This window comes from Rhamphochromis sp. 'chilingali' (genome assembly GCF_963969265.1).
Source record: "Rhamphochromis sp. 'chilingali' genome assembly, chromosome: 1".
Lineage (NCBI taxonomy): Eukaryota > Metazoa > Chordata > Actinopteri > Cichliformes > Cichlidae > Rhamphochromis > Rhamphochromis sp. 'chilingali'.
The window spans coordinates 31,370,003-31,491,280 of NC_137929.1; the positions used below are offsets into that span (position 1 = coordinate 31,370,003).

General features: G+C 41.8%; 6 protein-coding genes across 16 annotated transcripts; all 6 read left to right on the plus strand.

Annotated features, from left to right (window-relative positions):
- Positions 1-1,304: 1,304 nt before the first annotated feature.
- coro1b (coronin, actin binding protein, 1B) lies at positions 1,305-12,153 on the plus strand. The gene is made up of 12 exons (XM_080889799.1): positions 1,305-1,452; positions 1,582-1,732; positions 3,542-3,747; positions 3,943-4,065; positions 5,797-5,926; positions 9,083-9,264; positions 9,375-9,494; positions 9,630-9,734; positions 9,839-9,984; positions 10,122-10,179; positions 10,264-10,602; positions 10,693-12,153. The coding sequence occupies exons 3-12, from the start codon at positions 3,544-3,546 to the stop codon at positions 10,813-10,815; spliced, it is 1,530 nt and encodes a 509-aa protein (XP_080745925.1). The 5' UTR covers positions 1,305-1,452; positions 1,582-1,732; positions 3,542-3,543; the 3' UTR covers positions 10,816-12,153.
- Positions 12,154-14,746: 2,593 nt separating this feature from the next.
- Positions 14,747-18,420, plus strand: LOC308402871 (uncharacterized protein). Of its 2 annotated transcripts, XM_080891988.1 has the most exons (4): positions 14,747-14,815; positions 15,207-15,306; positions 15,628-15,788; positions 17,296-18,420. In XM_080891988.1, exon 4 carries the CDS (start codon positions 17,298-17,300, stop codon positions 17,919-17,921), a length of 624 nt encoding a protein of 207 aa, XP_080748114.1. In that variant the 5' UTR covers positions 14,747-14,815; positions 15,207-15,306; positions 15,628-15,788; positions 17,296-17,297; the 3' UTR covers positions 17,922-18,420. The 2 variants fall into 2 exon arrangements, with proteins under 2 accessions (XP_080748114.1, XP_080748115.1); XM_080891989.1 differs by lacking the exon at positions 15,207-15,306 and having other exon boundaries at positions 14,789-14,815.
- Positions 18,421-19,147: 727 nt separating this feature from the next.
- Positions 19,148-33,881, plus strand: dtx4a (deltex 4, E3 ubiquitin ligase a). 4 transcript variants are annotated; one of them, XM_080906458.1, is made up of 10 exons: positions 19,358-19,371; positions 19,449-19,716; positions 19,951-20,165; positions 21,583-22,780; positions 30,299-30,360; positions 30,502-30,663; positions 30,749-30,810; positions 31,595-31,915; positions 32,002-32,091; positions 32,178-33,881. In XM_080906458.1, the coding sequence occupies exons 3-10, from the start codon at positions 19,958-19,960 to the stop codon at positions 32,406-32,408; spliced, it is 2,334 nt and encodes a 777-aa protein (XP_080762584.1). In that variant the 5' UTR covers positions 19,358-19,371; positions 19,449-19,716; positions 19,951-19,957; the 3' UTR covers positions 32,409-33,881. The 4 variants fall into 4 exon arrangements, with proteins under 4 accessions (XP_080762586.1, XP_080762584.1, XP_080762583.1 ...); XM_080906460.1 differs by lacking the exon at positions 19,449-19,716 and having other exon boundaries at positions 19,148-19,371; XM_080906457.1 differs by lacking the exon at positions 19,358-19,371 and having other exon boundaries at positions 19,412-19,716.
- Positions 33,882-36,759: 2,878 nt separating this feature from the next.
- On the plus strand, positions 36,760-47,791 carry msantd1 (Myb/SANT-like DNA-binding domain containing 1). The gene is made up of 3 exons (XM_080903942.1): positions 36,760-37,273; positions 37,393-37,686; positions 47,166-47,791. Exons 1-3 carry the CDS (start codon positions 37,020-37,022, stop codon positions 47,455-47,457), a joined length of 840 nt encoding a protein of 279 aa, XP_080760068.1. The 5' UTR covers positions 36,760-37,019; the 3' UTR covers positions 47,458-47,791.
- A 635-nt stretch (positions 47,792-48,426) lies between these two features.
- LOC308412070 (regulator of G-protein signaling 12-like) lies at positions 48,427-94,509 on the plus strand. 4 transcript variants are annotated; one of them, XM_080906154.1, is made up of 18 exons: positions 48,427-48,518; positions 49,852-51,703; positions 53,653-53,745; positions 72,430-72,451; positions 76,714-76,883; positions 77,722-77,814; positions 79,483-79,626; positions 80,249-80,431; positions 80,523-80,670; positions 81,397-81,494; positions 81,715-81,906; positions 84,586-84,659; positions 84,775-84,901; positions 85,333-85,429; positions 85,688-85,743; positions 86,235-86,346; positions 86,584-87,135; positions 93,330-94,509. In XM_080906154.1, exons 2-18 carry the CDS (start codon positions 49,916-49,918, stop codon positions 93,611-93,613), a joined length of 4,233 nt encoding a protein of 1,410 aa, XP_080762280.1. In that variant the 5' UTR covers positions 48,427-48,518; positions 49,852-49,915; the 3' UTR covers positions 93,614-94,509. The 4 variants fall into 4 exon arrangements, with proteins under 4 accessions (XP_080762280.1, XP_080762279.1, XP_080762282.1 ...); XM_080906153.1 differs by lacking the exon at positions 48,427-48,518 and adding an exon at positions 48,897-49,092; XM_080906156.1 differs by lacking the exons at positions 48,427-48,518; positions 49,852-51,703; positions 53,653-53,745 and adding an exon at positions 57,874-58,134.
- Positions 94,510-96,037: 1,528 nt separating this feature from the next.
- hgfac (HGF activator) lies at positions 96,038-114,601 on the plus strand. 4 transcript variants are annotated; one of them, XM_080899295.1, is made up of 15 exons: positions 96,038-96,603; positions 96,710-96,761; positions 97,110-97,203; positions 100,126-100,199; positions 100,308-100,451; positions 102,187-102,318; positions 104,361-104,471; positions 105,021-105,195; positions 105,930-106,027; positions 106,884-106,925; positions 107,085-107,349; positions 111,239-111,378; positions 111,688-111,828; positions 112,230-112,372; positions 114,039-114,601. In XM_080899295.1, the coding sequence occupies exons 1-15, from the start codon at positions 96,541-96,543 to the stop codon at positions 114,231-114,233; spliced, it is 1,869 nt and encodes a 622-aa protein (XP_080755421.1). In that variant the 5' UTR covers positions 96,038-96,540; the 3' UTR covers positions 114,234-114,601. The 4 variants fall into 4 exon arrangements, with proteins under 4 accessions (XP_080755421.1, XP_080755422.1, XP_080755423.1 ...); XM_080899296.1 differs by lacking the exon at positions 106,884-106,925 and having other exon boundaries at positions 96,039-96,603; XM_080899297.1 differs by lacking the exons at positions 105,021-105,195; positions 105,930-106,027 and having other exon boundaries at positions 96,039-96,603.
- Positions 114,602-121,278: the final 6,677 nt, after the last annotated feature.

The following is a 121,278-nucleotide window of genomic DNA, read 5'->3' on the forward strand; positions in this document are numbered from 1 at the left end:
TTTTGCAGCTGTTGTTGTGCTGCTTCTGCTGTCCTTTTGTTGTTCTTTTGGTTGATTTGTAACTTTGTATTGGTTAGTCCGTCCAGCCGTAAGGGCTGTTATGAATGATTGAGAGTGAGTCTTGTAAGGACGAACTAACCTCTCTCTTTTTCTTTTTTTCCGTTTATTTGTTTGTGCCACTTCCTTTATAAACCCAGGTTGCAGGTCATAGCGCTGCTTCCCAGCTGTGCAGAGGTCCAAATTGTTTGCAGTGCATGCCCATAGGTAAATTGATTGCAGTATCTCTAGATTGGGTTTGCAGTGTAGCGCTATTTGCTCACACCTTTGGTGTGATAGGTCTCATGTGCAGCTTGGATGTTAGTAGAATGTGTTATAAGTCCTGTCTGGGAATGAGTGGGAAAATGTATATTTAATTGATGGAACAAATAAATCATGAATTTATTTCTTTGACATTTTATTCAACACCTTAGTGCTCCTTACATTTGTTTTAATTGACTTAAGACATTATACTTTAATTATACTCCAATAATCTTTTAAATATATCTTTCTGAATAATGTTCAGCTAAAAATACAAATAAAATAATATTAATAAGCCAAGAATAAGCGGAATACAATAAGTGTATTCCAGTATGTACAGTATATATGTGTATAATGGGCAATTGCAATGTAAAGGGGGGGTTAGGATGAATAAATAAATGCACATTTCCTTTAAAACTTCAAGTTCTTACTCTCTCATTTTTCTGTACATTAGCCCTTACACTTTAAATTTAGAATAATGACAAAGATTTGGAAATTACGCCATATTGTATTACAATTGCACTGTATTATAAGGTGCTACCACAACACGAGACACAGCTCTGAGTAGTGAGCACAAAGACTATTTTTAAAAAACCCTCTGCGTATAACGATTTTTTAAAAGACCGGATGTCAGCAAAAGGTTTTAAAATTGTTAATTGTCATCATTATCATTTCAAATCATCTTCATCTAAATTTGAGTTCAGATATCAGTTTGGGAACACGCATAAATCCTCCGAGAAACAGTCGATTAGGTTTTGAAACCCCAAAATTGATATATTACTCCACATTTAAAGCCCTAATTAAAAGTTAAGTGCTTAAATGCTAATGGCTTCAATTGAGGTTTGCTGATAGTTTGAGCTAACAGCGTACCCGTAATAGCGGTCTGTTTTCCGTTTTTAGGTCTATGTAGTACATATCCGGTCTGGCCGACGGGAATGTAGACGTAGACGGAGGATATCTCTCTTTACTCCTGCGTGTCTTTGACACATCCTGCCTTGAGCGGAAGTGTCTGGGATTCTGCTCGAGTCGTCGCTTCAAAACAGTCGTTTGTAAAGGGAGACGGGGACAAGCGGTGTCCGCATCTCTCCCTCCACCATCACCGGCAGCCGGGCTCTTTTTAGCGTGGCTTTATGAGCGCGGGACATGCTCTGTCAGGTTAGACCTCTGCCACAGCAGACAGGCGCAATTCCTAGCAAACTAACGAGAAGACAGCTGAGAATTGGGTTAATAAATAAATAAATAAATCGGATTTGCCCCCCTCTAATGAGCACGTTTTTGTTATAGGTCTGCGCAATCTACGTGAACGCTTGTCTGGACACAGGAGAGGATTAAGTTACTGCTGTTGGCGGCGGATTATTTTATTGGCCTCTTCTTGTCACGCCCGAGTCTTTGGTGATCCTTCTTCCAATTAAGAGAGGTCTCTCAAAAACCGCAGGTATGTGCGCTTTTGGACTGGAAAATAATAACGCGAGATGTGTCATTGTGGGACTATCTAAAACGGGTCCTTTGTTGCTCATGTCTGCATTTGTTTCTTTGCAAAAAAAGAAGAAAAAAACAACTGCTGTCTCCTCACCTCCTATTGTGAGCAGACAATGGGAACACATAGAGAAATGGTGCAAGGATGCAGCATATTTACTAAATGGGTATATATAGAAATGAACATTATCGTGCAGTAAGATCGCGCTGTTTAATAACACAGGTTTAAACGCAGACTGGACGTAGTGGAATCCAGCGAACTGGATTTGGGGCGGTTTTATCCTCACGCTGGAGCCCTCTGTAGGCTTCATACCTGCTGATATGCCGTTTGCTTTGACCATTGGTATATGGCATATAGAGTTACTGCCTCCTCTCACAGCAGCTATGACTGCCCAACCCCCTTCTCCTCCCTGCACGGCATGTTTTGGTTTCAGGCGGATCATGCCCTTTTGTCCACTGAAGCCTGACTGTACTTTTCAGGGCAGGCTCCCAGTATGAAAGAATTTGTCCGCTGTCCTGGCTGCCCCTTCTTTTTGTTTGTTTGTTTTTTTCACTGACCATATGAAGATGGTGAGGATTTACTAAACCAGCTGTACAGCAACATTAGCAGCATTAGTGCAGAGTTTGGGGATTCAAAAGACTAAGACTACAGTTTTAATAAAGCATGCATACTCAGCCAGTTTTTATTTCTATGCAATTCCAAATATTTTCCCCATCCCAAGTGGGAAAGTGTAACTAAGTGTTTCTTGGTAACTCATAAAAACAAAAAGAATCTGTTTTGTTATGTGATACTCAACTTAAAAGAACAGGATCTTTATTTTTAAGTTTTAACACTTTATTGTCATTGCACATTCATTAGTTGTAGTACTTGTCCCACATTTGTGCAAAAAGAGAGCCAAGCAGATGACAGTAAATAAATACCATATATACAGAATAAAATATATATGATATATGCAGACAATTAAATATGCATATAACAGCATTATATTTTCGGAGGTATACAGTGGGGTGTTATAATTGTCCATTTAATTGTCCTAAATATGGCAAATTCTTATTATTTTCACTGGAGCTTAATTATATATTGCTGAGAGCTGATATCAGATATTTGCTGATATATCAGTATCAACATTTATATCAGGCCATAAATGAAAATTTAAAAAGTAAAGAAGAGATGAGAGAAACACCCTTCAACTGTGCTATGAGTGCTGATGTTGCCTATTTTGTCCACCAGTGGGCACTCTACAGCTTAACTAGAAGTGAAAACACAAAAACGGTAAAGTACTTACTGACTATATACAAAAGAATATTTTTAAACTATCGTGAACTTATCAAGGACCAATAATATTATCGGTATGTGTATCGTTCTTAAAAATCCTGTAACAGTCAAGGTCTATTTTCCGTCATAAAATATATTGAAAAATGGAGATCTGAGTAGATAAAGAAGACATGTATTGTTGCTTGTTTTAGTTAACATGCATTTTAAATAAGATATAGTCCATTTTAAAAGGTTACAATATTTCATTTTAGCCATATTTTACTGGGGAAAATATCTTTTTTTTTCACAGTCCAAATGATTAAACCAGAATTTATTTTTCAAGCTTATTGGCTGTTTGGTTAATAATTATCCTGCTTATTTGATTACTGTTTGCTGACAGAAGCTTTTTACTTTTCAGCTGATGAGTTAATAATTTACTGTCATTCAGCAGCATCTGTCCATTTAAGGTTGCTGAATTGTAACTGTTCCTCTGTGTAATCTTAATCTCCTCAGGTATGTCTTTCCGGCGAGGTGTGGTCAGGCAGAGCAAATTCCGCCATGTTTTCGCCCAGGCGTGGAAAGCCGAGCACTGCATCGATGATGTCAGAGTGTCCCGGGTGACGTGGGACAGTCCACTCTGTGCAGTCAACCCCAAATTCATTGCTGTTATCATTGAAGCGGGTGGAGGAGGGGCCTTCCTCGTGGTTCCAGTCAGCAAGGTTCAGTCTCCTACATTACAGAGTATCAGATAAACAGTAGATCGATGTTTCTTCCACTCTCCTACTAAAAGCATTATGTCACCAACTTTTTAACAGCCTGCTGCATGCCTGACTAAAGTACTTTCTACACTTACGAGACCATTAGCAGGACTGGATAATGCATTAATGGTTGAAACACTCTGTTTTTCTCTACAGAGTGGAAGAATCGACCAGTCCTGTCCCACAGTCTGTGGTCATGCAGCACCAGTGTTGGACATCCAGTGGAGTCCTCATGATGACAATGTCATTGCAAGTGCCTCAGAAGATTGCACGGTGAAGGTAAAATTTTCAAACCTTGTAGAAGTTCTGTGCTGGTGGTTTGTGGTCAAGTTATCTGTAATCTGACGTCCGTAGGCATCAAACCCGCCACAACCTTAACCCACTAAAGCTGTGTTGGTCCTTCTTCTGCTGCTAATGAAAACACATCAGACTTCAGGGTGCAGACCTTGAGTGTGCTTCAAACTACTATAATAATTAACATTGTGTATTTAACACTTTCTTTATCATATTGTATGACTTAATTTTACTTATAATTGTAAAATTATGTCAGTAGAATTCAGTTGAGAGGTCTTTGGTGCCCTGGGTCCGTCCATAATGCCAGTGCTGGTGTGAATACAAAACATATGAGGGTTTCCTGTAGTATGTGGTGTGGGGACAGAGGTCGTGTCATTTCTGAGGTTAGGTTGGAGCCTGGATCAACACTTTAGGTGCTTTGTCAAGTCATCCAAGAAATTCCAGAGCTTTTTTTTTTTTTAAACAGTGATTGTTCAGCTGAAGGAGACGACTGCCAGGGGTGCGTGCTTGGTTTGCAGCATTTTTTAGGTGTAGGTAATATTGTTTCTCTGATCACAGCTGTGTAAACTTACGGCGAGGTCTCTGTGAAACAAGTTGGCATTCCTCAGCTGTTAGACACGGCTGGGCGAGGAGGGGGGTTAAAAGAATGTCACTGATTCCAGATAAATGATTGACGAGCACCCATAGTCTTTTCTTCAGGCACACCTTACCATTTTTTAACAGAAAGTAAATCACTTTTGATACTACTAAAAAGCTATACTGGGATATAGATACTGTTTTAAAAAAATACAAATATATATTAACTAATAAAAATCTGAAATGTTGAAAGAGAACCTAAATGCATATTTAGTTGATATCGATAATTGGGTAGTAGCTAGGCTAGCTCTGACCAAACGTAGCAAATTAAGCTATGGAGCTACTTCAAAGGTCACTTCCTAAAATGTCAGAGCTTTTTTAATCTTTTAAAAGGTGTATTGTGCAGGACTAGCTTAGCTGGCTGTTTTTTTTCCTTCTAACAGCCTTACTATTAAACAAAGCCAATCATGTCTTGGCTGTAGCTTTATATTTAACAGGTAAAAATAAATGTGGTATTGAGTAAATTTGGATGAAGAAATGATGATGTACTCCAAGTGCTGTCTGCGTTATTCTTGTTAAAATGACATTAGCGAGTTAGCGCGGATTGCCGTGTGCGTGGGGCTGCATGGCGTCAACACGTTAGCACGGCTAGATTGTTAACGTGTTAGCGCCATGCAGCCCAATGCACTCGCTAACAGAGATTTGCCACGTTATTGCGGTTGTGACGTTACAGTCATTTTAACGAGATTAACGCTGACAGCACTAATCTATCTATCTATCTATCTATCTATCTATCTATCTATCTATCTGTCTGTCTATCTGTCTGTCTATCTGTCTGTCTATCTGTCTGTCTGTCTGTCTGTCTGTCTGTCTGTCTGTCTATATATACACATACATATATGTATAAACTGGCAATAAAATAACCAATCTAAATCTTATATACAGAAAATGCAGGATTGCAGAAATGATACCACAGAGTGTGCATAAATTGCTGTTGCTGTCTAGCAGTGTGACAGTTCAACTGTTTAGGAGGGAGATGGTGAGGGGAATGAAGGCTCTGATAGCAGTAAGGTTAATAATATGTCAGGAAAACTGTAAAAATTATACGACACACATATATATGTCTGCTTTATGTTGAAGGTGTGGCAGATCCCAGATGGTGGGCTCACAAGTCCAATGACTGATGCCACTGTGACCCTTGAGGGACACAGTAAACGAGTGGGACTCCTGGCTTGGCACCCAACTGCCTTCAATATCCTCCTAACTGCAGGTAGGACCATCTGTAGCATTGTAGTGCTCCCATTGTTCTCCTATAACCAAACATGGTTCACATCTGTGGAAAATAACAGTGATAACTGGCTATGACTGGTGTGTTTTTTAAGTGTGTTGTGTAGAGAACATGGTCTAAACATTAAACTGCGCCACTGTGGAAGCAGGCTGGTGTAGTTTGTATGTTGCTTTACATATATTTCCATAAAAAAGTGATCTAAAACAAAGGGCTTGTGTTTGCACACTGGAAATGTATTGTACTTGAGTTTTATATGGTGAATTAAGGTAACCTTTGCCTTGTAATAAACATCCAGGGATCATTTTACCTTTTAACAAACTCCAAATATGGTGACAGTGAAACTCGAGGCGTAGCTTCCCCGTGCTAAACATTCCTCATTATCCAGATAAAAGTGACATACACCCGTCCATTTGTAAACAGTGAGAGTTGAGGAGCAGCTCCTGTCTTACTATGTTGGTGTTCAGTGACAGCCAGTTCAAATACTGCTGCATAATACAAGTATGGAGTAGGATTTCCCTCCTAGGCAACTCACAGCATGTGATTAACCTGAAAAATAATTACACTTTGCTGAAAAGCTGCCAGAGCTGGTTTCCATTGGAAATGTAGCCTACGCAAAGGAGGCACTACTATACGCACAAGCACATAAAGTAATGTTTGGCCTGCGGGATCCTCATGGCAGTGTAAGAATGTAAGCTGCCCACTTATGTTAATGCATACTGAGAAGAGTGCATATTGTTCACGCTGCATTATTTTACCACCAGCTTTTTTAAGCAGCTCTGCAGGCGTTGTTGCTCCTCAGTATAAGTTAGCGTTAGCGAGGAGAAAGGCAACACAACAACACAGTTATACTGTGCTAAATTTCCATAATGGAGTGAGATTAGAATTGTATTCAATTATATAACACTTTCAAATCACTCACATTAACTGCTGGTATCGTGATATAGCATCAAATACAGTGTATTATGTTATCTGTGTACAGTTATCATAATTATTTGATTCTTGATCGTGTCAGTGAAGTGGCTCTGTTAATTGTTCACTTTGTCATATTCCTTTTGGGATCCACTGCAAGGACTCAATCAGTTGAATAACATTGATAGGGGAAACATGTTTAAGTGCAACTGCTTGTTTAAATGAACATCAATATTTGCTACCAGGCTATCATTAATTGTACTGTAAAGGGGAATGAATCAAAAAAGAATATTGAGGTACTGACATCATGTCACAGATCGACTCCCAGCAAACAGCTCCACTGCTCTCACTCCATTTCAATTAAAATATTGGCCTGAAGTGCAAGGAATCGACTCGTCTTTCCACTCTAGCTACATCTTCTTTAAACTAACAACACAAATAAATGAATCTTTTATGTGAAAGATCAACAACAATGACTTGTTCAAAATTAGGCAGGAAATGATGTGATTGTTTGTGACATTGCCACTGATGGAGAAAAGTAACTACACCAGCAAGACGGATTCAACCATTTATAGGACACACTCCATGTACGACACATGTAATTAGAAGTTGAGACTTGATGCAGAACATATCAGGGAGAAGGCAGAAAAGCCCAGTTTGGAATCACAGAGCGAGCCGTGATACAATACGCTGAAAATGGCACAGATGGTGTTTCGATTAAGCAACTTTAAACTATCGGGGAATTCCTTTAAAGATGCAAAAGGGATTTGTTCACTGCATTGTGCTATTGTGTGTGTATTGTCATTATTATTCATTTTTAATGTGTCAGATCAGTTAATACTTTGCTTCTTTGCTTGTCTCACCGCGAGTTCACTTTACCAATATTTACTTTGATAAAGTTAATGACATACTGAGGTAGTGTGTGTAGGTAGTATCTGTCACAGGGCTAACACAGAGACAGACATCCATTCACACTGTTGTTCAATTTAGCATCGCCCTAACCTGTTGTTATTATATATTGATATATGGTGTCATAATTAGAGATGGGTATCGTTTAGGTTTTATCCAATACCGGTGCCAAACTGGTACTTTTGAAACGGTGCCGGTGCTTAAACGGTGCTCGAACCGGTGCTTAAAGAATGGAGAACACAAAATTGGTCCAAAAACCTCTCATGTTCAGCTGTTTTTTTGTAAAAAGATAACAATGTTAGCCTTTTCTGCAGCTATGGGGCATATATGGTATCCCTCTTGGCTGGAAGCAGTGCTTAAACAATGGAAAAAACACAAACTTTGTCCAAAAACCTCTCATGTTTAGCTGTTTCCCACTTTTTCTTTGGTCATTTTAGCCTTTTTGGCCAGGGTGAAGGGAATATCTGCCATCAAACAAGAAGACAGCTGCATGTAACTACGACGGTGTTTGCTAGTTCACCTTACATGCATTAATGTAATAACGTGGTTAGCCTACTCAACGTAAATTACACACAAACAACGTTAAGTTACTCACGCAGAGAAGAACGGCTGCTGCTGCCATCATCATCCGTCATCATTTCTGCTACACTGGCAGGGCTAGGGGCCAGGACTCTTCTCTTCGGGTTTTTGGGGGATGTTGCTCCGGGTCCGATAACAGGCACGACACCCGCAGTAGATGTGCTCTGTGTGAGGTCTCGCAGCAAGCTATCAAATACGGCGCATTTCTCGGCTTTTAAAAAAACCGCTATGCGTCACCAGGTGTTTCATCAGATTTGAGGTGTTACCTCCTTTGACAGTATCAGCTTAAAGCACTTGTTGCTGGCTGCTGAGTTTGCATCTTTTGCTGTGAAGTACAGCCAGACTTTTGACCGCTTCGCCTTGGGCATTTTTAATCTGTAGCTCTGCTCTAAAAGAACGTACGTACCTGGGCCCGCCTACTATTCTCGGAAACGTAAAATGATTGGCTAGAAGTGTATCACAGCTCAGGAAATAAAGCACCGAAATGTGCGCTGCTTTTCGGTCTGGTTACTACCGTTTATGTCAGATGATGGCACCAGATACCGGTACCCATCCCTAGTCATAATGCATTCATAATACACCTGCACCGATAACCTGTCACTTTCTCAAGACGAACAAGAAAAGCAAATGAATTTATAGGAACATCGGCAACATCTGCATCTGTTTATCCTCACATCCTTGCCCTGTACAATTTCAGGCTTCACACCCTCTTCCTTGGATGTTGTCTTTCCCTCTCTGTAGGCTGTGATAATGTGATCTGCGTGTGGAACGTGGGCACGGGGGAGCTAGTGTACCAGCTTGATGACGCCCACCCAGACTTGATCTACAATGTCAGCTGGAACAAGGACGGCAGTGCGATATGTACCGTCTGCAAGGACAAAGCCCTCCGAGTCATCGATCCGCGAAGAGGCGCCGTCCTCAAGGTGATTTCACATTCATGCTGTCCGTGAAGATGTGAGCAAAGCGTGGAGCACGGCTCGGCTCTCATTTCTGGTATAACGCGTCAGTGATCAGCTTGTGACTGCTTTCCTAGGTCAGAGAGAAAGTCCATGATGGTACCAGGCCCATGAGAGCCGTGTTCCTCTCTGATGGAAAAATCCTGACGACAGGCTTCAGCCGTATGAGCGAGAGGCAGCTGGCTTTGTGGGATACTGTAAGTTTCTTGTTAGACATGTGGTATAATGCAGGTGAACTGAATTTTACACATGGAAAAGGTTTGAGACACAAAAAACATGTGTGATTGTTAAAGTAGGCATTCTAGTGATGTGAAAATGCTTTTATCTTACAGAAAGACCTCTCAGAGCCAATGGTAATACAGGAAATGGATACGAGTAATGGAGTTCTGCTGCCCTTTTATGACCCCGACACAAACATGGTCTACCTGTGTGGGAAGGTGAAGCCTTGGCATCATGTGGCAAATAGAAATTTAGCTTGTTCTATGCAGCGTCAATCATCGTGATTGTTTTGTTTTTTTGTTGTTAATCTCATGGCTTTCAGGGGGACTGCACCATCCGATACTTTGAAGTGACTGATGAATCACCGTACGTTCACTTCCTCAGCTTATACAGCAGCAAAGAGCCTCAGAGGGGTGCAGGCTTTCAGAGTAAAAGAGGTGTGGATGTCAATAAGTGTGAAATTGCCAGGTAAGAACAGTATGCGTACCGGTAACTAGTAAAAACTACAATACACAGCTACTTCAGGAACTGACCAGTCTCCTAAAAGTGGGAAAGAATAATGCAGAATAACGTCAGACGGGACTTTGTCCTTGCTTTTTCGGCAGGTTTTATAAGCTTCATGAGAGGAAGGTGGAACCCATTTCTATGACTGTACCAAGAAAGGTAAGGCACACACATACTTTAAAAGTGGACTTTATAAACTGCTTTTTTTTAATAGCTAATGAAGTTTCCATATTTCCTCTCCAGTCAGATCTGTTCCAGGGAGACCTTTACCCAGACACAGCCGGCCTGGAGCCAGCCCTCCTGGCTGACGAGTGGATCGCGGGGCAGGACGCACCACCGCTGCTGGTCTCCCTGAGTGGTGGCTACACAGCTCCTCCATCCAAATACAGAGACACTCTCAGAAGCAAGCCCAAGCTCGTCTCTCAGGACTCTGGGACCGGGGCCGTCCCACCTTCCGCAGGGAACGTAGCAGCTCCCACGTCCACACCTACCTCTGCCGCCAAGGAGACAGAAGAAGAGACGCCACAGCCGACAGCGGCCACGAGGGAGACGGATGGAAACGGCGATAGGCCAAAGAGAGAGGTCGGTCAGCAGCAAGTGAGATGCTGATTTAAGATTTTTTGAAGCTATTTTTGACTTGCTTTTTCTCTCTCTCTCTCTCTCTTCTTTCAGGATGACGTGTTGAGCGAGCTGTTAGCAGAAATGAAAGCTCTGCGGGCCGTCGTGCTTGCTCAGAATCAGAGAATTGAGTTGCTGGAGAGACAGCTAGCACGGATTGAAGATGGGGATGTATGAGCAAGCGGAAGATTCACTACATTCAGATGGCTTTTTTTTTTCCCCTTAAATCCATAGACCATAGCCTTACTAGAGTCAACAGTACCTTAAGCAGTGTGGGCTGAAGAATGTAGTGTAGAGCAGCAACTAATTGTGAATAAATAGGAGCTTACAGCTATTGTTTCCAAGACCACAATATGTGGGTGACAACTGGGTAAAGGATATCGTTGCCGCTGTGTGACGGTGCATATAATGCAGTTTTGATCTTTGCTTTAATTTCGAAGCACCCTAAAGGAGTTGCATCGGCACAGTTGCCTCAATTTGACGCACAAAGTTGTGTTGAAAAGGATTATATTGGAGCTAACGAAGGCTGACAGTCTATAGCAAAGCTATTAAGTACCTCCTGTACGTTTTTCTCTCTGACGCACTAACAAATGTAACCATTAGGGCTATTTAATCAGGTAGATTAAGCTGCTAAACTGTGATTTCATATCAAACCCCCGGTTGTTATCTCACTGCGTGACTCGTGCTTTGTTTTACTACTCCATAATAGAACACCACGTGTAAAGTTAACTGTCCTCGGCAGCGAGAGCTGTGTGAATGATGGCCGATGAGAGCGTAGCTGAATATTTATGTGTATTCGTAGCTGTGTGTAGTGTTTGCAATCAGTGAGAAGGTGACACTTGTGATTTTGTACCTCATGTTGTCATACGAGAACAGCGTAAAGATAACACTATGTTACACTGTAACCTGTCATAAACACAACACAGAATTTCTTTTTTTCTTTTCTTTTTTAAGCACGCGGAAATGCCGCAGTGTCACACGACCACTCGAGAACCAATCAGGATCTGAGCAGCAAATGTCACATTTTGTAGTTGTTGCTTCCAATGATATGAAAGACCTGCAGACTGGGCATGGGACGGGAACCTTTTTTTTCTTCTTTTAAATATTCAACCTTACACTACAGTGACCGTGCAGCTAAGTCTGACTAAACTGTTCCAAATCTACTCCGGATTGCAGACCAGATTTGGTAGCAGCAAGAAAAAGGTTCAAGTGTGGAGGCTTTTCTACGTTTTTGCGCTTGTATTTGTGTTGATGAAAAAGCACTTTTAGATTCGTGTAGTTTTGTGTTTTTTGCTATTACATTTGACATTTACATTTAGAGGCATTGATCTGTTATTAATCTGTTCTTCTTACAAATGTAGAATAACATTGGTACATTCCACATAAAGACTACCCCTTTATTACTTTATTTATTTCTTTATGCACTGATGTAACATTGACTGTAAAAAAAAAAAAAAAAAAAGTAGCAGTTTTAATCAGACTACATTGTGAAAGTTCAATAAACATTAATTCTTACTTTATGTGAATTGGCCTTTTTCATATGAAGTAGTCAGATCACGGTGTGTATGTGTGATCACATTCTACCAACAGAGAGTGGTCTGAAAATGAGAAAATACTGAGTGAGCAGCAGTTCTGTGGGTGAAAATGTCAGAGGAGAATGGCCAGACAGTAGCTCAAATTACTATTCATTGCAACCAAAGTGTGCAGGAGAGCGTCTCTGAATGCACAACACATGGGGGTTATAGTAGCAGAAGACCACACTGAGTGACACTTCCTGTCAGCTAAGAACAGGAAACTGAGGCTTACAGCTTACACAGACCAAAGTTGGACAGAAGACTGGAAAAATGTTGCCGGATATTATGAGTCTCGATTTCTACTGCAGCATTCAGATGCTAGTCTTTTAGCATAAACAGCGTGACAGCTCCCTTGTTTCAACAGTTCTGTGTGGGATATTTTCTTACCACACTTTGGGTTCCTTAGCACCAACCAGGCATTGTTACAGTGCACCCATCTTCTGCCTAGTACACTATCCCTAGTGGGATAACGCACTATTTCACAAAGCTCAAATGACCTCAGACTGGTTTCTTGAACATGACAGTGAGTTCAGTGTACTCAGATGGCTTCCACAGTCTTTAAATCTCAATTCAACAGAACACCTTTGAGATGTGTTCTCAAAGGTTTCAAGGTGGCATGTTCCACCCTAAACTGATCCCTTGCCACCCTAGTTTTGCATATGACAGTGTTGTTTATTAAAATAAGACAGCATTAACACTTTGAGCCTAGCTACAGTTAACCCTGAAATACACATTCTAAAACTGAATATATTGCATAGTGTTACCCCCCTCCCACCCACTGTTAACAAATGGTTCAACCCATAGCACAGACCGGCTTTTTTTCTTGTTGTCAGTAGCAAGTGATGTGCCAAAGCACATTTTAAATCAACACCATAGTCATTTCAGATTTTATGTGTGAAACTTAAGTTAGACTTGTGTTTGTGAATGAGCCACCCCATGGTGTGTATACTTCATCCATTTGAATCATTTTAACCATATGTAACACCTGCGTGCGTGTGTGTGTGTGTGTGTGTGTGTGTGTGTGTGTGTGTTTTTGCCACCCCATTTGATTTTCATGCCATCCTAAGAAGGTTTCTCTAGATCCACCCCTGACACAAGATGAACATCAAGGACCAAAATCTGTGAGGAATGTTTCCAGCACCTTGATGAATATGTGCCATGAAGAATTAAAGCAGTTCGCAATGCAAAAAGGGGATCCAATCCAGTATTAGCGACGTGTACCTAATAAATGGCCAAGAGACTATGGTATTTGGGTTTGGTAACCGTGCCATCGCCTGCTGCTTTGTGCATTTAAGCAGATACACAAAACACAAACAAAACAGTTTAATGTGTTGTACTTGACTGCTCGTCAGATCAATTAAAATTCCTCACACCCAGCAAAGGCCATTTTATCTGATTTGTACTAGAAAGCAGCTGGAGGCTTGTTAGAAAGGCTTATAACAACAATAAAAAGAATAACAGAACAACCTGTGATCTTTTTAGAATGAAAATCAAACCCAATCAACCATGCAAAAGCCTAAAAAGAGGCCACCCAGTTCCTCCTCTCAAGTCAGCGTAAAAGTAACAATGTGGAGCTTTAGTACCATTCTGAAACACAACAGCTCAAAGTGTTAATAACCCAAGGTTAGAACAGTAGATCACTGAATTATGTAAACAACACAAGAGTGCTTAACCTCCCCCTCAAAAAACCCAAAACAACAGAGTTATGATTAGAGTTGTATAGATATGGATTTTCAGGGTTAACGGCCAAAAAATATCAGGTGCATAATAAGATAGAAAGATAATAGAAAAGTGAAATAGGAAACAGATGTAGGCTGGCTTTAGAGTGTAGTACAGTGCAGTATTACTGTACAGATTTGGTTTAGCTGTCTTTGTTGGGTGTAGGGGCTGTGGAAGGCAGGCCGGTGGAGCAAAAACAGGATGTGGCAAAGTGGTTTCATATTCAGCACAGCTTTTTGAACATGATGCACTCTTTTGATAGGTTCAGATATCACTGTTGTAATATGTAATTAAGTCCTTCGTTTGGGGGTTGATTAAAAAGAAATATAGATCAGGGTTTAGCTCTTAGGCTGCCTTCGGGTTCATGTACACCACCAGACTTGTTTTGTTGGTTTATATGTCCAATAAAGCAAAACCAAACCAAATTAACAAACTTCCAACTGAAAAAAAAATGAAAACTATATATATAAGTTCATTCACAGACCTGTGCAACAAGTAATGAGACATGCATGTTCTGCACGTGTACTTCACAGACTTCACACCTGCAGTTTCCAAGTGACTTGTCAACCTCGCAAGGAACAAATTCAAATTTGCACCTTCCTCTTTCCATAAATAATTGTGTGTTTCCTTATCTGTGCTCATCACCACACCCCGTCAAAGTCTCTCTTTAATCTCTGCTCTCACCACCTCCTCGGAGGGCTTCAGCGAGCACTTTCTGCATCACATGTCATGCATCACCCCCCTGCTGTCTCTCTCTCTCACTTTTTTTCTTCTTCTTCTTTTTCTACGCACTCGTTCTAACACACCCTAAATGACACAAGTCAGCCTCTTTGCCATTCTTCGCTCTCCAGCAACACAAACAGTATCTCTCACTCACAACTTTGGTAAGTTTTTCGGGTTTTTTAAAAAAAATGTCCTTCCTGTTTTTCTCTTAAGCTCATTTTTGCTGCGCACATCTTTTACACTGAAACTGCTTTGTCTGCTTTTCCCCTGTTGTGATTTTTAATACTTTGGATTTTGAAGTACTTGAAGCATTTATTTAATCTATGCTAAGCTACATTTGAGGTACAATTACAGCACCTCAGGCAATAATTTGCAACTTAGATCAGTTATTCTGATCCATTTTGGCTTTAATTGCTCTTTGTAAGTGGACCTGCTTTAGTTCTTGATTAATTTTGCAATAGTTGATGTCGGCTCTCGGTCTGATGAACTCCGAGTGAAAAAGTTTCCACCCATGGCGGGCTGACTGATGCTGTTCAATTATCATTTTGACAGGAAACCAGCAAACGCTCTGAGCGGTCTGCAAAGCTTCCTGTCATCCTAGTGAACACAATTTAGAGTTTAACAAGGGCAGACTTCCTGTAACATCTCCAGTGTGAGTATGTATATAACTATAACCTGTGAGCCTGTGTTATGTTTTGGTAAAGATTGATTTAAAAAAAAACTTTCTAAATTTTAATGTGCAAAGAACACATTTGTATATGGAGAAAAAGTTTCAGGTTAACGCTGAGCAATGCATCAATGTTTCCTCTCGATTTAGAAAGCTACAATTAGTGATGCTTCATCATAAATCGTGCAATATTGTGCACTTGCTGTTCAGATGATAGGTCATTTCAGTAGTACCACTGCCGTTTTTGTGCAGTGTTGTGCATGCCTTAACTTTGTCAATTTACCTCTTTTTTAATTTCATGTTTAGATCCTGAGTATAAAATTCACCAATGGATCTCCTGATGACAAGTTCACAGCTGCTTTGAAAGCACCAGGAGTTTGTGACTGTAAAGTTCAGCCTGTAACTGAGACTCCAAACCATCCAGGAATTTTTTTTCTTTAATTCAACTGTAACTTCTTCCTAAGGAGGTAATGCACATTTTTAATTACATTTAATTGTAGCAAAGTCAGATTTGTGTCATTGCAACGAGTTAAAAGTGGACTGACAATGAGTTCAGAAGCCCTACACAAAGTCTGTGGCAGACTCTTAGTTTCCATTGTTTAAAAGTGCAAAGAGAGAAACAGCTTTCTGCTTTTGTGTTCCCTCAAGTGCACACACTGCATTGTTTTAAGTGATAAGGCACACCCTTGCTAAAATAAACAGTGAAAGCTGCTCTTAAAGCTAAAAATGTACCTATTTTTAGAAGTGCTTGTTTTGTGTGTGTGTGTGTGATAAACAGTGTTAATGACTTTCTTGCCAAGAGTTTGATAAAAAAAAAAAATCATATTGCTGTCATATGTAGAAATATGAAGATGATGCAGACAGTTAGCTTTGCTAAGCAGTGTTAGAAAAAAAAACACACAGCTTTTGTGTTTGAAAAAAGGCCTAAAGCAGCTGTAAATCTTGCTTGCTTGCTATTTCTTTTTTTAATTTGCACCACAACGCAACTGTCAGATTTAGTTTGTTGTGTCAGAATGATTCTTAGCTGGTGTTCTTGGGACCAAAGCAAACTGTAATGCAGCAAACGACTGAAACAAACTTTCAAAAGTGGATATAAGTGCCAAAAATTGCGTGTTTGTCACTCTAGAATTTTGAAAATTTCTAATTTATGCAATTTGATCATCATTTTCAGCCGTTTCACTGCAGAATTTCAACTGGTGGATAAAGTTCACAGGTTTGACTCTTTTTGACTATAAGAGAGTCAAATTTATGAGTTAAAAAATGTCTTCGGAGCGCCTTTGTAAAATGAAATAATTGCAATGACACATGTTCATCCAACTTTAAACCACCAGCTAACCTGACAAGCAGTTCTGCCCAGACCCAGAACTTGCTTACTGTGAGGTGATTAATGCGCAGCTATCCGTTACAATGGGTCTCTCATTTAACGAAACAAGCTAGACTATGAAAGGGACAAGGTTAGTTAGTACTTGACCACGGTTTGCTCCTGCTAGACCGAGCAGTCTTTCCACTGAAAGCTCCACCCACAGACACATTTTAATGCTCACATACAAATCCAGATAAATATATATCACACCTCACACCCTGTTGGCAAGTTATTGGTTGAATGCATATGATTTCACATTAAGATCATTCAAAGAGGCAAGGCTTGCTTGAAAGAGAGTTATCTTCAAATGCCTAATGGGTTTTATGAAGAAAAAAAATCATATAGGAATTTATACATCAACTTTGCCCCTTGTGTCCACCTGTGACTGATTTCCTTGTACTGCACCCTTCGTATTTCGCTACTCTATCAGATTTCAGGCTTCAATTAAATGAAACGAGAATGATGTAAAATGTCATTTTTCTAATCTAACTCAGCAAGAATGTAAACATGTGTTTTCTGAAATCCTACATCACCAAAACATTTATGAAAATGAACTGATTCCCCATGTGTGTTCATACTAATTCTGAACCTCTTCTCTGTCCTTCCTTCAGGGATGGGGGATTCTGAACAAAACAGCACTCCATTGGTGCTGGGCCTTTTGTTCATCCTATTATTCCTCCTTGTTGTGCTCTTTGTACTGTACAAGAAGCTGAACAGGGAGGCTGAAGGGGAATATACAGTCCGACGCATCGTCTACAAGGAAGGAGGTCTCAGGGACCAGGCGAGAAGTGCAGCGTTAGCTGTGGGGGCACGTCTTGGGGTCCAGCTGTGGCCTGGAAGTGATGAAGAAGAGGAAGGGGAGGAAATGCAGGAAGTCCAAGATGAAGAAGAACAGGTGGATAGTGGTGGTAGTCAGGAGAGTGACACAGAGGGAGATGAAGAGGAGGAGGACAACGACACTGGTAATGCTAAGGAGAAAGAAAGTAATACTTCAAATGATGACTCAAGTATTGGGAGTTCAGAGGCAGGAGAGCAAACCAAACTTAACGATGAGTCTGAGCCAGAGGGAGAGACGGAAGATAAAAGTGAAGAAAAGGAGGAGAAAGTGGGAGAAGAGCAGAGTAAAGCTGAGGCAAGTGGAGGGCCGGGATTGCTGATAGATCTAAAGCAGTTCTCTGGAAGTGCGATCTGGTCTGAAGAAGGTGGTGAGGGTAAAGGTGACGTGACGGCGTTGTGAGAATCAGAAATAATGAATAAGACTGAGGAAACTGCCAAATCAGGATTTCACAAACATCAGCTTCATCCCCTAAATGTCTCCCCACTGCAAATTCCTTCTATTAGTCTAAAAAAATAAAATAAAATAAAAGATACATGCACCCACCCATTAAACCCAAAGAGCTTTAAACTTTCATGACCTCACTGACCTTGCTTTCCTCTGGTCAAATTTTTTTGATGAATAAAGCAGTTATATAAACATACAGGGGTACTCTAGATTGTAACTGTAAAGTGTAAAAAAAACCAATACTTGTCTATACTTTTTTGCTTTAAATGTTTATTTTAATCTACATAAGAAATTGAAAACTGGAAACTTTTTTTAGTGTTTTCTGCTCTGTTTTTTGTTGTTCTTTATGCCGTTTGTAGAAATAAAAAAAGAGTAGTAATTAAATATAGTGAGAACAAAATAATGCGTTATTTGTTTTATTGAAAACAAGTGAATGTAACCGATCAAACTTTAAGTCAACATACATTTTATATGGTGTGTAAATGGTTGAAAATTTAATAAACCACATACTGAAAATACGAATGAATTGTATACTTTAAAAATATATAAAACATGCAGTAATGCTATCAGCGGAAGCATGTGTACATAACGTGATCATAGCATGACGAAGCTAAAATTCTTCCGTGTTTTATGTTTTTAGGGTTTTAGAGAAAAAACATGCTAGCGGTACGCCACAAGTTTCCTGTTGTATGCATTAACCGGAGCAAATACATATGAATAACAATATAACTTTCAATATTAAAGTCGTAATTACACCAAAATCAGCCACAATAGCGGTACAGCCATGAGTTACAGATAAATCCTCTCCTTGTTGATTATTCAGCCAATGGGGATGTAGCTCAGTGGTAGAGCGCATGCTTCGCATGTATGAGGTCCCGGGTTCAATCCCCGGCATCTCCAAAGAATTTTTTTTTTCAACTTTTATTTCCGTATAAGTTGTAAATGTTATAAAGTGCAATATTGTCACAGAAGTCACAGAAGAAGAGGTAAAAAATTTTAAAGCAATACGGCATAACTATATAGCAAACACCGTCACCTCAATGTGTGCGCGAGGTGAGGTAGGTTTGCGATTGGCCCAAAGCAGCCCGTGCTCGAATGTGATTGGACGGTGGATGCCTTGGAGGCGTGGGGGTGTTCATACACGCGAGCCTCAAAGATTTATTTTCACCCGTCCAGTACCTGATAGTTAAGTGAGAGCTGGTCGATGGAGGCATTTTGGATGAGCCAATAAGTAAAGCTAACTCCAAACGTAGTGTTCCGAAAATTTATTAGAGCGATTATGTAACACGGACACGGGATTTTACCTCATTCTTACAGTTATATTGGTGGATCAATACTAAACAAACTACTCTACAAAGCAGTGTTGTTGTTTGTTTGTTTTTACAGGAGGAGACGATTTAACGGGGTAAATATTAAAAATCTATTTTTAAAAAAAATCCTCCGTTTTTTGTCTGATTATATATATTTTTTTAAATCTTACAGTTTACTATGAAAGTCGGTTCATGACAGTAACCTAGTTCACCACCGCCGCACCACCGTGAGCATCCAAGTTGCATTTTCTCCTCTCACCCAAACTTGACTGTGGCTGAGAATTGATTTCGGTAGACGTCACTCATCTGCATAGGGAGTAAAATGCAACCATCCTGGAAGGCTTCTGTTCTGTCTTTGCTTCCACGAAACGCTCTGTATCTCCCCCGTGCAATAAAAGGACCTAATAATTGCTGCACCTCCGAAACTACAAACATGGAAGGTACGGATTGCATGTGCTGTCATCCCGAAAGATGCACTTAGAAGCACAGATAGCACTGAAAACACATCTGGGTTGCAAACTGTCCAAGATGGATGCAGCGCCGCTGTGCGCAGGGCTGCGCGGCGGAGAGGCATCAGCGGGGTACCTTTAAACACCCGTCGCCCCGGCTTCTCCTTCATTTGTGCCTCGGTATTGTCATTTTTTGTTTTTGTTTTTGTTTTTCTGTCTTTTCAGGAGTAGGATGTTACTAGCATCCGCCGTAGTGGTATGGGAATGGCTGAACGAGCACGGACGCTGGCGGCCCTACAGCCCGGCTGTCTGTCATCACATCGAGGCAGTCATCCGGAGCGACCCGCGCTGTGGTAGTGTCGTCCTCGGCCAGGTGGACTCTCGCCTCTCGCCCTACATCATCGATTTGCATTCCATGCACCAGTTCCGACAGGACACAGGTGAGAAACGGGAGGGGGGAGAGGGGCGAGAGGGAGGGTGTGTTTGAGAGAGAGAGAGAGAGAGAGCGGTGGTGGTGGTGGTGGGGGGGGGGGTGTAATGCTGAAGCTGAGCCTGAGGTGGAGGCCTTTTTTTCTTTTTTTTATGCTGGCGGGTTGTTATTGATAATCATCATGCAGAAGCTGATGGGTTTAGTGGTCTAAAGATCTCACTCAGTGACATAAATTGAATCATTTTCATCTTAAAATCTCAAATCATTGAATTGCCATCTTCACCAGTTCAGTGACACCCCCCTCCACACGGCCCCTAGATTTGTGCACTCCAGCATTGAAGAGGTTGGATTTTGAAAGGTGTCAGCTCTGAAGTGAGTCATTCCTGGCAGGAAGTGTGTGCTTGCCCATGCATGGGAAGGTTTTCATTGCAAAACACGGCCCTCGGTATTGTCTTCCAGGAGACACAAGCGGTGATCTGCCACAACTTCACCGAGCAGGCCAGGCAGGGTGGTATAAGACAAAGAAGGGGATTGTCAGACCCCCCCCCCCCCCTTTTTTTTTCCCCCTCTTTTTGGCAGACACCCCAACATTGGCCTTTTCTCAGCGCTGGCTGATAAAAGCTTTTGTCTGGTTTATTTTCTAAACCCGAAACCAGGCTGAAATGAGGGAGACAGGCAGGGTGCCCCAGTCTGAGGAAGAAAAGCAGTAGCAGCAAGAGAGGAGGAGAGGAATTTCAGGAGTGCGAGGACACTGAAAAAATGGGGTTGACAGGAGCAGAATTCGTGAACGAGCCCATATTATTATGCGTCTGTGCGTGGCAGGCCTCATGTGCTCAACAGTGCTTTATGTTTTGTGTGTTCATTAGTAGTGTGCAATGTTAAAGCTCCAGAGTCACAGTTGCGAAAAGTGTTATTTCACAGAATTTGTACGGTTTTCTGTTTTTCCCTGTTATTGTTGCCAGTGAAGAGGCTCAAGTGTGAAGCATCCTTCTTAACGCAACGTATGCAGTGCTATCGGAAGCCGGGATTTGATGTGGGGAGCTTTTACAGTATAGAGACTCTGTGGAGTTTCTCTAGACACCCAGGGAAAGCAAACACAGTCAGCTTTGGGTCGGATCAAGGCTGCCAGCCAATCGGAATTCAGAACACCATGTGCTGTTACCAGGGGCAACCTGTTTGCCCAAATTCTTAGCAAGCAAACACAGACATGTAGAATTTGTTATGGTTGTAATCTACTTCTCCGCAGCAAATTGTAGTGCAGTCGCATTCCTCGTCTCGCGTCTACTTCTCATCGCCTGGCGTCATGTTGAGCAGACTCAGTGAAAAGTCGCTATAGAACTTCATATTCACAGTACAAGTCTTCTTTTTAATGTATACTAATATAGTTTACTGTTCAGTAATTCAGTCCATTGTGGCGTGTTCTTCAGGTACCCTAAGACCGGTGCGACGCAGCTTCTACGACCCCACATCAGCGCCAGGCCAGGGCTGGTTGTGGGAGTGGGAGAACGACGCTGGCAGCTGGACGGCATACGACACTGAGGTGGGCATTGCAATCCAGGCAGCGCGCGACCGTCAGCAGCCCTGGCTGGACCTGGCGCCGCTGGGTTTCTGCTACCTCATTGACTTCGAAAGTATGACCCAAATCAATGGGCAAACGCAGCGCTGCAGACGCATCCAGCGCCGTTCTGATCTGGCTTACCCGCTGGTATCTGGGCCACTACCCAAGTCTCACCATGCCTGGGGGCCAACGTCCATGCCTGGACACGGAGGACTTCTAGGTGTTGATGTATCTGGAGTGGGCATGGGGATCCGGATGAGCAGCAGTGGGACTGGAAACGGGAGTGCGTACCCCAGCGGGGCGCTCCCGGCTTCAGCCATCACTTCCTTGGGACAGCCATGCGCCTGTCAGCAGTGTATGCTGGTGCTAAGTGTCAAAGCAGGCACTATGTCGACCGCTCACACTCTCGGTCGAAGACCACCACAGACTAAACCACCAAGTCCCAAACTAAGCAGCCTCCCCATCCCAGGAGGCTCTTATTCACTAACCCTGCCTCGGCCTCCAACCCTGTCGAGGTCGCTTTCCCCCCACAGGACATCCATGGTTGGGGCGACAGGTGGATTCAACATAGGTGGTATGGGAGGTGCAGGAGGTATGAGCATGGTTGGTGCTAGCAGCGTTGGCACTACGAGCCTTGGCTACGGAGGAGGCTTCACCCATTCTCTTTCCCTTCTTGGGTCAGCCACAGCTGGTCTCTCCATCTCCTCCACAAGGCCCCCACCTCCTCCTCTCCCACCACCGCTGCCACCGCCCCCCCCGCCCTCCACTACGCTATCATCTTCCACCACCTCCACCCCTCACCCTTCCACCTCTGTCTCCTCTCTCTCCATTTCCTGTTCTGCCCCTGCAGCACCTGCCTCAGGGCCACCTCTCATCTCCACAGCTACATCCACCTGCACCCCATCACCTTCTGCCCGTGTCCTGGGTCCGGTGTCTTCATCCGGCGCTGCCGCGGCGGCTGCTGCCTGCGCGGCGCCCCTGCCACCTCGGTCTAGCCTCGCAGGGCTGAGCCGTCCGGCGCTGCAGCGTATCGCCATGGCTCAGTCGCGTGCCCTTATCGCCTCTGGGTGAGTAGAAATACGCTGTAATGTTTCAGCACCTGTCTCTGTACGCAGAACCTGCTCGTATCCTGCAAAACCTATCAATGATGAGAACCCTCTCACTCACTCCACACTTCAACACGTCAGCTGTGAAATTAAACACGCCTTCCACACTTCTGAATGACAGGCTTATGTGTTTTTCTGAGCTTCTCTGTCATATGCTCTGTCAGCAAAACAAAGGTTGTAAAGTTCCTGTAAACCATGTTTTCAGTACATGGAAATTTAACAAATAACTTTCTAAGGCACTTGTATTTTTGTCACAACAATTTCACATCCGTTTTTTCACAGCCTGCAGTTCCTTGGTGTATTTTGCCTCGCATGCTCTCCTGGTATATCATGTGAATTGTTTCCAGATAGACCAGCAGTATAAAAATGCTCATATGATATGAAAGGTACCTACAAATCATGATCCAAGCACTAACACTATGTAATACTAAATACATGAAATGTTTCTGGGCATAAGATCCCATGCCAGTTCACTTTACACAAAAAAGCCCAATCAGGCATCAAGACATGTAAAAAGAAAACATTTTTAGACAGCAATTTCCTATTTGTTTGGGGCTGTCATTACACCGTGACAGCCCCAAACAACCATGTCTGACATCGATGCTCATTAGTATTTCTGAGCCTTTAATCTTTGTGACAAAGTCCACCAGGCTCAGTTACTTTCACGGAAATACAATGAAGGGCATTCAACAAAGAACAAAGTAAGCTCTCTCAAGTGTTTGCACATTCCAGAGATTAATCACGCAAACAGCAAATGGTGGTAAAGCTCTACAAACACACAGTAGCACAAGTGTCATCTTAAATCAAAGTAAAGTGAGGATGTTGTCAAAACAGCGTCATGAATAGTTCGTATCTGTCACTTAAATAGAAGAACTCTGGTATTCGTTGCTAGTCTTTCAATGAATGATGACCTGATCCAGCTTTTTTTCCTCGTTATGTGTAAAGAAACATCAGGCTCAACTTAAACAGCTTTTAAAACTTTGTAACATAAAATTTAAGAAATCCAGAATTTACTGAAATGTTGTCGCTGAGGACAGTTGTTGACTCTGGCTATATGGCTGAGCTTGTTTTAAATGTACAGAGTGAATGTAGGACCAGGAACCTGCCTGGATGTACTCATGATGGATAAAAACTTAGTTTGCAAGTACTTAACTCTAAGAGATGGGTTGGTAAGATTTACTGAATTGTCTGGGTAACTTGGTTAAAAAAAACCCTTTGGTACAATTAAATATAAAAAATGTGGATGTGGTGTAATGTGATGTAAAGATACTCAAAGATGCATCAAGAAACATTTTGAATGCTTGTAAAACAAGTCAGGGATGTCCAAAACGTGTCACTGAAAATCTTGATAAGAATTTAGAAATTTCCACTAAGGAATGTTTTAGTGTACAGACATCAGCTGTGTAGCTGCTAAAGTTGTAATTTTTAAATTATTGTAAAAACAAATTTCTATAGTAAAAAATGAAAGTAACGTTTTGTCAAGTCACTCTACTGCCTGTAACTGTGCATCAGACAACATCATGGTGACCAAAGTAATTATGGTAGCTAGCAGCCACAGTTATCATTAAAATAAAGGCCCTTATATTTTGACTGAAGACAAGGAGCTCCCAACTGCTGATTGCACTCCTGTTTAAAATTAAACAAAATGAATAGATATATACATACAACCAAATGTTTTCCTGTAATATACTAAAATCCATGAATCTACAGCAATTTCTATACATGTCATCTGGAACTTTTTGCATGGTGTTAGCTGTAACTTAAACTAAAAATGCCATGCAGTGGGAATTTATCTAAATATTTGCTAATGAATGCAATATATCAGGAGGATTAATGGCATAAAAACTAGGATTTAAAAATAGGCGTTCATGTTGCTTTTACTGCATATTCTGCAGCACCAGTCAGCAAAGAGTATACATATAATTAACAGTAACATGCTGTAATTCATATACAACAAAACTATAAAGTGTAACATTATATACTTCATTTTGCAGTCATCCATCACATTCATCCAGTTCCTGCCATGTGATTGCTGTGATTTGAGTTGGAATACGAGATGTTCTTACCTGCTATAACCTACAAAAAGATCTCCTTTTATTAGGGAGAAGGGTTTGATGTAACAGAGAATTTTGAAACTCTTTATCAGAGTGTCGCTTTATGACCGCGTGATCTTCCGGTGTTGACGAACTGAGTGCATGAGGATTAATGAAGGAAGTCGCAGTATCCACGTGTCGGAGCCAGAAGGCGCTGGTTAGTTGGATGTCTGGTCATGGTCAGGTGGAGGTGCGCTGTTCTTGCTGTGTAACTAGAATTTTTTTTTTTTTTTAAAACACAGTTGTTGTGTTTAGTTTGCAGCTGGAGTTGTTTGTGGCGTTCACTGTGACTGAGGTAGCTGTTTTATATATAAAACTGCAGACATGCAGAGAAAATGCATGCGTGCATACTGCTCTGCATAGACCTAGTTTCTAGTTCCAAACATTAGACACATAACTATACACTGAAAAATAATTTCCATGTCACCTAATCCATTCGTGCCCCAGCACGGTGACCCAACTGTCTGAATCCTGGCATTAACTGAAACAACCTCAGTGAAACACCAGTTTTTACACCAGCTAAGCCTCAGATTAACACCAATCACAGCAGGATTAATATTTCTGCCTCGTTAATCTCCTCATTTTGTGTCAGGTGAGCTGCATGACAGAGCAATTCTTTAAACATATCAGGTGAGAGTCCAGCAGATGGTCACACCTGCTGCTGCGGTAAAACCACCGACGTCACCGATTCAGAATCGCTCTGATCCTGCCAGCCTGCTCACTGCTTTATCCCCATATCCATGCAACACAAGCGCGGTCACATCCAAACTGTTTTAAACCCGCTGAAACCAGTCATTATTTAAATCCATTGAAATGTGTGGATAATTAAGTTCACCCTTTTTAAAAAGTAAGTAATTAAGAAAGTACAACAATCAGGAGTTATTGCCCCTGTGAGGCATTTAACATCATTGAATTGCTGCTTCACCTTCCAGTGGGACCTTTCACCTGCTGTGCAATGATGTTATTCACAGAAGGAAATTACATGTAATTATTTTTAGCAAAATGAATTCTGCTGGGGGATTAGGGTAAAGCCTTAACAGAAATTACTTCAAATTGTAATTTTTCTTATCATTCAAAACCTTAAACTGTTACTGTTTGACACTACTCGGCGCTACGGTCCTCAGTTAATTTTAAGGTTGCATTCATTATATAGAGTAAACTGTCAACCAGGCTGTATATGAAACATGGGCTTATAGTAGTAAATTATCAGTCACAGAGTAACCACACTCTAAATCATGCCCATGTACAAAATGATAATGATAATAAAATCATGTAAGAGGATATTTTCCAGACTTGTATATAGTCAGACTTCCAGTTTTGAAGTCTTAATTGTAGCGTGTTGGCCCCATCAATAATGTTTTCCTTTATTCTTATTTTTCTTTTTGTGGCAATGGATGGTGAGCTAAATTATCCACTGATGTTAGCAAGCTGCATCCAAAAACTGTAAAGGTGTAATGCACAGAAACAGAAAGCCTGCTAAATAGTAATGAGTTAGTAATAAGATAGAAGTTCACTTATTAAGACTTGACTACAGACTTACTGGAATTTCTGTTAGTATGATTAGCTACTACTTTCAGATAACTGCATTAAAATTTCTCTACAAATGCACTTGAGATACCAGTTCAGTGACTCAGTTTAGCTGAAATGACGATTAGCAAAAAGCCGCCAGTGTCACCATCCATCTGTTGCACTTATACAGTTTAGTGGTTAGTGACACAGACCTAGCGACCAGTCAGTGAGCGCCTTGGCAACTTTTGGCCGCTAGGGAAAAATATGTATTGAAAAATGTGACTGGTTACTGAATGCTTGCTGCATGAAACAGTTGTAATGAGTGTGTTGCACCAAAACCATCCTTGCAGTTGCATTGGTTGCAAGCAGATTGCCACGGTCACTTATACTTTGCATCTAAGACACCAAATTCATTGACTGAAAGATGTTGACTGCAGCTGAAACCAGCACCTTTCCAAAGGCACATTTTTCCATTTCTGGTTTGCATTGCACTCTTCAACCAATTTCACTGAGTGACAATGAGCAACCTGCAGCAATCCCCCACCAGCTGGTTGGCCAATACATTTTCCCTAGTGACAGATATGACTGGGGCCTTCTGAGAGTGTGTTATTAAGAGGAAGATTAAATCGAGTTGCCCAAACAATTTCTTTGTACCAACTAGTAAACATTCCTGTTCTAAAGCTGGTAAAACATTAACATGGAAGTCTCTGGGCTGTTCTCCCTTTTGGAGCCAGCGTGAAAAGGTATGTGGGTTATCACTACACTGATGACTTTTTGCCTTGCACATATCCTCTTTTGCTGTCAATGGGTCCAAAATATTTATGTGTTGAGCTTTAATTATTCAAATCTACAGAAGAATTCAAGCTGCAGTGAATTTAACCAAGCAGCTCGCTTTTACTTTCTGGAGAGGATCAAGTAGAATTTCTTTAAGACCACAAAAGATGAGCACATGCTGCAGTAGCAAAGGAAGCACAAGACACATGTACATACAAACTGTAGCAAGAAAACATGATGACAAATTGAGGAAGTGTGGTACCAGAAGATGTTAAAGAACTCTCATACTGGATTTAAACAGTCTGCTGAAAAAACAAAAATATTGTAGCATTTATGCGGTTTAGTTAAAAAATAGTACTATGTAAGTTTGTTATGTAAAAGAATTTCCTTTAGTAGATGGATTGATGAGCTGTTGTTGAGAGTTTGCCTGCAGTGAAATTGAGCAGATGGTTTGTAAGTGAGGCGTTAGCGTGTCGGGGGTCTTCAGCGTCACAGATGCATCACAGTGACGAGAGTTTCCATTGGTCGGCGCACCTGCTTTTTCTGCACTGCCTATGCTTGTCTCCATAAAAAGTAACCCGTCATCATTCGAGCCCGATGACTGGATTTACTTCTGCTTCAAGTTTTAATCAACCAATTTGTTTATTAGATTTGATTCAGGGTGTGAGCTTGTGTTGCCATATGCGGTGGCTTGTGCATTTCCATCATCCAGCGCGCCAGATGGACTCTGCTCTAATGCCGATAGCTTAACCGAGATCAGAGAAACGTGACTGGCCGACACGCCCCGGCTTGTTTTCTTAACCTTTCTCCACTTTTCTTCCACCTCATACTGCTCACTTATTCCCGCCGGACACACAAATAAAATGCCAGTCAACATTTACCCGTTAGAGATCGAGTCGGTCGGTCGACGTTTTCTTAGTCACGTAAGGAGCATGCTCAGACGGAGTTAATACCACAGCTAGGACACTTTGTTGGTAAACAAACAAATATAGAGCCACAGCACCGTGTAATCAGGTTGACCAGTACAGGAACCTGAACAGTCTAGTAATTCCTTACTGTGAGGTTTTCCATGCCATCGTCACATCATTTACTTAGAGAGGGAAATTACAGGGTTTTTTCTTGTCTTTTTTCTTTCTTTTTTACATTTTATTATGTATTCTATTAACTGTAGAATAGTCTGAGCTCTTCTAGTCACACAGGAGTCACTGTTCCTCAAAAGCTCAATTTTTCTTTAGTGACTTCAAGATAAGCAGGTTCAATTCTGCATATGTTAAAATGACTCCCAGATTTGTCATCGCATCTATTTAAAGCTCTGTCCAAAGCTAAGTCACGATCACAAATAAGACATTATATGAATCTATAATAAGTGAAGAAAGTATCAGTCATTTATCTTCAGCTCTAGAAATGCATTTTGAATTTGATGACTACCAAAAACACAATCAACTTATACAAAGAGAAATAAAAGTACTCTCAGTTTTTCTACGTGATAAAGGAGTATAATTACAGAAAACGTTCTGCCCAGACTGTCCTGTATTTATAAAACAACGTTTTTGTTGATTGAAAAAAAAAATCTTTGAAATCTCTAATAGATGAAATAGATGATGAGAAACAGGAACTTGTCTGTCACTTGATTGTTTACACTCACTTAACTACTTTGATGTAGTATGAATGGCTGTGGGGGAGGTTTTTTATCAGCAGGAAAAGCTTTAAAACTTAAAAGTACAGTTAAAAATCCAAAATGCATGCCCTCCTTCATATATCCAGCCGGCCGGATTGGGGTCTTTACTAGGCCAATTCTAGAACCAGGGCCTTATGTTTGCTTTTGTAGTCTTACTCGAAACACTTTAGACTAGAAACCACATTTTCAGTCATACATAGAGTCCTTTATTTTACACTCTATATCTGCTGTGTTTACCCCACATGTAAACCAGTCACCCTAACATGCATGTCTATTTTGCTGTGGTCGAAGCGACCTGCTGAACTTCAAACTGAGCGTCAGAATCAGGAGGAAAGATAATTTAAGTGACTTTGATCATGGTGTGGTAGTTGGTGCCGGACGGGCTGGTCTCAGTTATGTTTGTGATTTTCAGATTTAGTACATGTTGATTCACTAATGACATCAGAGTACTAAATCAGCTTTTTAAAGTCAGAGGGATTCTTTTGTATCGCCATATTGTAACTCGTACAGTCACCAACCTGGTGCTGCCTTATGACAGCCTGGCAGTGTGATGTAGCATCTGACAGGTAATCCCTGCTGTAACGAATCTCTGGCCTACAACCAGAGTTTAGCCACCAGATGGAAACAGGTGGATTAGGCCTATAAAAGAGGAGAGCGATCTAACACCGGCACACAGGCAGAGGAAGAGGGAGACGGGGGCAGACACACTGACACACTAAAGAACAGAAGAGTGAGAAACCAGTGGAGAGGAAGCTTAAAAAACGTATCATCTGCATATCGCTGCTGGAATATTTTTGACTCGTATCTGTGGTTTTTGGCACTTTCGAGCAAGAGCGATGACTGTTATCAAAAGTGGCAGACCGTAAGTACGCTCGTCTGATGGGTCAGACACAGCCGTGACTCTCCCTGTGTGCTATACACATTACAGCTGTGCTTAAAGTTACTGTAGCATTTCAATATGTTCATAACAAATTTGACATACTAAACAGCATTTTTAAATATCTTGAACAAAAACTGGAGGTTAAAATGAACAATCATGTCACCTCCTTGTATAAAAATCAAAGCTGCTTTTGTTGGAGTTGATGGATTTTAGCTTAAAGTGTTTATAATTTTGTGATCACCGACCCTGGGATATTACAAGTATTGTTACTGAGAAAATAAAGCAGCCAAGGCTCTGGTGCTGCCATTTAATCCCAAACATATGTGGCAATTATAGGGCAGCATGTCAATCCGTGTTTGTTTCTCCACTTGACTCGGCAAAAGCTCCTTAACCTGCTGACTCTAAGTAAGGTGGAGGCGAGCATCTGCTGTATCTAACTGCACCTGTTCACAGGTGACTCGTCAGATTTCTTCAGTCTGCGTGGAGGTGACCTGGCCTGTGTCAGCCATCAGTAGATTCATACAGCTTTGTTTTCCTTGTTGCAGAGTGCCAACAGTTCCAGTGAAGAACCTGAATGGATCCAGTCCTGTACATCCTGCACTGGCAGGTAACCTATGCTAACTACCTGAATCAATCCAAATGATTTAGACTGGATCATTCTCATAACACAAGAGCTCATCCAGCTTTGTGTATGCAATAGGAATGTATGAGTAGTATGTCTCATGCCCCCTCTTCTGGCTATATTCAGGTATAACAGGCATCTTGATGAGCGCAGCAGGGCTTCCTGTCTGCCTGACCCGCCCTCCCAAGCTGGTGCTTCATCCTCCACCTGTCAGCAAGAGCGACCTCAAACCTGTCCCGGGGTTGGGCCACTGCTGTCGCAAGACCACAAAGAAACAGGCCCGGAAAGGTGAGCTAGTTGTGATTTGAAGAAGAGCAAATGTGCTTTGTGACTATAATGAAATTCTCACTGAATTTTGTGTTTCTGTCTGTAGGCAAGACTCCAGAGGAAGTGGTGAAGCGCTACCTCCAGAAAGTGCGAAACCCCCCAGAGGAGGTGAGTTCTCTCCCTATGGAGGGCATTTATCTAGCAAGTCTATTTATGATGGAGACGTCATAGCTTCCAGCAACATCTCTTAGAAATCTAACGTATAAAACAGAGCCCGTGTTTGGGACAATAATGACCAGTAAAATGATGTTGGACTTTGATGGGATTCATTCTTAATAACTTTTAAAATACTTTCAGAGCAAAATACAGCAAAAACGTAAAATATTGGGCCAAATTTCTCTCTTTGAGGCTCAGGACTTATACTCCTGATTATATAACTGAAAAAGGTGGGAGGGAAAATAACCACATCTGCACTATTCTCAGTTTCAGGAGCAAATTACATAGTAGAATTGTTTTGGTGTCCATATTTTTACGTGGTAGAAGTGTAGAAGGTGTACTAATGCTGCTCAAAGCCATGACACGTGCTGAAAGTTGTTGGGAGGTGATCAAACATTAAAAAAGAGCTGCACAGTGTAGCCTCAACAATGTGTCGTGATATTTTAGGGAAATTTGTGACAACGATATTTCTGATGACATAGGGAAAGATACCTGAATAACATTTTACCTTTAATTGCAGCTTGCAGGGAGCAGCATTTATTGTAGTGCAGTAGTAGTGACACAGCGCAAGTCAAATGTAAGCACTCCAATGTCTGGAGTCGCTGGATTACAGATATCTGATAACATAAAATACCGGTATTATCTCAAACAGCATGATGTGGCACGTGCTGATAATTTGAAAATCTCTTTTCTGCAGTGGACAGAACTCAAACTGTCCTTTATCTTTCTATGTCAGGATTGCACCATCTGTATGGAGGCCTTGCCCGGACCATCGGGCTACAAAGGTCCTGGTGTGGGTGGCATCTCCAGGGCCGAGTCGGTGGGTCGTCTGGCACAATGCGGTCACCAGTACCACCTGCAGTGCCTCGTTGCTATGTACAATAACGGCAACAAGGACGGCAGCCTGCAGTGTCCCACCTGCAAGACCATTTACGGAGTAAAGACTGGCAACCAGCCACCCGGCAAGATGGAGTACCATGTCATCCCGCACTCCCTGCCTGGCCACCCAGACTGCAAAACCATCCGGATCATATACAACATCCCTCCTGGCATCCAGGTACATTCAGTATATCGGTGTTTATGTGGTGCTAGCAGCGTCTCTTTTTGAATGAAGTGACAAACTGTTCTTCTTCTGGTCTTCAGGGCCCAGAGCACCCAAATCCAGGCAAACCCTTCACTGCACGTGGGTTCCCCAGACACTGCTACCTTCCTGACAGCGAGAAGGGACGCAAGGTATACATAGAAATGTCTCTTCTTTTGAATTTCAGATGGGCAAGATGGTCATATATTAACACGTGTTCTTTATTAACCCTTTGCAGGTTCTGAGGCTGCTTCTGGTAGCGTGGGATCGTAGGCTCATTTTTTCTGTGGGTACGTCGAGCACTACAGGTGAGAGCGACACGGTCATCTGGAACGAGGTGCATCACAAGACCGAGTTCGGCTCCAACCTCACGGGCCACGGGTACCCCGACCCCGGCCACCTGGACAATGTCCTCGAAGAGCTCAAAGCTCAGGGCATCACCGAGGAGGAGTGTCTACCCAGAGACTGAGCAGAGACATTCACAGCACTGAAGACACTAGAAGATACCAGGCGTGAGTCTTTAAACACAATCCTGGGACGGGGATCCGCAGCTAGACGGACCAGTTCTTTTCAAAGTGTGACGAAACGAACAGAGGAAACTTTTACACCAGATGATGGAGAAGGACTATAAAACAAAAGCCCCAACTGAAATAGCTTCAGCAGAATTTCCTGCGACTCAATTTTTTTTTTCTCTTACGACTGCATGAGTCAGTTTTGATACGTACGTGGGGAATCATTTTCTTTCCTGATGCAGTAATGGTGTCAAGGTTGCCGATGTTACTCAGTGAGACATTTGAGACCACTGTGCACATACGAGTCATTGTTAGTTTGTGGGGGGGGGAACAAAAACTGTCATTTATACTGTCAGACTTCATATCAAGAATGTAACTAACTGATTTTGTTTTTCTTAAGTGATGAAGTGTTTACCACTCCTGCTGCTGCTGAACCGAATGGAAGTGAAATTTAAGAAATTAATGTGGGTTCGTTTTTAAAGTGTTAGTCCACAAGCAGAAGCATATAAATCCTCCAAATGTTTGACTGGATATCTGAGCATGGATATTTGCTGACCTCTAGTGGTACTTTTCCAGAACTACATTCCTTTTTAGGTTTGATTTTTAACTTGTGTTCTTGTATGTTATGAATACTTCATATATTATATGATATCGGTTCCATTAATCCATGTTTTTTATACTATAATTTCACATTTTGTTTAATATGCTGTGTTCCATTGTATTGTTTTTGGGTTTGGCTTGACAGACAAAGACATGGGAGGGAAGTTTAGATAAGCTGTTGGTGTACCAGAGTTTGCCTGATACTTTATATGCCATTTACCAGCCCCTTTCGTTAAAAACAATCATTTTTTTTAGTATTTTTCTATTTAAGAAATAAGCTGACATTCCTGAATCCTTTGGCCCTGAGAGCATGGGTGTATTTAACAGCTTTCTATGTCTTCTTGTATCTGCATTAATGTTAATGACTGATAGAAGAAACCCTATCGTGGATTAATCCATTACCCCCCTAGGAGGCATAAATTCCCCAAAAGCTAGGATTGGACCTCCTGCCTGAGCTCAGATTTGCACAGTGTTTTTTACTTAGTGTCAAAAGGAAACAGCTTGTATCTACTGTATTTTTTTCCTTTTATTGTGTAGGATACACACCAGCCTCAAATGCTCTAATCACACTACAGAATGTGGTCAGCGGTTGTATTTGTCATGTTTTGTTTTTTGCCATGCGCGGTCTAAAAGACTATCTTGATGTGGGTCCAGCTTGGGCCAAAGTGGTCCACTGTGGACCAGGTTGTTATGTTAAAGAGAAATGCAGCAGTATGTGTCAACATACTAATGTAGGCCAACATCAAAAGCATTTTTACTTTATGATATTTTATGTATGCACTGTATTCTATGTATATGTTTTATGTGCATAAATTTGCATTAAACATTTTTCTAAGGTTCAAAGAGAAAGCCTGAAGCCTCAACTTTTTTATTTTTTTTATTTTTAAGAAGTGATGATCAAGTCTGACTATTTGACTTTCTTGGAAGGTAGCTCTTTAAACTTTTGTTTTGCTAAGATAAAAACTTATTAAAAACAGGTATATTCAAAACAAAACAAAACAAAAAAGCAAATGATATCGGGGTTCAATTTTAGTGGCTTTTGATAAGAAGCAGTCCCGGTGTGTGACCAAGCACAGTAGTAATGTCTGTGTTGAGTCTGCTAACATTAGCAGTGAGTTGTAGCACTGACGCTATTAAAAAGTTAGCTAGATATTACAGCTTTACTTATTAAATAAAGTAACTTGTTATTATAGTTATTTTTGTGATAAGAAAAATTAACACCATATTTCAAACATTTGTTATATTGCTCAGGGGAATTTAGCTTACTGTAAGTCTGCTTCGGGATGCGTTGACTTTAGCTAATTTTACAGCTAGTTGATATTGGAAGCATTTATCAACTTTCCCACAAGATTTGGTGCCAAACAATTGTAAGTGAACTAAAAGTTATCCTAGCATTAGCACCATTCTCCTCCTTGATGTGTCATGAAGGTTGTAGAGCTGTGTTTAGCTAGCAGGTATGTCTGCTCTTTGCAGCTAACAGGTACTTTCCACTCCGGTACAATTTACATGATGCTTTTTTTCAATGCTACCAATAGCAGGCCACATGATATCACTTAAGACAAAAAGTAATCTGAGCACTTCAGTAAGTTACCTGTTCCACCACATCCCTGAGTTCCTCTGTTGGATTGAGAGCTGGTGACCGTGAGTACATTTGAGTATAGAGAACTCATTGTTATGTTCAAGAAATCAGTTAAGGGTGATGTGAGCTTTGTGTTCCTGCTGGAAGCAGATATCAGAAGATAGTTACACTGCAGTCATAAAGGAATGGACAGGGTAAGCAACAACACTCAGGTATGCTGTGGTGTTTAAATCCCTGCACCATTAAACCACTGGCAGCCTGAACTATTAAGGCAAGACCATCTGAATGCAGCAGAAATCAAGGCTCATTAGAACAGGCCATTTACCATTTACAGAGTGCATGAAAAATAAGCAGCATGCTTATTAAGGAGACTGCATGTATTAGATTTTAAGTTGTTCAGTTTCTCCTGAAAACCTTTGTTAAATCGGCTGATAGGACATTTTAATCCAACAGTTGATCATTTCTGAAATGCTTTGTGTGAATACAAACTACACTGTGAGTGAGGTGAAATTAGAAATGAAAGATTCCTTAACGAGATCTCCGAGTATGCGTTGTTTACATATATACAATTTATTTATTTATTTCTACCAAGTGGCTCTATTTTACTGATCACTCACAACGGTGACTTCTGCCTGCAGACGTGAGCAGTGCATCAAACAGTTTATCCGCAGATTAGTCTGGCTCCTGGATTACTAGTCTGGATTACCTCCACCTTATTGAATGAAAAAATGCACAACAGTAACTAAAATGCAATCCTAAAGGACCGCAGAGAAAAGACAGAGAGGAGGGGGCGGGGCGTGATGCTGAAATAAGCCGAAGTGACAGATTATTTTTAATATTTTGAGACTCAGTCAAAAAACGATCAACTGTTTAATCCGGAGCAAAAACGCGACGTGGTAACGATTGCAACCCTTTCAAAAAAAATCTTTTTAAGTGTCAGTCACATTTCTTTAAGCACACCGAGAACCTTTCACGTCAACTTTCGTTTGCGTTTCCATTTCTGCAACGGCAGAGATTTATTTTAAGTGACAGATGTGATGGATCGGGCAAAGCTGCCAATTAGCGGTATGAACATGCAGCGCCCGCCTGTCAGGTTAGTGGGGAGCAGATGGGTTAAAGATCTAATCAGCCTGCAACTGAGTTAAACTGGACGCAATGCAGCTAATGGCACTAATGCACCTAAAGTGAGAATACATGATGGTTATTGCTGCATTGCCAGTTTTAAGGTGGCAAAAGTAAAAGAAATTTAAAAAAAATGTGGGAGACAAAGCAGGGGCTGAATTGCTGCCAACTCGCTGTCTGTGTGTGAACGACGGTGGGGCTTCAGTGCGTAAATGCTACTGAGAGAAACATGAGACCAGGGGAGGTAGAGGGAAAGGAAAGAAATATGCACATAAACTGGTTAATGCGCACAGGGGCAGGGGAGAGCCGCCCTTTGCAGAGACTGGAATGGGGGTGGGGGGAGGGAGTCCCCAAATGGTCAGAGAAACCCTTTCTGGAGGGGTCCATTGTCTGCTGACCATGACTATGAAAAGAAAGCTGATTACAGGAGACAGCGTGTTGTGTTGCTTCAACGGTTGCCTGCAGTTGATCACTACACGTTGCCGTTTCGTCTGATGTCTCCCTTTTGTTATCCCCACCTAAAAAAAAAAGAGCTTCACAGCTTTGCGGTGCGATGCCTGGGCTTGCTTTCTCAGGTCTGAATTGCAGGCTGCGAGTGTTTCTGCTCTCTTTTTCCCCGCATCCTGCCAGATAAAGCAAATCCTCCCTCTCCTCATCTCAAAATGACTTGTGTATTATTAAAAGCTTTTAAATGGAGCAGAGTGCTGGCTGACTACCAAATCCACTGCCTTGTTGCCAGGGAAACACATACCCATGGTCTCCACTCCTCCTCCTTCTCAGTGCTTTTTTCCCCCCTCCCACCCCTCCTCCCCTCCCCGGAGGCTCATATTTCAAAACCATCAGCAGTCTTGTGCGCTCACACTGCTGCCTTTCAACTAAAAGCTTTTTGTGCTTCCAGTGAAGCAGAATGGAGGGGAGAGAGAGCAGATGGGAGTGGTTAGAGGAGAGGGGAGGGAAAATAAAGGGCCTCCCTCACCGTTGCCAGGGCAACTTGATGTCACGGTGACATCACGCACCACTAAAAGCTTTTAACCGGATTCCTCTCCTGCCTTAGGCCCCATTTTGAGTCCTCTTTCAGCTAGACTAGGGGGAAAGGCACAGGCAGGGTGGTGGTGTGTGTGTGTGCCTTCCTGCTTCTATCCCTCCATTACTGGAGACTCAACACGGCTCTTTAGCGAAGTAAAAGGCTTTCAAAACCAACCTCTAAAGCTCTGCAAACAGAACCAGCACAGGTCAAGAGAGTCATTTAAATTTTTTTAAAAAAAAAATGGCATCAGAGGATGGTTTCAGCTACCTGATGCCAGGCCACAGTGAGAAACACAGACGGGCCCCGAACTGGACCGATGGCGAAATGAAAGCCCTCCTGTACGTGTGGGAGGAACACCACAACGAGCTGAAAATGAGCAAGAGGAACGCTAAGGTTTACGAGAAGATGTCCCAGAGGTTCTTTCAGCTGACAGGAGAGCAGCGCTTCAAGGAAGAGATCAAGATGAAAATCACCAATATGTCTTTTCAGTACAGGCAAGTGCAAAACCCCGGTCCAAAGTCGTGGCTCCAGCTGCTGCATGACCAACCCCCCCCCCACCACCACCACCACCCATTTTTTTTGTTTTTGTTTTACATTTTCTCTGCTTTAACAGGCGACTGAAAGCTACAGTTGGCGAAGGCAGCGAGGCGCCGGATTGGCCGTACTACAAGGCCATAGAGAAGATCCTCTCCAAGCCGCTGGAGAACGGCAGGGTGATCTCTTTGGAGTTTCAGGCCTCTGCAGCGGGTCCCTCCACTTCCTCCCAGTCGACAGACAACCTGGTGCCACAGTCAGACGAGGGGCTGATGGGATTCCTGCCAGAGTACACAGGCTCCTCGGACGAGATGGAGATCAAACAAGAGCTGGACTCGCTGAGCTCTGATAGTGAGCACACACAGGGCTCCAGGTAACAGGAAATAGAGGAGACACACAGTGCATGTGTGTGTCATAGTGAATATGTGCACTTTTGAAACACTCATAAAGATAATAATAGATGAACTGACCTTTGTATGCTATTGTTTCAGAGAAGCAACCCACCAGATATACAGTTTTATGCAGTTTTCAGCTTGCCAGCTATAACTGAAAGTGACTACCTTTCCTCAGCTGGGTTACTTGTTGCTATGCTTTATTTAAACCTTGAATGCTAAAATTATATACACGATTGCTTTTTTCTCTCTGCGTTTTAACAGTTTTGTTAGTTTCTGTAAAGTATACTTACTTTACTTACTTACTAATAATCTGTGTAGGTCTGTCTGTTCCTCTGATCCACTCCAGACTTGGTGAGTCTGTCGCTGGGGACTCTGGCAAGGGCAGTGCTCAATTTTGAGGTTGTTTAGATGAGCGGTTCTCTTTTTTTTGGGGGGGGGGGCTAAATGTAGTTCCTTGTTAAAAGTGTTTCCACACTGACAGACACACACACTATCTTTCTGGGGACATTCATGCAATCCCAAGCCTCTTAACTCTACGTTTAGCCATAACAGCTAAGTGCTAAAGTCTTAAATTCACCCTAATTCTTTAACCCTAAAACCAAGCCTTAGCCCTCAAATCAACTTTTAATGGGCTGAAAAATGAGTCAAAAAGTTCTGGCTTTAAAAAAAACCCCTCATCACTCTGATGCACTAAAATTCAATCTGGATGTGTTTTCTTGACATTATTGTTGTTGTTGGCATTAGTTTCCTGTGGCACACCACAGCAAACGCTCACTCATGCTTAGGGATGGGTATCGAAAACCGGTTCTTGCTGAGAACCGGTTCCCACTGTTTCAATTCCTTGGAATTGTTTGCCATTTTTGCAAACGATTCCCTTATCGATTCCCGTCGCCACGAATTACGTCACCACGTTGCGGAGTCTTCTGCCCTCAGCTGAATGTCTCTATCCAGCTTATGCAGTGAGCTAAACATAAAATGGCTTCAGTAAACACTCAGGAGACCGCGTGCCATTCTTCGGAGCTTTACTGATCCTTATTTTCCTTTTTTGTAAAACTGTAATAACAGAAACAGAATACAGTGTATTCACTCTCCATACAAATACACAAAGATTACATTAAATATTGTTGACTTATGTAAACAGTCACTACACAATCAAGAGATACAGAGATGGTAAGAGATACAGCTAACACCACATGCTGGTATGCTTCATGTTAGCAGGCTAAACAAAGGGCTAACAGCTAGCTTGTGCTAGTAATGTAACAAACTCGCTAAACACACAAGAAGCTCATTACTTTGCTGAACAAGGTACTAATAAGTGGGAACAATAAACCGTTTTGCCACACTTACAGATTATGCCTTTTCAAGGGCGTCAGATGCAGGAATTTACAGAGACACAGCCAAATGGACCTTCCCTGTCGAGCGCTGGGAGAAAACCACTGCTTGCGCTCTAACATGGTGCTACCCTGTCAACCCACTAGATGGCAGGCTTTGCCCAGACAAGATCAGGAATAAACATATTTTCTGACATGTTGCAACAGTTAATTACAGAACGAATGATTATGACCCGCCATATAACAAACTTATAAAAAACATGCCTTAGAAATAACAGGAGGGACAGAATACTCCCCGCCTGACGTCTGCAGGACGTCACACCAACTAAAGCTGAATCCCACTATTACAAAGGATATTAAGAGTCTTTCAGACTTAGCTCTTAGGTACCAACAAGACGACTTCACTGATGGGTCTCAGGTACACTCTACATTCGCCACTGCGGATGATCTTGACTTCAATCTTCCTTACTCTGCCATCTTGACTAGGGAAGGTCTTTGTGACTAGCCCTAGTGGCCAGTCAATCCTGTTTTCTTGTCCCTCTTTGAGCAGGACCACATCTCCAATTTGTAGATTGGGCTTTGATGCCCTCCACTTGCGACGACCCTGTAGTCCGCTGAGGTACTCTCTCCTCCATCGTCCCCAGAAGATGTTGGCTAGGTACTGTACACGTCTCCATTGCGCTCTAAACAGGTCCTGATCGTGGAACTGACCTGGTGGTACTGGGGGCGCACCAACCTTTTGTGTGAGTAGCATGGCAGGAGTGAGAATCTCAGGATGCTCTGAGTCAGCAGAAACTGTGGTAAGTGGCCTTGAGTTGACTATTGCAGTGACCTCCGACATGAATGTCACTAACACCTCATGTGTGAGCTTTGCATTTCCGTGCTGCAGCAGCATTACGTCAAGGATCCGCCGACTGACGCCAATCATGCGCTCCCAACATCCAGCCATGTGCGATGCATGTGGAGGGTTAAATTGCCACTCACAGCTTCTGTCTCCAAGATACTTGTTGATTTTGTTGTTATGACAACCCTTCTTGTCGATTTGGAGTTCTCTGCAAGCACTCACAAAGTTTGTGCCGCAGTCGGATCTGAGTAGTTTAACAGCACCTCGCATGGCAACGAAACGGCGCAGAGCATTAATGAAAGATGAAGTGTCCATTGCTTCTATCACTTCGATATGTATGGCACGAGTGCTCATACACGTAAAGATCACTGCCCATCTCTTGGCCTCTGCTTGACCTCCTCGTGTCTTTCTGACTGTAACAGGCCACGGACCAAAAACATCTAGGCCCACACACGTGAAAGGAGGGTCTGTACACATTCTGTCTTCTGGTAGATCTGACATGATCTGCTCTTGTTGCTTGCCCCTTAATCTGCGGCATATGACACAGTTGAAGATGACACTACTGACGGCTCTTTTCCCACCCACAATCCAAAAACCTGCAGCTCTGATTGCACCTTCGGTGAAGTGTCTGCCCTGATGACATACTTGTGCGTGAAAGTGTCTGATTATGAGCTGGGTTATGTGGTGTTTACTGGGAATGAGCATGGGGTGTGTCTCATCTGTTGACAGTTGAGCTCTTGCGAGCCGGCCACCGACCCTAAGGACTGCATCAGCGTCTATGTAAGGACTCAGCTTGCTAAGTGGACTTTGTGTGCGAATGGACTCACTCTGCTCCATGCGCTTGATGTCATCCGCATACACCTCTTTTTGAACTGCACGAATGATAGTAACCTTGGCCTGCTGGAGCTGTTCTTCTGTAGCATAGTTGTTGCACTTGTGCCATCCACGACATGTGCTCTCTGTTTCACCTTTAAACGACTCGGCAATGTGCAGCAGTCTGGCAATAGTTTTTAGCAGACGACTCCAATTTGAGAATCTCTCGAACCTTGTGGTCCCGAGCTCTTTTTTTGACAGAAAGGTGGCACAGGATACGATATCTGGGCGCAGCTCAGTGTCGTTTTCAGGGCAAACAAGGTCAAAAGGTTCTTTCTGTATTTGTCGTTGGCCTGAATCTGTAAGGAAGGCAGGTCCGCTAAGCCATGTAGAGTGAGACAGATGCTCAGCGGGCAGTGCTCGTGTGGCATGGTCAGCTGGGTTTAGCTGTGTGGGTACGTAATGCCATTGGTGGGTCTGGGTAGAACGCCTAATGCGCTCCACACGGTTATGCACATACACATAAAAGCGTCTTTTTTCATTGAAAATATATCCAAGGACCACCTTCGAGTCGGTGTAGAAGTTCACCTCATCGATAGTAGTGTGAAGCTCCTGCTGGACCATTTCCGCCACTTCTACAGCCAGCACAGCAGCACAAAGTTCCAGTCTTGGAATTGTGATGTCTGGTTTTGGAGCCAGCCTGGCCTTTCCAAGAAGAAACCCAACTTCACTGAGCCCATTGCCTGCTGTGAGTTTCAGGTAAGCGACGGCTCCAACAGCTTTTGTGGATGCATCACAAAAAACATGCATTTCTTTTCTCTGAGATTCAGATAGTGAGATGGATGTATACATGCGGGAGATCTTGAGCTGTTGTAAGTGCTTTAGGGAATCTTTCCATTGCTGCCACTTGTCCTGTTTCTCCCTCGGCAGCGGTGCATCCCATTCGCTAATGTCCATAGAGATCTCTCTCAGAATGGAGCGGCCTTCGATGCTGACTGGCACAGCGAAGCCGAGTGGGTCATACAAACTGTTGATGACTGACAATACACCACGTTTGGTGAAAGGCCTGTCATTGATTTCAACTTGAAATGACAATTGGTCTGTCGACAGGTCCCAGCCTAACCCAAGGCTGCGTTGCATGAGTGGGGCGTGTTGTCCACGTTGGAGTTCCTGCGGGCCTGTGGCTAGATCTTCACTTGGGAAGGCACTGACGACTACAGGGCTGTTGGATGAGATCTTGTGAAGGCGGATGTTAGACTGAGCCAGCATCCTTTGTGTTCTGTGAAGGACGTCAATCGCCTGGGTCTCAGAGGGAAATGACTTTAGCCCATCATCTACATAAAAATGGCGCTCAATAAATTCCCTTACATCACTGCCATATTCTTTCTCTCCTTCCACAGCAGTCTTCTTGAGTCCATAGATGGCAACTGAGGGGGACGGGCAATTCCCAAAAACATGGACTGTCATGTGAAACTCGTCCACTTCTCCATCGAGGTCGTGATCGCGGAACCACAGGAAACGCAGATAATCACGATGGTCCTCTCTGACCGTGAAGTTGTGAAACATCTGCTCCACGTCAGCCATCACAGCATGTGGGTCACCTCGGAATCTGAGAAGCACGCCCACAAGGCTGTTATTGAGATCTGGGCCTTTACACAGTACTTGATTCAGAGACACATTTTCGAACTGGGCGCTTGAATCGAAGACTATTCTGATTTTTGCTGGCTTTTGGGGGTGGTAAACACCAAAGTGTGGGAGATACCAGCATTCTTGGTGGGGTTTGAGAGGGGGTGCCCTTTCTGCATGACCTTTGTCGAAGATCCTTTTCATAAACTCCACATAATGATCTTTCATCTCCGTCTTTCTCTTTAATGTCTTCCGTAGGGACATGAGGCGGTTGAGAGCCTGCTCTCTGTTGTTGGGTAAGCGACGTCGGGGATGACGAAAGGGCAGGGGGGCGACCCAGTTATTTGCATCATCTTTAGCAAACTCTTTGTGCATAATGTTCAGAAACGTCTTATCTTCTGCAGAGAGTGCCATTTTGTCATCATCAGTAGTTTGTTGAAAGATGTGTTTGCCCAGTTCATCTTTGACCTGTGTGCTCTCAAAAAGGGGGCATTCTTCTGTGATCTTCACTTTTGTGTAGATTCTGTTGCCACAGGGAGAGAGAAAACTGGGGCGGCCATTATCCAGTATGTTAGTCTTGTAGGAGTTCAATGTGGGTCTGTGAGCTCCCGAGAGGCAAACATCCCCAACAATTACCCATCCAAGATCAAGCTTTTGGGCATAAGGTGCTTCATTGGGCCCATTTGCCTGGCGTCGAACCTTGTGAGCCTGAATTACATCACGGCCTAAGAGGAGGAGAATATCTGCCTCTGGATCAAGAGGGGGTATTTGTGCAGCTATGTGAGCTAGGTGATGATGAGCAGCTGCAGCTTCTGGGGTGGGTATCTCACTCCTGTTGTCAGGAATCTGATTACACTCTGTCAGTGTTGGTAGTGGTATGGACACTTTTCCGTCCACACCCTCAATGACAAAGCCGTGAGCTCTACGGCCTGTTTTGTTCGTTGTGCCAGAGCATGTTTTCATTGTGTATGGAAAGGCTTCACCATGTACATTAAACATGTCAAAAAAGGGAGAACGAGCCAGTGACACATTACTTTGGTCGTCTAAAATTGCGTACATTTTCGTTTTCATTTGAGGGGCTGTGCTGTGATATACTTTCACCATGCAAATTTTAGAACAAGACCGTCCTTGTTGTCCCTGTCCACATACCTCAGTGCAGTTAGATGTAGTCACTGTGGAGCTCGGGATGTCTGGCTCCCCGCCGTGTGCCTCTGGTGTAGAATCAAAGCTCCCACTTCTCCAAGGGGGTGGCCCGGCATGCATGGCGGAGATGTGGGTATCGCTTTTGCACTCCAGACAACGAATATCAGCTTTACAGTCTTTGGCCCTGTGTTCTGTTGATGAGAGACACTTGTAACAGATCGAAAGCCCTTTGAGCAGACTTTTCCGCTCATCCAGTGTTTTCATCCTAAACCCTCTACATTTTGCAAGTGAATGGGGCTTCATGTGTACTGGACACCGTTTGTCGGGATCAAGAGAGTGAGTGTTAGATTTGTTGCTGGGTGTGCCAACCTGTGTTTTGTTTGCTGTTAGCGGGGCTCTAAAATGTGATTGTCTCACCAGCGGCCTTTCTATCCTCATGTGCCCAGTGCTGTAATTTTGTAGGATAAAGCTGGGGTCAGTTTTCATTTCAGCATTGCTATTTACGAACTGGACAAAGTAGGAGAAAGGCGGATAGTGCACTCTGTGTTCTTTCTTATACTTGGACCCCTGTTTGATCCATGACTCTTGCAGGGTATGTGGGAGTTTTTCCACAATTGGGTTTATGCCTCTTGGAGTGTCAAGAAAGCTGAGGCCTGGCAGATATCCTTCGTTTTTTGCTGCTTCAAGTTCCAGGAGGAGATCTGCAAGTTCCTGTAGAAGGTGATTGTCTCTCGGAGTAACTCTGGGAAAGCTCTCTAGGCGTTTGAACAGAGAAGCTTCAATAACTTCTGATGAGCCATAAATCCTGTCTAGCCTTTGCCATAAACGCTGAAGACCTGTTTCTGGATTGTTAACATGGACAGCCCTGATTCTCAGAGCATGCTGGAGAGACTCCCCACTAAGCCACTTAGTGAGCAGATCGAGTTCTTCACTGCACTTTAGGTTTAAATCTTCAGTGGCATTGTGAAACGTAGATCTCCATGCTAGATAAGTCTCTGGCTTGTTATCAAACACTGTCAGTCCTGCTGTCAGTAGGTCACGACGCGAGAGGAGGGCAGCGAGGTCTGATACATCTGCTTGTCGTTGTGGTTTGGCTGCTCCAACATAGTTGGACCAATGGGGAGGTGGAAGTTTGGGCTGCCAAACAGGTGGAGAACTGGGGGGGTACCCACGCGCAGCTGCTGCTGATATGTCCGGCCCTGTAGTGTGGGTGTTGTCTAAGTCACATTTTTGCTCTCTACTGTGTTTTGACTCACCTTCCATATTAGTGTTATTGTGGAAGTGGGTATCTACATACTCTTGAGTGCGGCTGACAGCCGCAGCTATTGTGGCAGGAATGTCTGGTGGCTTCACAGACTCTGCTTGGTCCAGAACTGCAGCCTCTAGGACCCTTGCAGCTGCAAGTGCTGCTTCTGCTTCTCCCTCCTGCTTCAGAGCATTTAGCGCTGCCTCCATCCGGGCCTTTTTGACCTCCATGTCTATTTGGCGTTTGGCATATTCTGCTCTTGCTCGAGCAGCTTCGGCTTCAGCTCGTGCTCGTGCTGCAGCAAGGCTTGCTGCTGAGCTGTTTGACCGGCGTGAAGCTGCTGAGCTGTTTGACCGGCGTGAAGCTGCTGATCTGCATTCCGACCTGACTTCCAGCTGTGAAAGCTGCGAGGTGTCCCCGTGGTTGGACATGATTGCTGTCGCTGGAGTGTCTCAGGATCCTGGCAGTGCACTTGATGCGTGGACAATCTTTTTACTCTTCTGCCCTCAGCTGAATGTCTCTATCCAGCTTATGCAGTGAGCTAAACATAAAATGGCTTCAGTAAACACTCAGGAGACCGCGTGCCATTCTTCGGAGCTTTACTGATCCTTATTTTCCTTTTTTGTAAAACTGTAATAACAGAAACAGAATACAGTGTATTCACTCTCCATACAAATACACAAAGATTACATTAAATATTGTTGACTTATGTAAACAGTCACTACACAATCAAGAGATACAGAGATGGTAAGAGATACAGCTAACACCACATGCTGGTATGCTTCATGTTAGCAGGCTAAACAAAGGGCTAACAGCTAGCTTGTGCTAGTAATGTAACAAACTCGCTAAACACACAAGAAGCTCATTACTTTGCTGAACAAGGTACTAATAAGTGGGAACAATAAACCGTTTTGCCACACTTACAGATTATGCCTTTTCAAGGGCGTCAGATGCAGGAATTTACAGAGACACAGCCAAATGGACCTTCCCTGTCGAGCGCTGGGAGAAAACCACTGCTTGCGCTCTAACATGGTGCTACCCTGTCAACCCACTAGATGGCAGGCTTTGCCCAGACAAGATCAGGAATAAACATATTTTCTGACATGTTGCAACAGTTAATTACAGAACGAATGATTATGACCCGCCATATAACAAACTTATAAAAAACATGCCTTAGAAATAACAGGAGGGACAGAATACGGAGTGTCATTTACCTGGCAGGAAACATGGCGGCTCAAACGCTCAAAAGTTTGGTTATACTTTACGAGAACGGATGACAACAGGGTAACTTGCAATACTTGAAAAGTAGATATTTCATTTCAGGGAGGAAACACTACGAATATGCAAAAGCATTTGCTCACAAAACACACGATGACCTTAAATGAATGTCGTGTTTTTAATTCCGCTCCGGACTCGTGAATCTCAACCCAGCAGCAGCGGTAACGTTTGTACGTCCTCTCCCGTTAATGCAGCAGGTAAATAATCAACTAACAGTGCACATTATGTTAACGCGATCTGCCTTCTTACAAAACCTGCCATTACTGTGCATTTAGGTGACCATGATGAGACAGACAGACAGAGTCTGGCTCAGATGCTGCCAGTTCTCGCTGCAGTCTACCGGTAGCGTCTCCTTTCAGGCCAGGATAGACGAATGTCACCGAGCAGTGACTAAGTTTGTGGTCAAAGGTTTGCACCCATTTGCCACAGCAGATGTGTTTAATTGTAGGCAGGGACATTACTGGATATTCTTGTGTAATTGTAATTATTGCTACAGAAGAATATTTATTTTATTATTTTACATTTACAATTTTTTTCCTGGGGACCCTGTGACACCCCATTGAAGAGCCGTAGGCTGTGTATCTCTTAAGATCTCACTGTTGGGTTTGTAAGGCCATGTTACTCCTAAGTTTCTATCTTGTTCAAAGAGAAGATATAAAACAAAGTTCTAAGCTAATCGACCTTAGTGTTCTCCTTTTTTAAAAAGAATCGATAAAGAATCGAATCGTTAAACAGAATCAAAATTGGATCGGAATCGTGAAAATCTTATCAATACCCATCCCTACTCATGCTGCTTCTCCAGAAAGCTGCAGCCCACAATCTGCCTGTACTGGTTAGGCAAAATCAGAAACATGCATCCAGCTGATGTGTCCTCAGGGCTGTCTTCTTATTAAAACTGTGCCTCTCAATTGTCTGTCTTAATTGTCAGAAAAATCTGTAGATTGTAGCTACCAGTAATAAGCCATGTTTCACTCCCTTTAAATGCCGTCCATAGCATTGTAAAACACTTGCAATGATTTACTTCTATGATTTCTGCCTTCGGCGCGAGGAGCCGATGCACACAAACCAATGTTATGTTGAAGGTCGTGGAACTAACCTGTGAAAATGCGAACCCAGTGTGATCTCTTTTTACTAGGCACTGCCTGCTCTGAAAGGTTCCCCTCTCTGCTCCCCCAGCTCACATCCTATCTCGGCCAGGAAGAGGAAGGCCAGCAAGCACCTGTCCTTGAAGCGGAAGAAACTGCGAGTCTTGCAGGCTATGCTGCAGCAACAGAAGAAGTCGAGCCGGGCCATGGAGGAGACGTGCAGGGAGGTGCGTCGAGCCGTGCACCAACAGAACCTCCTCCAGGTCCAGTGCCTGCAGCTGCAGGAGCGCATGATGAACCTCCTGGAGAAGATGATCCAGCTTCCCGCCACTGCATCAGCCACATGGGGTCAGAGCGGTGTGAAGGATCCGGGAAAACCATAAAGTGTATATTTTTTGTTTTGTTTTTTATTGGGGGGCATTGCCTCACCTATAACCTTGTTGAATACAAAAAAATGATGTATTTTATTTTGGCATTCCAGGTTTATCCTATTGTGAGTAAAGCTCTGTGTAGAAATGGTAGAGACAGGCATGAATACAGGCTTTTACCATTTCTGGAGGAGTATCATTTGTAGAAGATAAACATGTTATTGCATTTGTTAGCACTTTAGCATCAACATTAAGTCAGGCTCCACTGTACATTTTCATTTTAGGAACAGTTGTATAAGATTTCTTGATAATTTGCCAAGTACCCTAATAAAAATCACTGTGGGAACAACAGCCATCACTTTTTATTCTTTGCCAGGATAATTACATGTTACATGGGAGGTCTGATGCCAAAACAGGGCAATTTGATATATATGGAAGCTTTCATTCAAGGCAGAAACCCGCAGATTTGTTTCTTGAGAACTGACAACTATGCAAAGATAACCTGCTGCTGTCTTTCACTCTAACATCCCCCATCTCCGTGACTCTACGGTACAATTATTGGGATGCAAAATACACAGAGGGTGGAGGCTGACGTTAGCTGAAATATTAAGGTCTTTGCCTTTCAGCCCATTTTAAGAGGATTTAGAGAAATAGGGGGGATTAGGCTAGTTCCATCACACATTACACCAGCTCAAAGGAAGTCACTCCTTCATGAAAATGAGAAAGCAACATCATTTGTTTCCTTATAACACACTGAACTGTGTGGCCTGTGTTTGCATAGTATGCTCATTGCTCACAGCCGTAATAAATAAATCATAAAGTGCAACGTCATTGCATTAGACTTCTAATCCTGTTGTTATATAGTGGTTTGTCAAAACGGCTGTCAGCTTCTTGCAAATGAGTAAGCTACACCGCACATGAGTAGTAAGGCCAGGGGTGAGGCAACCGTTGCAGCCCTTTGACCAGAGTTAGTGTTTACACACCATCCGCCGTAAAGAGCCGCAGTCGAGTGGAGGGGAAGGAGTTAACCAGAGGCAAAGTGGATGAGACATACTGCAGTAACCGCAGTCATATGGGTAAGACCTTTTTTATTTTTACTTTTTGGTTTTTAAGTGATCAACTTATCACCATTGCATGGGCAGTGCCTTTTAAATTTCATTATATTCCTCCTTTTAGACATATGTCAGGGGTGATTACAGAGTCTCCAGAGAACTTTCTGTGCTCTCACTTGTATACTTAAGCAGAGTTATTTATTAAAAATATCATATATAAATAAAAAAATATATACATACTTTACTTAAGGGAAAAATGAAGCTTGTCAACTGCCATCATTGTCAGCCAATAGCGTCACTCCCACTGTTTGAATATTGAACGCAAAGGAGATGCTGATTGGCCAGTGGGAGGAGTCACATGTTCCGGAGACGTTACGCTGTCATGGTTACAGTGAAAGACGCTTTGTGTTTTCCGTGATGAGTGAATGGATGGAGGTGGTGCCCTCGAGCTCTGCCATATGGAATACCGAATCACTGCAGGGAGAGAATAGAGAAAAAAAATGGACGCGTGAAGCGGAAAATGTAAACGTGGTAGACTCGTGTTAACGTAAACGTAAAACCCGTGGGCTTTTTTTTTCTGGCACAACTTTAAAAGCAGGTACTGTTAATTTTTTTTCCCGATAAGGCCTTAATTGTTGTCAAAGTTTCGAGCTACGTTAACATTTTTTGTCGCTTTAAAGTTGCCAAAACTCTAAAAAAAAGTAAAGCAGGAGCTAGCTTTCGCTATTTTTGTTTCGGTTTTTTTGCCCTCATAAAATGACTCGGGCGGTGACTTAAGTGTTGGAACATTTAAAAACTGGCTTACCGACACCAGAGTCCTTCATTAAAGTGGTGGTGAGCAGGGAGCCAGCTGGCGGTGTGTTTTGGGGAGTGGGTGGAGGGGTGACTGGGAGTAATATGCGAGCCGTGTTTGCACATAAAAGCTGCCTCTGTTTTAGCTCTGACAGATAATTGCAGATATAAGATTGATGTGGGTTGCGTTACTTGGTTATTAAATGAAACTGATTAAATTAAATTAATTTGTTGACTAGGTGAGAGCAAAGAAAGCTAGAAAAACACCCTGCTTTTTCTAACACTGCTTAAAAAATGTTATTCTGTTTTCAGTATATGGTCTTTACATTATTTATTAGCAGTATTCATCAATAAAATAACCATTTAATGTAATTAATAAAATGTGCTGTAGAACTTCTCATTAGTTTTCACAAAGAACTTTAGAGCTGTCGTTTATTTGCAAGTATTTTTGACATTTTAATGCATGAGTTGTAATTTATTAAGTCTTTGAACAATTTGATGTGGTGGAAAAACATGTCGTCTTCTTTACTTTTTGTCCTTGTGTTTTGCTTTGTGTTACCATAAGACGACAACAACACAATAGTGTTGGCAACGGACAAGTGTTACAGTTCCCACATGCGGCAACAAAGATGAGGATACAGGGACAGCCTGAGGGCGCGAGGAGGCGTCTGGATATGAATGCATCCGGTGAGTTCAAGAGCGTGGAGGTCATCCGTGGTCGGGCTGGATATGGCTTTACTATTTCAGGACAGAGGCCGTGCATGTTGAGCGGCATCCTGGAAGGAAGCCCGGCATACTTGGTGGGGCTCAGACAAGGAGATTGCATCATGGTCATCAATGGAAGTGACGTGTCTACTGCTTCTCATGAGGCTGTGGTGCAGCTGATTGGCAGCTGCAAAGGACCCCTGTGCTTGGTGGTGCAGGCTGAAGGCCGAGTGTTGGGAAACCCAATCCTTAATGATGTGAAATTTGGGTTTCCTCAGAAAAGTGGCGTTTTCCAAAAGGCAAGTGTTTTCCGCACAGTCTCAGATGACTCAAGCAACTCCTCCTTTAACGCGAGTTGTTCGGTTGCCGCCAAACAGAGGCCGGTTTCAGAGCCGGATATGTCACAGTGGTCACAGCAGTGGAGTGCTTTAGCTGAGCAGCCAAGGGAGGAGACTTCCACGTCTGGGGATGCAGACTCTGTTATTACAGACGAAGCCAATCCAGACTGGGGTGTTTTGAACATGACTTTGGTGGTTGGCTACCTGAGCTCCACAGAGCTGATTTTGAACACTAGTGAATCAGAGGACTGTTCAAAGGCCATTCTGGAGAGAATCCGACAGCTGGGCACTGAGCAGGACACCCATACCCTTGTGATGATGAAGATCATGTTTGATTGCATTCATCTTTGTGACGACGCTGGAGCTGTTTTGGCAGCTTTCCCTGCTGAGAACCTGGTCTTGGGGGCTGTGTGTACTGAAGACCCACGTTTTTTTTGCCTGGTCACCACAGGGCATATTATTAATGGCCGTGTGCCAGAAGATAGTCCTCTGCGTGCTTCCTGCCATGTTTTTTTCATTGACCCAGATCTGGGAAATCACAAGGATCACACTGGGATTGCTGGCCGTTTTGGTTTCAACTGCACTCCAGATCCAGATGCCTCGGGCTGCCTGGAATTCCCACAGACTCCCCCGGATGTTCTTAACTTTGTAACAGTACTTTACAGCGACATGGGGGAAGCTGTGGAAAGACTAAGAGTGAAACTGGACGCAGAAGCCCAGGAGCATGCCAAGGAGAACGTCAGCACTGCCAAACGTGGCAGTGCAAGCAGCAATGGGGACAGTGGTATTGGAAATGTTTCTCCCCCTGAGGAGAGAGCGGACAGGGATTTCCCTTCGGTGATCCAAAACCATCCTGGGCCCCACCTCCCCAGCTGTCCATGGGATTATCCTCCGGCTGAGGGCCTCACCCCAATAACCCTCTCCAAGAATGGCCAAAAACTTAATCCAGAGAACACTACCAGCACAGATTCCCTTTCAGAGTCATTACCTGGCCCAGATTCTTTAGTTAGCTTTTATGGAGGACCCCCACCCAGACTACAGTTCCAGTTCAAGCCCCCACCACCTCTTATGCGTTTGGATAAAAAAACAAACTTCTCTGGAGATCCTCTCAGAGGGAGCCAACGGTGGTTCTCAAAGCCAAAGTGGCCAAAAGTCCTGAGTAGTGATCCAGCACTATGTGAAACATCCAACAACAACTGGCCCTCACACAATAGTCTTAGTGCCAGCACCAATAACCTGCCACCTCCAATGAGCCAGATACCCTCGGAAAGATACCAGTCAGCTGAAGTCATGATGCTGCCTCCCAGGGAGGAATGGACCAGAAAGTTTGTAGAACAGAGACAGAAGCAGCAAAAGGATGGCAGCACTAGAAATGTAAGTAAGACACTCTTTCTTGTTTTCAATTTTTTTTTTACTTTAAAGCTGCAATCTAAAGAATTTAAAAATAAACATTTCTTATGCTGCCATTGAAGTAGTTAATGAGGTTTATGAGTATGTATAAATAACCTGTGATCTGAAATACAGGTTTCAGGCATTTAACTTCCACAAGAGTCAAATATGAAAAATCATATATTTATCATGTTTTTGAACCCAAAAGGTTAAAATTTCTTGATAGTTATTTACAAAAAAGGGCAAAAATGTTAGAAAATATTTTTTTAATTTCACTTGTGAGGGAGCCATTATATGCTCCCCCCCCCCCCCCCCCTGTTTTTATCTCATATGTACTTTTAAAATTGCAGATGCTCAAATTAAAAATGGCACACAGCAGCCCAACTACCTGCTCTTTGTATGCTGCAGCATATCCAAGAAAGTAGTTTTAAAGGGGAGGATGTAAAATAGTTTATTTCAGACTGAGCAGCTGCACCAAGGCCCATCATCAAATTAATAAGGATTATTTTGAGGTGTGAGTCATGCAAAGCTCTAGCAAGCTAGAATACAAGTCAGAAATGACGTCCCTATAATAGGTCCTTAATATGTCCTCTTGAAGTACCTGGTGATGTTTATAGGATCTTTATAGGTGTCCTGACAGAGACATTTTATGTGATCAGCAACAAGCATGAGGTGTCCTGTCTTTCACAAACTCTTTAAAACTTTTTTTTGTATTCTTGTTGAATTAAATGCTTTTACTTAAGTGCTGTGCAGGTTTCTTTGCTAAAATGTAAAGTTTATTATTCCTGTCACCTTGAGGCAAGAGCATCTGCTTCTGTGCTTATAGTGGCTCTTGAACTATTAAATGCTCAGAAAGAATTGAGTTTCCCGACATCAAGGGGGTGTTAGTAAGTCTGTTTTTGGTGGCACCTAACATGAAATAAAACACCACTGCTCAACGCTCAGTTGGTGCAGTGTGTCAATTGAGCTCAGAAAACACCTGCTGAAAGTTAATGTGCAACTCTATAAAGAGGTTTTTTTTACTGTTGGTTTCCTCTTTGTCCACAAGATGTCCCTGTGTATCCATGAGCTCCAAGAACCACAATTACACGTCTAAAGTATCTCTGAAGTCGGCTTTTTCACTAAGCAACAGACTCGAATTAGTCAGCATGTAGGCGAGCTTGTGTTTGTAAATAACTTTGTAATCAGGGACACGTGCAGCGGGCTTTAGATTAAGTTTGGCTACAGAATAATCTCATGTGATATATTTTTTTTAAGTTTATTTCTTTAAGAGAAGCATTGCCCTGTGTTTCCAAGTCAGAGCTTGATTGCATCTTTTCCCAGCAGCTTGCATTAGATCAGAAAAAAAGACTATCTTGAACAGGAAGCCAGACAAATTACAGGGTAGAGCCCATGTCATGTAGCAGTAATTATCTGCAAGCAATAGACACAAAACCTCTCCAGTCACAAGAGTATGCGGTGGCTGGTTAGAATGCAGTATCTTTAAGATATTAGCGATTGTGTTTCCATCTGCAGTCCGAGAGACTGTGACATTAGTGTGCAATTATATCTGAATGTAGAGGCACCAGGAGAGAAATCTGTCAGATCTCGCGGATCATTTTAGATTCCCAGAAAGATGTGTTTGAACAAACTCATCTCAAATTCAATTCTCACTTTGCTTATACTGTTACATTTTCATTTTCTCCTATCCGCGAGTAACTCCATTATCTTTGACTCTCCGGGCAAAAACGTGTCACAAACACTTCAGTTCTCTGAAAATTATGACATTATCTCCGACAGTCATAGCAAAAAATTTCTGTAGATAAATAGATGTCAGTGACAGTAGTTTAACAGTTACTAAGTTGTAGTTTGGTAACTTGATTTTCTAGGAGAGACAGTGTCTTGTGTTCAAAAGTTAAATCAGTAATGGTGATTTTAAATACTCTTGCCTTCAGGGTTCCAGGTTTTGGGGTATAGGCGCTATTCGTGCGTCTAAACGTCGTTCTGCCAAACGTCTCAGCCTGGCGCGATCGCTGGATGACCTTGACGTAAGTTCTTTTTCCTTCCTCACCCTTTATGCTATGAATTTGAAACATGGAAAGTGTTTTTTCATTTTAATGCTCGGATGCTCTTCTGTCCTTCCCATTCTGGTTGGCCTGTATGTACAAAAATTACCTCATTAATGTGGACGTTTGAACCATACCCCCTCCCTTTTACACTTCAGCTTTTTTTCTCTTCTTTTTTTTAACCTCACATTTCCGTTGCCTTGAACTCTGTGTTTGCAAGGGATGGCTCACAAAGTGGTCTTTGTGTAAGCTAGAGGCATGTTCCTGTTTGTTTGGTGTCACTAATGAGCGCTGCTGCACGATGGAATATCATGCTCACATTTTCTCATATTAATGTTTCTGAGGAACCCTCTTTCTGCAGTGGGTCTGTGCATGCACGTATTACTTAGGCACACTGATTCTGATTCATATTCACAAAACTACACACACACGTGCTCTTATGTCTTGTAATTGTTCCGAATGCACACAAACAGGCGCAAAAATGATCCAGAAAGTGGCAGACTGTATTGTGGGTCCACATAGGAGCACACTTGCAGGATCCACATTGCACTCAAAACATCACACCACAAATCTGCTTCTCAGGAATGTCTCAACACACACTAAAGAGCACTGTTAATAATAATAAAATGTTTACCCCAAGATGTCTTAAGCTACTTTCTTAATCAGCTATAGATTATAATACCCCACCTCCCACTTCATCTCCTAATCCTCACTGTATGTTCACATGTACGAATCTGAGTAGCTTTTGTTTTTAAGCGAGGTTACAAACTTTTACCAGTAAAAAAAAAAATTGAAAAAATTAAAAAGTGTATTTTTATTTTGTTTCATAACTTCTTGTTGGCTCGTGTGCAAAGATTTCCTCACCGTGCGTGGGTCTAACGGTGTGTTTCATTGTTTACTTTTTATGACTTACCAGAAATAGCTAATTACTTTGCATCAATCAAGAGTAAAATTGCCTCTGAGTATGCCATCACCCCTAGCAACTAAGACATCTCTTCTCTAGTGCTGTTATGAGGTGTCTATTCCTGCCTGCTGTTAAATTTAAAAGGGGATGTTTTGAGCTGTCATATACTCTGCTTGTACAAAATAACATTGGCTGAATAGAAAGGTAGGTGTTCTCATGCTTGAAGCAGTCTGTGAAATTATCTAATCTCTTCCCCCCCTTGTCTCTCAGCGTTAGTTTGATCTGTTACATTGTTTTGTAGATCTTTGATATCTTTGTTTTATCATCTCTAGGCTGGTGGGACCTGCAGTGGCACAAACAAAGAGAGGCAGGCTTAGGCTAGTCTCAGTTGGCTCAGTTAAATACAGCATATGTTTTGATACTAAGTGTTGATTATCTACAGACAAGAGTACTACATGACTTCTGTTAGTAATTACATGCTATCTAAAAGATAACTATAGCTTCATTGTCTGAAAAATGAAGCCATTGTAAAAGAGCTTTTAAACTTGCATTCAAAACAGACAGCGGGCCTATTTGCTTAAATGCTAGTTTCAGGAGATTTCAAATAAAACAAGGTTTCATTTTGTAAATTAAGAGTCAGACTAACAGCTTTTCAGTCTCAAGTAGTTAGTTTTTCTCAGTTTTGCACTCACATTTACGTGCCCATTACTCCTGGTTTCAAAACACCAGCAGTGCCACAGTGAAAATAATGAGTTGTGAGTATCACAATGAGATTTCACTAATTAATGGGTAATCTTATGGTGGCTGTGTCCATGTTTTATATATAATCTATGTAGGAACACTATAAAATGACAGAAAAATGGAATACAATGAAATGAAAAAATGTAACTTTGCTTGTTTTGAAATATAGGGCTCATTTTTTGTGCTGTGCAACAATATAAAACAAAATGGACAGTTTAACGATTCTTTTAACATCAGTGTGAGTATTTCCAACTGACGACACTAACGCCTGTAGCTTAAAGAAAAATATTGCTCATCCTTGCTTAAATTAGACCTGAGCTTCATAACAGGTTGCTGTATTGTGGGTTTGTTTGTCTTTGTTTCATAATGTGCCAAATGTTTTCAGCAGGTGGCAGTTTAAGACCCAGACTCTGTTTTACAGAGCTGTGCTTCTACATGTAGAATGCGGTTTGCATAGGCCCTCCTTTAATAAGATGTCTATATGATGATATATAGCTGCATATATTGTTCAGCATTAATGGTGCCTTCACAAATGTGTATTTTACCCATGCCACATGCACTAATGCACTTCCACAGATCGAGCCGTATGATATCACTATTCTTTAGTCAGTATGATGTGGTGTGTGTGATTTCCAAAAATCCCAAATTCAAATTTTCAGTGATAAAATCTGTTTTTAATCTGCAGTATTAAGTCACGGTACTGCTATACATTCCAAATAATAAGAGTTTAGGGAATTTATGATTTTCAGAGACTTTTCAGTGTGCACCTCGGGCTCTGCTCTGGATTTTAATTTCACAAGCTTTCATCTTGCAGTCATGGCCAGATATCAGGTTTTCTATAAGCAACTCTGTTCTCCCATAGCAAATTAAAGCCATCCAATGGCACCAATTTGGTTCTTATAGACTTACACATATGCAGAATTGGGTGGTGCCTCTTAAGCACCAGATTTGGAGAATGACCTGTTCAGGAAATGATTTTTAGCATGGGAATCTTTGAAGAATGAAGTGAAATTTAAGGACTTGTTTCCCCCCTACTTTGAAGGTTGTGGTCCCCTTCAGAGCAAAAATAAGTGACAAATGATGGACACAGCAAGCTGATGCACTGTAGTAAACTCTTTACCTCAGAAGACTCTTTAACCTCCTAAGATCCGAGCTCTTCTACGGCATGCATTTTTAATTTCTCTTTGATATTTGGGCATATTGGGGCCCGATGAATGTAAAAACAAAGAATTACCAGATTTTTTTTTTTTGCCTTATTTTTGTTTTTATGAAAAATTAGAGCCACATATGAGGATATTTGTTTAAAATCTTGATAGAACAGTAGCAGTATAATGTCTTCATAAGTGGAAATAAGGCCCTTGTAGAGCAAAATTGAGTATTTTGGTCTAAATAACCCAAAATGTGATGTCCAGGTTAATACAGGGAGAAACTCCTGTCCAAGTGTTTGGTTTCTGCAGGATTTTCTGACTTGTGTATAGTTGTGAAGGACTGTTCTCATAACAAGCCTTTTCAGAAAACACACGATAAGCTCTCATTCAGTGCATCTGGACTCACAAGGACACTGTGAGGCTCTTTACGAGTTCCCCCTCATGGATAACTTCTGTATGCGTTCTTGTAGCATTTTGTGTCCATAACAATCTGAAACTATGGGTGACACAGTGGCCAGAAATGAGCATACTTCTGGAATCTTTCCTCACACGGCTCTGACATGTCATAGTAGTAGTAGTATTGTTGCTTTTCAGTGTTTGCCTTCCTTCTTCACCAGAAGAAGAAACTGCTATATAACCCTGTGCTTGTGTATGTAGTAATTCATTTTTTTTGCCCCTGCTGCTTTTCCCTCAGAGAGTACTCCGATGCTAAGCTTTTCTTCGTGCTGAAGAGCGTCCTGTTTTGTACATCCTTGTATTATTTCTCATTCAGAGCCCCACTGCAAACCCCCACCACCCCACACACCCACACACAGCCCCCCACATCCCACTGCCCCGGTGCTGTAAGCCTGTGTCTCACTCATCACACACTCAGCTGCAAACAGATGCTTTGCGCCCTCCACGCTCAGCAGACGACAGTGTGTTCAACTTTGCAAAGATGACACCATTAGCTGGCTGCTGCGACTGTGCTCAATCTGACTATGTTCGGAGGTGTTGCGGCATTTGAGAACATCTGTTCCTGCGAGCCGTTAATGGTTAATGCGTGCCGTTTGATTCGGGTAAATTTGCTGGGGAAATTTTTTGCCTCTTTGCTCCGTGCCTGAAGTTTCTCCCTCTCCTTTCCTTTTAGGTGTGGAAACATTAGCGGCTTTTGTTTACATGATTGTGGGTAAGAGATGTATGCTGTGGGCGTAGCAGAAACCCAGACAGGGCATGAAGACACAGACGGAGAGGGAGGTAAATAGAGAAGGAATGAGGAGGAATTCACAGCAAAGAGAGCGAGAGAGGGAGGGAGAGAGAAAACGAGGGGAGGGATATTGATAGAGAGAGAGAGAAAAGAGAGAGGAAGAGAGGGGGAGCTTTTGAACTCTCAGTGGCTGTCAGGATTTTCGGCTCCTCTGCACGCTCTCTCCTCCCTCGCTCAGCTCTGCCTCTCTGCACTGCAAACACAGACTCGCACACGCACCGCGCGAGATCCAGCGGATGGACTCTCTTACACACACCAGGCGTGTGGAGTAGCGCTGAAGACGGGCAAAGCACACAGCGCCATACATGGAGCAAACTTTAACGCTCAACTCCGTAAGTCACAAAAATCCTGCCACGCGTGCTTTTTTTTTGCCCATTTGGTGATGGCACCTTCATCTTTCACACTAGGGATGTCTTGGCTGCCACACTATTACTTCTTCTTTGGGCTCTTTGTAGCTCCTGTTGTAGCTTTCTGAGCAGCATACAGTGGTTAGCTTGTGTGGTCTGTCAGAGGAATGTTTTGACCAGTGCCAGCTGAGACTCCCATGTGCTGTGTGACACACACTACACTGCTGTATGCAGGAAAATGTGGCATTGCGTCTAGATCAGGATGCACGACGACTTTAAATTAGATGTCGTACTGAAAGAGTTTTGTTAAGTGACCCGGAGGCTTGTTATTGTAAACTGCATGGGGCCTTTTCAATGAAGCGCGCTCTGTTGCACTTGCCCCGAGAAATGACCCTTTCCGCAGCGAGTCGGCAGCACCGGGAGAAGTTCGATTAGCTGAAGCGACGTTGAGATCCGGCGTCGTCGCTGTCGGATGGTATTAAATCGGCAGTGAATTCTCTGTAGCTTTTTATTCTGAGGGAGTCATCTAACAACCACAGTTTAGTCTGAACTTGAAATGGTTGCCTGTGGTTTTACCTTGCCCTTATTTGCTTTGTGCAGGCATGTCTTCGTGTTTGATTCACCAGCCATCTCTATAACATATCTTTCCTAACACATTTCACAACTACTTTCTTTGGTAATGTGGAATCATACATGAAACTAAGCTTTAATGACTAGTGATTTAGTCATAGATGCCATACTTCATTATGTAAATTTGTGCCCTATTTTTTTGGTTATTATTTTTTAATGCGGATGTTGGGACTTGAGAAGATGAGCAGGTATCGAATCTTCCTGTGAATTAGCAGTAGTGTAAGGAGAACACGACACACTTTTATGTCTCTGACATCACATGGCCAGCTCTGTTAGAGTGGGTGGACAGCTGTGCTCACGATATTTGTCCTTAGGCCACACACACACACACACACACACACACACACACACACACACACACACACACACACACACAAAGCCAGCAAACAAAAATGGTGCATTAACACAATAAAAGTTATTTTGCTGTCCAGCTGCTCTGTGTTGGAATATGCAGCGGCCTTTAACCAGCTGAACAGATGTGGCTGCGGTTGCTGACTTTGCTGTTTGACCCAACTGTAACCACGGAAAATACCCGCTGCCTCACCATCTCTAAATGCAGGCGTACTGCTGCTCCACTCTTGGCTGTTGTCATACCAACATCACTTAGCGACATTTGAGACTATGGGAGTTTTAAAAAATTGTTTTTTTAGTTAACCACACAGCCCTTCATCAATGCCTGTTGATTTTGTATGCGTGAATCAGAACGCTCTGAAGCTCATACATTCCCCTCTCTCTGTTTACCTCGCTCACTATTACTATTATTATACTTATCTGCTTCACTGAAAAGGAACCTACTGCCAAGGGTGTGGAGGTTATTCAATGAGGAACGACTCTAGAGCTGCCAGACTTTTTTTAACCTCCTTGGTAACAGTTGAAACATGTCTGGTGTACAGTGGACTGCTCGTTGTGTTCAGCTTTTTACCTCTCGCATGAAGCTCAGATAATGCCGGGGCATGTTTACTTCCCGTATGAGACGTTGAGCAAGGCTGCAGACAGGCTTGGAAAGTTAATATTGTTGGCATCTTTTTGGCCTTGTGTTGGCGCAAGATGATGCAGAACCAGGCCAAGGTCTTGTCGATATTACACTGTGGGAGTCATAAACATGGCCCACTGGTGAAGCCTAAACACTGACTTTACCTCTTAAACATTTTTTTAACATCATCTTTCTCTGGTCAACATCAAATGTGGTATTTCCAACGCCTGGTTATTGCCTGATCTTGTTATTTTTGGCTGTGTAAAATACCACTTATTACTCAGTTTGCAACCTACATGTGTTAGGATGTTTCAAAGAAAAGGTTAGCCAAATTATGTAGTGCTAGATCATTCTCATATTGTGTAGTAAAGTTGACTTACTGTACCCTTTCTCAGTGTTTTCCTTTTTAAAATGTGTATATTGTTGCAGTGGTGGATGCCCAAGTTAAATATGGCCAGAGTATTGAATAATTAGGTCAGGGTACATACAAGTAACCTCAGTGAGTCAAAAGCTCAGGCTTCAGGCCTCTATAAAATGCCCAGTTTGAGAAAGTTTTTCAACTCTTGGCTCTCACTGATGTCACAGAGAGGGGAAAATCCCTAATATAGTCATCTTCAGAGCACAGCTTTTCTAGTTAGGAGGGGCAGCCAATCAGAAGAAAGTCTTCCAATGATGTCTGCATCAAGGCCCAGTATAATATAAATAAGGATTATTTTGAACTGGCAGTCATGCAAAGCTGCTCCAGTAGATGCTGCAGTTAAATGATGATGGTGATTGTTTTTATAGGTCACCTTGAAACAGAAGCTGACTGATTGTTTTCAAAACAGAAATAACTGTCTGACCTATTTGTAATTTTACATTGTGAGCTTTACCATACATCCTTACAATCTACAGGACATCTTAGGCCTGAGTGATAAACATTGGACCAACTTGCCTTCACTTCTTTCCCATTTCACTAAAGTGGCTTTGGGTTCCCAGCATGACCAAAGGGATTAGACAGAGGGGTTTAAGGTCAGTAGGACTTAAAGAGGAAGTAAAGAATTATGCTACTTCTTGTATTCTGCAACATATGGCCTTGTTACATTTCCAGATGGCAAATAGTATTAGTATAATCTTATTGTCATAAAACAAATGTAGCCATACACCCAGACTTTTCAGAAAACTTTAAAAAAAAAATTCGTTTGGTAAAAAACTGAAGGGACTGTGAGCTAATTATAGGTGTCTGGTTTCAGGTTGGAAAGTCCATTTCTGGTGGTTTTTCTTTCTTTCTTTCTTTTTGTGGAAAAGAAAGGGAGCAGCAGGAGGGTGTGGTCGCGTCTTATGTGGTTTACTCACCTCCAGCCCTCCAGGCTCATGTGTACACAGCCCTTTCACTGTGATAATAAACTGCTGTGGGAAAGGTCCTGATCACTGGTTTTGGTTGCCTTCTCTGAAGTTGTTCTGTTTTTGTGGAGTTCAGCTGTGAATTGTAAATCGAAAGGCTTCTCATTTGTTGCTTATTTTGTATGCGGCCCTGCTTTAACACTGTGTTACTTTACAACAAATAGAGTTGAAGTCATGTTTTCATGTATGCTTTTAGGCTTGGTGGTCAGACCATTTTCACACATGATGGCAACCTGTGTAATTAATTTTATTACATTTTCATCATTACACAGTAGCTCTGAATATGAGAATGCAATGTCATGCATGGAACTGTATTTATCTCGAGTATAAGCCAGTTGATGATCTAATGGTTAAGAATAAAACAGGTCATTGCTTTCATTGCAATTGTGTGTCTGTTTGGTTTAAAGGCCTCGTGTCTAAATCAAACAGTAATTTCAGTAGTGAGAACTGATCTGACAACACAATTCTGACCATCCAATGAGTAAAGCAAAAGCAAAGCAGTAGAGTAAACACATCAATTTATAGGAATGCTAGAAGTACCTTTCAGCTTTTTAAAAAATAGCAACAAGCGCACAAGCACACGAGTCGCACCACACAAATCATACAAATGCCAGTTTAATCCAGACAGAAGCAGAGCTTTACCCATCTGCTCTGACTAACCTGTAATTATTGAGGAACAGGCAATAGATTACTGCTGATCATTGGGATTAAGAGATGAAAGGCAGCGTACTGACGGTCTCTTCCATGTAAATCACTCATACAAGTCTTTGAAGAGATAATTTGTTTACTAAATGGAAACTAAGTGGACCCTTCATGTGGCTAATAGCCAAAGGCCAGACATGTGACATTTCAGCAGCATTATACTGTTATGGATTGTTATCTGTTTAAATAAGAAATCGTTTCACTTAAACTTCCCAGAGGTCAGTAGCACAATGGAAATGTTGGCTTCCTACTCACGCTGGAGGATGAAGTGATCTTTGTATGCATGAATAACACAACAAGCTTAGATCAAAATTTCTAAATGACATTTACAGTATCTTCAGCAAGTTTTTTTTCCATGTATGTTTTTGTTTTGTGTTTTAATCTAAATTATTTCTGTGGAATAAGCAGATGGCGAGATGAGATAACAGTCTTGATCAAAAAGACGATGCTTTTATTCTTTTCCACTCCTCTGTCAGTATAATGGAATAATTACACATTAACAGAGACCTTTTGCTGTAATGGTTTTGCCAAGTTTATATCTAGAAATAGTGGGGAGGAAAACCAAAAAACATTTTATTTTTGTCAAATTCAAATGCTGAATGGTTTGAGCAGTGTTTTTTAGCGATGTCACATGCCTTCTAACGTCATGCAAGAATCAACAAGTTTCAAAACTGTCACTGTAAAATCAAAACTAACCAAGAACATGTGAAGCTCAGTTGGATCACCAGTCCAGCCTTCATTTCTGGGCCTATTATGGCAAACAGCATTACTCAACAGTGCATGACATTAAGTCACAAATATGACTGTTTGCTCTGTACAAGTCATCAAATATCTTCTTCTCCGAAGGGTCTGAGTGTGGTTTCACAATCCTTGAACCACAGACATAACAGCGATACCAGATCTTACGAGACGGTCATTGTGTTCGTGTTTTTCCCATTCCTGCCCCTTTTGCATCACATAACCATGCTGACCTCATCAGATCCTCGCTAATTTGATAGGACGGCCTTGCAGATTTGTCGTGACAAATAAGATTATCACAGTAAAAACATTGGATCCTCTAAAAATCAAACACAGTGTTGCCTGTCAGGAGTTTCATAATTTTCCAAATCAGTCCCTTTCCTTGTCTCCCTACACTCCTTGCATGTTTGGAAAAGAGATGTGTCTTCCCTCTTATCAGCTGCCGCACCCTCAACCTCCCTCCCTCAAAAGGAAGTTGCCTTCATGCAAGGCGCTTTCTGATGTTATTTTCAGGGAATAGTTTGTCGGCAGCCACAGATAGCAGGCCTAGATTATTTTCCGTCTTGGGTCAGGATTGGTTGTTTGAGAACTTACCATGCAATTAGTCTTGTGACAAGCAGCACTTATTGCTGTTGTAAAGCCTGTCTAGAAATCTTTCGTGTGTTGATTGAATTAAGTAGAGGCTCAGCACTCACACAAAACCTATTCACTTTGTGGCAGCAGACGGCTTCTTCAGCTGTGAATGCTGAAGCAAAGAACAGAAAAAAGCTCTTTCTCAAGGCATTTTAACATGCTTTGCTCTTGTTGTGTGCTGAGACGTGCTCACCTGGACGCAGAAGGTTTTCCGCCCGAGGGAGGTCAAAGGGCAGGAGTAGACTTAAAGGGCTGAGGAGGGCTGTTCTGTGTCCTTTGTGACAGGAGCTATGGATGACTCAGCTCTGCACCAAAAATAGCTTCTAATTACTGCATGACAGATTTTATCCTTGCTTTAAAATAGAGTCCCACTTATATTGTTTTTTTTCATGCCACTGCTGATTTCTAGGGAGCAAAAAAGTTCCTGATATCTCTCTATGTGCAGATATTCTTGTACTCTTATACTGTATTTGCTCTCACGACAATGAGAGAATCTGGTGGCTCTGTTAAGTTCTTGTCCACTTAGATGAAAATGCAAAATGAGTGATCAACTTCATCCTATGTTGAAACATTGTGGTCTCTTCTAGAACCATAATGATATATTGACATGCCAATATAGTGGTCGATATTAGCCGTTTTGTAATATGTGTAATTGTTGTCTGTTGTGGTTGTATTGAGAGTGTCCATGTGAGGATAGATAAATGACGACTGCAGAACAAATCTACCTATGGGTACAAAAAAGGAACCTGAAACTGTTTGGCGATAGATGGGTATCTGTATTTATGATGGACAAATTCTAAAGTTAAAAATGTAAAAAAAAAGAGATGGGAGACGCAGCCTTTAACCAGATTATGAGTATTGACATTCCATTTGTACACCAGAGAACACTCTATGGCTTGCTGTAATAACAAAGCAAGATTATGTTTAGACCATATTATAAGGATTCCTAACTAGCTACACATACCAAATGTTTAAATCGGATTTTGTATTTGTTAAGTAGTTTGTTGTTTGGGGTTTCACTTGCCCAATAATGTACATTTATTTAAGAAGAATGGAAGTTCATACATTTCAGTCAAATAAGGCAACAACTAGGGCAGCCTCATGTCACACCATAAATTTCTAGGTAATATAAAAATCTCATATCATGACATCAATGATAAATCAATGTCACGCATTTATGTTTGCTAGTGCCCACAACAATGAGACAAGCCCAGACATGTCTGAGAATGAGAGGCCTTTGTCAGCCTCCGGTGACAATTTAGGACTGAAAAAAAGGCAGCTTAAATAATCTTAAATAATAAACTATACTCTGCAAAAAGTAAACTGTAAAATGTTTTCACCAGCTGAGTCAAAAACACAATGTCGACTCAAATCCGGCTATGAAGGCACATGATGAGGAGAGATGCTAGTAGCTGGTGATGTTACTCAAATGTTCAGTATTTGTTTTTGTTTGTAAATGTATGTAAATGTCATATGTCATCATTTCTTTGAGACATTGCAATCTAATGTCCCACTGCTAGTAACGATGAATGAGGGAAGGCGCTATAAGCATTATTTATACTGGCTAGCAAAGGTTGACTCACTTAGTTTATGGTTTCAATCGCTACTTTTAAGATTTCCTGAATACAGAATGAAACTTATAGTTTTGGGTGATTTTATGTTATCCAGCACTTGCTTGGTTTAAAACAGCAGCCAGAATACCAAACTCAAGACATTAAAAAAAAGTCCGATAAACCATTTTCACGCTGCCTACGTCCATATTATACAGTTTCTAGTTCTATCCTTCCAAAAACAAACAAAAAATAAGAGTAAATTTAAAGTAAGATGAACTGACAAAGAGTTGTAAAAACAATGCCAGAACACTTCATACAGATGGCACTTTTATGTTGGTTTCTAAATTCATCGAACAGCTCTGCAGGATAAAATGTGTAATACCACAATTTTTACATTATGTTTTGTAAAACTAAAGAGCAAGCACAAATGCTGACATCAGTAAGACAGACAAACCCTCTCCAGCTGACATATCAGCGTGGCTTTACATGAAAGCGTACACATTGAGCCTTTTAGTTCTGCGCTACAGTGTAAAGTACAAGAAGGTACTTTCATCTGCTCTGTTATTTCCCGTGGGGTTACCATAGCGGATGGATCCGCATATTTGATTTGGCTCAGTTTTTTACACCAGATGCCCTTCCTGACGAAAGCCTTCCATTTATCCGGATTTGGGACCGACACAAGGACACAAGGACTACACTAGCTTGTGATATCCTGAGGTTGGGTTTTGTGTCCCCACCATCATGGCACTGAAGTATACAGAGAGATTATTGTGCTCAAAACTTACAGCCCAAATCTTAGTTGTTTGAGACGTTCCTGGAGCTATGTCAGCCCAGTCTAAAATCATAACAATTTTCACCTGTGAGCGGCTTGTCTTATACATCTCCCTTTTTTCTTTAAATTTCTGGATAAAAGCAAGCTCTAGTAAACAGATTTATTAAATTACGGGCAGACACTGTTGCAAGATTTATTTATTTTTTGTGCAGAATCCTTTCAAAAGATCCAGTCTAAAGCACAGTTTGTTTGTTTCTTTGGGAAGTGTGAAGTGCACACCAGATGATGTAAGGCTTTGTTCAGACCAGTAAATGTAGTTCCCACATTCACTTCAGGAAGACAACTTCATTAATGCAGAGGGCTTTACGTAGCAAGCTCTGGCAGGAAAAAAAGGACCATATTTACAAAAAACTTAACTAAATGACATTACGTGTAAGTGTTTTGCTACAACTTACAGCGAGAGGGTGTTTCTCTTAGATAAATGAAGAGATAAATGAAGGTGCGAATTCCTTGTGGATTAGTTTGGAGCAAATTGGTAGGTCTTGGAGGCATGCACTGCGTGGGTGTTTTTCTGCTGCATCGGTTCACAGTACCAGGTGCTAAAAGCCTGGGTGAAACGGGATATAAATTGTAGGGTTTGTGATTAAATAAATTCACTCTAAGCCTGTTAAGGCAGTGACTGCTTTGAAACAACAACTCAACAAATGGATACACAGATTTTCCGGGATTTGCACTTTAAACACAATGAAACGCAGGATTGATAATAACATACCAGCCTGGTGCGTGTGGCACTGAATGGGGTAAATGGGGTAGTTTCATTTGCATTTGAGTTAATAAACGCAGCTGAAGATGTGCATGATCTCAAAGCAGATTCATCAACATGTGCTGCTTTTTATTTCCTGCCTCAAGATGCCTGAAAAAGATTTAAAATGCAGAAGAAGGAGCTTTTTGCACAGCATAAAGCAGCTATGGGCAACAGGTACTGCTATGTTGTTGTTGTTTTTTCTCGTAGCAGACTGTCACATTGAGTAGGTTTGCTTTAGTCTGAACATCTACTAAGACGGTCTTAAGCTCCCTGTCTGACAGCATGTCAAACCTGAGTTTGACTACTTCTGAAACTTTTTAAAAAAAAACATGCCGGGTGTGTGCAGGTTAAAACGCACAACTCAGGTTTTGATACTACAGGAAGTGATATATGTGTATATATGTGAGAGCCTGCAAGGAGAAACTGTCCAAAGATGTGCATTCTAGTGTATTTGAAACAATACTCGGCAATTTCTTTCCCTCATTTCTATTTGTTTTTAAATGCATTTACATACATGAGCGCACACCCACTCCAGATAGCCACAAGAATGCCACTACCACCCCTAACCCCACCCCCAAATAATCAGCACAGCCATTCAAATGAGATGTTTAACTTCCAAAGCGATCGAGCATGCGGAGATTTAATAAATAGGAGAAATCTACCATGCAAACCAAGCTGTTAATTTTGCTGAAATGAGTGGATGAGATACAGTGTCTATTAAGTCCGACGAATGCTTGGTCATTTGCCACAGGAAAACCTCAGAATGAGCAACCCCTGCTTTAAGAATAATAGCGGGTCTAAAAACAGTCGACATGTTGATTGTAGAGATTTGCCAGTTATGTGGAGGCACAGTGTTGCAGCAGAGCAGAGAGGAGTGATGCCAGATTTGAAAGGGGAAAAAAAAATCTTTTTCTGGTACATGAGCTTTAATAGCCAGCAGAAAAACGCCAGTTGACACGGCTGCCATTTGGAGTTTAAGAATAGCGCTCTGTGACAGCGGATAATGAAGCTCAGGATTTGGCTTGTGGACTACAAACTTTTATTTTGATTAAACAAAATTCATATGGTCTCAATTTTAGCTGACTGGGTCATTCTTGTCTCTCTCTCTCTCTCTTTTTTTTTCTTGAGTGAATTGAGAGAGGGAGCGAGAGGGAGCGAGAGGGAGTAGTGCCCCAGCTGGAAACAAAAGAGGGGGGAAGGCCGGTGTGGTTTTCACATAGCGAGCGCGCGTTTTTGCAAGGGGAATAAAAGGGGGTTAATTCATCTGATTCCTTCATGCCACTGTGGCAGAGGCTGTATGTATTGTCAAGCGGGTTGCCGTAGCAACAGCTGCAGAGTAAGGAAATCTTTCTTTCCTCTTTTTGCACCCCCCCCCCCCCCCACACCTTCTTTCTCTCGCTTTCTCTCTCTCTCCCTCCCTCCAGTACCTTGTCAGATTTCTTCCTCATCCTCCCTCCCTTATTCCCTCTTCCCAACTTGTACAAACATGCTTTGCAAAGTTTTGGGTGGGGAATGTTCAGGTATGCGTTCACACACACACACACACACACACATATTGTCTGCGTGCCGCTGGTGTTGCAGACTAGGGAACAATGAGTCTCAAAAAGAGACTTTCCTTCAAGAGGACTTGGAACTTCAACACTGTAAGTAAACAGTGGCTTGCCGGCTGAATCTCCTCTTCCTCTCCTCTTCCTCTCCTGTGTGAAATGAGGAGACTACTTGTGTTCACTCAGCTGTTTTTGTCATTAATCTCCCTCTTTGTCGCTCTTCTCACTCTCTCAGTCAGAACAGCTGTTTGAAGCGGCAGGGACTTGTCGGCTGTTTTGTTTTGTGGAGTGCTGGAATCGGCCATTATTTGTGTTAAAGTTTAGACCAGGCTTTTTGTACAGAAGTGTGAGGGATTTCTGGAAAGGCAACGTCTCGACCTAACTTTTTGAGGGCAGAGACGTGCCTAAACAAGCTCAAAAGATAAAAGAAGTCACTTTTTAAACATGTGAAACACACTCTGTGAGAGGTGATAGCGAGTGTGATTAACTAGGTGTTAATGGAGTTGGTCCTTCAACCATTTCACACTGATAAAAGTTTCAGTTGTGGTAGATCACAAACAAAGATCTGTCGGTGTGATCCTCTACGTTCCTTCAGCATGTGGTGTCTTGAGATGCCAGACTGTATGGCGTGGGGGGCTGTACCCGAGTAAAGCTGAAAGAGTGGTTTCCAGCTGGAGAGCCATATCGTGCTTTGTTTAGAGCCAGCAAGCTCGCCATGACTTCAGTTGTGATATTGGCCATTTGGTTGACAGACTTGCAGCTTTTTAGGGGAATTCCATTTGGGAAATGGGGTATTTTCACTTTTGACTCTATAAAAGGGATCAAAGAGGGCCTGCAGTGCTACTGCGCCACCCACAGTGCTCTTGCTTGTCACCAGAGGTGTCAACAGAGGAAGGAGGTGTTACTGACTAGAGGTGCCAGGGTCATCACTTTGGCCTCATTGTTAGAGACTTGTGGGCAAGGAAGCAATAATGAGTTGGAAAAACACAACACACTGACATGTGTGCTTGTGTGTGGTCTAACTCCAGCAGCAGATATCATTTTGGCTTCTTATCTTGCCAACTTTTAGAAGTACACATTTGTACATGTGTCTTTGTATTTGACAAAAAGCTTTTAGATAATAAGTTAGTTTATTCATGTATGGAACCACTTCTGCAGAAATCATTATATTTAAAAAGAGGAACAAGCTGAACAGCCACATATTTGGTGAACCCATGGATGAGATTACAACTCCACTGAAGAGATTGAGAAAAAATATCTTTCAATCGTGTTATACATAGTTGCATAGTCTGCCCACCAGAGAACACTCTGCACCTTCCCTGTTAAAAGAATGCTGCAAAAACCCATGATCTGAGGTGAGTTGAGCAGAGAGTGTATATAAGTAATCAGCTAAACATCCAAATTTTGGGAAAATCCTTTGATGTTTCAAGTGTCTGAAAGAAAAACAAATATCAGCCAGTATATAGCAGTTTTAAACCACCAAATATCGGTATGTGTCTTAAAAATTCTATATCAGTCAGGCTCTAGATGACATGAAAATTGATGACATGAGCTTCCGAGTCTGTAAAATGAGACCAGTGCAAACCTTCATAAGTTCTAATGGCCAGCAGGGGGGTGACTCTTCAGCTTGCAATAAGAAGTGCAGTTGTATAAAAATTGGAAATACATGTGTGGAAAAATGACACAATTGCTTGCATATGTGTAACATCAGTAAGCACTTTCCTGAACAGTTTATGTTGTCAATAATTAGTTGCCACTCATAGCACATTAACACTAAGCTGTATCAAGTAAAGTGCACTCCTATTTACAATAAAACTGAGCGTAAAGCAGAGTATGCTGTAGGGTGGAACTGCTGTGTGATTAAAAGGGGTAGGAAAGTAAATTGACAGGGACCCATTTATGTCTTTGTTATACTTTAAGTGACCACAAGTCCGATTTGGTCTGTTTGGGTCCGAGTGACACAAACTTCGTCATCACACTGTGAGCCTGAGGTTCCTGTGGATGTCCGTTTGACCACGTGGACTTTACATTACAATGCTTCGACCTCAAAGACGTATAATAAGTATGACTAATCAGGTTGTGGTGTCTGTTCGTGCCGGCAACAGCGTATAATCAAGACTTAACATAGAGGCATGCATGCAAAAATAATTGCTATCTCGGTTTAAAGTTCGCTGTCTGGGACCTTTCGACCTCGTGAGCCACAGCTAACCCCCAAATCACCGATGTAAGAACTGCGTAAAGAACAGAGAGTCCTTCGACTTCTCAGTGAGTTACTCTCCTCCTCGCTCGTCACATCCGGTTTTCAGACGATCAAAATGTGGCTAAATGTTCAACTTTGCTGATGAACGTTTGGTGGTTGAAGGTGGTTATGGCACAGTGATGCAGTCTGTGTATTTTTGGGACGATCGCATAGACAAAACAAGACATTTGAACCCACTGCCTTGGGCCTTGGAAACGTCTTTATTTTGATAACTCGCTGTTCCATTTCAAAATATGACATGAATTTTAATTAAATTGGATAATAATTTATCATGTGGCTGTTAGTCGGATAAGATCAAATAATTAGGGTTTTGCAACATTTGAGTTTATTTGGGTGCTTTAAGACATTTAAGACTTTTCTGTCACTAGGATAAATCTGTCATGATTGTGGTTGGAACCAGGAGATTGCAACAAATGTCACAAGCGAGTGATTTATCGCTGCTCTCCCACTTTTTGTGTAATTTCTGCTCTTGCACAACATGGATAGTTATCTAATTTGTCATCCATATAGATGTGAGTATTGAAGCACCGAGAATAGCTAAAATGCTCTTTTCAGTATTTAACCTTTTGTTTGGTCCAAACCAAAATTCACGTCACAGTTTTTTTGGGGGGGTTTTCCCACCTTTTTTTCTTAAACTGGACTCCAGCTGTGGTGCACTATATATTTAAGGTTTGAGGTTTAGCTGTTTTTAGACCCATAGGAACAGACAGATGGAGTGGGTGTTCTCTCTTTTCTCTCTTTCTTCTGTTTTGGCTTCACGTTGGTCCTCATCCTACCCACCCATGATTACTGTACACATGCGAGCCACCACAGAAGGGGTGGCTTTTTTGGGTGTTGACGATATAGGGGTTGGACTCAGCAGCAGCAGAGTTGTAAAGAAGGCTGTGATGGACAATTAGTGGTTTAGCGGTCTATGTCTGATAGAGCTTTTACATGTGGTCATTCCCAAAATGGAAACAAGCCGTCACGTCGGTGAGCATGACCGATCCCCCTAGTCTTTGTGCATAAAGTGAATAGGCTGCCATCTGAGGTTGTGCTGAAGCTGACTGATTTAAAGCTCCTAATTGAAAAATAAGAGTTTATATAATGAGTAAAATCAGAGCGGGGGGACAAAAACAGTCGATGTTCATTGTTTTCGTTGTTTATGTCATTCCTCTTATGATATTACAGCTCCACAATACAGAATTACGTGAGTGTACCAAAGCACAAAGTCTATTTGCTGCTGAAACCAAAGCTGGAGCGTGGCAATGAGAGCCTTGTTTAGTCGTATTTATCAGCTCTGAGTATTCACACTTTGAAGTGGCAGCTCAGAAAACACTCCTCTGGAAATAGTGCCTCCTTTTCAGATGAATCCTCCAACGCACACTTTTTTTCCTTCTTTTTTTGGAGTTTTCTTGGACAAAGCCCTAAGATTCTGCCTCTCATATCCTCCCCTGCATGTAAATATATATTTATGCTGTGGCTCTCCAGTTTGCACGTTAAATCTTTCTTTATTAGTGGGGTTTACACAAGCCTAACGCTGAGGCAGTGATTTTAAATTGAAGTATTGCCAAGTTAATATTCACTTATCCATGTTAAGCTCAGACATGGGTGGTGTTTTTATTGAGCCTTATTCTCTGGCTGTAATTACACTCCAATTAGGGCTCTGAGTACAAATGATTTCCATTGTGAATTAATCCACATATTATTTATCCCAATCAATTCATCTTGCTTTGTCTCAGCTGAAAATGTGAAGATAGTCAGTCAAACCAGTAATCAGCTGGGGATTCCTAATGATAATTTCTCTCAGTCTGCTTTCAGTGTATGGGTTAATTCCTGCAGCTCTACATAAACTTCTAAAAAGACGTCCGTGCCCAGTAGGGGAGCTCATGTCATTTGCCTTTCTTAGGGACATCTACACATGCATAAAACTGCAACTCTCCGAATTAACAAGTGAAAAGCTCATCGTTAACTAGTCTGCCTTGATGACTCCTGATCCTGTGACTTCAGTTAGCAGGAATGCGCACGTTAGTTCAGAGCTGTGGGTGGGGTACCAGTGTGGAGGTGTGAACAGCTGTCCATGGTACGGGTCGAGAGCCACCCACATAAAGTAATTGTGTAAGCCCCCCCAAGGTCCAACCCTTTCCAAGCAGCACACTCAGTTTTACTTACAAACCAGGAGGACACACAGCTCACAGGGATGCCTGAATGGACAGTGCTACCAGCACAGCATTCAGCCTCTTGTGTCTGCGCAGGAGGTCACGAGGGCAACTCCTCACTCATGTCTCTCTTTGTTCTCTTCCAGTCTGCTGCTTCATCAGATGGTGGTAAGTGCAACTCTTTTTTTTTTTTTATGAGAGTGTGGAGAGGAATTCAATCTGTGTGCTTATGAATATTTACAATCTTAAAACTGAAGTCTTTTCAGCATTCATCGTTTGGTTCATTTTTGTTGCTTTTTTATTTCTCATTTTATATTCCGCCCTCAACACAGAACTTTGTAGCTGCTCAATAAAGTGACCTAATAAAAAGTCTTTTAGCAAGCATGATGTATTCGCTGTAGGCAGCATGCCTCGTTAACAAATGTTGTTTACCCAGCGTGGTTGGGTTGCTTTCATGGCTAAGCTTGGATGCTGTCTGGTCTTCCCTTTCATAGCAGTTTTAACAGCGCTTGCTAACAGGCTGACCGAGGCTGTGTTGAGGAGTGCAGCTCCGCTTCTTTCACAGTTGATGTGGATCAGACATGCACGGCTGTTTGCTTTCTAAAGCTGTCTCATTAGCTGAGCAGCCAACAGTGTAGTAAACATAGGCCCTCAGTCCTAATACAATAAGCCAAGTCCAAACAAATAGCTTGTCAGAAAACCTCAAACCAGGACTAATTTGACCGTACTGTTAAAAGAAATATGTTTACTCATAATTTATGGAAAACTAGTCTAATTTTAATTGGACATCTACTTTAACTAGGATGTGGTGTAGGCTTGGAAGGTCATACAGAGGCCACCTTATGTTTCTTTCCATTTGAAATGGGAATTTCCGAGTTCCCAGTCAGAATTTTTAATGGGAGCAACAGCCTCAAGTGGGACTTCCAACTCAGAAAGTCATACCTCCATTCCAGACACCTAGGAACCCATGAGTGACACCACTCCCCAGTTAGCTTGTTCCAGTTGTAATGTAATGTTAAAAAAAAGAAAAAGGAAAAAAAAACATTTGTTTTGGTTCTTAGCACCACAGAGCCTGGTATTGCTAACAATACAGCACAGTACTTGTTTTTGTGTGCTTAAAAACAGCACGTCCTTGGATAGAGACTTTTCAGTGGTCTGCATATGGCAAATTTAGTGAGTCACAAATACACAACAGTGGCAGAAAGGATTAAAGGTTTTACGGGTTTACTACTGTTTACATTCACTGCTACTATCTTAGATTGTTAGCTAGCCGTGGGTGGTGCTTAGGGTTGCCAACCGTCCCTTAAAATACGGAATCGTCCCGTATTTCGAAACAAAAGTACACGTCCCGTATTGAGCTAATAAGGGACGCACTTTGTCCCGTAATACAGTGAGAATCAAAAGTAGTCTATAACTTTTAATGGAATTAACGCTTTGTTTGAAAACATAATTCCCAGCCCCTCTCCTGCTTTGTGACCAATGAGCTGACAGCACACTTACGAGTATGACAATTCAGATTACCACTCATCTCATTGGTCGAGGAAAGGTCGCTTACGGAGAAAATACCGGAAGACAACAAATGACCACAACAAGAAGCATGGCCAACAGGGAAACAAACGCAGACACTGCGGTGCAAGTCTCGGACGACAGTAAACCTAAAGCTGGGCAGACACTGTGCAATTTTTTTCAGTCACGTTATTCAGCTCCTGCTCAAACTGCACGATTGACTCGCAGTTGGTAGGTCACGATGCAGGTCTCACACTATACCGCCCGATGCTCTGATGCGACCTGAGTGCTCACACTGTGCCTCCATAAAATGAAGGTTATAACAGAAAATCTGTCGCGCTCTCTCTCTCCGTCTTACACTGACACAGACACACACACCACCACCATCAACTTTGCTAAATTGCTAATGAAAAACATTGATCGGGCAGCTGTGACTGAGCAGCAATGTAAATCCAACTATTTTCACGGTTGTTGTGGTCGTGATAATTTTGTGATGCCACATCGAAAAGGCTCGGATGAGCTTTCCAAAGTTCTACAAGTTGTGCCTCCATCGCTTGTGTCCAGATCACACGCTGCACAGCCGTGCTGCTCCATCTTTTACACCAACGTTTACGTGTTTGCGCGCGAGCAGTGTGAGCGGCTGTGGTGAGACCCTCACGAGCGATTGATGATCGGGAGCTGGTCGTGAGGTGTTAATCACTTCTCGTTACCCCACGTATACTACACGATGCACGATGAAGGCCAAAATCGGCTCAAAATGGGCCTAAAACCGCACAGTGTGAGCCCAGCATTAGAGCAGCAATGTTTGTTCCCCTCAGAGAAAGGGAAGAATGGAAAAAGGAAAACACCTGGCTGGAAAAAGTTAATATGGGCATGTGCAGTGAATATCAGCGCTATGTGGCCAGAAGTGTGATAATATAATTTATTTTGTGTAATAAACAACTGCAAGAATAGATGATTACAACAAATAGATGACTAATACATAAAAGTAATACATAGATGAATAATGATGATGAGTTATGATGCGTAATCATGGGAGCAAGTGGGTTTACAAACAGGAGCAGCTGATTAGCATTAGAAAAGCTGAAATAATACCTCAACTGAAGCCAATTGTACTAAATGCACTAAATGTGCACTGTTACAAGAATGTTTTTCTTTCTATTGTTTTCTATTATTTTAAGTTAAGCAGGACAGAGTTCTTTTAAAGAAAGATTTACTTATATTCTCAAAAGTTAAGCATGACAGGCTTCTGTTTAAGAAAGAGACCTGTTTTATCGTGTTAATGTTGTCATTTTGAGCTAAAAATAAATGGCTAAATGATCATTTGTTTCACATGTGTTCATATCACAAAGAATACACATCTACTTAAATCAAATTCAAGTCAAATGGTTAAAAAAATAATTTCACACACAAAAAAAGAGCTAGAAAATTCACCACACTGGGAAGGGTGAAGACAATTGGGTCGCCCGGCCCTGGCCATGAGGTGTCCCTTATTTATTTTTCAGGGAGTTGGCAACCCTAGTGGTGCTGCCCTGACTTAACAAATTCAGGCGGTGTTCCACATTCAGATTCCAACTGAGAACTTCCAGCTTATTTTGGAACGACCCATCAGAGCGGCACCATTGAGCCCGACTTAACAATCCAAGATGGCGGCTGTGCTTTTAAACATTGGTAAAGCAGTTTGTGCTGCTGTACTATTTGTACGTTTGCAGTCAGTGCTACCACTGTTGTGTATTTGTGACTCGACAAATAAGCTACATGCAGACTGACCTGTGAAAGCACAGTTTTTAAGTGCAACAAAAAAAAAAGTACTGCATGGTTTTGCTAGAAGTGTTCCACCTCGCCAAGGAGCAAAATAAATCCTCGGTTTTCCGACACATTCCAGCTACTGGAATGTGCTCAACTTGGGAGTGATGTCACTACCCGAGGTAAATAGAACGCAGCCTTACTCACAGTCAGTGATGTCATCTGCTATTTAGAGTTCTTTTATTTTGTTTGCAGATCTAGCCCACTCATGCAGGTGGATTGGCAAGATAAAGATATGCAGTACTACACCTTACTTGCCCCTGCTACCATTCCTTTCTGAAATGTAAAAACAACCGCTTAATTTCAGTTGCCTGCGCCAGCGAATTGACTTTCCACAGAATGACAACCGTGTATGTGTAACCAATTTGGCTGAGACCCTTTTTGTTCTTTTTGTTTTTACTGTGCGCTCCTCACTCGATCTGCTCACAGCTCTAAAGTGGCCATCTGCCGCCATGATAGCAGGTACTGTGTAGGCTGAGGCCACCACTTTAGCTTTGTACCAGCTCCTGTATTGTCACCCACACTTCCCTGTGGCCTTCCCTGTAATCAGCTGTGTCGCCTTTCTTTCCTCCTTTTTATCCTCTGCACTCTCTTTCTGCTGCTCCCTCGTGCAATGTGAGCAACCTCTGCTGTGTCTTTGTGCACTTCTTGCCTTTCTAGTCTAAAAAGCTTTAGGGTAAATTTTCCCCTCTCTAACAGGATCATTAATTTTCTGACAAATTGTGTGTTCTTTCCTTTATTTTAGATTTGCTTCAACTAAAGGAAAGGAAATTATTGAACAGGTTGTGAGAATTTTGAGTGGACTGCATGAATAGCATTAGCACGAGCGCCAGATGTGATTGATGTACCTACCTTTGGAAATTTCTGATTAACGAGGATCTCATTTCCATTTGCCATGGATTTAATTGCAGTCCAACTGTAGCTTTTGTTTTAAAAAACATTCAGTGAAGTTAAAACTGCTCAAAGGAAGTAAAACATACAAAACACCACTGTTATATTTAGAAAGGGTGAGAGGCCACAGTGGAGAATCTAGATCTGGTACCCCCCCCCCTCTGGCTGGAATTACCCTTTAGCATCAGCGCTCTCTAACCTTTGCACTGCACTCTCCTGTCTCGCAGACTATAGTGGGATCCAGCTGCAGAGCTGCTGCAGCCAGAGCAGCCTGAACAGTAATGGCAGCCTTCCAGGAGCAGGCAGCAACCGAGGGGCTCCAGAGCAGCGTGTGGCCAGCTGGTCCTCCTGCTTTGAGCGTCTCCTCCAGGATCCCGTGGGTGTGCGCTACTTCTCGGTAAGCTTGGAGAAAGAATCCTTTCGGAGGTTATCAAGAGTGTTATTAAGGGGTTTGCTGAAAGCTTCTCTGTGCTTTAGATTTGAGTCACTGATGTAGATCAAAGTCCTGTAATTCCAGATGTTACTTTTGGAGACTAATGAGCAAAAAAGGAAAGAATATTTTGAATACTTGAGGCATTATTTAATATTTCTGAGATTAATAGAAACTAGCTCCAACTGCAACACGGACAGACGTGTTAGCAAACACTTCCAAATTATCTCTCTGCCAGTTTATTTTAGTTCTGTACTTGTTCAACTGATGACTAATATGCATCCATTTTAGCTCAATTCTGAGCTCCACTGTCTTCAGAGGGAAATATTTACATCCAGATGTACTATTAATATTAGTATTAAAGAGTTGATATAGTGTAAAAAAAAAAAAAAAGCTGTAGTGTGATATATGAATGAATTCTTTTCCGTCTGGTTAAAGTGAAGAGCCATTTACCAACACTAAACCCTGGTGAGTGAGTGAGTTTATTGTCATGTACCATTTCCTCCCACATAAAAGATGTGCTTTTGAATTTAGCCCACAACACCTTCAGAAAGCTCAACATTAAGTTCTTCCATCCCAGAACCACCTCCCTCCTCACCTTCCCTCAGTACTGATCAGAGCTGCGCTCGCCTACACCATCCTGCGCCTACACTTACACCAATCTTGTTACATTACACCCAGTAATATCTGCCCGCTCGACTGGTCTCAACAGCAGCAGAACTGGAAAGATGAGAATGTGATCACCAGTTGAGATTACATAGACAGAGGGGGAAAAAAAACCCTCTTTTACTGTGTGTTTCCACAGGAATTTCTCAAGAAAGAATTCAGCGAGGAGAATATCTTGTTCTGGCAGGCCTGTGAATACTTCAGTCATGTCCCTGCAACAGATAAAAAGCAGGTAAGCTACAGTGTGCAGCTGCAGATCCTGTGACAGTTTTGTTTGGGGGCCCACTGTGAATTGTTGGATTATCCCCTTTAACCAAGGGTCATACTAAAAAATATGAAGTGTTTAAGACCTGAGTTTTCTTTTTTTCTGTAAATCATTTGTCACACAATTAAAATAAGTATTATTTATATATTCTCTTTTAGCTTGACAGTCTAGCATACTTTAAAGCACACTGCTAATTTCCTATAACGTATGTGGAGCTTTTATTTTGAATGGTAAATGGCCTGTATTTGTATAGTGCTTTTACTAGTCCCTAAGGACCCCAAAGCGCTTTACACAACCAGTCATCCACCCATTCACACGCTGGTGATGGAAAGCTACATTGTAGCCACAGCCACCCTGGGGCTACCGGACACTGGCGCCACCGGGCCCTCTGACCACCACCAGTAGGCAACGGGTGAAGTGTCTTGCCCAAGGACACAACGACCGAGACTGTCCAAGCTGGGGCTCGAACCGACAACCTTCCGATTACAAGGCGAACTCCCAACTCTTGAGCCACGATCGCTTTGATCTACATCAGTGACTCAAGATTCAGCTACTCTAGCTAATCTACCTACTTCTCTCTAAAAGGTTCAGACTAAACCGAATCTGCTCACTTAGCTGATGTAGACTCTTAAAATGTACTTTTATTTTGAAAGGGAAACCAAAAAGAGGGGGAAGGCTCTAACATGGTGTGGTCGTATGCACTGCCTACAGACGGCTTTACAGTTGAATCTACATCATAGTTAGGTAACCCCCCTGAGACCCTACAAAGTAACTTACGCCATGACCTGATGTGCACGTACCTGGAAATGTAACTACATCAACGCATCTACGCAACCCGCAACTATTGCACTTTTATTACTGAGATATTATCAACAATGACTTTAGTATAAGGAAGAAGTCATACCCTCATTATGAAGGCTCACAGGGGGAAAAAAGCACAAGAAAAAGTGAGGACCCCGGAAAGAACAGTGTCCCGGGATTTTGATTTGTTTTTATTGTGGCTGGCGCTGCATATACAACACTTGGACATAAGCACAAGGTCATTAAGAGCGCGCAAAAGTATAAATGAATGCTGCCAAAGACATAAGCCACTTACCCAGGTTACAAGAAAGGTTCTAAAAAGAGTTGTGCATACGTCTAACTGTAACAGATATCGCTTACATGTTGTAGCTGATTACTGCACTAGGGGGCAGTGTCACAAACAGCCAGTATGTGGGCTAAGTAAAATTTTTGGTCCTTCAGCCAGCCATAGAAAAGGGCAAACTTATAACATGCGAAGAGCTGAAGTGAAACTAAGTGTTAAAAACAGTCAAAAAAAGTGCTGCGGCCACCATCTGTGCTTCTCATGCTTTATTTTGGTCTTATTTTGGATTTTTTTTGTGCTTTTTCCCATTAACTCCCCTGTTCCTGTTTCCGTCCACTTTTTCAACCAATCACCTTCAAGTTATGTAGAGCTGCATGGTTCTGGGTTGTTTAAGGACTGCATGCAAGCATGTTTCCATTAGATGCATACCCTTTTTTTGGGGGGGGGATCGCTAAACAAACCATAAAACAAGCATGATGGTGTTTGCGTCACTGTGGCATAGCATAACACACACACTCATCACAAATTCTCAACAATTCTCTTTTCTGCAGCTGTCCCAGAGAGCAGGGGAGATCTATAACAGCTTCCTGTCCAGCAAGGCCACCATGCCGGTCAACATCGACAGCCAAGCCCAGCTGGCCGATGACGTGCTAACCTCCCCAAGGCCTGACATGTTCAAGACCCAGCAGCTACAGGTAGCAACGAGACAGCTGTTGAGTTTATTTATTAGTGTTCCAAATGAGGCAGCGGATAAATAATGCGGTGCTCCCGCAGTAATCAAAACATTCAACAAACAGTTTGACTTTTAGTGACAGGCCCTTTGTGAGAACCTCATTTGAATTCTTCAGTTGTTCGGTATCAAGCTGAGGATCAAGCTTTTTCTAGACAGTATTAATGGAGGAGGGATTCTGCGTGCAGTAGGGGGTTCTGTTCTCATCTAGCCTTTAGTCACTTAGCACAAGCATATTGGCTTTTTTTTTTGGTGGCCATCTGCATTTGTTTACAAAAGGGCTCTGAGGCTTTACCAGAGAGATAAACACAAACTGGCATACACCCACAGAGAACCTAGCACATACTGTACACACAGCCCCATAGACACACAGTCAGAGATCTGTATATTTTCAGTGTGCACATGAGTATGATTAAATTTTAACCGTTAAGGCTGCTGTCAAAACATGAGCTGTAACCATATGTTAACACTAGCGGCTTTTTGTCTATTGCACATCTTCTCTTCTCTTTTTATTTATTTATGTATTTTTTTGGTCAAATCCTCACTTACGATGTCTTACTCATCGGCCCCTCTCACCACGTCCGCAGATCTTCAACTTGATGAAATTTGACAGCTATTCGCGTTTCCTCAAGTCCTCCCTCTACCAGGAGTGCATGCGTGCTGAGATGGACGGTCAGCCGTTGCCGGACCCCTACCAAATCCCCTGCAGCCCCGCCCCCTCAAAGCACAGTGCCAGCTCTGACCGCTCCACCCTGTCGACCCCCAAAAAGGTATAGCATTTATTAAAGACACTTCTCACGGAGTTGTGCGGTTGTTGTCCAGACTGACTGATAACGGGTCTATTTGCCTCCCAATCCACAGGACGTCAGAAAGCAGCGCTCAGGGAGGTCACTGAATGAAGACGGCAGAGACGAGAGCGCCGACAAGAAACGTGGCTTCTTCTCTTGGTCGCGCAACAGGAGCTTTGGGAAGGGTCCAAAGAAGAAGGACATCGGAGACATTAACCTCGGTAAGGAGTGAACTGACAACGGTGAATGTTTCAAACGTCCCCGACACAAACGTCTGCAGTGCTCAATTGTCCTTGAATAAGACACCAAATCAGTGCCAGCTCCAGGGCTGGAGTGAGATACATGCAGGGTAGAAGTGAAGAAACACAGCTGGAAGTCTCTCACACACTGAGAAACACACAGACATACCACTGGTACCCTGGCAAAAACATACTTGTTGCGTCCTGACACACTGAGGAGGCCCAAGGAAGGGTTTAAATGATAGTCTTAGTGTTTTTTTTTATTGTTTTGTTTTTAAGTTGTTATTATGTTTTGGGTTGATTTTATTTAAGACTGGCCATAAACTTTAATCTACAATTCCATTTTCTGACTTTTAGGCATACATCCGTAATGATTACTTGTAGTTTCTTTCTCATGCCAGTTGTGTGCAAAAAAACTCGATTCTGTTCTTACTTAATGTGACTAAATATACATTTTACACTCTCTCTAAATGCATTTGTCCTGAAATGAAACTCCAACTCCCACTCATATCCTTTATTTATTCTCTTTGATAAAACGCGCCTTTCTGTTTGCCAAAATCTTCCAGTGACCAACTTCGATACTGAAACACTGTTATTAGTCATATTACACGTCGGTGTTGCATATTGTAAGTGTCATGTAAAATGAGCAGTGCGCTCATGTCTCTCTGACGTGCACTAATCTGTCGTACTCTGCACTGCGCTGTGCAGATTACTGGGGCAGTAATGGGAGGAGGGAGTCCCAGGGCTCCTTGTCATCCGGTACCAGTCTGGAGATGCCCATTTCCTGCTCCGCTGGCAAGATTGAGGTAAGACTCCTATGGACAGGTCACCATGGCAACACAGAGCTCAGTGTCTGGTGAAGCTATTATAATAGGGCCACAGCAGTTTTTTATATACTTCTCAGACCATGGAGTTTTTTTGTTTATGGGTCACATGGAAGAAAAAACACACACACATATATATATATTTATAATATTAAAAAGTATTTATTTATATATGCGTTTATTTTTAATTCTTTGACCATAGTCTGATAATCGCCACTCGGTTGGAGCGTGGGAACGTGCTCCCAAACAGTGCAGCGTGCTGCTACCCAACGGCTCCTGCTCTTCTGTCAGCCTTCGGCCAGGTGCCTCCATCAGGGAAGTCCTCCAAGAACTCTGCCAGAACATTAGTGTCAACGTTGCCGCCGTTGACCTTTTCCTCGTGGGAGGAGACAAGGTGAGAACAAACTGCTGTCAAATGCTGCATACCGTACATCTGCTGCTGCTGTCCCAGTAAGCTAAGCACTGCTACAGAAAGAATTTGAGCGGAGTTATTCAGCTGTGCTTACACTAAGAAAATAAAATGTAGCCTTTAGGAGTTGCTTTGTTTCATTAGGGGTGAGGCTCTCCCAAATAGAGACTTTTGAGTTCTGTAGAACTTATCAGAAGGAAAAAGACAAAGCTTTGGTTACAAAAAAACTATCTGAGAGTCATCAAAGAAAGGGTAGAAGAAACACAGTATCTCACATAGGGGTCACATTCTGTTTACTGCTTACTCTGACTGATATAGGATTTTTAAGAATGATACCAATACCAATATTCGGTTACTTGAAAAGCCAATATGTTGGCAAATATTTCTTTTTAATTTCAGATACATGAAACAGATGTATTTCCCTAAAATTTGTTATGTGCAAATATTTGTGATTCCTTACTGACATAATATGACAACGCAGTTTAAACGTAATCTTGTTACAACGATTCACAGATTACTCATTTACACTCCTTGTTTTGCTGGGATCAGCTGATCGTTGCGTTTGTGGCGTTCTAAAATTGTTGCCAATACGGATGCTCCAATGTGTCCTCTGTGGACAAAGTGTGTAACCTCTTAAAATTGTCTTTTATTGGCCTTTAGAAATACTGATACCGATTGATCAGAAAATGATCGGCCTTCTGAGAAGCTCATCTATGCCAAAACCCAGTTTTCAAAAATCTAATTTTAAGATAAAGGATTGCTTGTGTCATGCTTAATAATATAATGAAGCAGGTGTGCTTCCAGGAACCCCCCAAAGAAGTATTAGCCCTATTGATATATCTGTCAGGCTCTCTCTAATATAAGCTGGGGCACCCATAATTATTCAGTAAAAGCTGATGAAGTTTGAAACAGTGAACATGATAATCATTACTTTGAATGAGGAGAGTGTCAAGCTGACATTTTTCACAATTACAAAAGCAAAACAAAACAAAAATGCACATAATTACTAGAGATGGACCGATCCGATATTGCGTATTGGTATCGGTCCGATACTGACCTAAATTACTGGATCGGATATCAGAGAGAAATAAAAAATGTAATCCAATCCATTAAATATCAAAAAAGCACCTCACAAAACTTGCGACATGGTGTAACTCGGCTCATAACATGTCGGAGCAGTGTGCGTCACGTGATAGAGCAGCTGTGTGTATTTGTAGCCTCGCTAGCAATCCGGCATTTCATCTCCGAGGAAGTTAACCCAGAGAGAAGTAAAGCAAGTGAATGTTTGTAAAGCATTCCCGCGTTAAGCTTAACAACCGATATATGGAGCGACTGCCTCTTCTCTCTCCCTCCCTCTCCTGCTGCTACTTCAATCATGAAACTGATTAATGATCAGCTGATCGGCTTTTCTGTCGTGAGTCCGTCTCTCTTCTTTGTTTTTGGCCCACTTCGCGCCAGAAAGAGGAAACCAGCGGCTGAACAACAGCAGCACGTTTAATCTGTTGTTAGAATTTATTTAATATTACTTTCTACACCAGGATCTTTTTCTATGTACCTGACGGCTGGTAACTGTGCAGGGGCGGATCTAGCAAAGTTTAGCCAGGGGGGCCGATAGGGCATGAACAGGGAAAAGGAGGCACAAAGACATACTTTTCTTTATTCTCATTTAAAATGTCTAGCTTTTAATAAATAATTATCTGAATCTTACACCCAAAGTTTTAATCTGATGTAAAATGTATAGAAGTCATCAGTTTCTCACCCCGATGACTAACCCTATTGGTTAGGTTGCTTACTCTTTAAAATACCAGATTAGGGAGGATGGTGCAGGTTTAAGTTTATTAGATTGATCAGTGTTGCTGAACTATGAAATATTTTGGGTGCAGTGTATTTTTTGCATACAGGTATAACAGAATAGCTTTAGTGTTGTTGTTTATTTAAACTTGAGTATTAACTTATACAAAATGCAGCAAGATATAAAAAAAACCAGTTTTATTGATTAAAAAACACTATATCGGATTCATATTGGTATCGGCCGATATCCAAATTTATGATATCGGTATTGGTATCGGACATAAAAAAGTGGTATGTGCCATGTCTAATAATTACCTTGAAAAAGGAACTTCAGCAGGCCGGGGTGTGTCTTGTGACTTTATAATTTTTATGTCATCTTGACAAAATTAGTGTACACAGTTTAATGATGATGGATGTATAAATACCACATACTGCACAAATGTATGCACATTTTATGTGTTTTTATTTGATGTAGGTTTGGGAGAGAGCAGGGGTGGAAGGTGAGGGGGGGAGTGTTTTTACTACTGCTGCATATTACTGTGAAAACAAATCTTTGTATGCTGCTGCAAAAACAACAAAAATATTGTTTAAAAAAAGATGATGGATGTGCCGCGATCTTGTACTCGAGCTAAGATGGCAGATATTTTTCATATTTACAAAAAAACAAATACTTCCAATATCCAGACACTTAAATATCTGGGTACAGCACACCTGAGGAGTCCTTGTTAGCAAATATAAGTTGTGAAGTGAATCAAAAAGAGAATTACAGATAATTTGTTTTTTTCATTGCTGTTTATAGCGCTCAATACTGTGTTTGATCCTGGCTCTTTATGTACTGCTAATGTGCAGTTTTATGCTTTTTTTCCCTTTTAGCCTTTAGTGTTGGACCAAGACTGTATGACACTAAGCTCCAGAGACCTGAGACTGGAGAAGCGCACATTGTTTAGGTATGAACAACCGATCAGTGTTCCCTTGAGTCTGTTAATCACCTTCAGTTTCTCATTTTGCTTTTCTGCTTTCATTGCTGTCACATTTACTTTGATGCTCTCGGCTCACTGGTAGGTTGGATCTGGTGCCCATTAACCGCTCCGTGGGGCTGAAAGCCAAGCCGACCAAGCCAGTCACTGAGGTCCTGCGGCCCGTGGTGGCCAAATATGGTCTCCACCTCGCTGATCTTGTGGCCAAAATAGTAAGTCGTCTCCAGTGCCTTAATCCTTTTGAAGCTCCCGTGTGTCCAGACAGCAGCCTGTGTAGTGTGTGACTGTGCCACAGGGTGGAGTATCATGGTTAGGGGGGTAAAACGACCGCATCCTTTTCCATCTCTACACAGTGGTTAGCACTCTGACTCAGCCCAGCCTGCTAAGACGAAACACCGGGGCTATAATTAAGAATGACGACACTCCTCAAACATGCCGACTCTCTACTCCTCCTCCTAAACCCCTGTCAGATTTATTTTAGTCCTGTGGGTTTCCAGGCATTATAACTGTATTATACAGTAGACCAGAGCTGAAAGGTGGTTTATAAACTAAGCAAAGGAACACGCGCAGCAGCAGTATTTAGATTTCCGCACAACAGGTGAGGATACTAACATGTTGACCTTCAAATTTTATTTTATAATAGAGCGGCGAGACTGAGCCTCTGGATCTGGGTGCCCCCATATCGAGTCTGGACGGCCTGCGAGTTGTGCTGGAGCGAGCAGATCCCTGTTCAGTCAAAGGTAGAATGGAACAAGAAAACAAAACTGGTTTGTCCTTTCTCATCAAGGCACCAGAAAAATGTAAATCACGCCCACCTCAGTCATCCTGCTGATTAACGTGTACGAGTTTTTGCAAGACGTCTCTCTCATTACGCCTCAAGCACCCTCTCCTCCCCTCTCTGTCTCACACTCTTCCTCATCAGTTTCTCACCCCGATGACTTTTTCATGTACACATCTCTCTGTTTCTCTCTCTCTCTCTCTCTCTCTCTCTCAAATAGACAAATCCAAGTCTTCCTCCTTAAAAAGTCACCCAACCCGGAGTTTTTCTGCGACAGTGAGTACTCGTCACATCTTTATTCTCACACAATGATAAAAAGAGTGGTGTTTTTGTCTTTTTCTGCTGCTGCTTCTGCAACATCATTTAATAACATTATTAACACTGAGCCAATGCTAAGCTATCAGTTGGTGTTTACTTCCTTTTTTTTATATTATTATTACTGTTATTTTGGGGTCTTCCTCTCCCTAACACTGCCTATGGCTGACTCACTCGCTCCTGTTTTCTCCGCTCGAGTTATTGCACCATATGAAGGCAGATCCTGCTTAGTCTGGATTCTATCAGGGTCCTTAAAGACACACAGCCGACAGATGGACCAAGCTCATCTTTACCTGAAGGTCTCAGTAAATCTGGACAAACTGCTCAGTAGGGTGCTTAGCAGCTCGTGCTTAGCTTCGCCCCCATCCCACCCCACCCCTTACGACCTCCCCACACACCACATCGTCCCTCCATCCCCTTAATAGAGTGCCTTGTTATTGTTGAATCTGCAGGGAGATGAGAGGTCAGCACCAAAGGACTTTTCTGTGAGGCCAAGTGGACCAGACTCAGCACTCCCAAGGGATAAGAGAAAACAGAAAAAGATTAATATAGATGAAGCTGAAGGTAAATCCCCCTTTTTCTCCTTATTTGTCTTTCTTTCTTTTCTTTTTTTCAACTTGTGGTGGAATTCTTAGCTTTGCTTTGCCTTTAAGACTAACTCGTGTCTTTGTTAGTTCCACGAGGGTTCTTTTCTCTTAAGAGGAGCGAGGTTGCTCTGCTGCACGTCACACCCAGCTAATCCTTTTCTTGCGTGTGTGTGGAAACTTTCAAGTGAGGAAATGTGCTTGAACTGTTTTCCAGAATTCTTTGAGCTGCTGAGCCGGGCGCAGAGCACCCGAGCCAACGACCAGCGTGGTCTCCTGAACAAAGACGACCTAGTGCTTCCCGACTTCCTGCGACTGACTCCGCCCACTTCCTCTGTCTCCGTGTCCTCCGACCTGGCCTGCTCCACCCCCAACTCCCTGAAGCCGGTTCGAGAGAATGGCATTCCCTCCCGGAGCCCCCTCACTTCCAGCCTACGCTCGGAGAGCCTCGACTCCTCTCTTAGCTCCAGTGCGAACGGACACTCCAGGCGGTGCCTCATGCCCCCTCCACGCCACCCAACCTTCGGCACTCACATGTCCCCCATCCTCCGGCCCTCAGACACCCGTCCAACCCTTCGCACCGTGGAGGAGGACGCCAACACCGACCTGACTCTCATCGGTGAAGGCGACATCAGCAGCCCCACCCTGCTGCCTCCTTCACCATCCCCTGTGTCGTCCTTCGATAGCAGCCTGCCGGCAGCCAACTTCACCCCGCCACCGCCCTGCTCCCAGGCTAAAGACACGGGTGAAGAGGGAAAGTCCAGTTCAGGTATTTCTACAGTGTAACAACCTAACACTCGGTGTGTTTGCGTGTGTGCTTGTGCGTGTGTGTGTTGTACATGCATGTGTGTGGTCAGGAACAGGACCACTTTGACAATAAAACTCCCTCTACACTGACTCTGATGCACTTTAATGACAAATTGATATCGACTCTTTCTCAGTTTGCCTGATTCGTCTTTATCAAGCTCAGCAAAGCATGTGTGTGATTGATCATGATGATTACACTACTCAAGATTGATCTGTAAATAATGACCTGTGTATTTTGTTCCGTGAGTAACGTTTACTTGTATATCACCTCCCTCGCCACAAATTGTTGAGTTGAACATGTGACTGACATAAGCGGATTTCCAGTGATATATTTTGTCCTTTTGGGTGCATGCAAAATGTGACTGATTGCAGATCTGTTGAATATCAATGAAATATACACAATGCGTAGAGATTAATGATCAATATTTGACAGTTATGTGGACGCTAGATGTTGTACCGAAGATTAGAAATCAGAGGAGAAAAAAAAGATCAGCTTTCATGTACAAAAAAAAGAAAATTGAGCCAGACTGCTGCACAGTGTTGGACCTGCAAATACCTAACAGTCGGTACATATAAATGCTGTATCCCTATCCATCCCACCTCCTCTACTTAAGAGCAATTCAACAATGTCCGTGTCAAAAAGCTAGATGTTTTTTTCATTCTCTTTTTACGCAATGCTACAAATCCGGTGAGCCATTAAACAGCTCATGCTGTAGCAGTTTGAGCAACGGTGAAAAATTATTAGTCATTGGAGGACAAGTGCTCCTTGGCGCTGGTGACATTGTTGAAGTGCCTGTCATTCTTTACCAGGCTCATTCGCTCTCTAGGTGCCTGTTTGTAGATAATCACTGCCAATAATCTCTGTACCTGTGATTGAATAGATCTAATAAATGTTAGAATTGGAAATCACTCTCGTCTGTCTTTTTACACGTTTGTCAGATCAGTCCCTCCCCCCCACTCCTCCCCTCTCTCTCCCCGCCACCCGCCGCTTGTCCTCTCCACCTCCACATGCCTCCTTCCGTTCTCTCTTAGCTTTTTTTGTTTAATTTGTTTTTTCTTTTTCTGTTTTTTGTTGTTGTTCTTGTCTAGTGGCTTCCTCCTCTCATCAGCTCCCACTCCTCCGTGTCCTTCCTCGTGCGCGCTCATTTCACAAGTGTCACTGCTCGCTGGGTGTCTTTATTGTTTTTACTCCTAGGATCTCTCGGTGTGTGTTTATTCTGTGTCGTTGCTCAGCCGACCTGCTTCTTGTTGTTGCTGTTGTTGATGATATAACACATATTGCTTTTATTTCTTTAAATTGAGCCACTGCTGTTCGCGCGCGTGTGTGTGGGTTTTGCATTGGGTTTGCAAAGCTTTGCCTCGGCATTGGTTCATCGTGCTCTGAGTGCATGGCCATCTCTCGCACACATTTCCCGCCTTTATGTGTTTTTTTTTCCCGCTCCTCCGTGCATATGTGTGTGTTGTCTGTGATGCTATGTGAAGTGAAGTAGTGATTTGATCTGTGACAGTGTTGCTTTGATATCCTACATGTGATGATCGCGGCTTCGAGTTGAAGCCTTTCCTGACACGCTGTGAAGTCGTCAGAAAAGAAGATAACCACACTCCTGTGTTCCAGCTACAGAGCAGCTCCGGCTGCTCTTTTTGATGCACCTCAAAGCACTTTTTTAAAGGGGCACAAACATGACCTTATTGCCTTGTCTTCATATCTACGCTTTTAATGCAAAGCAGGGCTTACCCACACAAGACGAGGAGGATAAATCGAAGCTTTTTCAGCTTTCATACAGCCTCATTCCTCTTTTCTGGTTGCTAAGCACATCAGGCTGATTCTTCCCACCACCGGGCGCCATGGTAACCTTATCCACGAGTTGTCTGAGCTACAGATAGAAACTGTCACTACTGGTTTTCATCTATCTCCCTGCCTCTTTCTCTCAGTTTCTCTTTTCTCTCGCTTGCTAAAACGGGAGCAGAGCAGTGATTCGGTATGGCCACGCTTTAAGCGCAGTTTGCCACCTTGGTATCACCGAGGCTGTGCTGGGATCTTTACAGCGAGCTAAAACGCCTCCACTTTCTCACTTTCTCACTTTTTGGACTTTATGAAGTTGTTACATTTGAGTTTGGGTGGAAAGTTAAGCTCGCTGGCTTTCTTTAGTTTAAGACAAAGTAAACCACCCACAGAGTACAGTTGCATCTTTAATTCCAACTGCAGCGAAGCCAATGTTGTGCAGTAGCAGCGTTCCTCTTCTTTTATCTGTCATCCTGCTGACTTCAGGCACTGCAGAGATGTCTCCTCGCTTTCTGTATTACTGTTAGACTGACGCCCTCTGCTGTTCCGAGAGAATAAGAATACAGTAATTACTGCTTTGGTAGCTTGACATGGATCTCATTTTAATGCCATGCAGAAAGTCAAAGACATCCTTTCTACAGCAGCAGAAGTGCATCACGCGGTACCATTTTTCACATTTCCTCTAATTCTACTGGAAAGTCACCAGTGTGCACACATGACAGTTACACAAATATCTTGAACTGCATATGGTTTGAATCCAAAAGAAGGCTAAAGTTCTTCAGTGATCTGAAGCTTTTAGTACCTTTAATGGGTACTAGTTTTATAGTTTAATAGTTTTATAGTTTAATTAAAGCCCTAATTAAACTATAAAAGACAAAATCAGAAAGGAGAACCAGGGCTGAACTTGATGCTCCCTCTTACTCCACGGCTCTGTGGGGAATAGAATGCCCACTAGGGGGCGACATTACACAGTGTATCTCTACACAGCACTGATTCAGACTCAATTTAAAGTGTGTTTAGTTAAGTCAACAATAATGCTGCCGTCTTCATAAACAAGAACAGACGGCCATCTTTGTCTGAATACTAAGCAATAAATTACAGAAGTGAATAATTCAGCAAGTTCACGACAAGAGCTTGTTTGTCTTGAGTTTTCTATTTCTTCTTATACACTCATGCTGAGGGAAGATTAAAGGATTCCTTGGGGTAATTGAGACTCTATCTCAGGGCATTACAAAGTGCTTTGTAATGACTCGATTTCAGCTGCCTGCATCTGAGGCACCATGCCACTGAGCTGTCCTTCAAGCCCGCTTCACCCGTTTCTTCGTCTTCTGTCCTCGAAGCAGACAGCTGCTGATCCCCGGGCCTGCCTTAGCATCCATCTGGCGGTCAGAGGAGGGCTTGATGTGGATCTTTTGCAGGGAGACTAAGTGAGGACTGGAGCTGGTTCCGTTCTGTTCTGGCTGCTTGAGCTCAGCGTCCTGCTGCCGCCATGGCTGCTGAAAGGAGTTGCCACAGGAGGAATGGCCATGTTAAACAGTTGTGCCTCATTATCACATGGTGCAGACCAATCAGCAAGCACACCACTGAATCCATGCATGAGAAGCATGTATGTGTAAATGGTAGAAGTGCACACACCAGGTCCAGAAATTACATTTGAGTAATGGCTACATGAGTTTGATCTCCCATGACTAAGCAAAGTAAAGCTTATGTTATAAGCAAAAACCATATTTAAACCCTATCTTGTAGGTTTATTGTGAGTAATATTAAAAGGTTTACCATATCAGTACAAAGCCAGGTGGCTCAGTCAGTGGTCTTTAACGAACTGCGATATTAACAACCTCACTGTAGGAGTGGGGGCTGAGAACAGAGAAGCCTTTCCCAAATTTTCTAGTTTGTGACTAGAGCTAAAACAAACTGCGACTTCATTATTCTTTTGACATGAATTAATTTTTATAGTTGATTACTTGTTCCAGCCAGGCTAAACTTTATCTGTAGGTGTGAGGGTTTGCTGCGTTCCTCTTCTATGATTGTGGACTGAATTACCCCCAAATTATTTTGTACCAACAGAATAAGACTTTAATTAAAGGTAGGGTTTGTGAAAACCTATGTCTTCACTATTTTCTCTCACATTCTATAGATTGCGTAAAATAGCCATTAACTATTATTTAATAATTGGCCTGAACATAATCCACTTGTATTGCCCTATTAGCAAGCAAAGCAAAATTCAAGTAACACTAGAAATGCTTTGTAAGCAAAATGAGGTAAACCAGCAAACGCAAGTGCTGGAAACTATTACACAACCGGAAAAGTACTTGTAGGTTTTCTCCCTCACCCCCCAAGTATGATTGTTCAAGCTGTTGCAGGATAGATAGGTTTGCTGGGTCTACATAAGGTCAGCTGTTGGAGCTCACTGACAGTGTTTACATATATATCGGACAGCAACGAATAACAGCCAGTCGAGTTCAGAGCATCTGTGTGTTGAAGTGTAGTGCTTATGTCCGTGTGTTTACAGTCTCTGGAGGCCACATGGTTCACATGAGATGTGGAAAGTTTATCACCCATAGCTGTAACACCAGCATCAAAAAGAAACGCTGGCTTTGTGGCTTCTTGAGTGCGCTTGCATTAGCGAAGAGAGGGGAAGTTTGAGCATGTTTTATTTATTATCCTGTAGGGGTATTGCGATGAAGTCATGCATCTCTGGGGTTAAAGGAAATAAAGACAGTAATGTTCAGATGTGTCGCATCAGATTTTATTGCACTGAATTACTGTACAGCATATAATCCTGTCAGTTTTTAGTCCGATCTTTCTGACGAACCAGCTATAAAGTTGAGCAAGTTTAAGCAGAAGTGGTTATGTCATCAAGTCTATCATGACAACAGCTGGGATGATTACACAACTATAGAATGCTTAAAATATAAAAAAACAAGCCCACTATTCAACTTAAAATCAAGCAAAGTGGAGTTAAAATGTGCACTCGCACGGTGTGACAGATTTTGCTTGAGTGCTTTTGAAATCTGGCATTGCTGTGCTAAACATCTGGCCGTCAGCCAGTGTAATAAGAGGTAAAAGAGATGTGAAGGCCAAGAATGAATAGTTTTGCACATCTGTGCAGTCACTCCTGTGTAAATGAACATTTTTGGAAACCACATTGATTATCTAAAGCTGCACTCAGTGTTTCTGTTAAACAACAGATCAACATATAAAGTATAAGGTAAGAGGAACTGCACTGAGCCCGGTGTAAACGGACTGTAACAAAAAGATGGAAGTAGCTACCCAGACAAAACAAATTATCAAGTTATTGAATATTGGTTAACACCGGCAAGCATGGTTGTCAAGCTGCGAAACTGCACAAAATGTGTGGCTGCACATCGCGCTAATTAGATAGCTGCTAATTAGATAGCTGCTAATTAGTGCTAACATATAAGTTAATACTTGAAATTTACCCACTGAAAATGGAGTGCAGTGTTTTCAGGCCGGCTGTTTGTACATTATTTGTCAAAAAAACAAAAAAACAAAATGAAATGCTGTCAGGAAGAGGAAATTAGCTGAGACCAAATTGTTTAACATGGCAGTCTCTGGGGATTGGAGTCAGGTCCAAGTGGCCATTAATGGAACTGCGGTTTTTTAGCACTTCCTGCATTGACTTCAGAAAGAGGGTGTAGCTTACAGAGTAGTAGGATTTCTCAAGCGTGATTATACCTTCTGCTTGGATCAGACAGAGTGATGGTCCGTGTGGACATCCATGTGTCTCCCCTTTTTTTTTTTTTTCTTTTTTTTTTTTGTGGCTCATCCATCTACTGCTAACTACACGTGCGCCTGAGGCAGTGGACTTCAAAGAAGTATGATTACTTGGCTGTTGGGTCTGCTTATTCATTTCCCAACACCATCCTGCATATAACGTTAGAAAACTATTCCCCAGGATCTTTTGTTGGTGGACTTGGTGGACATGGGCGCTCACACTAGAAGCAATTTGCCTATTGGCTGCTTTTTAGTTGACGGGTGATCACTGGTGGACATTCCAGGCTTTGGTTGCTTGTCCTTCATTCTTATTGGTAATCTCACACCTCAAAGTTGAGAAAGGTTTAACTTGGCATCTACCTACTTTTTGCATTCACTAGCAGAAATTTTGCTCTCTGTCGCTTACAGTTACTGAATGTCACTTTTGGTGGTCTGTGGTTGCCATGTTGGTGCTAGTAACTTCCTGGGTGGACAGCCCTTTAAAGTACAGTGAATGGTTCCTTATGATGTTATATCATTTGAATGCAGAATGGGCCATCCCACCCATCATCTGCAATATCCAAGTATCTCTTGTCTCTAAATCAATTTATCTTATATCTTCCATGTTTTGCTTTGTTTTTCTCTCCCTTGCACAGAGGCGACAGAAACGATACCTAATGCCAAGTCACCTCCTAAAAAAGCCAACGCTGCACATACCATTCAGGAGGTGATGGATGTGGAGGGAGTACATCTAGAAGAAGGAACAGCGGAGACATCCCAGGGTGAGGACTCTGAGTTGAGTCTGAGTTTTCAGGGCTATGTCGCCGAGCTGCGACAGTGCCAGAGCAAAATGAGAAACGCCCAGATGCCCCAGAACGGCCGCAACCCACCGGAGGGCCAGGACTGCAACACAGATCTTTACAAGGCCACCATCGTCTAAAGGGACCCCCCCCCCTCCCCCCCATCCCCACTGCTGCACTTTTAAAGCCTGAGCGACTGTTGTTTGAGGAGATGTAGTCGAACAATGTGCTGCATGTACAAGTTGTCAGTTTTCTTTACTAAAGCATCAATATTATGGTGATGGATATTGTATATTTGTTTAAAAACAGTTCAGGCATCCTGTTGACTTCTAGTACCGGTTGTAATTTTGGGACAGTGATATGTTTTGTTATTGGTATGCTTTGATAATTAACTATTTTGAGCCATGTTAGGCTAAATAATAATACCACAGAAGAAGCCTGAAACTCACTTTGGGGTACCAGTTGATAATAATTGTACACAATTTAAAAAGTGGAAATGACTGAGAAACAGGACACTGCTTGATAAGAAGCTGCTTAACATCTTCTAAACAAAAAAACAATGTAATAACCGGCAGCCTTCTGGTGGTGGAAACCAAAAGGTTAAAGCTCAGGAAAACGCTTGTTCAGGTTCTTGATAACAATTTCGAAACCATCACCAAATGATTTAATAAGCTGTTAAGCTGTTTGGGTATATTGAGTTTTACATTAAAGTCCCAATTAACTGTCCACCCATTACCTTTTTCTGCTAGTCTTGCGCTGAGAAAAGTTGTGAGATGCAATTGAAATAGCAATGATAATTTAAAAATCTAGAAAGTAAAGCTTGACTTTTGTTTTACGTGTCCTGATTAGAAAGTAGGACCACATGCTAGGAGAGGACTCTTAGATATTTGACTATTTCTTGTTCATATTGTCTTCCTGTGTTGTACAGATGACACATAACAGTACCTCTATCGTCTGTACTTTCTGCTTCTGTGGTTGTGAGGTTGTCCTAATTGTTGAACAATTAAAAGGCTTCGATGGCTCTACTTTCAACCAACTGTGTGTCTTTGCTTTTGTGCTTTCATCGTGTAAACGAGGGGGGAATGCTTCAAATGTTTCTTTGTTGTTGTATCTAATGCAAAGTCTTCATTTCATACTTGGTATATTTGACCAGCTCGATGTGTTTGCTAAGTTAGTTAGAGCTGTCAATAATTAACAACGTAGTCTTCAGGGCTGAACGATTTCCCATCTGGAAAGTCCACCTTCACTTGCTACTTATGTGCTATTTAGAGGCCCAGCCTCCTCTTTGTATTTTTAGCCCAACATCTGGAGGAAGATTATTACAGCTGGTGAAAATTAGAGGTTAGATTGCATGACTGGGGACTTTGACTTGATACAGCATGTCACTGCTGGAATGCTGACAAGATATGAAACTCTTACTTAGTTGACTTCCATGCTTTACCTGATTTCAGAGGTATTTTCTTTAAGGAGTTCTTCTTAGGAACAACAATTCCTTTGAGGTCCCAAATTATCTTCCCGATGAGACATTTCCTTATCTTGAGATGTTATTGAGCATAACACCTGTGAAAGACACTACTTTTCATAGTCACACACACCTATTTCACTTGTATTTTGCAACCTTCAACTCCAGATTTAGAAAACTCATTGTGTACATTTCAGGACAGAAACCTTCTAGATGACAGATTACCTGAAGAGAACTGCAAACTGAATGAAGGGAGTGCTGACAGGAACAATAATGCTTGAAAATGCACATTAAAGGTAAATGCGCCTTACTTCTTTGTCCTTGTATCCCCTTGTATCCCCAAGGCTTGCTGAAGTTTAATCTGAGTATCAGAATGAAGAAGAAAATTGATTTAAGGACTTTCATGGTTGTTGATGTCAGATGAGTGGAGCTGAGTATTTCAGAAACGGCCGATGTGTTCCTGCACTCGCTATGGTTCATAGAGAACGGTCTGAAAAGAGAAAATATTTGTAAGTGACGGGTCTCTGGGTGGAAATGTCTGGAGAATAGCCAGACTGGTCCAGGTGGATACTAACCACTCATTACAACCAAGGTATGCAGAAGAGCATCTTCAACAACACTTCCAGCCTTGAAGCAGATGGCCTATAGCAGCAGAAGACCGCACTGTCAACTAAGGAACTGCCAACAGGAAAGTGATACTGCAAACAATATCTCACCACAACTATTGGGACAACAGAAGATTGGAAACATGTTGTCTCGTCTGATGAGTCTCCGTTTCTGCTGCGACATTCAGTTGGTAGGATCCGTATCTGGCGTAAACATGAAATCAATCCCGAATTGTATCAGCGGTACAGACTGCACCGCTTAGTGAGCACCATTGAGACACCACAGCCTACCTGAGTATTGTTGCTCTCTATGACCACAGTATGCCCATCTTCTATTGGCTGATAATGTGTCGTGTCACAAAGTTCAGATCATCTCAAACTGTTTTTTTAAACATGACGATGAGTTCACTAACTCAAATGGCCTCCACAGTCATCAGATCTCAATCCAATAGTGCATCTTTGTTCTCTATTGTGGTAGCACGGAAGATTGGCATCGCGGATGTGCAACCGAAAACCTGCAGGTACCGTGTGATGCTGTCATATCTCGCGTGGATATGAAGCAAAATCTCTGTTAAGTACAGAAACGACGCACACCTACACCACAGGTGAAAGAAAAGCTAAAATTGGGCGACTTTAGGAGAAAGCAGTGTTAAACCTAAAAGGGGTAAGGATTGAGCGGTATTACCTCTCTGCCTGCCTCTGCCTCAAGAAACTTCTTGTTTCTTTCGTGAGTCGATAAGTCGTAATGATAAACCGTGGGCGAGCGCAGAGGGGGAGCTGGGGGAACACCAGCCGGGATACAGGATGCCTCAGCGTCAGACAAGCCTAATGACGCAACGGGTTTACTCAATACAGCTTCAACTTGTGAGGGACAGGATAATACTTGCAGGATTTCCCACGTTTCCTATGACCAAAAACGGGCTGAGGACTCTGACACTGACAGATATTACGTGACAGGCACACGGGAAATAAGCTTCTCGGGACACCAGGGAAACATCAGATGCAAACTTTCGCGATGGCACACGCCGTGATGCTTTTTCTCTCGTGCGTTTTCGCAGGAGTGGTAAGTTTTAGCCACACTTCTCTACTCAAGTGAGTCTGTGCTTATTGTTATTGCGTGTTTTTGAGAGCGTGAAAGGAGTGAAATAATGTCTCTCCCTTGATTTCAGCACACATTAGCACCTACATATGAAGCAGAGGCGGTGAGGGAGAGCCATACAGGCGAGTTTCTTTTTGTTATTGTTTGTTTGTTTGTTTTTACTCTGGTCTTAAAATCATTTTTCCTATATTATTATTATTATTATTATTATTATTATTATTATTATTATTATTATTATTATTATTTTACTTAGTTGGTGGTGCTGCACTCTTAAGTCCTGAGTGAGCTGATGTTTGCATAGGTGTTACCTGTAGGGGAGGGGGTGTAGCTTGCTTATGGATTTTTGTACATTCATTTGAAGTGAAAGGGGTCTTTGTGTGTGGAAACCAGCGAGAGAGTGGGTGGGTCGGGGTTTCCAAGACAGTTTCTGCTGCTAATGTTTTGTGTTTTCCCCTTTACGTCCTCTGCAGTTGTTACCACCACGGGCAAAGAATGTAAATTCCCTTTTCGTCAGGGTGGAAGGATTCATCATCACTGCATCACTGTCCTCTCCTCAAGACCATGGTGAGTCCTTATTATACACAGAAGTGTCAGTCCTCTGACACACACTGACAGATCTCTCTCTTCTCTCTCTCTCTCTCTCTCTCTCTCTCGCTCTTACACACACACACACACACACACACACACACACACACACACACACACACACACACACACACACACACACGTTGTTTGATACACATGATTTGAAACTTTTATTCCACAAAATGTAAAAAAATCATCTTTGGATAATTTACAGATTATTTGATTGCACGGTTTGTATTGAATTTATTTTCTTAATACATCTTTTATTTTTTTGCTGTCTTGATGATGCGTGTTTATCATTGCCTTTGTCACTTCCCACTTAGTGTTGTCACTGTATATTTTATTCTACCACAGCGACTTGAAAGCAGCTCCCGCTGCTTTTAAATGTGCTAATTAAATAAAAGCAACTAGCCTTGACTTGACAATACCCTTAGCACGGTCAAGGCACATGTAGCAGAATAGCATCGTGACTGATGGAGCGGAGTCAGGCTGTGTGTTTTGATTGCTTGATAGTTAAGAAACAATGAGCCATAATCTTCCCTTTTCAATCTCAAACTTACTGTATACACACAGGTCAGACAGTTAGCTACACATTCATGATGCAAATCTCTGTGGTGCTTAAATGATGCTCATTTAGTACTAAAGGACCCAAAGAAAATATCCGGTCACAACATTACACCGCCACCACCATCAGCCTGAATCATGGACTCGAGGCACAGATTCATGCATTCATGTTTTCTACACCAAATTCTGAGCCTACTCATTAGACCAGACAGCATTTATCTTCTGTTGGCAGGCGTTTGTAAATTGTAGCCCAAGTTCCCTGTTTTTAGCTGACAGGATCATGTGTTTTTTTTCTCTTGTTGTTTTCCATCTGCTTCAAGGTTTGACGTGTTATGCGTTCAAAGCAGTCTGGCCATTCTCCTCTGATCTCTGTTATCAACAACACATTTTCACACAGAGAACTGCCACTCAGTGGATATTTTCTATTTTTCAGGCCATTCTTTGTAATCCCCAGAGATTGTTGTGCTGGGATATTCCCAGTAGATCAGCAGTTTCTGAAATACTCGAGCCAGCTGGTCTGGCATCAATACCATGCCACATTCAAAGTAACTTAAATCACCTTCTCCCGATGCTCGGTTTGAACATGTTTAAATGCATTGAGCTGCTACCATGTGAGGTGGGGCAAAATATCGATATTTTCATATATCGTATACCGTTTTCTTGTAGTACATTTATTGATGTACTGGTTTCAGATATCAATATATGTATTCATTATAGCAGACACTACTTCAGTCTTTGTGGTGGCAGTTATCAACTGAAGAGCTTAAAATGAGCTTAATGAGCTGACACTGAAGAAGAACAAACTCTTTACTTCTTTAAGTATAGTTCTTCTTGTTAAGTCACACAGATACGGTGTCATAGATGACTGTCTTACAGTGGATTACAGTATCACTGGAATATATATATACAGAATATGTCTGTGTAAAAAATAAAAGGCAATATATTTATATCAGACTTTTGAATTTTATAACTTTAAAAGAAAGCACTGGAAACAGTCAACCTTTGTGGGGCTGGAAGATACAAAGTGCAGCTTTCTTCTCAAGGGAGAAATGTCGAGTTAGTGTTCTTATTTCTAATTGGTTGATAGTTCCTGGCTTTTTGCATGCCCTTAAAAGAACAAACACACTGGTGTTTTCCATCACTGCTGTAATAGCAATGATTTGTACACTGATGCAGTGTGTTTGGGGTGTGTAGTCACACCTAATTACAGCTCGCGGGGATGAGGGATTTATGCGACAGTGCCATCTGATCACAAATTTTAATGAGGTAATGAGCGAAAAAGCTTTAATAAAATGCTTATTGCTCAATTGCTGCTGGGGCCTGTGATGATTTTTATCATAATACAGTGTTATCATTAATAACTGTGAAGATAAAATGCAGAGGTACTCTGTGAAACTGCAACTATAGCTGAAGTTTAGCCGTTTCACAGCGTTTATCCCGAGGGTGCATAAACAGCTGCCTCAGTAAAACCATCATGGTGTAATTTGGTTTTTTTTAATCGCTCATCTTTTTATGATATTGGAAAAAAAACCCAAAACAACAGGAGAGACGCTGGCAGGGTTTCAGTCTTCACTACTTGGAAATGATGCAGAAAGGGTGGATGCCAGTAAGGTGGAGCAACGTTTATGCAATTATACATGGGCCAATATTTTCTGGTCCACCTACATGTAAAGTTGCGGCGGTTTGACCCTGCTTGTTTTTGTGATGTGCTCATCAGCTCACCGTCAGAATGGGTTTGTCATTGAGTGTTGTAGTTACAGTGAGTGGAGAAGAGGTATGTTAATGTTACGCAGGTTAGATTAGTGGATGATTGACAGAGTTAGTTAGTGTGTGTTGGCAGAAGATGCAGCGTTCTGGAGCAGGGTGTCAGTACTTGTGGGTTTGATTAAGGGTTGGGTAAAATCCTCTGCACATGGTTTACGCAATTTTATGTCACAATATCTATATGCCCAACTCCAACAGTATAGCATGACTAACCGTCAGCGGGCACGCTAACTTACACGCTTAGTCAGGATATGCTTACTAAGGTTGTAATCAGGGTGTGATTTGTGAAAAAGAAGTTTGATGATTTATTTATTATTTATTTATTTATTTTTACATGAAAAAAAAGAGTGGTCCTATATACTCCTTTATACAAATTCAGAACAAAAACATCCAACCATACTTAAAGAAATTACAGAAACTTGCTTAAGAGAGTTCAGGTTATGTTGAAGAATAAAGGTGATCATACCAAATATTAACTTTCAAGCTTGTTAGAATTGTGCAGACTCTGTTTTTGGCATATTTGCTGCATTTGCTGACTTGCAGGTGACTCTCTTCCTGTTTCCTTTGTCCCAGGTGCTCTCTTACACACAATTTTGATCGGGACAGGAAGTGGGGTTTCTGCGCACCAGAGAGAAGCCATCCAAATGGTTAGCTCACCAAACCAGCTGCAGATTGAATTTCCACTGCTGTTTAATTAGAAACTACAGTGTTGCGGTTGTTCTCCTGCTGATTATGTTTTGATGTTTTGATTTCAGTTTTTGTCCACACTTCACGCAGAATCACAGATCCGTGTCAGGCGAACCCGTGTCAGAATGGAGGCGTCTGCACAGCGATCCCACACAGACGCACATTCGAATGCTCCTGCCCTGAGAGCTTCTCTGGGAGAATATGTGAACAAAGTAGGCACCTTTATTAATATTCTATGAATTAAAGGTATAGTGCTTGTCATCCATTCATATTTGGTTTTGTCAGACTGTCTTTTTTTTGTCTGTTCCCTGAACATATTCACATCAAAGTGCACATTAGGCAGCCCATTGTCATTCATCTGTTGTCCACAGATGTAAACCAAAATCAAAAGCATGCCAGCTAAAAACTCTGTAATCAAATTCATGCTTAGTGAAGGCAGTTGAGTGTGAAGAGTTAACTCCTTCTTCTCTGGGGACCAGTGAGCCACATAGAGAGGCTATATTTGTTAAAAATGCTCAACTGTTGACTTTTCAGAAAGGTTTCAGATTGTGGCTCATTATGCAAAGAGGCCACTCATCATACAATGACTAAATTGGTGTGGCATTTGACGTGCTTCATTTCTGCTACATCTGCTACATTCAATAACGTTGTAGTTTACTGGCTCACTGGTAAGTGCTGTTATTTACACTGATTTACAGCTTTGATTAGGAGGAAAATTGCTGTCAGTAATTGTTGGAGGTTTGAAAATTTCACTGGTGACAAGAATAAGGATACTTTTATCCACAGAGCCCAACGCTGTTCTTTGTGAGCTTACCTTTTCCCAGCTGTGAACAACTAAATTTGGAGATTTTTCATAGATAGAAAATTTACATTATAATCTGGACTCGCTGTGCTTGCACAAGGTTTTCTATGGGAGTCAAAGAACATGCTAGGTTATAAGGCTGCCTGTATGGTCCCAAAATACACTCGCAAAAGAGACTTTTGATCTTAATTTCCTGCATAAATAAAGGTTGATTAAAAAAAGGAAACAAACCGTGAAGACAAACAAAAGCATGACAGTCTAAGTTCACTCTTGATTATCACAGTAGTTAAGAGTCTGCGTGGCTTTCAACCCCACCTCATGTAACCCTGTTCTGCCGCTGCCAGTAGCACCACCCCATCTGTTAGTTCCAGAGATTTACACATTTACAATAAAAAAAGATTGTGGCCGATGCCAAAAAGCTGCCACTAGCAAAGCACCACAAAGTTGCCGTGCCCAAAGGTGGAATCACTGATGTCTGATGCAATAAATTCTCCAATGACTGGCAAGCTGTGATTATCAATTTTTGTAATTATTGGTTCCCAAACTTATCTGGGCAGGAGCTTCATATCCTGAAGGAGTTAAGGCAGAACTGGTTACAGACCAGCAGTGACACAGTGATTTCGCTCTTTTTTAGCAGCAAATGTAGTTTGTTTAATTGACTTTAAACTGGTTTAGCTGCATTCAGCTATAGCCTCACACGCCACTGACAGACGTGACCTGATGCTATTAAGATGACAACTGAGCAATCTCTATTTGCTGAGATGTGATTGAAAGATCTGAGTGGCAGTCTTATGTTCACCACAGTCCTATAAATGCGGCATACGCTTCACAATAACGTGACGTGTATAACATTGAAATGACATGCCAGTTTCATTTAATCTGTGTTTTCCGTTAAAATGCTGCTGAAATTTTGCGTGCTTGCCTTCAGGCCAAAATAATGGCAAATCAGTTATGAGTTACCTGTAAACAGGTTTCACTTTTCAGCTGAAAGCAAAGCGGTGAAAGAAGATGGAAAAACACAGAAAAATGGATCCGTCGCAGCAGCTCAGCCATCGGAGATTTGCTCCGTACGCTCCATTGAGCTCTTCAATCTGCTCTCCCATTTCAGCCCCGACGCCTTTCATGTGTTGTGTCGGCTTTTTCAGAGAAGTGCTACGAAACCGTACACCTGCGCTATTATGACATCGGAGAGTCTTGGGGACGAATTCACCTCCGTAATGTGGAACAGTGCACATGTGTGGCAGGGGAAATCAAGTGTGAGAGAGTCCACTACACGAGTAAGACATGCTTTCTGCTTTTGTTGTTCTGCTCTGAATGTGTCCAGTTTTTTTTTTCTTGGCCATTTTTTGCTATTTTTGGGGTGATGAGAGCAAAACTCAATAGGCTGCAATGACTTCAGCGCTATTTGCTTTGACAGCTGCTTGAATTGATGCTCAAATCGGCGAATGACAAACGAAATATTGCTACATGTTGGAATGTTTTGGGGTTTGTTTGTTTTTACATTAAATAAACATAAAGATAAAAACCTAGCAACCTTAGCAACTCATATAATTTTAAAAAAATAGTATACAACTTGATCTCAGGCCTCCAAAAAAGTATCAGATCTCCTCCTAGCCTGAAGAAATGTTTTTTTTTTCACTCTCATAAGAGGGGGTTTGAAAGACGTGCCCTACCCTTTCTTTGATCACAGCTCCATAGTTACAAGAGTAACTTTGCATTGAAGAAAAGGCAGATTATATGACTCACTGTGACTCAGGAATGGTGTTTTAGGACACACCCCATGGGTCCATAGGGTGCTTTCATCTCAATGTTCACGGGCGTTTAGCAGATTCCCCTGGCATAAAGGAGATACAATCAGAGAGGTATTTTCATGCTTCTTCAGCTGAAACTGCTTTTGTCATGATGATAGGGGCTCAGCTTACAGGAGTCGCAAAACTAAAAAAAAAAAAAGTTTTCTAGCTTGAACCTGACCCTTAATGTGCTTTACATTGTTTTTCTTCAAAGCACATCAGGACTGCTCACTTTCAGTAAAACCCAATAAACTCATGGCATCTCTGATCCCCAGCATATTTTCTGTATGTTATATTATTTCACAAGAGGCTGCTCAGACCCAGATATATTACATGTACATAAGAACACAGATGCATGGGTGAGAGCGAACCAAAGCCAAAAAAATGAGACCGGAAGATGTTAGTAAGTCCACCTGAGCGGAACTGTAGAGTCAGGTTAAAATACTCAGAGGTTTCTTTTGCAGTTTTCTTTTGGTAATCTAAAAATATTAAAAATTACATTTAAAACCTGCGTGGGAAAAACCATGATGGTGTAGCAATGCTAATTATTGTTGAATTATTGTCTGTTATAAATGTACTATTACAGTGATTTCCAATGATTGATGCCACAATACAGAAGTTTTAAATAGCGAGGTCAGTGTATGTCAGACTAATCCCTGTGAGCCAAAAGCTCAGGCTTCATACTGCTGTAAATGCTCAGTTTCACACAGTTTTTCTTTTCAGACGTGGTCATGCATGATTTAATACATATAGTACATACATAATACATATATATTATATACATATATAATTCATACCTCATACACAAAACAGCAGCAACCACCTAAGTGCTGTTTAAGCTTTCTCGTTATGAGGGGCAGCCAATCAGCATAAAGTTCCCTTAACGCCCCAGTCGCACACGTCTTCAAAGTAAAAGTTGTACAACTTACGTTCTCTGTTTTACTAACACTTCGCAACTAGCTGGTGAGTGTTTGCAGATGAGTCTGTGGCTACCACACAAATTACTTGTGACAACAGCAAATTGCTAGTGTCCAAAAAGAATCACAAGGAAGCTTTAATGCATCAACAGCAAGCAACAGGTCAGTCAGGCAATACACTTTTTACCTTAGCAACTGGTGGTTTCCTTGGTTTAGTTCAGACCGGTTGTTCCAAAGTGTAAAAATTGCAAATGTCTGGCCATTTGCTACAATTTTGTTGGCATCTATAGGAATTCTACTTCAGGACTCTACATTAACTGCTTACATTCAGAATTCAGAATCTCATAGATTTGAAACAGAAATTCCTCCAAAGACAGTAATGTAGGAATGGCAATTTTAATAGTTGCAATTTCCCAGCAAAATGACCTAGGTGCTCGGCAACCATTTTATTTTATAGAAATATAACCAGAATACAATACTTTTAAACTGTGCATAGCGACTATCATAATGGGTCCGTTAAACAAGCTAAATGTTAATAAAGTTTTGCTGAAAAACAAGCATTTTAAAGAGAATGGCATTAGGATGTGACAGTGTGTGTCTTGATGTGTCCAGTGTGCCGTACAAACCCATGTCAGAACGACGGAACGTGTCGACTGATCGTATCCACCGGAAAGGAAGTGTGTAACTGCAGGCATGGCTACAGTGGACCTCACTGTAGTCTCGGTAAGTCATACGCTGAGTGCTACGTTCCCGTTTTCCTCATTCAAATGGAAATGCAAAATTTGCTCTGAGCAGAAAGCACAGTTGACATGAAATGATGTTTGTATTGGGCTAAAAATAGCAGAGGGCAGAATTTCTAGTCACTGCAGTCTGCATAGAGCCAGAGTCTTTGTCATATGCGAGAGCAGATGTATGGAATCCTCATTGTGTCACGTATGCACAGACGCATGCTCGTGCATGTGTGGATGACAATAGTTTGATTAATGGTCACAGGTGAGGGCGTGCTGGTGAGCTTGTAGCCAGCTGTCATTGACGCGTTCAGAGAGAGGTTTTAAAACGTGTTCTAACTCATTCTGAAGAGAAAAGAGCTGTCATCGCACACACATATCTGCTGCATCGGGAGTTTGTGTGATCGCTTTCATATTGTTTACATACCTGTGTTTTACTGTGGTCACGGCTGGGATTATTTCCATGTCTCTCTCTCTCTCTCTCTCTCTCTCTCTCTCTCTCTCTCTTTCTCTCTCTCTCTCTCTCTGTGGCTTGTGTGAGCAGAGCCAGAGACAGAGTGCTATAGCAGCAGGGGCACAGGTTACAGAGGCCTGGTGGGCACCACCGTGTCTGGCGCCCAGTGTCTGCCGTGGAACTCAGACCTGCTGTTTGATGAGCTCCATGTGGGCACAGTGATTGCATCACCTGTTAAAGGCCTTGGGGAGCATGCCTACTGCAGGTGTGTGTGCTAAATCATCCTGCCTTAATAGCAGCTATGGTAGATTTTCTAGTAGTTGTTTCTCCAACAGTTAATCAAAATGAGATATTAAAGCCTTTGTCGCTTGCTGTGCTGCAAACAGTCTTATCTGGGAGGCCACATTTCTATACAGTTTGCACATAATTTCTGTTTTAAAGCTGCAGTATCCAACTTTTTTTTTTACCCTGAGCTAGCAAAAGCCGTATGCTCCTTATCTGTCAATTCCATGTGTCAACTCTTGTCATTCGTGTGACTTACGAGCACATAGCTACTGAGGGGGAAACCCTGAAACCATCATGCCAAAAGGCTTATCTCTGGCACATTCACCCTTCCTGCCTTCTTCCATCAGCTGATTTCTTACTATGACTTCTCATGAGCAGGAAGACATACTGACAGCAAATGGCACGTTTCCCAAATTTTCCCAGGCCAAAGCAAACAATGGGACTTAGACTTACACCCAGGCTCGGATAGATCATTAATTATTGGTAAGATTGCATATTGCAGCTTTAAAACTAAAACCTGAATCCTGGTTGTTAAAACGTGAAACGAATGTAGAAAGAAAGCGAATTATCTGCGTGTGAGTGTGTGGATTTGAATGGCAATGGAGCCCCTGTGAGACATTCAGCTAATGAAGCAATATATAAAGATAGGAAGCAGCGAGGCTACACGCACAGAAGCACGCACACACTCTGTCCGTTGTGTATCTCTGTGTGTAGGAACCCAGACGAGGACAAGAAGCCTTGGTGTTACACAATAAAAGACAACGCCATCTCCTGGGAGTACTGTGACGTCCCCTCCTGTGTGATGGCTGCGTGTGAGTAAGCAGGACGCAGGGAAGGAGTTTGTGTGCAGAATGTAATTATGTTGTAATTGAGGCGTTATATTGGAGTGTGGATATGCTTTAGCATAAGATTAAGGCATACATCTGTTAGCTTGACCAGACACCTGAGCTGTTCTGCCGTTTAAATCTATATATGTACATATTCTAATACCCCTCGTTTGTAATAATGTTCATATCCAACTCTTGGCTTAATTTTGTTTCCTCGTTAAGAGTATCAGATTTATTTAGCTGCCACTCTCTGAACATTCATTCCATCATTACAACATGCAATAAGTAATGATCTTACACAAAGGTCACGCAGTGCAGCAGCGTCTTCTCTCTCTCTCGGCCTCGTTCATATGACATTGACACTGACGCTCCGTATTCGAGAAACATTTCTCGAATGTGGAGGCTTATTAAATGCCTTCACATTTAATTATAATCCAGTTTTAGATTTAAAAACAAAAAAAAAGTGCAGAGAAGGCAGCTAATCTGTGCCGCTGAGTCACGCTGCTCTCGAAAGTTAAATTCAGCCAAGCTGACTGGTTTAGTGAAAGAGCTTTTTTTTTTTTAAAGGAAAAACATTGGCTAGGTTAGATATGGGGGAAATAATAAGACATTACTCACCCTGAATCAACACGTCACGTCAGGTGGAGCCAAATGTTGATGTGGTGAGTGGGGTTTGCAACAGCTGTCTATCTGTCTGTCATGATGCCAGGGGTATGCACCGAATTCATAATCCTCTTCCTGATCATCCTCAACACATGATTTGCAGCCAGAGGAAGCTTTGCCACACTGAACATCATCACCTTATAGAAATGACTATTTTTGTTTTTTGTGCTTCTTGCAGGGGGAAATCAACCAGCAGTAGATTCAAAATTATTCAGAAGAGGTATTTAGGAAGCTAGTTTAAAAAAAAAAGTCTAAATCTAAGCTAGTTGATTGATTTGTAGTTTCTTATCTGTTAGCGTCTTTTAGCTCTTTTTAGAAAGTGGCATTTTGCTGTGTCCAAGTTAAGCTGAAAATAATCCTCTGTTTGAACTTTTCTCAGCTTCTTCTCTGAGGTTTACTCCATTCAACGTCCTGCCCACCATTGAAAAACCCAAACCCTCCAAGCCGGCCAAAAAACCCTTATGCGGGAAAAAGCACAAGAAGAGGTTATCGACAGCCAGAGGGAGGATAATGGGTGGAACTTCGTCTCTGGAAGGTAGTCATCCATGGATGGCAGCCATTTACATCGGACAGTCAGACTTCTGCGGCGGCACTCTCATCTCCTCTTGCTGGGTCGTGTCTGCGGCCCACTGCTTCTTCAGCAAGTATGTATTGAATTCTACCGCTGCAGAGGATGTTACACACATTAGTGGAAAAAAGGCAACGCTATGAGTTTTTCCAGCCATTTTTTCCCCTCTACACAGTGTTATCTCTTAACCTTGGAAAGTGTGAGTCTTTTAAGAAATCGTATCCCCTTTTGAGTCAGTCTATGAAAGACTATAGGAAGCTTGACAAAAAAAGTCACATTTCTTGAATTTTAAACAGTAATATATTCTCTCTGTATTATATAACAAACGTGTCTAAATATGCATGTTGTAATGTTTACATGCAAATGTTAGCACCTTCCTCTGATGTCAGTAAAACAGTAGGGGTGCAACGATATTCGTATCGATATTGAACCGTTCGATACAGTGCTTTCGGTTCGGTATGCATATGTATCGAACAATACAATTTTTTTCAATTTTTTTCAATTTTTTTTTTTCAATTTTTCAATTTTTTTTTTTTTGTGTCCCGTTTGGATCTATAGCCATCAGAATTGTTGTCTTGAGGCCAAGAAAGATGCCAAGAGGATTTATTTTAAGTGGATCATCATATTGGTCCATTTGATTGACCTTTATTATAATTATGAATTTATTTTATTTTCAGTTGCAAACGGGACAGACATGACTGTGGGATAGGACAGGGGGAAAGAATGAAAGAAAGAGGGGGAGAGAAAGAAAGAAAACCAAAGGGGAGAAAAAAAAAGAACAATACAAAATTTGTAATTTATTTTATCAACTTTCCTTCTGACCATGCTGTCTGTGTTGAGCGCTCAGTGAATCTGCATTTGACTACTCCGCCTAGGCTCGAGAGTGCAGCCTAGGCGGAGTAGTCGAATGCAGATTCACTGAGCGCTCAACACAGACAGCATGGTCAGAAGGAAGAGCGCAGGGCAAGCTAGCGAGACAGAAGTGGACCTCCCCACCCTCATTCAGATCTGGCGTTTGGAATTATTTTGGTTTTCATGTGACATATGACCCTGAAGGTAAGCGAGTCATGGACTAAAGTAAAACAGTATGTTGGATGTGCCATGCAATGCTCAATTACATGGGTGGGAGCTAGTGTGTTAGCGCAGTTAGCTCATTAACGTGTTGGCCGTCTAGCCCCTCTGTATAGGGTAGCTCGTTAACGGAGATTTGCCGTGTTGTGGCGTTAAGGTTATTTCAACGAGATTAACCTGAAAGCACTAGTGGGAACACAACGAATATGACTGCACATTTACACCGACATCATCCTAGTGCAAAGACAAAAACAAGCATGCATGCTACAAACTTTAGCCGAGTCATTTAGACAGCTGTTAGCACAGGATTCTCCTTATGGAGACCTGATATGTTTAATATGCTGCTGAGAATATAGCCCAGAAGAAACGGATAGTATAGCTTTTATTTTGGAAAGAGACATTTCTCTGTAATAAACTCTCTTTTCCAAAGATGAGTGATTCCTCAATCAGATACAGGGCTCGCAATATCGCTAGCCCGACGTCCTGGGGCTATCTCTCCCCTGCCTGTCGGGCTATTGTAGGAAAAATATATGTCAATGCTTTTGCATTCTTTCAGAAATGTAGCTGGGTAATTATGTCATTGGGTGAGCCACTGTCAATATGTGACATATTGAAATCGTGTTTGAATTTGCGCTTGTTTTTTTGCTTTCACTTTGCAATGGCGCGAACTGTGTATAGAGAGCGACAGCACTGATCTGTGAGTGATGATAATTTGTGCACCAATTCCTCTGACATCGTCTTATTAATTGTTAGCTTACTATGCAAACATGACAAGTGAAATCTCCCGCAGCAAGCTTAAACATGTGAGAGGTTGATCGCGCAGAGAATCGCTGAGCTTATGTGAGTGCGGCAGGATATATATTTCACTACGATGACCTGGATGACTGAGAACCTTCACAGACAGATATATATTTTAGTTTTGCTGAGCCAAATAAGACAGGTCAGGGTGAAGAAGTGACAGCCAAAGAAAAGCTTACCACAAAACGGAGAAGTTATGACAAATCAGACTATAAGGCAAAAAGAAAGTGCAGCTTTATGGTTTCATGGACAAAAGAATTTCTGTGGCTGCAATATGACGAGCTAAAAAACAACACGCACAAGGGTTAGGGTTAAATTTAAAAACTGTACTTTTGTGTTAAAATATATATTTATAATTTTAATAAATGACAAATTAAAAAGGCATGAACATTTTTTTTGTATCGAAAAAAATATCGAACCGTGACACCAAAGTATCGAACCGAACCGAACCGTGAATTTTGTGTATCGTTGCACCCCTATAAAACAGATGTCTGTTTACTGACATCCACAAGTTTAAATCTTTAGCTAAAGCAACTGAATGTTGCACTGGACCTACACAGCAGAGTGCATATAGGAAAATACAATATATGGTATCTGCAAGGCTTTCTTTTTAAGCCCCATGTCTACTGCTACAACTGTGTTTTAGTACAGTTGGGGCATGATTGGATTTCTTATTAGAAAGTATTAATTAAAATTCATAATATAAAATAGCATTATCAACATCGCAGGGGTTTAACTATCTTATAGATAGTTGGTGCTTTAGGAAGGAAAATTACAGAATTAAGTGGATTTTTTTTTACAGCACAAGTGACATTAAAATCATTAGATTTTAATTATTAGACTTTAAAGCAGTGTAATAAAAATTAGACTGATTTTTAGCCCAAGTGACGAAGTGGTAAGAATGCATGCCACATGGCTAAAAGATCGGTCAACCAGTCTGACTCCCTTTGTGTGTCATTGTTCTCTTCCTGTCTATTGTTGCTACTATGGTTCCTACAGGTATAACAATCATGATAAGAATGGTCTTTTTGCCATCTTGAGTGACCACATTTGGATGGTAGGACGCTGTGCTAAATTATCAGCTAATGATTGGTTGGTAAGCTTGGTTAGCATCCTGTAGCTATTTACCGCTCCTGGAAAAGTAATGGCTAAAGCCCCAGACAAACAGGGCTAGAGACCAGTCACTGAATCCTTAGCAACTGCCAGTCACCAGCATAAAATGTGAATTAATTAGTGAAAACCTCTTTGTTATTACTTTGGTCGTGTTTTCAACTTGTCTGCAAACACTTTCCAACTACTTTGCAAACAGCAGTAAGATTTTACAAAGTGCGATGCCAGAAACGGAGACTGTTTCTGGTTTGCGTTGCACTTTCTCCAAGTTTAAGTACCGCTTTGCTAGCAGTTAGCAATTATACAAAATGCTGTCTTTCATGCAAACTGCAAAGAATCTGCTTGCAGCCAACACGTTTTTTGATACAGCATCGTCTTTGCAACTGAGTTTAGCTAATGAGGGCTAGCAGTCTCCAGCAACCACTCACCAAGTGGTCGCAAAATGGACAGTTTTCCTGAGTGACATGCAGTTATATCACATCCAAAAGGGCAGGCAACTCTCAAGCAATGTAAGCATAATGCCAAGCAAGGGCTGGTTTAAGGCACGTCTGCATTTGCTTCACCTTTTAGACCTGGAAGCTATATTCTCTTTAATAATGCATAACTTTAACTTTTGGTATTGTTTTGTTTGCTAGCAGATTCATGCGTTCGTCCATAGTTTGCACTTAATACTCGAACAAATACTCATCGACTACTTTCCAAATGGCAGGAAAAACACCCGTTTAATTGCAGCATTTGGAAGTTCTGCATTGGCTTCCTTTTTCACCCCCCTTAAAGGCCAAATGTGATTGACTGTGCTGCTAAAAGCTCAAACAAATGTTCTGTGAAGGTATTTTGGGTTCTCTAATTTTCCCACCAGATTTCACGAAAAACAAGGTGAAGTACTCCAGTTACCTCAAGTTTATTTTGACTTGATGAGCTTTGTGAGTGTGGACTTTGGTATACTGGTATACTATAATGAATTAATTAAGAATGTCTTTCTTCAGCCCCCTGAAATCTCAAATCCGTGTGGTCCTGGGCCAGCATAGCTTTAATACCACCAGTCCCAACACGAGGACATTTGGAGTGGAGGACTACATCTTTCCAAGGCACTTCTCAGTGTTTAACCCAACACTGCATGACATTGGTAATTATTTAACGCATACACACACGCGCACACATATGCCAGTGACTCACATAAACTGGAAGACCTCTTGTCCCTGTTCAGAAACACACAAACCCACTTAAGAACCCAGTCTGTATGCACAGCTGTGCTTCACTGAACAGCTGTGTCCCTCTGCACCCCCGCAATAAAAACACGCACAAACACAGATGCACACATATATGTATATTGACAGTTGGGTGTGGCATTTTCCCAAGGCGAAGTCAGCCACTCGCTTCATACCTTTGCTTCATTTCTTTTCCTGTTTCATAACATTTCATTTCTGTTTGGCAGTTCTAATCAAACTGAAGAAGCAGGACGGGCGATGTGTGAAGAAAACCCCGTTCATCAGGCCCATCTGTCTCCCAGACAAAAGCATGACGTTCCCCGATTACTACTGCTGCACCATTAGTGGCTGGGGACATACACAAGAGAGTGAGTAATGAGGAGGTCATGGCAGAGCTGTGTCATTTCCGTTTTGTCACGATGACAACTATTTACATTCGTGCATTGATCACAGGGAGCACATTTGTCGTGCACCTCCAGTGAATTATTTATTTGTTTACACGCTTAAACCGTGAGGGTGGGGCCAAAATTGTTTGCGCTGCTATGTGTCTTTGAGAAAAGTTTCAGATTTATTTTTAACGCACATAAAAGAAACATTTTGTCACTTTGGAAAATAATAATTTGCTTTCATCTTGAGGGCTAAATCTGTCACAGCCGGGAGACGATTAGCCTAGCTTAGCTTAGCATAAGGACCGGGAAAAAATATGGGGTGACAGCTCGGTGTTACTGGGCTTTTATCTAACACGACTCATTTGTGTTTTATTTGACAGAGGGAATGGGATACTCCACTCTGCAGGAGGCTGGAGTAAGACTGACTCCTCACGATAACTGCAAGAAGCCAGAAGTGTATGGCAACCATGTCACCAGTGACATGATTTGTGCAGGGATTAACGGCTGCGTTGATGCGTGCCAGGTAGGGAAGCATTTTGAGGACTGTCGTGTTTTGATGTAATTCTGCCAAGGAAGTGCTGATGTCCTAAAACAGAGTCCCATGATAGAAACATCTTTTTTAATTTTAAATTAGCTCCTGGCTCAATGTTCTATTTGCAGTTAAGACACCAGATTCACCAGCACTATAGAGCTCAGCAGTGAGGTCCTGGAAATAAAACTCATAGTCACGTTCTGATTATGAGCCATAATACTAGAACTATACATAGTAGAGCTGCTATGACATTGTGAAATGATGATATGTGTCACAAGAAACCATAGGTCTATATGATAACAACTTTGTTTTTGGGGAAACAAGTTTTATTTACTATGTCATGAAGAAAATGCTGAATTTAAACAGCGGTATCTCTCGTGGTTGGATATGAAGGTTACCATGGACATATCTAAAGGAAGGTTAGAAGTCGTTTGCTGTAAATTCGATGAATTGCAAAACATTATGGGTTTTAACTAATCATTTTTTTCTTTTTATTTCCCTTTAATTTTTTTATCTGTATCTTTTCCTTTATAGTCATGATTCACCTCATAGCTGGTTGGCTGGGTTAAAAGCTTAAAACTCTATATAAGGCTTTTCGGAAACATCAGTGGAGTAGGTCCATCCATCCATTCTCTTCCGCTTATCCTTATCAGGGTGGCAAATTCACTTGGGAAAGTGGGCGATTGAGCGCAATAGTGACAATATTATCTCTTATTATCAAGTTATTTATAAAGAATATCAATAGGACTTTAACTTCAGGAACTTTTTTGCGATTTAATCTCTTTTCTGTCATTACATTTTTTTTTTTCATTTCAGATTCTGCTTCACTTATTTTACTCTCAGCCAGAACCAAAAAGCTGAGCATACTTTTTACATTTTTTTATTTTATGGTATATTTTTGTTAGTTTTTTTTCTTTAATTATTTAACAGTATTTAAATTAAGAGTTAGATTGTATTAATAGTTCTAACTCACAGTGTTAATGCTCCTGCTCTCAACTACACTCTTACACGCTGCATCAAACAAACTTTGATGCACAGTCATGTGATCCCGCTGCAGGTCATTGCATTTATATGAAGCTGCTGGATGTTGGAGATATGAACTACTTTGCTTCATGAAGATCACATTTTAACCAAAAATCTATTTTACAATGACAGATTTTAGAGTTTAAAAAAAATCAACGTTACCTTTTCAACATCTCATTTAATGCGTGACTACACAAACTTAAATACACGTGAATTTAAGAAAGAAGAAAACAAATGTCTTTATTTCACTGTGGCTGGGACGGTACAGTACTTAACCCGCCGCCTTGGCTCTGTTGGGGATGACATCAGAGGCCAGGCTCGAGGTTTCACAGTAATGGAACAGCACTTAAGATGGCAGGAGGGATTCCCCTGAGTGAAATGTTGGGGGAAGGCAACGAGGGTCTCAGTGATATTCAGAGATGTCTGTGGTGTGACACTGCCCCCTCATCCTGCTGTGTAAAATATTTGAACTTCTTCCTGTTAAATGAAATGAGACAACTGACTGTTTAGCTCATAGGTAGAGAGCAATTTTGAGCAATATATTCATTTTTAAGTGTGTGACTCAGCCGTTTGTGTGCCTTCACTGTGATCTGCGTGTATATTCATGTGTACATCCACTTGTGCGTTTCCTCAGGGCGACTCCGGGGGCCCGCTGGCTTGTGGGAGGAATGACGTCAGCTTCTTATACGGGATCGTCAGCTGGGGGGAGGGCTGCGGCCGCTCCAATAAACCCGGAGTTTACACAAAAGTAGTGAATTACATAGACTGGATCGATTCAGTGATCAAACACAAACCCAAGCCTTCACCAAACGACATTACCTGGAAATAACCTTTCCTGCATGAGATGTTTAGAGATATTATATATGAACTTTTTTACAATTTTTTTTATTATTGTAAAGCTTCTGGAAGTTTACAGGTTATTTGTTTAACTGTGAAATATTTTGAGACTGAATAAACCTTCAATGACTTTCAGTGACATCAAACTTTGAGTGTCTTTGTTAAAGAGCTGTGATATGTTGTGAATGTAATTAAAACAAGCCAGTCTCAAGGTTACCATGATGTTTTTCTCCAAGTGGACTTTTCTCTGTTATCATGAGGCTGGATTTTCTGAGATTTGATATGTATTGCTGTTCAGTTCATTCATCAGATATTTCTCTCTTTAGTTTTTTTTTAAATTAAGTATATAAATGGGCTTTAGAAATAATAGATGGATTAAAAATAGCTCATCTCAAGGTCTTGAGTCCTTTTACTGTACTAGTTAAGCACATTAGCTTTGAAACAGTGAAACATCTCTAAGAAAATAACAGAAACTGGGTAAAAAACAATATATATTTATTGCTGATATATGTACAATTACATAAAAAGACTGTATAGACTTGATGTGGTACTTTTAATATGCACAGTTCAGTTTTAAGGTTGTTTTGTGGATAAACTTTCCAGATACCTAAAACTATGAAGCCAAATATAGAAAGTAGCTCCAAGAACAACTGAATGTAAAGATAATAAAGGGGTATTAAAAGCTTAAAATTACCTTAATAGGTCCAGAGACACTGAGTGTATGTGATTAGCTCCAGGGTCTGGGAGACCTTGGGTGGCACCAAACACACCCCTGAAGTTAGACTGCCCTGCTTTGGTTCTCAAATCAATGAAGTGCATGGATACAAATTACCTCGGGGTGTGGGTGACCTTTTTTCTGGAAATTCTAAATACACCTTCATGGTGTTTAGTTGTTTAATCCGTTTAAATTGAACTTCAGATTGCTTTCCGCCCTTGGTGTGGTTCTTTTGCACAGGTGTGCAGACTAAAACAACTGTACCAAGGCCTTTCAGAGGAGGCGGACCAAACAAACTGCAGAGCAGTTCGCTGGTGAGAATGCGATCTCACCTCGATGCAACCCAGTTACCAGGTATACACTAATCAGCAGAGTGCCACAGAGGTACACTGAACATTATTGGCTGAAATAATAATTAACAGAAAAATATGAATGTTAGGACTGAAGTCTCCATGTTACCACTCGTCCAGAATACACAGCTGTCTTCCTGTTTTTGCTCTTGCTGCTCCCACTGCAGATGTGTGGCCGACAATGAAAATGAAACTTTGCATTTTTGCAAACTCATCAGCTGATAAGTGGGCTAGAGTAAATGAAGTAGGTGTATCAATGAGTACCCCTTCACACGGTGAATCAGTGCCTCCTGCCTCTTTTACTGTGCAAAGGTTTTGTCCATTTTTTGGCCACATCTACTAATGTACATTTACACAGGCTGGTGATATGTCCACAGTTAAAATCCTTATAACTTGTTAATTGTCAAACCTTTTTCCAGTTGTTTTGTGTTTTGTTCTGGTTGCTTTCCATTGACTTAACCTTCAGTCCAGTTTACTTCCATTTGATGCAATTCAGAATCAGATTTATTTATTTAGTGCCAAAACACAGCAACACCTCAAAGTGCTTTATACTGTAAAGGACCTACAGTATTTTGAAGAAAACTCCAACAATCCATCACCACTTTGTGATGGTGGGAAGGAAGAACTCTCTTTTAACAGGAACAAACCTCCAGCAAAGGCAGGCTCAGGAAGGGGCAGCAGTCTGCTACAACCGGTTGGGTGGAATAAAGAAAAAGACAAAAACAGAGCACAGTGAGACAAAAACAGACAAACAAACAAACAAAAAAACAACCCACGAATCCTGGCAACTGCTTAGTTTAACTCGTTAACATTTTGACCCCACATGAACGCAAAAGGGTGGTGCTACATTCAATGGCCACTTTATTAGAAGATTAGTACACATATTGATCCAGAGGTGTGGACTCGAGTCACATGACTTGGACTTGAGTCAGACTCGAGTCATTAATTTTATGACTTTAGACTTGACTTGAAAAAATGTTCTAAGACTTGTGACTTGACTTGGACTTTTACACCAATGACCTGGGACTTGAATTGGACTTGAACCGGTTTACTTGAAAAGACTTGATATTTTACCCCAAATATAAAATTTAACATGCATATTATATAGAGATTGAAAATGTGACGTCATTCACGGGTAGAACCGCAAAGGATTCTGGGAACTCGTGGCAAGCGGTACTAGCGCACGCAGGCTTTCAATTGAAATCAGTCACACAGCGATAAAAAGAAACACAAAAATGTCAAGAAGCTGTTGTATTATTAACTGCAATAGCCGGTCGCATGACAGCCACGAGAAGCTGACGGGTAAAGAGATCGGTTGTTATCGGATTACGTCGTTGAAGAGAAATTGTTCAAACCATGTTTCCGAAGTAACAAAGAGGCGACGGGTGGCCTGGATCGCAGCCATTCAAAGATCAAATATAACGTCCCAGAACACTCCAGCTCACAGGTTAGTCTGCTCCAAGCATTTACACGAAGGTCAGTGTTTTTTAGTAGTTAATACGTCATTTTCATAACATAATTAGTGATATAGGTTACAAGCAAGTCTGGCGCTGAACAGAAATTGTGGCGCTATGCTCCTTTATTTATTGTGCATAAATAGTGAATTGTCCTGACACAATATTGCGTTTCGCTTATGTTATTATGGTACATTGACAAAAACATATACGTTTATTCACAGGATAAAACAGGTTTTTTTGTATCACTAATTGCCCAGTACGATTACAGCATACAATATTATTGTCACTGCTACATTTCTGTGATGAACAAGAAATTATTTCCACTACTAATTAATTACCGTTGAGCTCAAAGGTCCTATTAATAAACGGTTAAGGAATGTGTATTTATGACGACGATTTGTGAGATTGGTAAACTTATGATATGTACGATGGTCTTTCGTTCTACACGGTGCATTTCAAGGTCCTGCACCCATCCGTCGGTAAACTGTACCTGGGCTTGTTGCAGTGACCGGAAGTTACTAAACTTCATGAGTGTATGCACTCACTCCAAGAACCGTATGATTATTAATATGCATATAAATAAAGAAGCTATTTTGTGCAAAGATGTCAACTGTAAGAATGCTGTGCATAAACATTTACTCTGCTCCATGTATGATGATATAGTGACTGCTCTGTATAAAAGTGGCACACTGCTTGACAAACAATATAAGCATAAGAAACCTAACATCAGACCTGGCTGGAAAGAACATGTATCCATGTACCATGATGAAGCTCGCATAGCTTATAAATGTTGGGCCATGGCTGGAAGACCTAAACAAGGCCCAGAATTTGAACAGAAAAAATGTGCGAATGCCAGATATAAGTACGCTGTTCGCTTTATAACTAAAAATGAGCAAATGCTGAGAGCAGATTCTTTGGCCAGGAAAATGCTGTGTAATAATACGGCAGATTTTTGGAAAGAGGTGAAAGCTCTTAATAACTGTAAACCATCTCTACCATCAACTGTTGAAGGTGTTTCTGGGGCAGATAACATTGCAGCATTATGGAGACAGCATTACAGTGCGTTGTTTAACTGTATAAAAAGTGAACCATATGAGGACAATCTTGACATGAGTAATGACACAATAAGTGTAAGGACATATGAAGTATATGAAGCCATTCATAGGTTGTCTGATAATAAATCCTCTGGTTTGGATCACATCACTGCAGAACATTTAAAACATGCTAGTGTAAGGCTAGCTCCTCTTTTAGCACTCTGTTTCACTGGGTTTATGATTCATGGCATATTACCAGACTCAATGCTGTGTATTTTACTGGTACCAGTTATGAAGGACAAAGCTGCAAAAGTGAGCTGCTTGGATAATTACAGGCCGATTGCACTAGCCAGTATTTTATCTAAGGTGTTAGAAAGAATCTTGTTTGACAGAGTTAGTGTGTTCATCTCTTCTCTGGATAATCAGTTTGGCTTCAAAGCACGGCACTGACATGTGCATATATGCACTCAAGGAAATAGTCAGTTTGTACAGGGCTAAAAATTCATCTGTCCTCATGTCTTTCATTGATGCCTCTAAGGCTTTTGATCGAGTGAACCACAGAAAACTTTTTGATAAAATGAAGAGATGGGGAGTTCCTCAATACATCGTGAGGATTCTCTCTTACTGGTACGCTCATCAGAACATGCAGGTTAAATGGGGAAGCAGTATTTCTGCCCCCTTTGGTGTCAGCAATGGTGTTAGACGGGGTGGGATTTTGTCTCCAATTTTATTTAATTTGTATGTTGATGATTTGTCCATACAACTGAGAGCCTGTAACACTGGGTGTATATTAGGTAAAGCACTGATAAATCATCTTATGTATGCAGATGACCTGGTTGTTTTTAGTCCAAGCAGTGCTGGGTTACAGGATCTTCTTAATGTCTGTACTGAATATGGTGTGCAATATGACATTGAGTACAATGCTGCTAAAAGTGCTGTTTTGATATGTAGAACCAAGCAGGATAAACAGCTAAATTTCCCTTTGTTTAAACTGGCACAAAAAACTCTTGAAGTTCATAAAAAGGTGAAATACCTCGGTCACTTTATTACTGAGCAAATGAATGATGATGATGACATATACAGACAACGGTGTAAGCTCTATGTGCAGGCAAATACTATTGCACGCAAATTCAGCTTTTGTTCACTTCCAGTTAAAGTGGCTTTGTTTAAAGCGTATTGCACACCGCTATATACTGCCCCCTTGTGGTCATCCTACAAACAATGTAGCATGCAGAAGCTGCATGTTGCATATAATGATGCGATGAGAATCCTTTGCAGGATACCTAGAAGTGGTAGTGCCAGTCAGATGTTTGTAGCTGTGGGTGTTTGGACTTTTAAAGCACTTTTAAGGAAGCTAATGTTCAATTTTAGAGAACGACTGGATGGTTCGAGTAACAGTATAATTTTAGCACTCACAGATCCGACAGTGAGTGGTTCCCGTTACTCATCCAGTCTCAGAAAGCACTGGTTAAAGTGTTTGTGTATTTATTGATTTATTTTAAGTAATTGTGTTTTATGTATATTATGGTTTTATGTTTTTACAAATGTTTTAGATACTTATTTATATACATATATATATTTAATGGTGTATACCTTGTGTTGGGGGGGGGGGGGAGTGTTGTGTGTGTGTGTGTTTTGTTTTTTTTTTTGTCTTGTTTTTATGGACATGAAGTCTGCCAATTAAGATTGAATTGAATTATAAAGATCCATTAGAGTGTTCATCATATCGTCCTATATCACTCTTAAATGTAGATTTAAAAATACTGTCAAAAACACTTGCTCTCAGGCTAGAGCAACATCTACCATTGTTAATTTCTCCAGATCAGACAGGTTTCGTGAAGGGTAGGCATGGTTTTTTCAACCTGCGCAGGTTTTTGAACATATTACACACCAAGTCAACTACAACCCCTGAAATTGCCTTATTACTCGATGCTGAGAAGGCATTTGACCGGGTGGAGTGGGATTATCTGTTTTATACTCTGCATAAATTTGGATTTGGCCCTAATTTCATTTCATGGATTCAGTTACTTTACTCCTCACCTATGGCACGTGTTAGAACAAATTCGTTATTCTCTTCTTATTTCCCACTTCTCCGTGGTACGAGACAAGGTTGTCCCTTATCCCCTCTTCTTTTTGCATTATCAATTGAACCACTGGCGATTAAACTGCGAGCTGACAGTTGCATTAAGGGCATCTTCAGAGGTGACCAGGAGCACAAAATATCCTTATATGCTGACGACCTCCTGCTGTATATGTCAGAGCCTTTATGCTCTCTTCCCCGTGCTCTTGCCATTTTTGAATGTTTTGGTAATATTTCAGGTTACAAGTTAAATCTGCATAAAAGTGAACTTCTCTGTGTCAACTCTATAGCCAGAAAGATTTCATTTTCAGGTTTTCAATTTAGCGTTAAATCAGGGTATGTGACCTATCTGGGGGTTAAGGTTACCCACTCATACAAAGATCTTTATGAAAGAAACTTTGTCCCGCTGCTTAAAAATACTGAGACAGATCTTCAGAGGTGGAACAATTTACCACTGTCATTAATTGGCCGCGTCAATTCTATCAAAATGAACATACTTCCCAAGTTCCTTTACTTATTTCAATGTATCCCATGCTACTTACCCAATAAGTATTTTATAACACTGAATAAGCATATCTCTGCATTTATTTGGAATGGCAAAAGTCCACGAATTCGTAAAGATTTCATGCAGAGGACTAGGCCAATGGGTGGATTAGCCTTGCCAAACTTTCAGTCTTATTATTGGGCAGCAAATATTCGTAATATGCTGTACTGGATGAGTAATGTTACTACAGAGAATCCAGCTTGGCTCCAAATTGAGTCATCCAATTGTGGCAAAATTTGCCTATCAGCTTTGTTGAGTTCAGCTCTCCCATTAGAACTATACACCTATAAACGTAACCCTTTGTTGTATGACTCGCTCAGAATCTGGGTGCAATGTAGGAAAAGGTTGGGGTTACACTTAATGTCAATTAAAGCACCTATCTGCTCAAATCATATGTTCCCACCCTCCATGATGGACTCTGCCTTTAAAATATGGGAAAGTAATGGCCTTAGAAATATCAAAGACCTTTTTGTAGATGGGATTTTTGCCTCATTCACGCAGCTCCTGAAGCAGTTTAATGTTCCTCGGCAACATTTTTTCCGCTATTTACAAATTCGTCACTTTGTAACGAGTCGATTTCCTTCATTTCCGGAACTACCTGAGGAAACTTCTTTGGATAAAATTATTAATATAAACGTTCATAAGAGAGGGGCGATTAAAGAAATCTATGCTATACTATTAGATCTTCAATCTCCTTCTCTCTTCATCCTTAAAGCACAGTGGGAGAAAGACCTTGGGATGACTATAACAGATGAGCTCTGGCAATCTTTTCTCCAGAGGGTACACTCTTCTTAGATATGTGCCAGGCATGGGCTCCTTCAATTTAAGGTCCTACACCGATTACATATCTCCAAGGA

Bases quoted from the DNA above. Each gene is read 5' to 3' on its own strand.
- coro1b (XM_080889799.1), top strand. From the start codon at position 3,544: ATGTCTTTCCGGCGAGGTGTGGTCAGGCAGAGCAAATTCCGCCATGTT. The intron at 9,735-9,838 runs GTGAAGCCTTGG...CATGGCTTTCAG, and splicing joins TGGTCTACCTGTGTGGGAAG to GGGGACTGCACCATCCGATA. The intron at 10,180-10,263 runs GTAAGGCACACA...TTTCCTCTCCAG, and splicing joins CTATGACTGTACCAAGAAAG to TCAGATCTGTTCCAGGGAGA.
- LOC308402871 (XM_080891988.1), top strand. From the start codon at position 17,298: ATGGGGGATTCTGAACAAAACAGCACTCCATTGGTGCTGGGCCTTTTG.
- dtx4a (XM_080906460.1), top strand. From the start codon at position 19,958: ATGTTACTAGCATCCGCCGTAGTGGTATGGGAATGGCTGAACGAGCAC. The intron at 22,781-30,298 runs GTGAGTAGAAAT...TCCTTGTTGCAG, and splicing joins CGTGCCCTTATCGCCTCTGG to AGTGCCAACAGTTCCAGTGA. The intron at 32,092-32,177 runs GTATACATAGAA...AACCCTTTGCAG, and splicing joins ACAGCGAGAAGGGACGCAAG to GTTCTGAGGCTGCTTCTGGT.
- msantd1 (XM_080903942.1), top strand. From the start codon at position 37,020: ATGGCATCAGAGGATGGTTTCAGCTACCTGATGCCAGGCCACAGTGAG. The intron at 37,274-37,392 runs GCAAGTGCAAAA...CTGCTTTAACAG, and splicing joins AATATGTCTTTTCAGTACAG to GCGACTGAAAGCTACAGTTG. The intron at 37,687-47,165 runs GTAACAGGAAAT...CTGCTCCCCCAG, and splicing joins GAGCACACACAGGGCTCCAG to CTCACATCCTATCTCGGCCA.
- LOC308412070 (XM_080906154.1), top strand. From the start codon at position 49,916: ATGAGGATACAGGGACAGCCTGAGGGCGCGAGGAGGCGTCTGGATATG. The intron at 53,746-72,429 runs GTAAGTTCTTTT...GTTCTCTTCCAG, and splicing joins GATCGCTGGATGACCTTGAC to TCTGCTGCTTCATCAGATGG. The intron at 84,902-85,332 runs GTAAGTCGTCTC...ATTTTATAATAG, and splicing joins CTGATCTTGTGGCCAAAATA to AGCGGCGAGACTGAGCCTCT.
- hgfac (XM_080899295.1), top strand. From the start codon at position 96,541: ATGCAAACTTTCGCGATGGCACACGCCGTGATGCTTTTTCTCTCGTGC. The intron at 102,319-104,360 runs GTAAGACATGCT...TGATGTGTCCAG, and splicing joins TGAGAGAGTCCACTACACGA to TGTGCCGTACAAACCCATGT. The intron at 104,472-105,020 runs GTAAGTCATACG...TTGTGTGAGCAG, and splicing joins TGGACCTCACTGTAGTCTCG to AGCCAGAGACAGAGTGCTAT.